We start from the raw sequence: 144179 nt of genomic DNA on the forward strand, positions 1-144179 counted from the left end.
TGGATCAACCTCCAGGTTGACCTATAATAGCGGGAATTAATTCAGCAACATCCAGACTTTCGGAATATGTGGATATTTACATAAAGAAAAATGTTCGTTTTTTTAAAGTCAAATGTTAAGGATTCTACATATATATTAAAATTTTTGGATGATTTTAGAGGGGAATAAAGAAGACAGCTGGTATACAGTTGAATCATTGTACATGAGTATTCCACATAAGAGTAGTCTTGAAGATATTATGTACTTTTTAGAAAAGGATGAAACCCTAAGTGCAGGGCAGCATGGATGGTGTAATGGTTAGCATTACTGCCTCACAGCACTGAGGTCATGGGTTCGATTCCCACCATGGTCCTAACTGTGCAGAGTTTGTATGTTCTCCCCGTACTTGCGTGGGTTTCCTCCGGATACTCCGGTTTCCTCCCGCAATCCAAAAATACACTGGTAGGTTAACTGGCTTTCAAAAAAATTAACCCTAGCGTGAATGTTTCTGTGTGTACATGTGATAGGGAATATAGATTGTAAGCTCCACTGGGGCAGGGACTGATGTGAATGGATAAATATTCTCTGTAAAGCGCTGCGGAATATGTGTGTGCTATATAAATAACTACTAATAACTGCTAATAATAATAAGTGAATACATGAGAATGTCTAATTTTAAAGTCTATTGATTATGTTTTGAAAAATATATTTTTTTAAATTTCAGGGTAAATATTATAACCAACAGTGCAGCTGTGCAATGGGTACTACGTATGCGCTGAGCTATGCAAATTTATATTTATGTAAATGGGAATGTGAGGTTATTTTTAATAATAATCCTTTTAAGAGTCATATTGTAACATTTACTAGATTCATAGACAATATCTTACTAATATAGAAAGGAAATAAAAACCAATTTGAAGGGTTTATGATCTATTTGAATAGTAATACATATAACTTGAGATTTACCTCACATTTCTAGAAAAATATAATTGAAATTTTAGAACTAGCTCTAGATACAAGTTTGTGGAGTCCTGGCAATAAAATTAACACATATTCATATATAAAAAAAAGTGGAAAGTAACAATTACATACACTATGATTGTTGTCTCTTGAATGAAATGGGTGACTAATATCCCATATTCTTAATTTATTCGGTTAAAATGGAACTGTGGAGATGTTTCAATGTATGAGAAACAGGTAGATCTGTATAGACAATGTTTTTTTGAAAATAAGTACCCTAAATAATTGATAGATAGATGCAAAGAGAGAACAGATAAACTAGATAGAAAAAAGCTTCTGGTATATAAAGAGAAGAAAAGGAAAATTGATAAACCATTTGTTCCTTTTATTGCAGGTTATAATGTTAAAGGTAAAAATATAAAGAACATATTGAAGAACATTGAGATGTAAAAAGTCTGGATCCGCTGCTAAAAGAAGTTTTACCTGAAATTCCACGTGTTATCTATAGATAAGCAAGAACTTTGAAATATATTCTTGCCCCAAGTAACTTACCTCTTGTGCACGAGACAAAATGGTTGAGTAGTATTAATGGAAGTTTTCCCTGTAACCACTGTAAAATATGTCCCTATATGCATAAGGATCGTAAAAAGGTTTGGAGTATAGATAAGACAAAATCATGGGACATCAAAAGTTTTATTACCTGCCAGACAAAATGTATAGTTTACTTATTGTAATGTGAATGTGGAGCTCGCTATGTGGGAAAGACTAAACGTCAACTGAAAATAAGAATATTAGAGCATACACGCAGCATAGTCAATAAGGTTAATAATCGCAGTGTCCCTAGACATTTTTCAAGTTGTGGAGGGGTAATTTAAATAAATTCAGCTTCAGAGCTATTGAACATGTGGTCCTGGATGATAGGGGTGGAGATGTTTTAAATAGATTAAGTAGAAGGGAGACTAATTGGATCCATACACTGAAAACTATGAATCCGGATGGTTTGAACGAAAATTATGACATCACCCCTTTCTTGCACTAGACACGGATGTATGAAATTTTTGGTTGGCAGAGCAAAATTGTCTTAATTATAGGTTACTTTGCACTGCCTTAAGGTGAATGTCAGAAACCGGTGAAAGTGTGGAATGTGTTGTCCTAACTTGAAGTTCAAAATGATGAGAAGTATTATATGGTGATTAAAGAGCTGCTGATTGAAGGGCTAGGGAGTCTCAATAAATATTATTTGTGTATATTGTCTTTTTTTCAGTCTGTTTTTAGAAAGTTTTTTTATTGAATAAAAAGTATTTTATTGAATAAAATGTATCTTTGTACATCAAGAGAGCAGTATCAGTATAAACAGCCTGAGTGGTTAGGTTTGTTACAAGGTTTGGTAATTATATGTTATAATATAAATGTATGTAATGATGGGGTTAATAGATTGCTGGTTAAATAGGCTATGTATTATATACTATAGAATGTGGATGTAATATATGCTACCGCTTCCGCTGGTAAATGATAAATATGTATGCATTTTTAATTGTGACTTTTATGAAATGTTGTTTTAATAGTTAATGAACTTGTTTTATACTAATGGTTTAAATAATGCATTAATGTGCTAATTTGCATAGTAGATTTAAATGATCATAAATACTGAGCAGTTGCTAGCTTGGCCACACACCCCTGATGAAGTCTAATGATGAAACCGGTTGGGTGTGGCCTGTGGACTGAAGCTGACAGACATCATAGTCTGTGTCCGTGGAGAGAGGAGATCTGAGACCAGGAAATGCTTTAATACACTGCAGACAAGCATTCTTCTTGCAGTAGACCTGGAGCTGGTGTCGCTGCTGCTGCTACCAGCCATACAGCGTTTACACTGTGAGCCATCCGGAGGTATCACAGGAAGAGACTGGGGCTGATGATTTCTTTCATAGATGTATGTGAACCTTTTACTTTTTCATTAAATCATGGATACTTTTATACTCACATGGTGCCTAGTGCATCCCTCACTTTCTGTCTTAGTCTCTATGACAGAAAGTTAGTCTTTATCAAGTTCTTGATAAGGGTGGAGACACCAAAACATTGAGCCTGATTTGAACCGACTCACTCTGATATTTCTTTAGCAAGTACCCAAATGGATGATTTGAATCATAAGTTTGTTATAAGGGGATATCCCCTGAAGAAACTAATGGCTACTAAAGAATCAGTGCTACGGCTAGATAGGAAAGTCCTGCTTTTAAACACCTATAAAAAAATCGTAGATAATAAACTCCCCTGGATGAACAAATATAACCAGTTATCACCTTCTATTAGTAGAATTGCTAAATCTAAATGGCCTCTATTATCATCGGACAGTTTTTTACAGTTTACGGATACTCAGTTGATGCCATATTATTCACGTGGCAGAAATCTTCATGACCATCTAGTTAGGGCAGATGTTACTATTAGAGATAATATGCCCAAACACTTTTTGTCCGCTGAGAAAACAGGATGTTTTCAATGTCCATGTACCACCTGTTGCTTCCTCCTAACGGGTGATGAATTTTCTCACCCCCATACTGGGAAGAAATATAAGATAAAATACCATCTTACACGTAACAGTACTTATGTGATATATCAAATTGTATGTCCTTGTGGGCTCTCATATGTGGGTCGGGTCATCGTTCTACTATTAGAGCTGCATTATTAAGTGGGACAAGCGACCAACCTGTCGGACGTCACTTTGTGGAAGCACGGCATAATCTTGCTTCCTTGAGGTATAGAATGATAGACCATGTTCCATTGCCCGTGAGAGGAGGGGATCGCAATTTAATGTTACTTAAATGTGAAGCACGGTGGATCCACCGTTTGGATGTGATTTCACCTAGAGGTCTTAATGAAAACCTTTCTCTTTCATATTTCTTAAATTTTATTTTTTTAGGTGTTTATATATATATGCATAGAGTGTCTTCTATATTTTATATGGTTTGTGGTCTGTGACCGTTATACTTGTGTAGGATTTTTCAGTTCACTTATACCAAAATTTGTGTATCATCATGTTACTTATCATGCTTTCTATCTTTATCTTCCAGCGTACTCTGTATGTTATGTGTTGTTATGTTGCTATGGTGAGGGTTGCACTAACGTTAGTCCCTTGATGCTACAGCTGTGCGGTAAGATGTCATCAATGGTGGACACCGGATGGGAGCGCCAATCCCACATGCCGGTGGGACCGTTCACTGGGTGATATGCTGTATAAAGGTGAGATCGTTTTTGAATACCTGACTATTGTATCTTGAAAATAGTGTATTAACACTGAAATGTTGATCGCATTACTCTGCATGTGTATTCTTATGCTCGTCGAGTGCTGCACTTTTGTAATATATATATATATATATATATATATATATATATATGTACAGCGCGTAGCCCGGCACTCTCAGCATAAACTGGGATACTTTGTCCGTTGCCTTCCGTAATAGGAGAGTGAAGCAACTCCCAAACAATAAAACTCGTGAACGGCGGCACTCAGGAATAAAGGACAGTGCTGTGTCCTTTATTTCTGAGTGCCGCCGTTCATGAAGTTTATATATATATATATATATATATATATATATATATATATATACGCAGCAAATAAGGGCGGCACTGGGAGACTTCTCAATAGCGGTGAAAAAAATAAGTGCTTTTAATGAGAATAGCAACGTTTCGGGGTCGCAGCCCCTTCGTCAGGATACAGTGTAGTGAAAAACAAACAAACTTAAATACCTGTGGACAGTGAGGCCCATCCCGCCGCCTCGAGTCGCGCTGCCTGGTTTCCGGTCCTGACGTCACCCCGCTCCCGGAAGTGACGCGGCTCCGGTACGTCTGGCCGGCGCTCTGAGGCTCTGTGGGTAGGTAACCATGGTGATAATAGCAAACAATAACAAAAAAACAAATACATAAATTGTTAAGAAGTGTAAATAACCACTGGTTTACCTATATATTGATAAATATAAGATGTCTGTCGACAATAAAAGCATATGGTGAAATAACCTTAGCTCATTAATACAACTAGAACAATGAGAACGGCATATGGAGTTAATGTTATAATATACACCTAATCTGTTTGTTTAGGTGTAAGCTACCTTTACTGTGTACATGAAACGATGGAAAGTGAGAGCCAGTGAAACAGATAACTCAACTGATGTTAACACTCCTATCTAAAGATAGCATTTGAGGCTCAACGCTTCATTTAAACCCTTGGGAAACTGCGTGTTTAAAGTAAAAATCCATTTAGCTTCAACCTGTAGTAACCTCCTAGAGCGGTCCCCCCCCCACGTAGTGAGAACGGGACCTGATCAATTATCTTATATCTCAAAGTAGCCATCCCATGCTTGGCTAGCATGAAATGGCGGGCCACCGGTTGATCGCTACTGCCAGTTTTGATAGCCTCCCGTATGGCATAACGATGCTGTGCCATCCTGGTTTTAAAGGCACAATCAGTCTTACCCACATAAGCTAGACCACATGGGCATGTCAACAGATAAATGACAAACTTGGAGTCACATGACAGAGGATATCTAATAGTAAACTTCTTGCCCATATGGGGATGTTGAAACGTGTCACCCTGAACCAGGTAAATGCAGGTAGTGCAGCCGCTACATCTAAAGCACCCATTTTTTCTCTGTAAAAAATTCCTAGATGTACGTTCCTTGGCGAACTTAGAAATGTATGTCTTAACCACGTAGTCGCGAATATTGCGACCCCTGGAGTAACTAGGCAGTACTCTGGAGTGATATACATCTCCTAAGTCCTCATCAGATGATACAATGGGCCATAACTGTTTCATTCGTTTAACCCTCGTAGTACTATCACTGTTGTATTGTGTCACCCACGGAAACCTCCCCTTAAGGGTTTTCTTATCTTTGGGAATTAGAAGTTCCTGCCGTGACACACTCAGTCCTTTAAGTCTAGCATGTTGTAACAGGTCTGCTGGATAACCCCTCTCCCTAAATCGAATGGTCATTGCTTCCAACTGACTGTCTCTCTCATTCGGTGTGTTGGTTATTCTACACACACGTAGAAACTGTGAATAGGGAAGACCCCTAATGGTAGACTTAGGGTGTGCACTGTCAAATTTTGATAGGTTATTCCTATCTGTGGCTTTGGAGTACATTTTAGTGAAGATCATTCCCTTATGAACTGTGATACATACATCAAGAAAATTGATCTGAGACTCATTCACCTCAATGGTGAACTTGATGGGGCTAGACGTAGCATTGTGACGATCAATAATGCCTATCAATTGTGTTTTTGATCCTGCCCAAAAAATTAGCACGTCATCAATGTAACGCTGATAGAGGTACAATTGAGAGGAAATAGACGTGTCTTGGAGAAATATCTCACGTTCCACTTCCCACATGAAGGCATTGGCGAATGCCGGGGGCCACTGCCGACCCCATGGCACAGCCCGTGCGTTGTAAATAAAAAATGCCATCATGTAGGAAGTAGTTATGAGTCAACGTGAACTCCAAGAGTGTTAGGAAAAACTTGATGTCAGGACCTGTATATGAGGGATTGTTGGTGATGAGGTGTTCAATGGCCTGTATACCTGACCCATGTGGGATACAGGTATACAGGCTTGTCACATCAATTGAAGCTAAGATAACCTCACGTGTTAACACCCCTACTTTTTCAAACAGCCTAAGAAGAGCAGACGTGTCCTTTAAATGGGTAGGAGTGCTCTGTATACACGGTTGCAAAAAACTATCACAATAGATAGAAATGGCTTCACACAAAGAACCCCTGGCAGATATTAAGGGTCTGCCGGGGGGGTTCACCGCATCTTTGTGTAACTTTGGAATCACATAGATAACGGGGCAAGATAACGGTGTTTGAAAATGAACACAATCTAACCACTGATCCGGTCCCCGATTGGCTCAGCAAACTCTCTGATGAAGTGGAGCAGTACAGAGTGAACCTCATCAAATTCAAGAAACAAAAGAGGGTGCGAGTCCAGCAGGATTATGATCAACACAAAGTCTACGCGTGGCTGAGCAATCAGTCATCTCAGCTTCGTAATGGGCAACCGCCCTATAGGAGGAGGTCTCAACGTACACAGTATTCCAGTACTTCAGCTAGTGAAGTAGATGATGCCTCCCAGGTTACCCCGCGCAACAGGAGAGATGTCCCTTTAGGGGTACGAACCCGAGCTATCATAGCAGGAAGAGAGGTACCCCAACGAGGCGAGGGGGCCAAGCGAGGAGGCAGACGAGGAGCCAGCATGGGCACCAAACCACCAAAGGGCAGACACAATTGATTTTTGATCTATCAACTAAACAGCTGTCTGATATCGAGGTCAAAGTCCTAAGTAGAAGGTTATCATTTGTCCCAACCTCTATTACAGACCGATTTCAGCATAAGATTGAGAACTATAAACTCATTAGATCATTGAAGCTGAAAGAATATTTCGCTAAGCACAAAGGAGAGGAACTAACAACAGGGACAATTTCAATACCTCCCCAGGTGAGGAAACTTTCCAAATCTTCTTTTGACCCACATACCATGAACACATCCATTAAGACTTTCAGCCGTATGCTGGAGACTTCACAGCAGGGCATTAGAGAGAGGGTGTATCCTAACCTCTCTAAGGAAGAATTTGGTGCCCTGAAAGCCCTCAGCAGAAGGGAAGACATTATCATTCGGCAGGCTGATAAGGGTGGGGGTAATGTGGTTCTTGATACTGAGCAATATAAAGCAGAGTGTTCACGGTTATTGTCTGATGTTTCTACCTACTCTAGGTTATCTAAAGATCCTACTAATGTATTTAAGAAGGAGTTGGATGTAATACTTAGACAGGCTGTGGACAGCAGTATAATTTCAGTTGGTGTTTCCAAGGCGCTGAGTGTTGAGTGTCCGGTGGTTCCCGTATTCTATGTGATTCCAAAGTTACACAAAGATGCGGTGAACCCCCCCGGCAGACCAATAATGTCTGCCAGGGGTTCTTTGTGTGAAGCCATTTCTATCTATTGTGATAGTTTTTTGCAACCGTGTATACAGAGCACTCCTACCCATTTGAAGGACACGTCTGCTCTTCTTAGGCTGTTTGAAAAAGTAGGGGTGTTAACACGTGAGGTTATCTTAGCTTCAATTGATGTGACAAGCCTGTATACCTGTATCCCACATGGGTTAGGTATACAGGCCATTGAACACCTCATCACCAACAATCCCTCATATACAGGTCCTGACATCAAGTTTTTCCTAACACTCTTGGAGTTCACGTTGACTCATAACTACTTCCTACATGATGGCATTTTTTATTTACAACGCACGGGCTGTGCCATGGGGTCGGCAGTGGCCCCGGCATTCGCCAATGCCTTCATGTGGGAAGTGGAACGTGAGATATTTCTCCAAGACACGTCTATTTCCTCTCAATTGTACCTCTATCAGCATTACATTGATGACGTGCTAATTTTTTGGGCAGGATCAAAAACACAATTGATAGGCATTATTGATCGTCACAATGCTACGTCTAGCCCCATCAAGTTCACCATTGAGGTGAATGAGTCTCAGATCAATTTTCTTGATGTATGTATCACAGTTCATGAGGGAATGATCTTCACTAAAATGTACTCCAAAGCCACAGATAGGAATAACCTATTAAAATTTGACAGTGCACACCCTAAGTCTACCATTAGGGGTCTTCCCTATTCACAGTTTCTACGTGTGTGTAGAATAACCAACACACCGAATGAGAGAGACAGTCCGTTGGAAGCAATGACCATTCGATTTAGGGAGAGGGGTTATCCAGCAGACCTGTTACAACATGCTAGACTTAAAGCAATGAGTGTGTCACGGCAGGAACTTCTAATTCCCAAAGATAAGAAAACCCTTAAGGGGAGGTTTCCGTGGGTGACACAATACAACAGTGATAGTACTACAAGGGTTAAACGAATGAAACAGTTATGGCCCATTGTATCATCTGATGAGGACTTAGGAGATGTATATCACTCCAGAGTACTGCCTAGTTACTCCAGGGGTCGCAATATCCGCGACTACGTGGTTAAGACAGACACTTCTAAGTTCACCAAGGAACGTACATCTAGGAATTTTTTACAGAGAAAAAATGGGTGCTTTAGATGTAGCGGCTGCACTACCTGCAGTTACCTGGTTCAGGGTGACACGTTTCAACATCCCCATATGGGCAAGAAGTTTACTATTAGATATCCTCTGTCATGTGACTCCAAGTTTGTCATTTATCTGTTGACATGCCCATGTGGACTAGCTTATGTGGGTAAGACTGATTGTGCCTTTAAAACCAGGATGGAACAGCATCATTATGCCATACGGGAGGCTATCAAAACTGGCAGTAGCGATCAACCGGTGGCCCGCCATTTCATGCTAGCCAAGCATGGGATGGCTACTTTGAGATATAAGATAATTGATCAGGTCCCGTTCTCACTACGTGGGGGGGGGACCGCTCTAGGAGGTTACTACAGGTTGAAGCTAAATGGATTTTTACTTTAAACACGCAGTTTCCCAAGGGTTTAAATGAAGCGTTGAGCCTAAAATGTTATCTTTAGATAGGAGTGTTAACATCAGCTGAGTTATCTGTTTCACTGGCTCTCACTTTCCATCGTTTCATGTACACAGTAAAGGTAGCTTACACCTAAACAAACAGTTTAGGTGTATATTATAACATAAACTCCATATGCCGTTCTCATTGCTCTAGTTGTATTAATGAGCTAAGGTTATTTCACCATATGTTTTTATTGTCGACAGACATCTTATATTTATCAATATATAGGTAAACCAGTGGTTATTTACACTTCTTAACAATTTATGTATTTGTTTTTTTGTTATTGTTTGCTATTATCACCATGGTTACCTACCCACAGAGCCTCAGAGTGCCGGCAAGACGTACCGGAGCCGCGTCACTTCCGGGAGCGGGGTGACGTCAGGACCGGAAACCAGGCAGCGCGACTCGAGGCGGCGGGATGGGCCTCACTGTCCACAGGTATTTAAGTTTGTTTGTTTTTCACTACACTGTATCCTGACGAAGGGGCTGCGACCCCCGAAACTTTGCTATTCTCATTAAAAGCACTTATTTTTTTCACCGCTATTGAGAAGTCTCCCAGTGCCGCCCTTATTTGCTACGTGTATGCTGGGCACATTGCCTTGAAGGTGAGGGCACGGGAGCGTGTTACCAAACGCTGGGGAGCGTTAGGAGTGCCGGGCCGGATTGGACTCTATATATATATATATATATATATATATATAAACACACATACTGTATGTATATGTACACACAAATATATGTACCGAACATGGGCTCCATCTATAAATCGGACGTCTGGATTTTTTTTCAAATGGAAAGGGGGTCGTGTAACATGTCAAACAGCAACAGAATTTGCAGAAACCTTTATTGATGTGAACAGATTTGAAATAGCAGTTATGGGTCAAAATTAGCACTTTTTGGGGGGATTTACAGGCTGAAATGTTCTCCATAAAGGCCAGTCATTTTAGGTGTTCAACATGTTGTCCCTCTTAGTCAAAACAAATTTGAAGGCACTGGATCCAATTGTCATGCACTCGCAGAAGGATTTCCGAAGATGTTGGCACATGCTTCTTCAATGCATTGCTGGATATGATGTCTGTTTCTTATTTTCTCCACATACACGAGTTGTTTTAAATGACCTCACAGATAAAAGTCAAGTAGCCTGACGTCAGGCTATCTGGGTGGCCATTTCACAGAACCATATTGGCCAATACAATGATCAGTAAATTGACCATCTGACCACTAACGAACAATTGCTCTGTAGTGTGGTGGAGCCGCATTCTGTTGAAAGTAACAGGAGAAGCTGCCATCTTTATTCAGAATTGAGGGGAACATCACTTCTTGCAGCATTTTAAGGTAGCTTTGTGTATTTAGGTTCTGCTCAATGAAAATGGATCCAATTACTGGGGTATCCCATATCACATACCACATTGTAGGTCTTTCTGGGTGCCGGTTGTTAAAGTTGGAGGTCTCTATGGATGCCGGTTGTTAATATCTGCAGGTATGACATTGAAACTTTGTTCTCCAGACATCAAAATGACCTCAGTTCTCTCCTTTTTTGACAAAGCCATCTTCAGTTACCTGAAACAAATAAAGTGTTTTAACTTTTGAAACATACGTGCTATTTCAAATATGTTTGCAGCAATAAAGTTTACAGCAAATTCTGATGTTGTTTGATATGTTAGACGTCCCCCTTTCCATTTGAAAAAAACTGACTTAGATTCATGATGGCTGATTTAAAGATGGCACCCATGTGTGGAACATGCCTTAAAAAATAGCCAACTTCAACCATACATTACTGGAGTATTGAGTTTTCCCATTTCCTGCACAGTTTTTGAAACAAAAGGGTGTACTGCGACTTTTGATTCACTATATATATATATATATATATATATATATAGATATATATATATATATATATGTCCTTTCTTATGGGCAGCACTCAGAGACTTTTATCAAATGGATTAAGTGAAAAAAAGACCCCACTGGGCCATTTTATTGGTAACGTTTCGGGGTATAATCCCCTTCCTCAGACAACCAAAGTAGTGAACAACAGTGACATTTATAACAAAAACTGACCTGTGACCCTCCAGTGCAACTTCCGTGTGTATACTCCGAAACGTTACCAATAAAACGGCCCGGTGGGGTCTTTTTTTCACTTAATCCGTTTGATAAAAGTCTCTGAGTGCCGCCCATAAGAAAGCAGATATCTACAGATGCTGATCTGAGGGGAGGGCACCGGACCAAGACATACGTAAGACCGGAGTGCCAGGGACCCTGTATGCATTGATATATATATATATATATATATATTTAAATGTAACATTTCGGGGAAAACCCCTTCCTCAAGACATACCCGACAAGTGAAATAGACAAACTTACCCTCTAATGTACCCCAGAGCCAGCAGTGTCATCCTCCGCATCTCTCGCCGCCACTCCCGTCTCTGGCTGCCGCTGTGCCGCACTTCCAGGTCGTAGCTTGACCTGGTTGACATAGCAACCTAGGCAGCTTGCGTTCCATGCCGGGAGGCTCATCGTGCAATGCTGGCCCAGGAGCGCTGCTAGAGGGCGAGGTTGCCACAGCAGCATGGCTCTAAACACAAATATAGAAAAACAAAAACAAAAAATTTAAAATAACAGGTAACCAGTGTGCATCAATCACATACATGTATAAATCATTACTAAAATATATAAATCAATACAACAATGATCAAACAAAGTACCACCTCAACTCAAGCCTACTACATAGCAAAAGGGTCACTGCTTCACACCCCATAGGGAATCCCTACATTAAACTATTCCAGTTAATTTTATCGTTAAGCCCCATAGGGGACATAGTATTTAGTCGAATAATCCATCTTGATTCAGCTCAAAGAAGGGCTTTCTGACAATCACCGCCCCTTAATAATAAAGGGATGTGGTCAATCATAAAGTACCTTAACATGGAAAGAGTATGACCCTTTGCTTTAAAGTGGCATGCCACGGGCTGGTCCAAATTCCTACCGGCTAGACTGATGGCAGAGCGATGCAGTGCCATCCGGTCCCTAAACGGCCTAGAGGTTTGTCCAACGTAATAAAGCCCACAAGAAATGACTGCTTGCACAAAAGTAGTGGTTGTAAAATGAAGTCCAGCAGCTGAGCTATTGATTGTACAAGTGAATTCCTGGCCGATATGATAGACCTACCGGGAGGGGATACACTGTCCTTGTGGAGTTTTGGCAATGTATAAAGCACAGGAGTTATAGGATGTTCCTTGTACAAAATCTTCTGTAGTGCTGGTGTAAACAGACCCTCTTGGACCGCGGTATCAAGAATGGCTCTATCTTCGCGTTGATATTCCTTAGTAGGATCACTGGCCAATTTTTTATACACATCTGTTTCAGAAAATTGGCGTACAATTTCATCCCGGTAATCGACAATGTTTTGGACCACCACGGCTCCACCCTTGTTGGCGGGCCTAATGACTATATCCTCATAGCTGGCTAAATTTCTAAGAGCAACGGTCTCACTATAGGATAAATACGGCCAGGCGCTGCAGCAAATTTGCAGACAGATTCATCTAAAAGTCTGTTGAAAGGTTTGAGAGACAGATTGGATGAAGTAGGATCAAATTTAGAGCTGGGGTGTGAATGCAGAAAAGGATCCATATGCGTAGTCACAGCCGTGACTGGACGAGACTGGTAATGTTCCTTTAAACGTAATTTACGTGCCAGTTTATGATGATCTCGGTGCCATTCAAATCCATCATGCATGTTTGTTGGCACAAAGGATAATGCCTTCTGCAATACCTTCAGTTCATCCTCTGATAATGTCCTGTCAGATAATTTGAATATTAGCGTGTCTTCTTTTTGTCTGCACTTTTGACACCTCTTGTTTTGGCCACTGTGGCGGGTGGAAGATCACTTGGGTGACTTAATTGCTGGGAATCGTGGCCTAAAGGGACGCTCGTACTTGGATTACAATCATCAGAATCTGAAATCAAAAAGTCACTATTACTGTTACTGTTTGGTGTGCCCTGAGCAGAACATTTTTTTCTGCCACGGTCGTCTCTTTTGATAGCGTACTTTATTGCGAGGTTCCCCCTCATTGCCAGACAGCCAACGATACACCCTGTTCTCATCATAATCGTTATCAACCGTGGACCATTTATTCCTTTTGAACTTGAGTAGATCTTTCCTATATTGTTGTTCAAGTTTAGTGACCCAACTGGAATTGATGGGATCATTCAATAACTTCTTTGATTCCTTCTCCAGGGATTTCATTTTAGCCCGAGTTGAATCTAGTTCACGGCGTGCCTCGTCAATCACTAGAATCATGAGATCTAGCGCACACCTAGTCAGGATGCCAATCCATTTTATAATAAACTCGGGATTATTCCTACCGATGGTAGGGATGTTCCTACATCGAAACCCCCGTGGAATTTTCTTGTCTTTATAATATTCGGTGAGAGAGGAAGCATGAAGTAAATAATCCGTCTCACGACATTTAAGCTTGAACAACTGAATGTATACATCTTCCATAGTGTGCTTAGTATCATAGCCAGGTACTTTCTCTTTAAGAAGAATCCCCTCTATTTGCTCTGGAGTAAAGCAAAAGGTCTCACCAGGAGGTACAATAAAAGTATGGCATTCTGCCGCATCTTGCGAAGCTGATGTGCCACTAGCTGGATCCATACTATTTGTAATGCACACAAGTTCCACACCAGTGAAAAAATCAAACAGCACAACCTGGCTGACTGAGACAAATAAACAGGCACAAATTTCGGTAAATCCAATATTCAATGTTTTAAAAAAACGCTGTAGTTGCCATGCTACCTGGACTGCATGCTGATGCAACCCTAATGTACATGAATACAACTCAGCCGGCACTCAATTCAACTTAATGCAGCTTGCCCCATTGCCATAATCCAAAAAGATACATACACCTCCAAACGCGGACAATGAGGCACTCCAGAGGCTGAATCCAGAAAAAAAGTATATTTAAATGTAACGTTTCAGGGAAAACCCCTTCCTCAAGACTTTTAGTAATGATTTATACATGTAAATCCAGGGAAAAGTGGGTAATCCAGTAGCCACAATGCTCCCAGGCAAAATCCTCAGCACACTAGCAGAAGCTGAGACTCCAGGACTAGTAGCTTTTTGAAGCCAAACTCACACACACACTGGAGATCTCTTGCCTTCCCTTTTTAAACAACATTCCAATTTCCACCAACAAAGTCCCTCCTGATTGGAAGAGATCAATGAGGGTCTGTAAAAGAGATGAGTCATGCAGAGATCCCACCTGCTGTTCTCATGCCCCAGTGTCTGACTCAGTCCTAGGGGAGAACAATGGGATCTTGATGCAATTAATCCCTTGGTGATGGGGGACGAAAGACAGTCACTCCCTGTTTTATCCTTTTAAAGTCATATGTGACCTCAGAGGGCTCCAACTGCTCCCAGCTTCCAGCAATTAGTGTCTAGTGACTGGTCCAGCATAACACATCACACCTGGCCCTGTTTAAGAACAATAGCTACTACAACAAAGTCAGAATGGACCTTGGACAGTATATTCTGTCCCATACCTCCCTCTTCTTAAATCAAGGGAGCAGGGTTGGATCCTTTTCCTGGATCAGCCATGTGACCTTTACCAGGTGCAATGCTGTTTCCTTCTTCTCTGCTAGAAAATCCATCAGCTTTGGTATGCTTACGGCCATTTTTGTGAGAGATGGAGAAGTTAAAACTTTGCAAGGCAAGACTCCTACATAGTAATCTCCCATTGTCCCCAGCTGTCTTTTGTAACCAATGAAGTGGATTGTGGTCAGTCACCACCATAAATTCTCGTCCATAAAAGTATGGTTGTAGCTTTTTCAAGGCCCACACAATGGCCAGGCATTCTTTCTCAATGGTAGCAAAAGCCACTTCCCGATCCACCAGTTTACGGGAAAAATATACCACAGGGAGGTCACGGTTATCCTCCCCCACTTCGCATAACACTGCTCCCAAACCATAACCAGAGGCGTCAGTTTGAACAATGAACTTCTTGGAGAAGTCGGGGGCAGCTAGTACTGGGGCACTGGAGAGGGTTTCTTTCAGGGCCACAAATGCGCTCTCACATTCAGGGGACCATGCAACCTGTCTAGCATATTTCTTTTTGGTCAGGTCAGTCAAAGGTTTGGCCAATGTGCTGTATTGGGGAACGGACCTCCTATAGTAGCCAGCTAGTCCTAAAAATGCTCTTACTTGTTTCTGATTGGAAGGTCTTGGCCAGTTTAGAATGGCTTCCACTTTAGCTAGCTCTGGTCTAATCTTACCCCCTCCCACTCGGTGACCTAGATATTTGCACCTCAGCCATTCCTATTTGGCATTTATCAGAATGGATGGTTAACCCACCCTGCTGAAAACGCCTAAGGACCTCGGCCACTTGTGATAGATGGTCTTCCCAGCAAGAACTAAATATAGCTATGCCATCTAGGTATGCTTGTGCAAAATCCTGACACCCTTCCAACATTACATCTATATCTCTCTGAAAAGTGGCCGGGGCATTCTTCATGCCAAAGGGCATAGACAAAAAATGATAAAGCCCAAATGGAGTGGTAAACGCAGATTTTTCTTGGGCCTCAGGACTTAAGGGGACCTGCCGGTATCCTTTACTAAGATCTAGAGTGGTTACATAGGTTGCTCCCCCTAATCTCTCCAACAACTCTTCCACCCGGGGTATGGGATATGCATCTGTGACAGTCACCTCATTCAAACGTCGGTAATCCACACAGAATCTGGTGGTCCCATCCTTCTTGGGAACTAAGACTACCCCGGCTGCCCATGGACTATTGGACTTCACAATAACCCCTAACGCCAGCATCTCATCAATCTCCCTTTTGAGGCTGCCTGCTACCTCAGGCGTGACTCTGTATGGTTTTTGCCGGATGGGCTTGACCTCCCCTGTATCTACCACATGCTGAGTGAGGGTGGTGGTCCCTGGAATACATGTAAATTGCAAAGCCTGGGCCATTAACACCTCCCCCATGTCCTGACGCTGGGCAACACTAAGTTTGACTGCCTCCAATCCTTTGCCCTTCTTGCATTCCTCTAATAAATCAGGTAAGTGGTCTAACTCAGGGGCCTCCATGGGGTGACAACATACTACCATTGCTGCTACATTTCTTTCTGCATAAGCTTTGAGATGATTAATGTGGACATTTCTGACTTGTCGGCTAGCCTTATCCAGGGCAACAATGTAATTCACTGGGCCTGACTGTTTTACCACAGTATAAGGGCCATCCCAGGTAGCCTGTAATTTATTCTTATGTACAGGAATAAGCACCATTACTTTGTGTCCCTCATGTAATTCCCTGAGTCTGGCATTCTGATTATACCATTCAGATTGGTGGGCCTGTGCCCCTTGGAGATTTGTTTGTGTTAAGGCCATTAACCTCGCCATCCTTTCCCGCATCTGTGCCACATACTGCAGGATGGGTTGACCATGATCAATAAAGCTTCCTTCCCAGCTTTCACGGACTAGATCCAGTGGTCCTCTGACCCTGCGGCCTTACAACAATTGAAAGGGGGAAAACCCAGCAGAGTCTTGTGGCACTTCCATATATGCAAACAGGAGCTGCTGCAGTGCCCTTTCCTAGTCCCTCCGCTCTGATTGCGGATAAGCCTGCAACAGGTGTTTGATTGTTCTATTAAATCTCTCACATAATCCATTAGTCTGTGGGTGATAGGGGGTGGTCCTTAAGGGACGTATTCCCCATTTTTCCCATAATGTCTGTAACAATTCCCCCTGAAATTGGGCCCCCTGATCCATTACAATCTCTTTGGGATAGCCCAGTCTACTAAATATGTCACTCAGGGCCTGCGCTACATGCTCTGCATCTATAGAGGAGAGTGCTACAGCCTCGGGATATCGAGTTGCAAAGTCTATGAGGGTCAGAATATATCTTTTTCCTGAATGACTAGGAATCTTAAGAGGCCCTACTATATCTACGGCTACCCGCTGAAAAGGTTCCCCAATTATAGGTAAAGGATGTACAGGGGCTCTTTGTGGTACACCTCCTAACCTCTGACAAGTATCACAGGAGGCTCGATAATGCTTCACATCATGGGATACATTGGACCAAAAAAAACTTCTCAAAACTTGAGCAAGCGTTTTCCTGACCCCAAAGTGTCCAGCTGCTGGTATGTCATGGCAACAATACAATTATACAAATGCACAGGCGCACAGGACCAAACTTATTTACAGGTCCACCTGAGTCTGTGCGTGAATATAAATTCAGGCGCAAATATATTCTATTCTAATAAAAAATTATTTAGTTTCCATACACTATCCAATATACTTTGCTGATGACCACAACTTAAAATCTAAATGCAGCTCCCACTCAGTATTCTGAAGTGTTACCAAATTCTAAACCAAAAATCTCTTATGTGAGAGAGCGCATGAAGACTTTAAACATTTTTATTTCATATAAAAAAACTATAAAATTCTATTATAGCATCAACATATGCATATTATTGCTAAAGAGCTTTTGAAACAATGTAGTTAATATTGCTACACACAAAGGCCCTCATTCCGAGTTTTTCGCTCGCTAGCTGCTTTTAGCAGCATTGCACACGCTAAGCCGCTGCCCTCTGGGAGTGTATCTAAGCTTGGCAGAATTTCGAACGAAAGATTTGCAGAATTGCGAATAGAAATTTCTTAGCAGTTTCTGAGTAGCTCCAGACTTACTCAGCCATTGCGATCAGTTCAGTCAGTTTCGTTCCTGGTTTGACGTCACAAACACACCCAGCATTCGCCCAGACACTCCCCCGTTACTTCAGACACTCCCGTGTTTTTCCCATAAATGCCAGCGTTTTTTTCGCACACTCCATAAAACGGCCAGTTTCCGCCTAGAAACACCCACTTCCTGTCAATCACACTCCGATCACCAGAACAATGAAAAATCCTCGTTATGCCGTGAGTAAAATACCTAACTTTTGTGTAAAATAACTAACCGCATGCGCTCTGCGATCCTTGCGCATGCGCAGTAAGCGACTAATCACAATATAGCGAAAATCGGCATCGAGCGAACAACTTGGAATGACCACCATAGAACTGTCATTAAATAGAAACACAAGTCAGTCCATGTTTATCACCAGCTGCCACTTATTTGCAGATTTGACTTCAACATTTTTATTTCCACTTTGTGGCTAGAATACAACTTAATGTCCCGCATCAATAGATTCTAAATTCTTTGTCCACAAAGTTGGTATATAGGTATCGGTTGAACTTCATAGATTATGACTATTGTTCAAATCAAAATGCTGCAGCAAAGTTCCCCCTTGCTCCAATATTTTATTCAGACTGTGGAGCTTTAAATAGATTTGTACTGTATATGAACAGACTTAATTTAACATACAGAGAAAATACCTCTTGTCCACTGGCACACACATGGTAACGTGTATAGCAACAGAGGAATGATTATCAGTTTAGAGAACTATGTCTCACCTCACTGCAGCCCAGGTGTTGTTATCTTCCCTCAGGGGACAGCCGTGGCCAATAACCACTGTGTCTTCCCTGCTGCCGCTGAGCTCACAGAGCATGACATGTCCGTCTATGAGATGCCCAGCCGCGGCGGTATGCCTCGGAAGTATTCTCTGTTAAAAGCCATCCGGCTTCCCCCTGCCGGAGCCTGTGGATCCAATACGTGGTGTGATGATGTACTGCGTAGGGAGGCCAATCCCGGGATCGGGATCAGCGGGATCCTGGGATTTGGGCCCAAAAATGCCGGGATTTGAATCCCAGGATTAGAGCTTCCAATCCCGGGATTCACGGGATTAGAGTGCGCATGCGCAGTTTTTACCGGACAGCGCTGAGCACTGTAGCTCAGTGCTGCCCGGCTGTCAGCGAGGTAGTTCCACACACACACTGACCGCGCTAGCTGCATTTCAAATGTAGCGCCGGCTGCCAGCCAATCAGAGCTGGCAGACCGGCAGCCAATCAGGGACGCGGCAGCGGCCACGGCTCCTGATTGGCTGCCGGACTGCCAGTTCTGACTGGCTGGCGGCCAGCGCTACATTTGAAATGCGGCCAGCGTGGTCAGTGTGTGTGTGTGTGTGTCCATGGCTGCTGCCCGCGGCCTGCCCAATTAGTAAGTACTATCGCTACCTACAGCCATACTCCCTCACTGCTCCAGACATCCTCCCTCTCTCTCTCTACTCCTGACATCCTCCCTGCTCGCTACACCCACCTTCCTTTCCTGCTCCTAACATGCTCCCTACATACCCACTGTCCCGCTGCTCCCTACACCATCCTCCCTGCCTGCTCCTTACATTCTCCCTGCACCCACCCTGCCTTGCTCCCTACATCCACCCTCCCTCGCTGCCTTCCACCCCTCGCTGCCCTCCACATATACTCTCTGCTCCCTACACTGATCCCTACTGCAATCCCGGGATCCCGGGAATCCCAGGATTGAGCATTTTTCAATCCCGAATCCCGGGATTGAAAAAAAGCCCCGGGATTGGCCTCCCTAGTACTGCGGCACCCAGCTACGGCAGCGTGCCACAGGATTTCCCCTGCTGGAGTGGGATTAGAACCATGGGGAATTTATTGGTAGTCCATAACAATCATTCCTCTGTTGCTAGACACGTTACCATGTGTGTGCCAGTGGACAAGAGGTGTTTTCTCTGTATGTTAAATTAAGTCTGTTCATATACAAATCTATTTAAAGCTCCACAGTCTGAATAAAATATTGGAGCAAGGGGGAACTTTGCTGCAGCATTTTGATTTGAACAATAGTCACAATCTATGAAGTTAAAGCGGTACCTACAGTATATACCAACTTTGTGGACAAAGAATTTAGAATCTATTGATGCGGGACATTAAGTTGTATTCTAGCCACAAAGTGGAAATAAAAATCTTGAAGTCAAATCTGCAAATAAGTGGCAGCTGGTGATAAACATGGACTGACTTGTGTTTCTATTTAATGACAGTTCTATGTGTGTAGCAATATTAACTACATTGTTTCAAAATCTCTTTAGCGGTAATATGCATATGTTGATGCTATAATAGAATTTTATAGTTTTTTTATATGAAATAAATATGTTTAAAGTCTTCATGCGCTTTCTCACATAAGTGATTTTTTGGTATGTCATGGGCTAAGGTCAACAGCTGCTGTCGATATCTTTGGGTAACCACCAATTGCTTTAAGGCACTGCCATGGTCGAGATCATGACTATGAGGAGAAATTCTATACAACAGCCCGTTCACTCATGCTACCTTATACCCTTCAGAGTCAGAAAACCCACTATCTGCTACACTTCGAAGTTTGGCTAAGGTGGGATCAGTTTTCTGTAGCTTTCTGAATTCACTTCTATCTACCTACCCATGGTCAACTGCAGTACTCCTATTTATAAGCATATCATTCTCAGTGATGGGCATACTCACCACCTGTGTATTGGGTTCAGAAGCAGTAGTGTGTTGGATCTGAGTGAGAGTGGGCCCCAGGGTGGACGAAGATGCAGAGTTTGTCTCTGTTGAGGGGGTCATTCTCAGGGCTTGGTTCCTGGTCACCAAAATGTGTGACCAGTCCCTGTCCTAGGTCATTCCCCAGAATGACTTTTGCTTGCAGGCCGCTAAGAATTCCTACATCCACAGGGCTATGGTCTGCCCCCCAGTACAGATGCACTCGGGCTACTGGGATATCCCAAACTTGATTCCCTGCCATGGCGATTCTAACCCTTTGGTCCTCCAGGATCTTGTCTACTGACACCAGGTCAGGTTCTATGAGGGTAAGGTAGGCTCCTGAATCTCTCAACCCCTGGACCTCCTGGTCATCCACACAGACAGACTGCAAATGACCTTTCATGTTTCTGTTAGTTTGGCTTCCCTCCCCCACTACTAGGTCCACCACATACACACCATCCATCACCTCTGGTGCATCAGGATGGGGATATTCCCGTTCAAATCCCCCCACTGGTTGGTAGACCACATTAACTGGGGCAGGACGAGCTCCCACATAAGGTCCTCAAGACCAAGTGCAATCCTTCTGGATGTGCCCTGGCTGATCACATCGGTAACATCTGCGGGGATAGGACTGTTGCACTAGTGAGTGTCGAGGTGCGGTATCCCTCTGGTTTTCTGGGGCAGATAATGGTCTGGTTTTCTGGGTCTCTCTCATTCCCATTCTATGTGTTCCTTGTTGCTGTACACTGGGTGCCTTCCATCTGACCCGGTTAGCAAGATACTCATCTGCCATTCGGGCTGCTGACTCTGGGTTTGGAGGTTTACTGTCAGCCACCCACTCTCGGACCTCTGGTGCCATTTTATTTAATAATTGTTCCAGAAGCACTTTATACAGGATTTGTTCTGGGGAACACACATGTTGTCCATCCCACCACTGCTGGCACGCTCTCTTCAGTTGTCTGGCAAATTCAGCATGGGAGTCATCCCCCCATGATTTAGAGTCCAGAATTTTGCCCAATAGGATTCAGGGGTGACTTGGAATTTTGCTAGCAGGGCTTTCTTCACCAGTTGGTAGTTTCCACATCCTCATTTGCTAGAGATTGATAGGCTTGCTGAGCTTTGCCTGTTAAACTGGGTCCCACCTAACAAGCCCACTCCTCCTCATCAATCTGGTGCATGGTCATCAGTTTCTCAAAAACCTGCAGATGAGTATCAATGTCCGTCTCTTCTTCCTTAAATCTGGGCACATCTCTATATCTTAGACGTGGCTTTCTACTTTCTTCTTCTTGCACAGCCTGTCTAGCTGGTCCCGCCGGGTAGATATTTATCCCCAACACAGTTTGTATTACTCCTGCCCTTTACCTAGAGGTAGCTCTGTCCCCTAGGGCTTTCATCATCCGCTCCAATGTTTCAGGAGTTGCCTCTGGTCTCTGCATTCTCCCCATTCTTGTCCCCACTGCTGGGATTTGCTCTTCCTCCTCAACACTTAGAGCAATCTCCCCTGGGTGAGCTCTGTCAAACTCCAATAGTAGATTGATTAACACATCCTTTTGTTCAGTTCCATAACAGGGGATCTTCTTTAGCTTGCAGAACTCAAACAACTGCTGTTTCCTAGTCCTCCTGTAATATTTCTCTGCTTCCCTTAAATCACCTATTGCAGCTTCACTCGCCATTCTTCCTGAGATGTCTGTTGGGTTATCTAACGGGACTGATATTACTTGGCTACTTTTTACTGAAACCTGTTCCTGTTGGTTTATCTCTGTACAGCACCTTATGCTCTTCCCACTGGATGGGACTGCATGACCCCACTGTCTGCCACCAATTGTGAAGACCAAGAGTATTAGAGCATAAACTCAGAGGGTACTCCAGGACTTCTGGGTCAGGTCACGCAGACAGTAGACAGATAAAGATATAACAATATATTTATTAGGGATTTACTTAGTACAAACTCTCTAAATCAACTATAAAATGAACACATTTGAAATTAACCCCAGAACAACAGGTCCCAATAAACAGCAGTTTACCATCAGACTTCCCAGCACTTTCCCACATGCTCTTGTCTGGATGTAGTATAATTGTGTAGGATCACAGGGGTTTCAAGCAGTGTTCATACAGCAGAGCCAACAAGTCTGCAAATCCAGGGAAAAGTGGGTAATCCAGTAGCCACAATGCTCCCAGGCAAAATCCTCAGCACACTAGCAGGAGCTGAGACTCCAGGACTAGTAGCTTTTTGAAGCCAAACTCACACACACACACTGGAGATCTCTTGCCTTCCCTTTTTAAACAACATTCCAATTTCCACCACCAAAGTCCCTCCTGATTGGAAGAGATCAATGAGGGTCTGTAAAAGAGATGAGTCATGTAGAGATCCCCCCTGCTGTTCTCAGGGGGAGAACAATGGGATCTTGATGCAATTAATCCCTTGGTGATGGGGGAAGATAGCCAGTCACTCCCTGTTTTATCCTTTTATAGTCATATGTGACCTCGGAGGGCTCCAACTGCTCCCAGCGTCCTGCTATTAGTGTCTAGTGACTGGTCCAGCATAACACATCTCACCTGGCTCTGTTTAAGAACAATAGCTACTACAACATAGTCAGAATGGACCTTGGACAGTATATTCTGTCACAGATGAAATGTCCTTAAAACAAGTTAAAATGAGGCTCAGTAGTGTGCGTGGCCTCCATGTGCCTGTATGACCTCCCTACAACACCTGGGCATGCTCCTGATGAGGTGGCGGATGGTCTCCTGAGGGATCTCCTCCCAGACCTGGCCTAAAGCATCCGCCAACTTCTAGACAGTCTGTCATGCAACGTGCCATTGGTGGATGGAGCGAGACATGAAGTCCCAGATGTGCTCAATTGGATTCAGGTCTGGGGAACGGGCGGGCCAGTCCATAGCATCATTGCCTTCGTCTTGCAGGAACTGCTGACATACTCCAGCCACATGAGGTCTAGCATTGTCTTGCATTAGGAGGAACCCAGGGCCAACTGTGCCAGCATATGGTCTCACAAGGGGTCTGAGGATCTCATCTCAGTACCTAATGGCAGTCAGGCTACCTCTGGCGAGCACATGGAGGGCTGTGCGGCCCCCCAAAGAAATGCCACCCCACACCATTACTGACCCATTGCAAACCGGTCATGCTGGAGGATGTTGCAGGCAGCAGAACGTTCTCCTTGGCGTCTCCCGACTCTGTCATGTCTGTCACATGTGCTCAGTGAGAACCTGCTTTCACCTGTGAAGAGCACAGGGCACCTGTGGCGAATTTACCAATCTTGGAGTTTACTGGCAAATGCCAAACGTCCTGCACGGTGTTGGGCTGTAAGCACAACCCCCACCTGTGGACGTCGGGCCCTCATACCACCCTCATGGAGTCTGTTTCTGATCATTTTAGTAGACACATGCACATTTGTGGCTTGCTGGAGGTCATTTTGCAGGGGTCTGGCAGTGCTCCTCCTGTTCCTCCTTGCACAAAGGAGGAGGTAGCGGTCCTGCTGCTGGGTTGTTTCCCTCCTATGGCTTCCTCCACATTTCCTGATGCACTGGCCTATCTCCTGGTAGCACCTCCATGCTCTGGACACTACGCTGACAGACACAGCAAACCTTCCTGCCACAGCTCGCATTGATGTGCCATCCTGGATGAGCTGCACTACCTGAGCCACTTGTGTGGATTGTAGACTCTGTCTCATGCTACCACTAGAGTGAAAGCACCACCAGCTTTCAAAAGTGACCAAAACATCAGCCAGATAGCATAGGAGCTGAGAAGTGGTCTGTGGTCACCACCTGCAGAACAACTCCTTTATTGGGGCTGTCTTGCTAATTGCCTATAATTTCCCCCTGTTGTCTATTCCATTTGCACAACAGCATGTGAAATTGATTGTCAATCAGTGTTGCTTCCTAAGTGGACAGTTTGATTTCACAGAAGTGTGATTGACTTGGAGTTACATTGTGTTGTTTAAGTGATCCCTTTATTTTTTTGAGCAGTGTATATATACATATACACACACATTCATGAATCAAACACAACACTTAATGAAATTGTGGGTGCTAGGTCCAGTAATAATTCACATAACTGAATTCATCCTTACTAGCAATAAAGCATGTAGGAAAAAGAGAGTCCAGCACAACCAAAATGCATTCCAGAATCAATGGATGATTTAATCCACCATTACAAAGTGCTTTAAATAGTGCTTCCAATAATGCTTAATTCAGCAAATATATTACCCATTCCTGGTAATAGTGAGGAGACACTCCATATCCCTGACAGCGGTTTCAGTGCTAAAGGCACTGACCGCAATTTCAATGCTGTTGCACTGAGAAAGGTGCGCCAGCGCCAAAACGAGGAGAATGGAGGAGTGTCTCCCCAGCTGAAGTATGCCAATACACACTGTTATCAGGAATGAGTAATTTATTTGCTGACATCCACGGCTCTGTGGGTAATCACAGTCAGTCAGCACGCTGTATTTATCAGCTGTTGTCTCCCCTTATACCCGACTCCAATTGGGAAATTAATGTCTAGAAATGATAGGAAAGAGGGCGCCAATATTGCATTAAATGTATAACAGTTTAATACAAAATCACATGAAGAATATCAGCTCAAATTCGAACCAAAGGTGGTGGTGAAACCACCGCTTGTATAACAGCTTAAAACATAACCTGAAGGCACATGCTCCACCGCATCTTCCATCTACCACACACAGACCCAAATACATAGCAAGCCCTGCATTGAGCAATAGGGTTTCTCAATTTTAGAAACACAACAAATTGTTATAAAGACATAATTAAACCATCATAATTAAAAGCTAATGCACTTATACAGTATATGTTCCCATAATAAAATAAATACATATTTTAAACAAATGTGTGTATATATATATATATATATATATATATATATATATACAACAAAATTCCAAGTGCGCACAACAAATTTTTCTTAAATAAAATAACTGATTGTCAATTAATATACAACCAACAACCATAAAAATTCACAAGAATTTATTAAAAGCAGTTCATTGGACATGTATAACCTCTAGCAGAATAACATCAAGGTTTAGGTGTCCTTGCTTTAGAGTTCAGATCCCAACGCGTTTCTTCCTTGTTAGGACTTCATCAGGGGATATCAACAAAAAGCTGGTTGATGGAGGAGAAGAATGAAGAAGACAACAATTTATCCACTATAATATATAGTTCATGATTACAGCGAACAGCCGGTACATAATTTCAAAAGGTCATATTCATAAATGATGTTAGACATATTGGCATTCGGAGTAAATAAAAATCAATTAGATACAATGGAAACCGTATGTACTCAATTAGCAGGCTACCAATTTATTATTACCGAAAGCTGAAATAATTAAAAAATGATTTGAATAAAAGACACCTTTTGTTGGTATCTAATTAACAAAACAACTTTTGTACACACAATTTAGAATAAAGAAGGAAAGAGGTATGCATACCATGACTCCTCAAGGACCACACAATGAATAACGTGATTTACTTGTAGTTAGTTTTAATGACCTATAATGTGATCAATAAATAATTAGAACTAGTTTAGAGTGGTATTAAGTCAGATCCTTATTAGATTGAAGTAATGAGATGACTTCAAATATACTTACTTATAGGTAAGAAAGGTATATAAATGGTGTAAAAATATTCTAGTGAAAGATCTTATTCCTTAAATGTAATATTGTGTCCATAAGATGAATTTCTTTCAATTAGTGACCTATTCAATAATATTAAACAATATTAAATACAATTAGTGTCTATTGATTATATTTTATTGTAAATATTATATTAAATAAGTGAACTTACTTCAAGTATAGGAAGGTGGTCATACCATAGCCTCCATATGTGAATATGAACCCTCGTATATAGGAACCTATTATAAAATATATTTAATATTAATCAATAATTAATAATATATAAAAATAATGAAATTAAATATACTAATATTTACTCACATAATGAATCAATCTCCACTGGTGCGTGTCATTAAGTGATGAGCCCCTATAAATAATTAACCCTAATCAGTGTTTCTATTAAGAATTGATATCAGAATAATAACGGCCCATAGGTCCAATATTACTTACAAGTCCAGATTTCCCAGAGATGTGCATCAGTCTCTTCCACAAATGTGAATGAGCTCTGTGGGGCAGTCTTGCTCTATTAATACCTAGTGTGATTACCTCACTTCCTTTAGGACTTTCATCCAATAGGAAATGGGGTAGTGTTGGTTGTGAATCCTTAACTGGCAAAGTGTTATTTCACAAGTGCAGCCCCCCCGCCCCTTGTCAGCGCAGTTTTGGGTACATATGTGTGTACTGTATTTTTGTTGCTATGTAACCCGAAACTGCAGCGCTAAAATGCCTGTATTTAAGGATAGATTGGACAGGTCTCAAAAAGTTAAGTGTATGTTTTTAGATGATAATCAATCAGAATTAATGGAGGAGAATGAGGAGGATTATTTTAGCCATTTAAATAAGATGGAGAAATTATCTATTAAAGAAATGAAAGGATGGTTTCACATTATTACTTTGGAGAAATATATTGAAGTGGGAAGAATCCTGAGGGGATTGAGAATTATTAAATCGCCTACCTATGGCCAAGACAATGAGGACTTTCTATCTGAGTGGAATGCCGTCCTTGATGACTGCTCCACTAGACTGATGGGCCTCATTGTCAAAGAACGTAAGAAGGAACTCAATAAATTAGATGAAGCTATATCCACATTGGAATCTACTATGGAAAGGTTTAACAACAGTGAAGAGTTTAAGTCAGACTCTAACAAATTACTGTCTAAATTAGATAATGTAGAAAGTGAAATTATTAACAGAAAACAAAGGAAATTTATTCAGGATAAAGATGATTACAACAGAGGCAATATTCATGATTGGTCCAATACTAAAGCTGATCGAAATAAAATATACCAATCAGAACGCAACCACCAAGAGTGGTAAGAAGTTACATACACTCAGAAGGGTAGAACTAATTTTAGATCCCCCTATAGGAAACCAAGGAGACAGTATTCTAAACCCACTTATGATAATCAGAATTATATTTATCAGAGGTATCCATCTATACGTCAGAGAAGATTTTCTTCTTATCAATCAAGAGATCGTATCCCTTCTCATCACAATCGATATGATCATTTTAGGTCTCCTTCCCCCTCTACCTCTAAACATTTTTTAGGTTATCGAGATACCCAAAAAGCTCCCCCAAAACGGAATATCGAGGAGAGACAGGAGAAAGTCCCCCACCCCACGGTATCAAAAGAGGGTTTCGAGAGGAAGACGGGGAAAGAGAGGAGGTAGGAAATCACCCCCCCAAAAAAAGAGCAATCCAAACGTCCCAGTCAAATGTGAGACAGGAATTATCAATTTATCCAAGAAAACACTTTCCACAGCCGAGAACACGTTATTAGAAAAATGCCTCAATTTTGCCCCTAAAGCCAGTGTCAATAAATTAGATATATTTATCGATTTGCATAAGTATGTTCGGAATTTGACGATACAGAGGCACTTCCTTAAAAATCCTGTTCCCAAACTTGCTTATGTACCCGAAGTTAAACCAGTGGTATCACTTCCGTCTAAATTTTATCCGGTTGAATCTCGTGGTAGCTATATTGACATCTTTTATGAATCAGTGAAGAATGATTTTCGTAAAATTAAAACATCTGATAGTAGATTTAACACTAATATTAGTACGCAAGAAAAATATGCCTTGAAGACGATCAGTAAAGATAAGGAGTTAATAATCAAGTCAGCTGATGAAGGGGGGGCAGTAGTCCTTCTTGATAAATCCTCTTATCTAGAAGAATCATATAAGATTCTTAATGATACCTCCACTTATGTTAAGCTGGAAAAAGACCCTACTATTGAATTCCAAGAGAATCTCTATGTACTTCTTAATAAAGCGAATAAGGATGGGCTGCTGAGTAAAAAATAATTTGACTTTCTATTTAAAAGGTACCCCATCATGCCCATTTTTTACCAGTTACCAACAGTTCACACAGATAACATGAATCCCCCTGGTCGTCCCATCATAGCGGGGGTTGATTCCCTGACGGCTATCTTATCTCATTATGTCGATATCAAATTACAACCGTATGTGAAACAAAATAAATTTCATTTGAAAGATTCTACAAGTGTCCTTAGACTCATAGATAATTTAAATTGGAATGATAACTATAGATGGATAACTGTAGATGTACAGGCGTTATATCCCTCTATCCCTCATCAAAAGGGATTAGAGGCAGTCAGAAATATACTCACCAAAGATGCAGCCAATACAGATCTATTGGTCAGGTTTATCCTGGATTGTATTAAATTTATATTAGAACATAATTTTTTCGAATTTGATGGCAATTATTATTTACAAAGGCAAGGAACAGCCATGGGGACCAAATTCGACCCCGCATATGCCAACATATTTATGGGAGAATGGGAGGCTAAATATGTATATAATACCATCTATGAAAGTCATCATATTAAATTATTCCAGCGATACATAGATGATCTTCTATTCATTTGGGAAGGGAGTCAAGAAGACGTAGTCAATTTTATTGACTACCTCAACATGAATGATTATAATTTAAGTTTCACATTTAAGACGGACCCTGTGAAAATAGATTATCTAGACCTGGTTCTAGAGGGTAATCCTATGGGCCAAATCACTTCAAAGACCTATTTTAAAGATGTAGATGCAAATAGCTACATCCCATATAATAGCAGTCACCATTCTACTTGGAAAAATAGTGTTCCCTATTCACAATTTGTAAGGTTACAAAAAAATAGTAGTAGTTTGGAGAATTATTGGATACAGTCTACAACGATTTTTAAACGGTTTGTGGAAAGAGGATATGATCCAATTTCACTGGAGGCCGCTCAATTAAAGGCCTCCCATCGAAATAGAGATGAACTTCTAATGGATAGACCTCCTAAGTCCAGTTCTGAAAAACCCATTTGTCCCTTTATTACTGAATATAATAAAGATATACCGAAAATTAGGAAAATTATGTTCAAACATTGGGATATTTTAAAAAAAGATCCCATATTGGGTCCTAACCTTCCCAACAATCCGAAAATGGTCTATAGAAAAGCCCCTAATCTCAAAAGTGTACTGGCACCCAGTAAATTGAAAAATACCAAGGATTCAAATTCAACTTCGACAGACTTTTTAGGAAACAGGTGGGGATGTTTCCCCTGTAACCAGTGCATTTGTTGCAAATTTATGAGAAATAATTTGTCACAGATTAAACAATATGATGGAAGATTGCATACTCTGAGAGATAGGGTTACATGTAACACGGATTATGTTATATATATAATTGAGTGTTCATGTAAATTTTCCTATGTGGGTAAGACTAAGAGAAAAGTGAAAATCCGTATTCAGGATCATCTTAGGAGCATTAAAAATAAAGTCTTGTCACATAACTTACCACGTCATTTTTTAGAACACCATAATTCTAATGTTAACGAATTAACTTTTGGAGTGCTGGAACATATTAAATCTAATGCGAGAGGTGGGGACAGGGATTTACTATTGTCCAGAAGGGAGACGTATTGGATTTACACTTTGATTACTTTATCCCCTAATGGATTAAATGAAAATGTGGATGTTGTTGCCTTTTTCTAATGAAGAACATATTGCTGTAACATATTGCACTTGTCTGGTATATATTATGTCATCATGTTTAATGTACCATTGACTATTGTAAAGATATAGAAGGAACAAGGTATTATACTTTAACATCCATATTAATTAACTAATCCTCTTTAGTCGTTCCTATTTTAGTTGTTTAATTATTTATTTACATATACGTGGGGTCAGTGACTCTGTATAGGGTTTAGATAGATTAGCTCTTATTATTAGATGCAGATGACAGCGCAGAGTTTAGTGGAGGACACATGCGCAGTACATGTGCCCTTCCTACGGCCCAGATTAGCGGCGCATCAGGTACGGACTTTGCGTTCCGCGGTTGGTGACGGGTGGAACGTAAGCCGTCAACCAATATGGGACCCACATCCGGTGCGTCACATGCGTTCCACCACGATCGGTTGTAACACAAACCACGGCCCTCTCTTGACGAGGGCTGTGTATACAGAGGGACGAGTGTCCTTGGGCTACTTTTAAGCCTCTCAGCAGGGTCTCCGTTAGGATCGGTTCATGTAGCCAGAAATACGGGCCCTAAATAGCACATTTTACACCCGCACTCGGATTAAGAGGCGGAAGTGACGTCATGAATTATATAAGGAGGTTAAATACAGATGTTATTCCTTTTTGAGAGCGGTTCATTAGAATTATGGATACTTAATCATCTGATTACTTTAGGTCAAGCATTTTAAACATAGTATTCAGTATATTTATATCATATTTGCATCCTTATTCACTACCCCATTTCCTATTGGATGAAAGTCCTAAAGGAAGTGAGGAAATCACACTAGGTATAAATAGAGCAAGACTGCCCCACAGAGCTCATTAACATATGTGGAAGAGACTGATGCACATCTCTGGGAAATCTGGACTTTTAAGTAATATTGGACTTATGGGCCGTTATTATTCTGATATCAATTCTTAATAGAAACACTGATTAGGGTTAATTATTTATAGGGGCTCATCACTTAATGACACGCACCAGTGGAGATTGATTCATTATGTGAGTAAATATTAGTATATTTAATTTCATTATTTTTATATATTATTAATTATTGTTTAATATTAAATATATTTTATAATAGGTTCCTATATACGAGGGTTCGTATTCACATATGGAGGCTATGGTATGACCACCTTCCTATACTTGAAGTAAGTTCACTTATTTAATATAATATTTACAATAAAATATAATCAATAGACACTAATTGTATTTATTATTGTTTAATATTATTTAATAGGTCACTAATTGAAAGAAATTCATCTTATGGTCACAATATTACATTTAAGGAATAAGATCGTTCACTAGAATATTTTTACACCATTTATAGACCTTTCTTACCTATAAGTAAGTATATTTGGAGTCATCTCATTACTTCAATCTAATAAGGATCTGACTTAATACCACTCTAAACTAGTTCTAATTATTTATTGATCACATTATAGGTCATTAAAACTAACTACAAGTAAATCACGTTATTCATTGTGTGGTCCGTGAGGAGTCATGGTATGCATACCTCTTTCCTTCTTTATTCTTAATTGAGTGTACAAAATTGTATTGTTAATTAGATACCAACAAAAGGTGTCTTTTATTCAAATCATTTTTTAATTATTTCAGCTTTCGGTAATAATAAATTGGTAGCCTGCTAATTGAGTACATATGGTTTCCATTGTATCTAATTGATTTTTATTTACTCCGAATGCCAATATGTCTAACATCATTTATGAATATGACCTTTTGAAATTATGTACTGGCTGTTCGCTGTAATCATGAACTATATATTATAGTGGATAAATTGTTGTCTTCTTCATTCTTCTCCTCCATCAACCAGCTTTTTGTTGATATCCCCTGATGAAGTCCTAACAAGGACGAAACGCGTTGGGATCTGAACTCTAAAGCAAGGACACCTAAACCTTGATGTTATTCTGCTAGAGGTTATACATGTCCAATGAACTGGTTTTAATAAATTCTTGTGAATTTTTATGGTTGTTGGTTGTATATTGATTGACAATCAGTTATTTTATTTAAGAAAAATGTATTGTGCGCACTTGGAATTTTGTTGTATATGTTGATTGTGAACCCTTAACTGGCAAAAGGGTTATTCCACAAGTGCAGCCCCCCCCCCCATGTCAGCGCAGTTTTGGGTACATTTGTGTGTAATATATATTGTAACACTGTAGGGGTGCAAGGTGCCTTTTCCTGGGGAATATGGCAGCCCGCAGCAGCTGAGGAACAACACAAGTCCAGTTTCTGGTACAACTGACCCCGGCCAGTTTTATTGAAACAGAAAATAAAACAAACCCCAAAATAAAAATACCTTGCCTGTCCGGCACTAACTAAACATAAGATGTTCCTAACTGTCACTAAACAAAACACAGAGTTCTTCAGTACATACTGTATAGCTTACTTGCATCAGAAAGCGTGTCTCTCACACACAGATCCTGCAGCCTTCCCAGGCAGTCTGCCCATACTAATCAGGTTAGAAGCACTATATCACTCTTACACAGCTGAAACCCTGATTAGCCCTCTGTGAGGCCAAAGACCCGAACTGGGCCCAATGTCTAGAACTCGCCTTATCTCTCTCTCAGAGCCTTTTCCCAGCTTTTACAGCAAACTGAAAAGGTTCAGACAAAACAAAAAGCATTTTTCCTAGAAGTTAACATTTTCTAAAACATGTAAGACAAGAACCTGGGACAAATATACCTGCCCTCAAACACTATCCCAGTGTTCTTGTCACATATCCCCCTCCCCTGTTTCGACCTAGGGGCCGGAACACTTGTAGCCCCCAAACAGAAGATGCGAGACAATGCATCTGCGTTGGCCAATTGTGTTCCCGGTCTATGTTCGACAGTAAACTTAAAGTCCTGCAACGCTAGAAACCATCTAGTTACACGAGCATTCTTGCCTCTATTTACATACATCCATTTTAAAGGGGCATGGTCTGTCACTAGTCTGAATTGTCTACCCAAGAGGTAATATCTCAAGGTATCTAGTGCCCACTTAATGGCCAAAGCCTCCTTTTCCACAATGGCATACCTTTTTTCATGCTCATTGAGTTTCCTACTCAAATAAATGATAGGGTGTTCGTCCCCATCTCTGGTTTGGGACAGCACAGCACCTATCCCTACCTCTGAGGCATCTGTCTGTACCACAAATTCTTTTGAAAAATCTGGTGTTATCAACACCGGTTGTGAACACAAAGCCACTTTTAATGCTTGGAACGCCTTTTCTGCATCAGGGTTCCATTTCACCACATTTGACTGCTTCCCTTTGGTAAGGTCTGACAACGGCACCGCTGTGGTCGCAAAATTAGGAATAAACCGTCTATAGTACCCAGTAATTCCCAAAAAAGCCCTTACCTGTTTTTTATTCACTGGACGAGGCCAGTTTTGAATAGCATCAACTTTATTCAATTGGGGCCTAATCAGACCTCTGCCTATGGTGAAGCCCAAGTATTTGACCTCCTCCATTGCGAGGCAGCACTTCTTTGGGTTAGCAGTTAACCCTGCCTCTCTGATTGAGTCCAGTACTGCTTGTACTTTAACCAAATGGGACCCCCAGTCTGTACTGTGGATTACCACATCATCCAAATAGGCAGCTGCATATTTTCTATGGGGCCTCAAAATTTTATCCATCGCCCGTTGAAAGGTTGCTGGCGCCCCATGCAACCCAAAGGGTAACATCTTATACTGGTACAGCCCCTCCGGAACCGAAAAGGCTGTTTTTTCTTTGGCGCTATCAGATAAAGGTATTTGCCAGTAACCTTTGGTCAGGTCCAATGTGGTGAGAAACCTGGCTGTTCCCAGCCTTTCTACAAGCTCATCCACACGGGGCATGGGGTATGCGTCAAACTTGGACACCTCATTTAACTTACGAAAGTCATTACAGAAGCGTATGCTACCGTCGGGCTTCGGGATGAGCACTATGGGACTGGACCACTCACTGTTAGACTCCTCTATGACTCCAAGTTCTAACATGGTTTTAACTTCCTTAGAAATAGCTTCTCGCTGAGCTTCAGGAATCCTATATGGCTTTAAATGAACCCTGACCCCTGGTTCTGTGACAATGTCATGTTTTATTATGGTCGTTCGGCCAGGCAGCTCTGAAAATACCTCCCTATTTTGGATGAGAAATTCTTTAACCTGATTGTTCTGATCAGCTGATAATGTCTCTGACACCTTCACTGCGGGAAGCAACCGGGGTGAAGACACCGAAGGGCAAGGCTCCGCTGACAGAGACAACCTATCTTTCCAGGGTTTGATTAAGTTAACATGGTAGATCTGTTCGGGTTTTCTCTTTCCCGGCTGGTATACTTTGTAATTAACCTCATTCACTTTTTCCCTAATCTCAAATGGACCCTGCCATTTAGCTAGGAATTTGCTTTCCACAGTGAGTACCAAAACAAGAACTCTATCTCCAGGAGCAAATTCCCGTATCTTGGCACTCCGGTTATAGACCCTCTGTTGAGCACTTTGGGCCTGTTCCATGTGCTCTCTGACAACAGGTACCACGGCTGCAATCCTATCCTGCATTTGTGTTACATGCTCAATAACGCTTCTATAAGGAGTGGGCTGTCCTTCCCACGTCTCTTTGGCAATATCCAACAGCCCTCTGGGGTGTCTACCATACAACAAATCAAATGGAGAAAACCCCGTAGAGGACTGAGGTACTTCTCTGATGGCCATTAACAAGTAGGGCAACAAACAATCCCAGTTTTTCCCATCTCTCTCAACAACCTTTTTTAACATACTTTTTAATGTTTTATTAAACCTTTCCACCAACCCGTCAGTTTGGGGATGGTAGATGGACGTCCTGAGGTGAGTGACCTTAAATAACTTGCACAATTCTTTCATGATCCTTGACATAAATGGAGTACCTTGGTCAGTCAAAATTTCTTTTGGTATTCCCACTCTACTAAATACCTGCACCAGCTCCCTAGCTATCGCCTTGGTTGTGATAGTGCGTAAAGGGACAGCCTCAGGATATCGAGTGGCATAGTCCATAATTACCAGGATATACTGATGGCCCCGAGCAGACTTTAACAAGGGCCCCACGAGATCCATGGCTATTCTGTCAAACGGGACCTCTATAATAGGCATGGGAACTAGTGGGCTCCTGAAATGGGGTCTAGGGGCATGATACTGGCATTCAGGACAGGAAGAACAATATTCAGACACTTCTTTATAAACCCCTGGCCAAAAGAACCTTTGTAAAACTCTTTCAGTGGTTTTTTCTGCCCCTAAATGTCCTACGGTAACGTGACTATGAGCTAAATCTAGTACCGTTCTCCGATAAGGCTGGGGAACTACCAGCTGTTCCACCACATCCTCACCCCTTTTGACAATGTGGTACAAGAGCTCATTACAGATGGCCATGTGGGGATACGTAACCCTGTCACCTGGTACCACAGGTTCCCCATTAACAATCTTAACATTCTCTCTAGCCTTTATTAAGGTAGGATCCTTTAACTGTTCAGACGCAAACAGATCCTTCTTTACCTCCAGGTCAGGCACGCTTTCAGTTCTAACTACTATGTCTCTGTTCCCGGCAAGAGGGTCCTCACTGGACTCCCCATCTGTCACTTCCCCAGCCAAACTAGCAAAAGGCAAAGGGCCAGAAAGTTCCGAAGACCCACGTACATCCATAAAATCACCGGTATTATCAACTGGCTTTTTACTTCTCACATCTGTTGATAACCGTGATTCCCACAGTTTCCAAAAATGAGGAAAATCCCTCCCTATTATGGCCTCATGCACCAAGGTAGGGACCAGTCCCACTTTAACCATTGCTGACCCACAACAAGTTTCTATATTCACCTCAGCAGTGGCATAATGTTGGGTATCCCCATGTATGCAAGTTACCCCAATAGGTATTTGCTGGACCTTTAAGGGGTTCACTAACCCAGCTTTCACGAGGGTAACTAAACTTCCTGAATCTAGCAAGGCCTCTACCCGGTTACCTTCTAAGAACACATCACACATTTGTTTTTCCAGCTCAGGTGAAGGTACCACAGTACAAGCTAACCTAGCAAAGAAAGACATTCTGCGACATTCAAAGGCAGCATCACATTGCATGGGTTCTTGCGTGACTGGGCAATTGGCAATAACATGACCTGGCATACCACACCTAAAACATTTAACCACACGATTATCAACCCATTTGGGCAGCATAGACCGTTCTAGCCCCATTGGCCTGTTTCCAGGGCCAGTGTTTACAGTCTCTCCAGCCTTGCGTTCTCTTAACCGCCCAGCAACGTTTTCCCACGGAACAGTCTTACCAGTCTTTACTGAAGGGCGCTGTCGAGGACCTATGGGTTGCTGGGTGGTCATCAGTAGTTCCTCTGCTGCCAAATACCTCTCTACCATGTCCACTAACTGGTCAGCAGTACCCGGGTTTCCATGGCTCACCCACTTGCGCAGGACCATGGGCAAAGATCTCAAGTAGCGGTCCATGACGACTCTTTCCACCATCTGGGGACCAGTTAATGTCTCTGGCTGCAGCCATTTTTTTGTTAGCTGAATAAGGTCGTGCATCTGGAAGTGCGGAGGCTTCTCCATGGCGTACAGCCAACGGTGCACCCGTTGCGCTCGTACTGACAGCGTGACTCCCAGGCGGGTCAGGATCTCAGTCTTTAGTTTATCATAGTCCCGAGCCTCAGCAGGGCTTAAATCAAAGTAAGCTTTTTGGGGCTCACCTGACAGGAAAGGTGCCAGCAGACTGGCCCACTGTGCTTTCGGCCAGTTCTCACGCTCGGCAGTCCTTTTAAACGTGGTCAGATAGGCCTCCACATCATCAGCCTCTGTCATTTTCTGCAGGAAGTGACTGGCTCGTATAGAACTAGAGCTGGTTGGAGCACTGACGGCCACATCTCCAACCCGAGCTGCAAGTCTCTGCACCACTTCTGTTAAGGCCTCTCTATCCTGACGCTGTTGCCTGTAAAGTTCATCAACAACTGCCTGCTGTTGTCTCTTATTTTCCTCCATTGCCACCTGCTGTTGTCTCTTATTTTCCTCCATTGCCACCTGCTGCTGTCGGTTGGCCTCCTGCTGAGCCGCTGTAGCTTGCAGCAAGGCTTTAAGCAGATCCTCCATGTCAACAGATTTTTCAGGCGGCTTTGCAGCTGCTTTCACCCAGGACATATATCAAACCCTCAGGGGTGAGTCTCAGTAACTTCACACTGGGCTGTATCTGCATAAACCACCGTTTTCTGCAGGCCTCACAAAGCTGCTGCTTTCACTTATGCGCAGAACGGCCTGCTCGCATTCTCCACCAAGTTGTAACACTGTAGGGGTGCAAGGTGCCTTTTCCTGGGGAATATGGCAGCCCGCAGCAGCTGAGGAACAACACAAGTCCAGTTTCTGGTACAACCGACCCCGGCCAGTTTTATTGAAACAGAAAATAAAACAAACCCCAAAATAAAAATACCTTGCCTGTCCGGCACTAACTAAACATAAGATGTTCCTAACTGTCACTAAACAAAACACAGAGTTCTTCAGTACATACTGTATAGCTTACTTGCATCAGAAAGCGTGTCTCTCACACACAGATCCTGCAGCCTTCCCAGGCAGTCTGCCCATACTAATCAGGTTAGAAGCACTATATCACTCTTACACAGCTGAAACCCTGATTAGCCCTCTGTGAGGCCAAAGACCCGAACTGGGCCCAATGTCTAGAACTCGCCTTATCTCTCTCTCAGAGCCTTTTCCCAGCTTTTACAGCAAACTGAAAAGGTTCAGACAAAACAAAAAGCATTTTTCCTAGAAGTTAACATTTTCTAAAACATGTAAGACAAGAACCTGGGACAAATATACCTGCCCTCAAACACTATCCCAGTGTTCTTGTCACAATATATATATATATATATATATATATATATATATATAAATATACAAATGCTATTTTACCAGCATCGAACTTAGCAAAAAGATACCGATATCAAAATACATTGTTATAAAGGAAGCAAATTTAGTTTAAACAATCTTGATGGCAAGATAAACCAAACACCATATAAATAAGGATAGAGAGAAGATACACAGGAGGGAAATAAGATCGAAAAAGGAAAACATTCTCACAATATGAAGGGAGTTAGTTTAAAACCCTCATTTAACTCTCTCGGATACACTGTATTAAGAGTAACAATCCAAAAAGTTTCTGTTTTACTGAGATAATTAAGTCTATTATCTCCTCATTTATTTATAGGTATATATTCAAGCCCTATAAATTTAGCGATGAAGGATTCCCTGAATGGCATTGTTTAAAATGTCGAGCGACACTATGATTTTCAATATTAATCTTTATATTTCTTATATGCTCTAAAATTTGCAACTTCAGTTCCCTTTTCGTTTTATCCACATATCTTTTGCCACAACTACATTCCAACAATTAAATTACATGAGTGGTGTTGTAATTAATAAACCATTTTATTTTAAATAATTTACTTATATCAGCATTATTATTAAAAGTTTTTGTCCCTTTCAATCCATGTAGACGAACTTTACATTCTCTTTTAATTTCTAGACATACTGTATATATACAGTATATATATAATGCGGCTACACCAGGCGTGGCGGCCAAAGGAAAAGGTAGGGGTCGTGGCAGAAGACCGCCACTATCGAACAAAACTTAATTTGTGATCCTCTCTTTATATGAACTTTCTAGAGTTGAGACAGATGTTCTATCAAGAGGTTTATCCTTTGTGCCGTCCACCCGATTTAATCCCCTTGATTGGCGTGTTGAGCAGTTTAATCTCCAAAAGCAGCTTAAATTGAAAGAATTTTATGGCAAGCGTGACAATGTTGTCTTAGATGAACCTGTATTGCCTGTTCAGCTAGATAAATTGTTATCACACTCTACATTCGATCCTCTATCCTTCAACCCTTCAATAAAGACCTTTATTCACTTACTAGAAGAGGATGTACAAACTGCAGTAACCAATTTACCATCTAAGTGCCGGAATCTTAATCCTGTTGAACAGCAAGGCCTAGATAATTTGGCATGTAATAAGGACTTGGTCTTTCATTCTGTTGAAAAGGAGGGTGCCCTGGTTATCCAGGATTTATCTGATTACAAACTACAAGTGGAATGACATTTAAATGATGATTTGACATATCGACAATTAGCAAGTTATCCTAATAACATCTTTAAATCAGAATTATTAGTTATTCTGCAGACTGCGGTGTCCAATGGGACTATATTAGAACAGCTGAGTAATGCATTATTGCCCTCATTTCCTTTGGTTCCACTTTTTTACATGATACTAAAGATACACAAATCCCTATTGGATCCCCCAGGTAGACCCATCATTGTGTCCCAAGGGTGGCTGTTCTAACCTGGTTCAGTCTACCTTTATGGTGTGTTACAGCCATACATTTGTGATCATCCACACTATCTTCTGGACACTACGTCATTGCTCGTTAAATTACAAGCACTTTCAAAATTAGATGATTACGTGTGAACGTTTACTATTGACGTGACTAGTTTGTATACCATCATACCTTATGATATGGGATTATGTGCAATCAGACAATTTTTGGAAGGCCAACAAATATATAACGGTCCTGATGTGAACTTTGTGTTTGAACTTTTACAGCTAACTTTGTCAATTTTTTTCTCTTTATAATTAAACCTTCTATCTGTAGTTAATTGGCTGTGCTATGGGGGCGACGGTAGCCCCCTCACATGCAAACATTTTTATATTTGATATTGAAGAGTTAGTATTTTTTTTAAACTCTTATATAGCCAATTGTATTGTTTTTTTTCTGTCATTACATCGACGACTTACTGTTGTTTTGGAAAGGTGATAGTAGTGTGTTGATTGAGCATATTAATCAACATAATTCTAGTGATATTCCAGTAAAATTTACCTATACCATGAGTGCTGATGAGGTTCATTTCTAGATGTTGCTTTTTCTGTCAGAGAGGGATTAATTTCTACTAATTTGTACTCTAAGCCAACTGATAGAAATAACTTATTATTGTTGAGCAGTTGTCATCCTAAATCATTGATAAGGGGATTACTGTACCCTATTCCAAGTTTGTCCATGCCAGACGAATTACGTCTGACATTGTTCAAGCTATGATAAAGATTGATAGCATGTTAAAGAAGTTTTTATCATGTGGCTATGATTTCTGCCAACTTCAACAGATGAATGAGAAAGTTTTGCATTTATATAGATCAAATTTGCTAAAACCTCAAACTAAAAAAAGTCTTATCCATTTAACCATGGGTTTCTCAGTTAACCCAGGCTAGTCCAGTTATTAATAAAATCTGAAAGAAATTTTGGCCCATCGTTCAATCAGATCCCAATGTCTAATAACCGTATCATGTTTTGTTACAAAAGGAGTCGTAATTTACGGGACATTTTGGTTAAATCTGTAATTGCTGAGTCTGAGTCCAAAAGTTTTGGGGGTAGGGTTGGCTGTATCCGGTATACCTGTGTAACATGTCAATTTTTTATCCCTGGTGACACGTTTTACCAGCCTCATACTGGTAAATATCTGTATATACGACATAGACTTTCTTACAACATCAAATTTACAATCTATCAGATAGTGTGTCCCTGTGGTCTGTCCTACATAGGGAAGACCGAACGTTAATGTAAGGAATGGATGGCAGCCCATCATTCATCCATCAAAGCTGCCTTGACCACTGGCAAAAGTGTTCTGCCAGTGGCCAGGCACTTTGCAATGGTTTCCCATAGTCTCACATCTCTCAAATATAGAATGATTGACCATTTGACACCATCTTTATGGGGTGACAATTTTGGGCTTAAATTGCTACAGTCTGAAGCCCGTTGGATTTTTAGACTTGGCACAGTGGCCCTTTGGGGCCTAAATGAATATGCAGGTTTTAATGTGTTGGCTGCTAATTGTTAATGAATTTACATAAGTCGGTCTACTATATACATGTAATTTACATCTTTCTATATGTACGTTTGTATAAGTGAGAGATTTATTAACTACTATTTATACTAATGTCTTTATTGTTAGTCTGTCAGTATTTAAAGTCTGTGCTGGCTTTGTTTTTAATTGTTAGATGTTTCCATGGTGATGGTTAGGTCACGTAACAATCGGCCATGATTCCATGCAGTGTCATGATGTCACTTTGAATGCGCCACTGCAGATTGGCTCCTCACTGGGGGTGCTCCTATTAGGGTTCTTTGTTTGTCTTGTGTAACCTGATGAAAATTCCACACTATTAAAGGCATTGAAGCATTGTTCTTTAACATTGATAGTGTTTACAAATCATTGGAGTGTGTGGCACTCCAGAGAAACATGTGCCGCAATGGTGTGGCACTCCGGAGAAAAATGTGAACAATGAAGCACTTATTTCTTTGGAGTGCCACACCATTGCTTGTATGTTCGTGTGGGGATGCCTGCCATAAATGAGAGGGCACCCAGAAAAGTTTATCTTTTGGTTGATGGAGTGCTGGAAACCACTGTTTTATACACTTACTAACCCATGGAGGTCTGGATTTGGGGTCACACTCAAAATTAAAGTGGAAAAATACACTACAGGCTGATCCAACTTTGATATAATGTCCTTAAAACAAGTCAAAATGAGGCTCAGTAGTGTGTGTGGCCTGCACGTGCCTGTATGAACTCCCTACAACGCCTGGGCATGCTCCTGATGGGGTGGCGGATGGTCTCCTGAGGGATTTCCTCCCAGACCTAGACTAAAGCATCCGCCAACTCCTGGACCGCCTGTAGTGCCAGTCCATAGCATCAATGCCTTTGTCTTGCAGGAACTGCTGACACACTCCAGCCACATGAGGTCTAGCATTGTCTTGCATTAGGAGGAACTCAGGACCAACCGCCCCAGCATATGGTCTCACAAGGGGTCTGAGAATCTCATCTCAGTACCTAATGGCAGTCAGGATACCTCTGGCGAGCACATGGATGGCTGTGCGGCCCCCCCAAAGAAATGTCACCCCACACCATTACTGGCCCACTGCCAAACCGGTCATGCTGGAGGATGTTGCAGGCAGCAGAACATTCTCCTTGGCGTCTCCAGACTCTCATCTGTGAAGAGAACAGGGCGCCAGTGGCGCATTTGCCAATCTTGGTGTTCTCTGGCAAATGCCAAATGTCCTGCACGGTGTTGGGCTGAAAGCACAACCCCAACCTGTGGACATCGGGCCCTCATACCACCATCATGGAGTCTGTTTCTGATCGTTTGAGTAGACACATGCACATTTGTGGCTTGCTGGAGGTAATTTTGTAGGGCTCTGGAAGTGCTCCTCCTGATCCTCCTTGCACAAAGGAGGAGGTAGTGGTCCTGCTGATGGGTTGTTGCCCTCATTCAGCCTCCTCCATGTCTCCTGATGTACTGGCCTGTCTCCTGGTAGCGCCTCCATGCTCTGGACACTACACTGACAGACACAGCAAACCTTCTTGCCACAGCTCGCATTGATGTGCCATCCTGGATGAGCTGCACTACCTGAGCCACTTGTGTGGGTTGTAGACTCTGTCTCATGCTACCACTAGAGTGAAAGCACCGCCATCTTTCAAAAGTGACCAAAACATCAGCCAGAAAGCATAGGAGCTGAGAAGTGGTCTGTGGTCACCACCTGCAGAACAACTCCTTTATTGGGGGTGTCTTGCAAATTGCCTATTATTTCCACCTGTTGTCTATTCCATTTGCACAACAGCATGTGAAATTGATTGTCAATCAGTGTTGCTTCCTAAGTGGACAGTTTGACTTCACAGAAGTGTGATTGACTTGGAGTTACATTGTGTTGTTTAAGTGTTCCCTTTATTTTTTTGAGCAGTGTATATATATACACATATAAACATATACTGTATATGCATGTGGGTGTATACACACACACACACATATATATATATATATATACAGATGTAGCCACCTTTATCTTGAGTGGCCGCGGCGGTTGTCCCGTTCGACCATACGCAGCGTACTGTGGCGTAGCGAGGCGCGCCTAGCCACAGAGAGGCTATCTAATCGCACGGAGACAGACATTTGACGTTTGGCGTTACCTTTACGTGTAATACCTGCGATCAGCCACCAGATGTCGCTTTTTACAATCACCACTGCGCATGCGTGTGGTCTCCCGTAAAATACAATACTGACATACATAATAAGGACTACTTTACTAAGGCGTCTCATTACGCTGCATACAGCAAATACTGTACTCATTACGCTGCATTATTTAATACAGTACTGTACAGTATATACAGTACGACACCGACGCAAATACAGTAGTACAGCATACAGTATATGATCCATCTACAATACTTTATGAATACTGTATGTGAGCGTGCAAGTCCCGCAGACAAAACACAGTACTGTAAAACCAGTAGTGTACACTGTCGCAAATGGATGTGTGTTACAAGTTCACTATTGCCTCTCAAGATTAGGAATTTTCTACAGTGTTATCGTCCTAATCCCGTAGCCATTACAGCATAATCAAAACCAACGGATTTATACATTTGTCTGCGGCGAAGTGGTGAAGTGTTTCGCTTCCTATACTCAGAGTCCAGGGTTCGATTCCTTAAGTACTGTACGAATGCATGTTACTGTAGTTTTTTTCAGACACTTTATTATTTTTTTTATTCACATACTGCAAACCAGGGCATACAGTAGCTGCATGAGCGGTTCTATGCGATCGAGTCCGGTGTACCATAATCTGCAGGTTCTATGCAGGTTAAGGTACTATGCTCCGTACACAGTACACATACAATTCTGTAGCTGGGCAGACTGAATAGAAATGGCTACCACCTATGACTCCTTGCCCCACAGAGGCCCTAGGCTACGGAGCAAGTAATAGTCCAGATTGTACAGACTATGGGGCAATGCTGAATGAGCGTCACAATCCCCTAGCTAAAATACACAGTATGCATATTATGGTACACCGGACTCGATGACATACTGTAGCACACTGGCAAAATGGCCGCCGCCCCTGAACCCTTGTGCAGGTTATGGGGCTATGCTGAAGGAGCGTCACAATCCCCTAGCCAAAATACACAGGGGAGGGATAAGCTACTGTAGGATTGCATACAGTATTACGGTACACCGGACTCAATCGTGCTGGGAGTTCACGGTCGGCGGCCATTTTGTCAGGTTGCTAAGCGATCCAGCTCGGTATACCGTAATGTGCATAGACCTCGCTTATCCCAATGTAATTGAGCTAGGGGATTGTGACGCTCCTTCAGCATTGCCCCCTGAACTGTGAAATGTATGCCATATTGTATCTCACTACATATCCGAGCGCTGCCACGTGCTGGGAGTTCACGGTCGGCGGCCATTTTGTCAGGTTGCTAAGCGATCCAGCTCGGTATACCGTAATGTGCATACAGTAGACCTCGCTTATCCCAATGTAATTGAGCTAGGGGATTGTGACGCTCCTTCAGCATTGCCCCCTGAACTGTGAAATGTATGCCATATTGTATCTCACTACATATCCGAGCGCTGCCACGTGCTGGGAGTTCACGGTCGGCGGCCATTTTGTCAGGTTGCTAAGCGATCCAGCTCGGTATACCGTAATGTGCATACAGTAGACCTCGCTTATCCCAATGTAATTGAGCTAGGGGATTGTGACGCTCCTTCAGCATTGCCCCCTGAACTGTGAAATGTATGCCATATTGTATCTCACTACATATCCGAGCGCTGCCACGTGCTGGGAGTTCACGGTCGGCGGCCATTTTGTCAGGTTGCTAAGCGATCCAGCTCGGTATACCGTAATGTGCATACAGTAGACCTCGCTTATCCCAATGTAATTGAGCTAGGGGATTGTGACGCTCCTTCAGCATTGCCCCCTGAACTGTGAAATGTATGCCATACTGTATCTCACTACATATCCGAGCGCTGCCACGTGCTGGGGGTTCACGGTCGGTGGCCATTTTTTGTGTGCATAGAACTCGCTTATCCACATAGGCCCCTGTGTTTTTAACTACTATATTGAGATGCACATTTCTAGGCCTACAGTATTTAATATACAGTAAGCAGCATTGTTGTTAGGCTTTACGCTACCCACTTTGCAAATCTGTTTCCTCGTAGGCAGACTTGCTGTGTGGATCTTCTCCGACCTTTCAGAAATCTCCTGATAATTTGCTCTCCGTTTCTGCCTTCGAAAACTTCTTCACAGGCCATACTGTTCCAGCTCATTGACACAGTTTCGTCATACAGTATTTGACCGGTAATTCTTTCATTTACGGTTTACAATTATTTATATACAGTACTGTACGTAAATGATGAATGTCCCTGTGCATTGCTCCATGGCCTGTACAACTTATCCCGGTGTATTTTAAAATGTATACCATCTCTCACTACATATCCGAGCGCTGCCACGTGCTGGGAGTTCACGGTCGGCGGCCATGTTGTCAGGTTGCTAAGCGATCCAGCTCGGTATACCGTAATGTGCATAGACCTCGCTTATCCCAATGTAATTGAGCTAGGGGATTGTGACGCTCCTTCAGCATTGCCCCCTGAACTGTGAAATGTATGCCATACTGTATCTCACTACATATCCGAGCGCTGCCACGTGCTGGGGGTTCACGGTCGGTGGCCATTTTTAGTGTGCATAGAACTCGCTTATCCACATAGGCCCCTGTGTTTTTAACTACTATATTGAGATGCACATTTCTAGGCCTACAGTATTTAATATACAGTAAGCAGCATTGTTGTTAGGCAATAATTGAAGAATTTACATACAGTACTGACATGTACTGTATGTAATGCTTGTACATCATGTCAGTCGACCCTTATGCTGTACACTACTGTAAGTCTCACAGGGCCCATGCACTTCCAAGGAGGGTTATTTACTGTACTGTATCTGTTTCATACAGGAAACTAATTGCAGTCCATAACACTAATATTAAGCCCACTCCATTATCCACTCCTCCCCTGTGTATTAAACACCCCCTACCACCCTGGAAGTCATGTACCAGGGCCCCTTCATTCAGCACAATGCCCCCTTCTACAGTTTAGTGTTCTCCTTCCTGCCCCATCTGTGCAGTAAAGGAATAATTAGCAGAAATTATTTCTCCAGGTCCTACTGTACATACTGAGCGAAAGATAGAACCCCCCCTATCCCCCGCGGAGCATCAAAGCTGCCGCTGATAGCTCCCCCCACCCCTTCCGCTGGTGAGTGGGTAGGGGCCCCAGTGCATTGCTGTGTCCAGGGGCCCACACTGCTGTTAAGATGGCTCTAGTAATTGAGCTAGGGGATTGTGACGCTCCTTCAGCATTGCCCCTGGACTGTACCATACTGTATCTCACTCCATATCCAAGCGCTGCCACGTGCTGGGAGTTCACGGTCGGTGGCCATTTTGTCAGGTTGCTAAGCGATCCAGCTCGGTATAACGTAATGTACATAGACCTTGCTTATCCCGGTGTACTACAGGTATGTGCAGTAGTACTGAATGATTGCTATCACTTGTGGTGAAACACCTATCTTATCAAATACAGTAACTACTGTACAGTATAGTTGTTCGCACAGGTGATGGTAATCATACTGTATATTTAAACTGAAGTCCGTAACAGAGCATTCTGTCCCTCCTGCAGAGGTTCTTGTTGGGAGGCACAGGGAAAAAAGGCAAATACTGTACAGTATTTGCACTTTACTGTTGTGCACTTTATTTGAAAATGTACAGTTGTTTGCTATTTTTAGCATGCTGTGCTTTACATGTTTTCTTATTGTGGTTTTTATATTTTTAGACAAAAGACAAAGAATGCAGACTACCAGATTTTACGGGAGTGCCAAAACCCACCCATCAGTGGCACAGAAACTTGCTGCATTAGTCCCACAAAAGAAGAAGAAAACTGCCAAGGCGGCTCAGAAAGAAAATGTGGTGAAACCACGAAAAAATGCCAAGGCAAAGAATAATACGTTGGAGATGATATGTGGTGTGGCAAATGATGTAATTGTTCCATCTCCTGCAGATCACAGTGTTCAGCCAATGAATCTGGAAATACCGGTGCTAGAGGACGTGACAAACACGCTGCATCAGGAAGCTTCTTTTTTGGACCATGTAGCCACCCCTGGACAAGAAGACATGACACATTCACCACGAAGAAGGTTGCATTTCACAGATGTGAACACCAAAGTGCAGGACTGCCAGTGTACCTGTCCTGTTTTACTAAAGGAGCTACTCAGTAAGGTGACCAATATGGAGTCAGAAGTTGGTGGACAGGTCAATCAGCTGCAGACCGATGTGGCTGGCCTTAAAGAAGGCATAAAGGAACAGATGGTAGAAGCCATGAAGAAAGTTATTGAACAAACGAGGGAAGAATGGCAAGTTGGAGTTTGCCGCACCATCATTGCAACACACCACCAAGCGGTTCAAGTCAGCGGCCTGGACGACCGAGGCCTGGAGGACCGCAGAGGAGGCCTGGAGGACCGCAGAGGAGGCCTGGAGGACCGCAGAGGAGGCCTGGAGGACCGCAGCGGAGGCCTGGAGGACCGCAGCGGACTTGACGAAGTCAGCGGCATGGACGACCACAGAGGAGGCCTGGAGGACCGCAGAGGAGGCCTGGAGGACCGCAGAGGAGGCCTGGAGGACCGCAGAAGAGACCAGGAGGACCGCAGAAGAGACCTGGAGGACCGCAGAGGAGGCCTGGAGGACCGCAGAGGAGGCCTGGAGGACAGCAGAGGAGGCCTGGAGGACCGCAGAGGAGGCCTGGAGGACCGCAGAGGAGGCCTGGAGGACCGCAGAGGAGGCCTGGAGGACCGCAGAAGAGACCTGGAGGACAGCAGAGGAGGCCTGGAGGACCGCAGAAGAGACCTGGAGGACCGCAGAGGAGGCCTGGAGGACCGCAGAGGAGGCCTGGAGGACCGCAGAGGAGGCCTGGAGGACCGCAGAGGCCTGGACCACAGCAGCGGACTGGACGAAGTCAGCGACTTGGACGACCGCAGAGGAGGCCTGGAGGACCGCAGAAGAGACCTGGAGGACCGCAGAAGAGACCAGGAGGACCGCAGAAGAGACCTGGAGGACCGCAGAGGAGGCCTGGAGGACCGCAGAAGAGACCTGGAGGACCGCAGAGGCCTGGACCACAGCAGCGGACTGGACGAAGTCAGCGACTTGGACGACCGCAGAGGAGGCCTGGAGGACCGCAGAAGAGACCTGGAGGACCGCAGAAGAGACCTGGAGGACCGCAGAAGAGACCTGGAGGACCGCAGAGGCCTGGACCACAGCAGCGGACTGGACGAAGTCAGCGACTTGGGCGACCGCAGAGGAGGCCTGGACGACCACAGAGGCCTGGAGGACCGCAGAGGAAACATGGAGGACCGCAGAGGAGGCCTGGAGGACCGCAGAGGAGGCCTGGAGGACCGCAGAAGAGACCTGGAGGACAGCAGAGGAGGCCTGGAGGACCGCAGAGGAGGCCTGGAGGACCGCAGAGGAGGCCTGGAGGACCGCAGAGGAGGCCTGGAGGACCGCAGAAGAGACCTGGAGGACCGCAGAGGAGGCCTGGAGGACCGCAGAGGAGGCCTGGAGGACCGCAGAGGAGGCCTGGAGGACCGCAGAGGCCTGGACCACAGCAGCGGACTGGACGAAGTCAGCGACTTGGACGACCGCAGAGGAGGCCTGGAGGACCGCAGAAGAGACCTGGAGGACCGCAGAAGAGACCAGGAGGACCGCAGAAGAGACCTGGAGGACCGCAGAGGAGGCCTGGAGGACCGCAGAGGAGGCCTGGAGGACAGCAGAGGAGGCCTGGAGGACCGCAGAGGAGGCCTGGAGGACCGCAGAGGAGGCCTGGAGGACCGCAGAAGAGACCTGGAGGACAGCAGAGGAGGCCTGGAGGACCGCAGAAGAGACCTGGAGGACCGCAGAGGAGGCCTGGAGGACCGCAGAGGAGGCCTGGAGGACCGCAGAGGCCTGGACCACAGCAGCGGACTGGACGAAGTCAGCGACTTGGACGACCGCAGAGGAGGCCTGGAGGACCGCAGAAGAGACCTGGAGGACCGCAGAAGAGACCAGGAGGACCGCAGAAGAGACCTGGAGGACCGCAGAGGAGGCCTGGAGGACCGCAGAGGAGGCCTGGAGGACCGCAGAGGAGGCCTGGAGGACCGCAGAGGAGGCCTGGACGACCGCAGAGGGCTGGACGACCGCAGAGGCCTGGATTCAAGTGTGCTGTTGCCAGGAACACCAATGATGACCAGCACACCTGCTCACAGGCCACTTCGCAATACATTCGGAGGCTCTCTGAACAATATTGCCCTGGCTGTCATCTCAACTTCCCTGGACGACCATCTGTACAGAGCTTCAAATGGACATATTCAGAAATATGCATATTCTCTGTTCCAGCACCATGTACGGTACGACAAATACTTGACGTGGGCCAATCGTGTGAACTTTGATGGTTCCAAGGGCAAACTTCCGCTGCCCAAAAATCTGGTACATGACATCATGGCTAGGTGTGAACGCCGCGTGAGGATTGGTGATCCAGAAAAGAGGAAGATAAGGGATACCATAAACTCTGTGCTGAGAACGAAGAGGAAAATGACTTGGAAGCTCGACTATGATGAAACCAGATCATTACCTACCTCCTAGCTTCAGCACATCAGCTTCACACAGCTGAAGCTAAAAAATTGTGTCAATGTACCTGTATGACCTGTACATTTTCTGGGGCTGCATGCACTGTGCTGAATCCACTTGGAGCAGCTCGGTTACTCAAAGGGGAGTGCATGAACTTGGCTCACCACATTCCTGGTAATGTAAGGGCCTGTTACAAGTTGCCCCTTTTATTCCTGTTGATTTTTTGGGCGCTGCTGTATCTATCCAGTAGCAGCCGAGTCCATTGTGCTGTGTCCATCTGGGGCCTTGGGCTGCGTTTCCATCCAGGGGCTGCTGTTGTCAGTCCTCTATTCTGGTGTCCGTATGCGACAGTGTTAAAAAGCAAAAGACAAAAACGAAAAATAATTCAAAAAAGCAAAACCTAAAAATAAAGTACAAAAACCATTACCCCGCACCACCACCACAAAAAAATAAATTATAAAAATGTTAAAGTTGATATTGTTACTGTATTTGTGCTGTTACCTTTTGATTAAAGTACCGTACAGTATGTGTGATGTTGGCTTTATTACAATACAGTACAGTATGTGTGATGTTACATGTTCCAAATGATTTTGTCCGTAAATAAAGTGTTTCTTAAAATAAACATGACGTGGTTTCCAATGTTTGTATTCCCAACTTCCTGTACTGTATAAATTAGTACTACTGTATGATGGGAATTCAATTAAGAGTGGTATACTGTATGTAAAACAACTTGGTTAGGCATCTTGCATTTCATATTTTAATAAAAACCACAGGAAACTTCTATTTTTAAAAGTTTATTGAAGAAAAAAAAGGTGTTTTTTTTTAAATAAAGTTTGAAAGTTAATTAAAACAAAAAAGTAGTTTGTTCTTCGTTACATTCTTTTCTTGTGTATATAGATATCTGTGGGGAAAAAAAAAAAAAAAGTATTAAAGTAAAGACACTCATGTTCATTTGTTTTCCAAGAAAATTTGTGGAACCACACAGCCCAGCAATAAGTCATGCTGGGCTGTGTGGTTCCACAAAAGGCATGCGGTACAAAGTGAAATAGTGGTGTCAGTGGTCAGCACTTTGACACGCTAACATTTGTGGAACCACACAGCAATGGCTGACACACACAAAATGCCTGACACACACAAAATGCCTGACACACACAAAATGCCTGACACACACAAAATGCCTGACACACACAAAATGCCTGACACACACATGCTGGAGTGAAAACACATGTTTGCCAAACAGTCGACAGCACATGTCGGCCAGATGGCCGACCAAACTTGCTCCAAATCACCCCAAACTGGCCAGAAAGCACCCCAGCACACTCAGGAGGTACTGTACACCACAGCTAAATTAGGAGAGAATTTCATTACAAACAGCCAGATCTTGCAGATTATCTGCCAGATAATTGTATGGTGTACAGTATGCCTATCTTATACAGTAGAAAAAGATACTATACAATGGAGTACAAGAACAAACATTTTTATTAAATAAAATTAAATTAATCGCAATAACAAATTAAAAAAGTGGTCCACTAGGAGGTGGACCACCACCCGCAGGAGCTGGATGGCACGCTGCAACTGTTCTGTGGGAAAAAAAGGACAGTATTACAAAACAAATACTGAATACTTTACAGTGTAGTAATGGCAATACAGTACTTTACTCTATATTAGACAATATTGTTATTTACTGTACAATGTACAGTACTGTATTGTCAGTACAGTAAATCAAACACTACTGTACGCTGTCGAGGTAATTTAAACATTGCTTTAGTTTACCTCTTGTATAAGTGGGCTGCTGCCTGCCCGCTTCTGGGCCAGCCCACCTATCTTGCCCCTGTCTGGGGCCCCCATAAATAATTGGCACTATATTGGAGAAAAAAAAACATTTAGTCACATTCAAATAGTAAACAATTATTACTGTATACTGTAGGTACAGTATTATACTGTATTGCTGGTATTCAAAATATAAAGTACTGTACAAGAGTTTAGCTTCAATAGGTCATAAACAAATTGTCAAAGGAATTAAACACCACAGTACAAATACTGTAGACATTTACTGTATGTATTAGCAGTCATGACATTTCATGACCGCTTCAGAAAAAAGAGGGTTACAGTACTGTAGGTGGTGTTGTAGGGAGTACTATCCATAATAGTGGACTGTACTCAGAGCCAGCCATAAATAATATGATTCCCTAGTCAAGTTTTTGGATGCTGCCCCCTTGCACAGATGCTATTTCCGCCTCTGAGCCTGTACCCCTTTCCCAGCACCATCACCCCTCAACCATAGCAGTCCTCATTTTGGTGCTCCTCCAACTTACTGTACTGTATGTTTAAAATAGCAACAGTGTGCACATTCGGTGTGCATCCCAAAACGGTGCATGTTCTTGCTGGGAAGGGGCAAGGCCACACAGTAATTCCCCAATCTGAAATGACGCCACACAGTACTGCAACTTTATTCACAACATATCATGCAATAGTGTCTCTTTTTCTCGTTACATCATATGATAGTACCACATTACTCCTCAAAGTATTCCCACTTATTCACATTGCATCACATCATATTGCTCTTTGTTCACATTAGACCACACAGTAGTGCCCTTGCTACAGTATATGTTACACAACAAAGTACTGTATACACATAATGCTGCACATTAGTAATGCATTTTGTATGCACAGAATATACTGTAGGCATGCTGCATATCATATTAATCAGCAGAAGCTGCTTGTGCCCCTGGGCATTTGGCAAGTATGCCTATGCCTAGGGCAGGCTCAGACTGGAGATCAGTACGTAATCCCGCTGGACGGGATCCCGGCAGTCAAAATACAGACGCCGGAATCCCGACCACACAATCCCGACATGGGCGGCGAGCGGAAAGCAGCCCCTTGCATGCTTGCTTCGCTCGCCACGCGGTGGGCACGGTGCCTCGCTACGCTCTACACACTATTATATCAGTAGTCAGGAAACGCAGCATGCATTTGTGGAGTGAAGAGGGTGAAAAAGGAGAGAAAGTACAGTTTGTACTGTAAGGTTATGTCAGAGGGTGTGAAGATGATCAGCTCAGTGTTATACATGTTACAGTAAGTTAGAATACAGTACAGTGCATTATGTATTTCTATTTTATTACCAGGTGTCTCCTCCACTGGTTGGCGACGGACTGTAAAAAGATAAAATACAGTACAGTTAGTCATATCAGTTTGACTTAAAATAATGTTGGAGAAAAAAAAATACTGTAATTACAGTACCAACTATTGCTACTGTACAGTATATTTACCAAAAATTTATTCTGGCTCGTCGTCTGTGGGTAAAAGAGAAGAATATTATAAGATACAGTATACAGTAAAAAGTATAGTAATAGTACACTAGTGTCCAGGCCCAGTGTCAGGTGGGTAAAAAAAGGTATGCTTGTGACAGGCATGGTGATTCCAAGGGACCCCACCGAGACCATCAGAAAATTTGTGAGTGACCCGTATGCCGGTGATTATGACTAGAATAAGGTAGCAACTCTTTTTTCTTTTGAATTATGTATACTGTACAGTACTGTATGTGCATATTGTACAGTACACTTAAAATATTTAGCAGTTACTGTAGTGGTAATTTTTGGGATGACAGTATTAGCATACTGTAAGCATCCAACTGAGGCCCCCAAACAGATGCCGCCACTAGGTACAGTACGTGCCTCTCGTGCCTAATGGGAAATTCATCACTGACAGTATCTAGAGAGATGAATGGAGAGACAGTGACAAGGGGTGAGAGAGAGAGAGAGAGAGAGAGAGAAATTGAGTAAGATGGGTGTTTTTTTTAGAACAGGATGTTGTCCATACAGTAGCAACCAATCAAATATTACCTACTGTACTGTATTATCGTCTGTAAGTGTAACTAGATACTGTAAATGTTAATGTGGGATGTGATCGGTTGCTACTGTATGGGCAATATCACCAGTTCAAACAAAAACAATTTTCATCCGATTTCTACGCATTTGCCAGAAAAATCTGATGAAAAGTGCTACTCTGATGGCATCAGATCAATGTCAGTAATAATTCTTACCACTAAATGCAGCAGCATCATCATCATCCTCCTCCTCCTCCATGGCCTGTTCCAGTGTAGGGCCTGTGAAAAAAAACATTAATGTGAAAAAAAAAAAGGTTCATTCCAGGAAATACACATACTGTACCCTCCAACATGACCCGCCCCACTAGGTACAAAATGCTCTGGTTCTGGACTTCCCTCTTAATTTATTATTGCCATCACCTGTGAAGAAACAGCTTTCTTATCATATAACTAGTTCAACACAGGTGATGGAAATCATAAATTAAGAGGGAAGTCTAGAAACAGAGCAGTGCGGCGGGTCATGTTGGAGGGTCTGCATACAGAAACATAGAATTTGATGACAAATACTGTAAGAACCACTTTGCCCATCTAATCTGCCTCTTTTTTTTAACCTTTTTTTTACATCAAACCTTATAACAATTTTCCCCAAACATCACATGATGCAAAGATAAATAAATAAAAAAAGAGAGTAGATTTCGCACACAGAGACGAGAATGTCGAGGCCAGAATCAGGGGGTAGTGGAGGAGGGTTAGGATACCGTACCTCACCCTGTTGGGATTGCTGCAATCAGGATGCCACTGTCGGTCACCTGACCGCTAGAATCCTGACTGCTGGTCACGCAAACCCAACCCATTGGTTTAACACAATGTACAGTACAGTACAATACTGCAGTTTACTTACCAAGTTGGGGAGAGGGTTGTTGGGGAGAGGGTTTTTCATCCTCATCCTCACTGTCAATAATTACTGAGTTGAAAATAAAAAAATATTATAAACAAAATACAGTAGAGTACAGTTACTACAAAATTGCACAGTAGTACAGTGCTACAGGAGGCAGAGATATATTCATAATACAGTAGGAGCAGAATGACTGTCCAGCGGTAGGGGACATACAGTACTGTATTTAAAAGACCTGCTGTCTGGATCCCGGCATTCAGAATGCAGAGTGTGGATTCAGAGTATGATTGGAGGGTTAGGCTAGTGGAGGGTGGGTCGGATGCACAATTTTGGGCACCATAATACAAAATGGATATCGTGGAACTACAAAAGGTTTAGAGGCGGGCGACCAAAGTGATGAAGTGGATTGAGAAGATGGAATACAAGGAAAGGCAGGCTAGGCATGTTTACATTGGAAAAGAGGAGATTAAGAGGGGACATGATTAACCTTTACAAATATACTGTATACAGTAAGGGGACAATACACAGGAACGGTTTTTGATAAGATGGACACAGAGGACACGTGCACAGTAACTCTTGTTGAAGTAGAGGCGATTTCGCACAGAGGCGAAAAGGGGTCTTCACAGTGAGGGAAATACTGTACAGTACATGTTTGGAATTCCCTGCCTGAAAAGTAATAAAAGTGGACTTGGTCAATACTTTTAAGAATGGGCTTGAGAAAATCCTACTGTACTTACTATAATCTGGCTCCTCTTCCCCCGAATCAATGGGAATGAGCTCCTCCTCTGTATCAATTACGAGGCGGTCTGTGTGTAAAAGATGACAAGTATTGTAAAATACAAAAATTACAGTAATACTGTAGGAAACTAGTGTGTCTGTAACAAAAAGTAATTATTACCACTTCCGGAGCTCTCGGATGCAGCAGCAGGTGGTGGTGGTGGTGGTGTTGGTACTGTGGGAAAAAAAATAACAGTACTGTAAGTGAAGCTGTCAATTTGAAACATGTACTGTACAGTATCCAGGACACATGTACAGTAGTGTAACAACGATGACAGTAGCACCAGAATTCTCGTTACACAATACCTGGCAGCGCAGCAGGTGGTGGTGGTGGTGGTGGTGGTGGTGGTACTGTGGGAAAAAAAATAACAGTACTGTAAGTGAAGCTGTCAATTGGAAACATGTACTGTACAGTATCCAGGACACATGTACAGTAGTGTAACAACGATGACAGTAGCACCAGAATTCTCGTTACACAATACCTGGCAGCGCAGCAGGTGGTGGTGGTGGTGGTGGTGGTACTGTGGGAAAAAAAATAACAGTACTGTAAGTGAAGCTGTCAATTGGAAACATGTACTGTACAGTATCCAGGACACATGTACAGTAGTGTAACAACGATGACAGTAGCACCAGAATTCTCGTTACACAATACCTGGCAGCGCAGCAGGTGGTGGTGGTGGTGGTGGTGGTGGTACTGTGGGAAAAAAAATAACAGTACTGTAAGTGAAGCTGTCAATTGGAAACATGTACTGTACAGTATCCAGGACACATGTACAGTAGTGTAACAACGATGACAGTAGCACCAGAATTCTCGTTACACAATACCTGGCAGCGCAGCAGGTGGTGGTGGTGGTGGTGGTGGTGGTGGTACTGTGGGAAAAAAAATAACAGTACTGTAAGTGAAGCTGTCAATTGGAAACATGTACTGTACAGTATCCAGGACACATGTACAGTAGTGTAACAACGATGACAGTAGCACCAGAATTCTCGTTACACAATACCTGGCAGCGCAGCAGGTGGTGGTGGTGGTGGTGGTGGTACTGTGGGAAAAAAAATAACAGTACTGTAAGTGAAGCTGTCAATTGGAAACATGTACTGTACAGTATCCAGGACACATGTACAGTAGTGTAACAACGATGACAGTAGCACCAGAATTCTCGTTACACAATACCTGGCAGCGCAGCAGGTGGTGGTGGTGGTGGTGGTGGTACTGTGGGAAAAAAAATAACAGTACTGTAAGTGAAGCTGTCAATTGGAAACATGTACTGTACAGTATCCAGGACACATGTACAGTAGTGTAACAACGATGACAGTAGCACCAGAATTCTCGTTACACAATACCTGGCAGCGCAGCAGGTGGTGGTGGTGGTGGTGGTGGTACTGTGGGAAAAAAAAATAACAGTACTGTAAGTGAAGCTGTCAATTGGAAACATGTACTGCACAGTATCCAGGACACATGTACAGTAGTGTAACAACGATGACAGTAGCACCAGAATTCTCGTTACACAATACCTGGCAGCGCAGCAGGTGGTGGTGGTGGTGGTGGTGGTACTGTGGGAAAAAAAATAACAGTACTGTAAGTGAAGCTGTCAATTGGAAACATGTACTGTACAGTATCCAGGACACATGTACAGTAGTGTAACAACGATGACAGTAGCACCAGAATTCTCGTTACACAATACCTGGCAGCGCAGCAGGTGGTGGTGGTGGTGGTACTGTGGGAAAAAAAATAACAGTACTGTAAGTGAAGCTGTCAATTTGAAACATGTACTGCACAGTATCCAAGACACATGTACAGTAGTGTAACAACGATGACAGTAGCACCAGAATTCTCGTTACACAATACCTGGCAGCGCAGCAGGTGGTGGTGGTGGTGGTACTGTGGGAAAAAAAATAACAGTACTGTAAGTGAAGCTGTCAATTTGAAACATGTACTGCACAGTATCCAAGACACATGTACAGTAGTGTAACAACGATGACAGTAGCACCAGAATTCTCGTTACACAATACCTGGCAGCGCAGCAGGTGGTGGTGGTGGTGGTACTGTGGGAAAAAAAATAACAGTACTGTAAGTGAAGCTGTCAATTTGAAACATGTACTGCACAGTATCCAGGACCAAAAAGGGGTCCGGCCAATAAACAATCTGCATCAGAGAAGCAAGATACAGTATGCTTAAAGTATACAGTACTACGGTATATACTACAGTAGATCGCCAACAAACGTAAATTAACAAACAACTATCACTGGAATTTACCATCCTCATCCCGTAGCGAAGCACGGGTATTCAGCTATCTACAATGTTATTTATACTTTGTGTTTAATATTTACATTTAGTTTTGTAAACAGACATTCTTAACATTAACGGATTGCAGCGAGTTATCTGTGATGGTCAGGACAGGGGGTTGGGACTATAGAAATCACTATGTACTGTACACTACTGTATTTGACAATACTTACCAGCTTGGCGGCGCCTGTCCCGCCTCCTGTGACGTCGTGCTACCAGCCCTGTAAAAATATATATACAGTATAATGGCAGCATACTGTACAGCCAATGAAATTCAACATTGACAGCATCTTTATGACATCACAATAAATGGAATTGTTCATTCTAGTACCCTGCACCTAATCACTCAGGAGGGCATAGTGTACTGTACTGTCTTCAAAACTTAAGGGGCACATTTCTAAATGTGACATACTGTACAGTACACTTACAGTATCGCTACAGAACAGTAGGTCCAGGGTATTAGACAGAACACTACCTTTATAGACATTGTAACACACATAAGCATTGCCCTTATAAACATTATGACACACATCAGCATGCAGCCCTCCCACCCTTAACCATCTCAGTACTGTTCATTACATTACAAATTGATTTCATGACAGATGATGCAGTACTCACCTGAATTCATCTTATTCACGTCATGTCACAGTAGTGCAGTTTATTCACGTCACAGTACTGTCCTTGATTCACGTTGTGTCACACAGTAGAGCACCGTATTCACGTCACAGTACTGTCCTTGATTCACGTTGTGTCACACAGTAGAGCACCTTATTCACGTCACAGTACTGTCCTTGATTCACGTTGTGTCACACAGTAGAGCACCGTATTCACGTCACAGTACTGTCCTTGATTCACGTTGTGTCACACAGTAGAGCACCTTATTCACGTTACTGTACGTCACAGTAGTGCAGTAGTATATCCACATTACGTCACAAAGTAGAGATCTGCCAGTCATGAACCTTATGCAAGAGTAATGCACGTCAGAACACATTAGGCCACTGTAACATCCCTTAGAATAATTTCTGCCAAAGTAACATCCCTTAGAACACTGTACTATCTGAAACACAAATTTCGGCACACTGCAATTAAACCACACAATGCACTGCACGACTGCGTGATATGACAAACTGCACATTTCCCTGCAAAATATGATACAATGTACACTACACAAAAAACTGCAATTACCACATGTGTATACAGTACACTGCACGACAGTGCTGGCCCTAGCCAGGTACAGATACAGCCGCAGTCACGCAAAATATAGGCATGCCGCATATCATTTTAATCAGCAGAAGCTGCTGGTGCCCCTAAGCATAGCAAATGCCCTAGGCATTTGCCTACTGTAGTTTGCCTATGCCTAAGGCCGGCTCTGCTGCACGATGTGATTCACTATGTATTACACTCACTGCACAATACCATATTCTGAATGTACACTGCATGACACGCTGCAATTACGCAGCACGATACACTGTGATACATTGCATATACTGTACACTGCATGATACTGTACACTGCACAATCGTAGACCACCTGGATTGTAAAGAACTACTGTATATACACAAGTTTAAAAAAATAACAATTGTTTTTGTAAAACGCATGTCGATCTTTTTCCATGTCAACTTAACGACCATGTCAACCTACAGTAACTGGTGTCAACCAATTTCAAAAGCCGCACCATCTAGGTCGACGCAAAAAAACAAATTGACCTTTTGACCCGGGTTAACGTTTGGTCCTTGTTTAACCATTTGTTTACCACAAATACTGTACAGTGCTGTATAGACCGGATACCTGCTGCTACAGCAGCCCCTGCTATAATGTACTGTACCTGTAACTACAGTAACTTAAAGTACAGTAATCTACAGTAATGTACTGTACTTACAATCCCTTATGGCCTGCAGGCGTCGTGGGGTCCGCCTCACGAGGTCACTCCACCTCCTCTGGAGAGACCTCACCGTTCTCCTCCGGTTGTAGGTCCGGAGGATATCCCTGCTGGCCCTCCTATATGCCCTTACTTTCTCCTCGTTGCTGGCGAGAGTTCTGTCCCGCCAGCGAACGAGGAGACGCAGCTCACCCATAGCATAGGGACGGTCACGTACAGGTACTACAGGTACAGCTGCCATGATTATGCTCAATGAGCGATCCAGACGTCGTGCGTCTCAGACGTCGTGCGTCTCAGACGTCGTGCGTCTCAGGCGTCGTGCGTTCCAGGCATTCAACGTACAGTACTGTAGTTACTGTACTTTGTGACAGTTTCCCTTAGTTTTACATATGCCCTTTCTTTGACCACAGTATTTTCCACTGTCTTGCCCTACGCCCTTCCCTCCTGGGAGCCTTCACAGGTCTTATGCTATACACAAATACCGAAGATGCACAGTCCGTCAGAATACACTCATTTCATTCACGCTGTTTGGGTGCATTTAGCGTAAAGAATCGCTCCTGCAGATGTACTTTGATTTATGTGAAACCTGTGTGCATCCTTCCATTGACTGTCTTACAATGGAAATAAAATAATACAGTGCATTATTACAGAAAAAAAAAAAAAAAAAAAGAAAGAAAGCACATCATGTCTCGAACCCTGGACCCCCAGTGAGGGAGGTGGGAGCCTTCACCCCTAGCCCACGACGCCTCATGAGAGATTTCTAATTTCATGTGTGAAAGTACTGCAAACAGCGCCCGGCCCTCGCCCCATTGCTGTTGGTTTATGCCTTAGAGGACTCGGACGCTCGCATTTGTAAAGCACGGTGTTTTCCTCCGCCTCCTGCTAGCCTGTTGCCCTTCCCCCATGGGAGCCTGCACAGATCATGCAGTAGACAGGGAGGGAATGCAGGTCATGTGCAATACACAAACGCCCACTGTGGTACTATTTTGCTCACTTACAGTACCGTACTGTAGGTTGCATTTAGCGTAAAGAATCGCTCCTGCAGATGTACTTTGATTTATGTGAAACCTGTGTGCATCCTTCCATTGGATGTACAGTACTGTATTGGAGAGAAAAAAAAAAATGTTAAAGTGAATGTCACGGGAACACATTAAAAATAAGGTTGGCACTTCCTTCCCATTGGTGTTGGTTTACAGTATGCCGTAGTGTACTCGGACGCTCATGTAATTGCATTTCAAAGGCACAGTATTTTCCATCGTCTCCCCCCTACCCCCATCGCCCTTCCCCCCTGGGGGCCTGCACAGGGAGGAAATTCAGGTCCTGTGCAATGCACAAACGCTGAAGATCTACAGTACTGTTTTGCTTAGTTGGTAGCGCCAGAATACAGTACACTCATTTCATTCACGCTGTTTGGGTGCATTTAGCGTAAAGAATCGCTCCTGCAGATGTACTTTGATTTATGTGAAACCTGTGTGCATCCTTCCATTGACTGTCTTACAATGGAAATAAAATAATACAGTGCATTATTACAGAAAAAAAAAAAAAAAAAAAAGAAAGAAAGCACATCATGTCTCGAACCCTGGACCCCCAGTGAGGGAGGTGGGAGCCTTCACCCCTAGCCCACGACGCCTCATGAGAGATTTCTAATTTCATGTGTGAAAGTACTGCAAACAGCGCCCGGCCCTCGCCCCATTGCTGTTGGTTTATGCCTTAGAGGACTCGGACGCTCGCATTTGTAAAGCACGGTGTTTTCCTCCGCCTCCTGCTAGCCTGTTGCCCTTCCCCCATGGGAGCCTGCACAGATCATGCAGTAGACAGGGAGGGAATGCAGGTCATGTGCAATACACAAACGCCCACTGTGGTACTATTTTGCTCACTTACAGTACCGTACTGTAGGTTGCATTTAGCGTAAAGAATCGCTCCTGCAGATGTACTTTGATTTATGTGAAACCTGTGTGCATCCTTCCATTGGATGTACAGTACTGTATTGGAGAGAAAAAAAAAAATGTTAAAGTGAATGTCACGGGAACACATTAAAAATAAGGTTGGCACTTCCTTCCCATTGGTGTTGGTTTACAGTATGCCGTAGTGTACTCGGACGCTCATGTAATTGCATTTCAAAGGCACAGTATTTTCCATCGTCTCCCCCCTACCCCCATCGCCCTTCCCCCCTGGGGGCCTGCACAGGGAGGAAATTCAGGTCCTGTGCAATGCACAAACGCTGAAGATCTACAGTACTGTTTTGCTTAGTTGGTAGCGCCAGAATACAGTACACTCATTTCATTCACGCTGTTTGGGTGCATTTAGCGTAAAGAATCGCTCCTGCAGATGTACTTTGATTTATGTGAAACCTGTGTGCATCCTTCCATTGACTGTCTTACAATGGAAATAAAATAATACAGTGCATTATTACAGAAAAAAAAAAAAAAAAAAAGAAAGAAAGCACATCATGTCTCGAACCCTGGACCCCCAGTGAGGGAGGTGGGAGCCTTCACCCCTAGCCCACGACGCCTCATGAGAGATTTCTAATTTCATGTGTGAAAGTACTGCAAACAGCGCCCGGCCCTCGCCCCATTGCTGTTGGTTTATGCCTTAGAGGACTCGGACGCTCGCATTTGTAAAGCACGGTGTTTTCCTCCGCCTCCTGCTAGCCTGTTGCCCTTCCCCCATGGGAGCCTGCACAGATCATGCAGTAGACAGGGAGGGAATGCAGGTCATGTGCAATACACAAACGCCCACTGTGGTACTATTTTGCTCACTTACAGTACCGTACTGTAGGTTGCATTTAGCGTAAAGAATCGCTCCTGCAGATGTACTTTGATTTATGTGAAACCTGTGTGCATCCTTCCATTGGATGTACAGTACTGTATTGGAGAGAAAAAAAAAATGTTAAAGTGAATGTCACGGGAACACATTAAAAATAAGGTTGGCACTTCCTTCCCATTGGTGTTGGTTTACAGTATGCCGTAGTGTACTCGGACGCTCATGTAATTGCATTTCAAAGGCACAGTATTTTCCATCGTCTCCCCCCTACCCCCATCGCCCTTCCCCCCTGGGGGCCTGCACAGGGAGGAAATTCAGGTCCTGTGCAATGCACAAACGCTGAAGATCTACAGTACTGTTTTGCTTAGTTGGTAGCGCCAGAATACAGTACACTCATTTCATTCACGCTGTTTGGGTGCATTTAGCGTAAAGAATCGCTCCTGCAGATGTACTTTGATTTATGTGAAACCTGTGTGCATCCTTCCATTGACTGTCTTACAATGGAAATAAAATAATACAGTGCATTATTACAGAAAAAAAAAAAAAAAAAAAGAAAGAAAGCACATCATGTCTCGAACCCTGGACCCCCAGTGAGGGAGGTGGGAGCCTTCACCCCTAGCCCACGACGCCTCATGAGAGATTTCTAATTTCATGTGTGAAAGTACTGCAAACAGCGCCCGGCCCTCGCCCCATTGCTGTTGGTTTATGCCTTAGAGGACTCGGACGCTCGCATTTGTAAAGCACGGTGTTTTCCTCCGCCTCCTGCTAGCCTGTTGCCCTTCCCCCATGGGAGCCTGCACAGATCATGCAGTAGACAGGGAGGGAATGCAGGTCATGTGCAATACACAAACGCCCACTGTGGTACTATTTTGCTCACTTACAGTACCGTACTGTAGGTTGCATTTAGCGTAAAGAATCGCTCCTGCAGATGTACTTTGATTTATGTGAAACCTGTGTGCATCCTTCCATTGGATGTACAGTACTGTATTGGAGAGAAAAAAAAAAATGTTAAAGTGAATGTCACGGGAACACATTAAAAATAAGGTTGGCACTTCCTTCCCATTGGTGTTGGTTTACAGTATGCCGTAGTGTACTCGGACGCTCATGTAATTGCATTTCAAAGGCACAGTATTTTCCATCGTCTCCCCCCTACCCCCATCGCCCTTCCCCCCTGGGGGCCTGCACAGGGAGGAAATTCAGGTCCTGTGCAATGCACAAACGCTGAAGATCTACAGTACTGTTTTGCTTAGTTGGTAGCGCCAGAATACAGTACACTCATTTCATTCACGCTGTTTGGGTGCATTTAGCGTAAAGAATCGCTCCTGCAGATGTACTTTGATTTATGTGAAACCTGTGTGCATCCTTCCATTGACTGTCTTACAATGGAAATAAAATAATACAGTGCATTATTACAGAAAAAAAAAAAAAAAAAAAGAAAGAAAGCACATCATGTCTCGAACCCTGGACCCCCAGTGAGGGAGGTGGGAGCCTTCACCCCTAGCCCACGACGCCTCATGAGAGATTTCTAATTTCATGTGTGAAAGTACTGCAAACAGCGCCCGGCCCTCGCCCCATTGCTGTTGGTTTATGCCTTAGAGGACTCGGACGCTCGCATTTGTAAAGCACGGTGTTTTCCTCCGCCTCCTGCTAGCCTGTTGCCCTTCCCCCATGGGAGCCTGCACAGATCATGCAGTAGACAGGGAGGGAATGCAGGTCATGTGCAATACACAAACGCCCACTGTAGTACTATTTTGCTCACTTACAGTACCGTACTGTAGGTTGCATTTAGCGTAAAGAATCGCTCCTGCAGATGTACTTTGATTTATGTGAAACCTGTGTGCATCCTTCCATTGGATGTACAGTACTGTATTGGAGAGAAAAAAAAAAATGTTAAAGTGAATGTCACGGGAACACATTAAAAATAAGGTTGGCACTTCCTTCCCATTGGTGTTGGTTTACAGTATGCCGTAGTGTACTCGGACGCTCATGTAATTGCATTTCAAAGGCACAGTATTTTCCATCGTCTCCCCCCTACCCCCATCGCCCTTCCCCCCTGGGGGCCTGCACAGGGAGGAAATTCAGGTCCTGTGCAATGCACAAACGCTGAAGATCTACAGTACTGTTTTGCTTAGTTGGTAGCGCCAGAATACAGTACACTCATTTCATTCACGCTGTTTGGGTGCATTTAGCGTAAAGAATCGCTCCTGCAGATGTACTTTGATTTATGTGAAACCTGTGTGCATCCTTCCATTGACTGTCTTACAATGGAAATAAAATAATACAGTGCATTATTACAGAAAAAAAAAAAAAAAAAGAAAGAAAGCACATCATGTCTCGAACCCTGGACCCCCAGTGAGGGAGGTGGGAGCCTTCACCCCTAGCCCACGACGCCTCATGAGAGATTTCTAATTTCATGTGTGAAAGTACTGCAAACAGCGCCCAGCCCTCGCCCCATTGCTGTTGGTTTATGCCTTAGAGGACTCGGACGCTCGCATTTGTAAAGCACGGTGTTTTCCTCCGCCTCCTGCTAGTCCTCCATTCCCATTATGCATTAGCGAACTCAGACGCTCATACAGTATATTTTATATTTTAAAAAGCACGGTGTTTATACATTGTACTGTACATTATTCCTTTTACACAATTACTGTAGTTGCGTCTCCATACACATACTGTACAGTACAGTACTGTACTCCATACTTTTTCCACCGCTTCCCGTTACGCCTACAGTATTGCCAGAGCTGTAGATCAATCCGCCGCTATACTGTACGATCGAAAGTACTGGATTAGTGGAGCATTAGCCACACAGTGGTGGAGATGTGTAATGCATGATGAGTATCTAGATCGTCTCAACGCGCCTGCCTGTGATTAAACTCAGCTATCGCCTTAGCGTGGCTAAACGCCCGTCTCGGCGGAGAAACAGTCAAGATAAAGTTGGCTACATCTGTATATATATATATGAAGAAGCGGGGTGCTAATAGTGCATTAGAAGTGTAACAAGTTTATTAAAGGCAGGTAAACTTCATACAAAAGGTGGCGGGTTAAACCACTGCTTGTATAATATATGTGAGAAGTTACCCAAAGGCATATACACCACGTCCTCAGACCGGGATCAGATTCCTTGCGTCAAACCATGGCCACGCTCATTTCGTCACTGGACTTCATCAGTGGGCATGGTTTGATGCCTCCTGACAATGGTTTGTGTATCAAACAGCATGATTAACAGCCAATATGATCTTATATCACACAGGCCATTTTCATATTCAATTAAACAAACAGATACCACTATTAATCACATCGTAAAAAACAAAACATCATTTAAAACATGCAAATATTGTGAACTTATAATGTACTTATATAAAAACATTATTAAAACAGAAGGAAAGAAGAAGAAAAATACATAAGGTCAGCATAATAAGAAACAATACATGAGACCGAATTTGTCTCAATTACAGCATAGAAATCAAGTGCTTCTTATCATAGCAGGTGCAACTAGATAGATTAGACTCAGAGCAAGTATACTTTAATTATTTTATACTAAAAATGGAGTGAGTTCATAACCCTCTTTGAGTCCTTTTAGACATAATGTGTTTAAAGTTATAATCCAAAATGTTTCTCTCTTACTCAAAATATTAATTCTGTTCCCTCCACGCTTATTGACTGGTATATGTTCTAACCCAAAAAACCTAAGTGATGCTGGATTACTAGCGTGACATTGTCTAAAGTGTCGAGGGATGCTATGATTGTCAATATTATTCTTAATATCCCTAATATGTTCTAAGATATGCAGCTTGAGTAACCTTTTTGTTTTTCCAACGTATCTTTTGCTGCAGCCGCAAACCAAAAGATAAATTACGTGTGTGGAATTGCAATTAATAAAATCACTGATCTTGAATTGTTTCTTTGGATTTTCCACACTGATAAACATTTTAGTACCTTTTACTCCATTTTGACATATTTTACATTTTACAGAGGTATAAAAACCTTCTATTTTATTTAATAAAGGACTCTTGCTCATGATCTCATTTTTAGCCACTTTATTCAATGCCGGAAGTAGACTAGTTGCTAAATATTTTTTGGGTTAGAATTAGAGATGTGCAGTGGGCATTTTTCATATTTTGTGTTTTGGTTTTGGATTCGGGTCCGCGTTCGTGTTTTGGATTCGGACGCGTTTTGGCAAAACCACCCTTTCGGGTTTTGGATTCGGATGTGTTTTGGGTTCGGGTGATTTAAAAAAAAAACCTCAAAATAAGCTGGTAATTTTGATCCTATAGTATTATTAAGCTCAATAACCATCATTTCCACTCACAATATTATTTTTAGTCCTAAAATTTGCACTGAGGTCGTTGGATGACTAAGCTAAGCAACCCAAGTGGGTGGCACAAACACCTTGCCCATCTAGGAGTGGCACTGCAGTGTCAGAAAGGATGGCACTTAAAAAATTGTCCTCAAACAGCACATGATGCACAGATAAATAAAAAAGAGGTGCAAGATGGAATTGTCCTTGGGTTCTCCCATACACCCTTATGTTTTATAAACAGGACATGCACACTTTAACAAACCAATAATTTCAGCGACAGGGTCTGCCACACAACTGTGGATGAAATTACTGGTTGGTTTGAGCCCCAACAAAAAAGAAGCAATCAATTTCTCCTTGCACAAACTGGCTCTACAGAGGCAAGATGTCCACCTCATCCTTCGATTCCTCACCCCTTTCAATGTGTACATCCTCCTCCTCACAGAGTATTAATTCGTCCCCACAGGAATCCACCATCACAGGTCCCTTTGTACTTTCTAGAGGCAATTGCTGGTAAATGTCTCCACGGAGAAATTTATAATTCATTTTGATGAACATCATCTTCTCCACATTTTCTGGAAGTAACCTCGTACGCCGATTGCTGACAAGGTGAGCGGCTGCACTAAACACTCTTTCGGAGTACACACTGGAGGGGGGTGGGCAACTTAGGTAAAATAAAGCCAGTTTGTGCAAGGACCTCCAAATTGCCTTTTTTTCCTGCCAGTTTACTTATGGACTGTCTGACATGCCTACTTGGATGCTGTCACTCATATAATCCTCCACCATTCTTTCAATGGTGACAGAATCATATGCTGTGACAGTAGGCATGTCAGTAATCGTTGGCAGGTCCTTCAGTCCGGACCAGATGTCAGCACTTGCTCCTGACTGCCCTGCATCACCGCCAGTGGGAGGATTTGGAAATGTTATCCTTTTCCTGGCAACTCCAGAGGCAGTAGAAAATGAAGGAGAAGCTGTTGGTGGGTCACGTTCTGCTTGACTTGACAATTGTCTCACCAGCAGGTCTTTGAACATCTGCAGACTTGTGTCTGCCGGAAAGAGAGATACAACGTAGGCTATAAACCTAGGATCGAGCATGGTGGCCAAAATGTAGTGCTATGATTTCAACAGATTGACCACCCGTGAATCTTGGTTAAGTGAATGAAGGGATCCATCCACAAGTCCCACATGCCTAGCGTAATTGCTCCACTTCAGCTCCTCCCTCAATCTCTCCAGCTGCTTCTGCAAAAGCCTGATAAGGGGAATGACCTGACTTAGGCTGGCAGTGTCTGAACTGACTTCACGTGTGACAAGTTCAAAGGGTTACAGAACCTTGCACAACGTTGAAATCATTCTCCACTGTGCTTGAGTCAGGTGCATTCCCCCTCCTTTGACTATATCATAGGCAGATGTATAGGCTTGAATGACCTTTTGCTGCTCCTCCATCCTCTGAAGCATATAGAGGGTTGAATTCCACCTCGTTACTACCTCTTGCTTCAGCTGATGGCAGGGTATGTTCAGGAGTGTTTGCTAGTGCTCCAGTCTTCAGCACACGGTGGCTGAATGACGAAAGTGGCCTGGAATTTTTCAGGCCACCGACAGCATCTCCTGCACGCCCCTGTCGTTTTTCTAAAAATTATGCACCACCAAATGAATTGCATGTGCAAAACTTAGGACGTGCTGGAATTTGCCCACATGTAATGCATGCACAATATTAGTGGTGTTGTCTGATCTCACAAATCCCCAGGAGAGTCCAATTGGGGTAAGCCATTCTGCAATGATGTTCCTCAGTTTCCGTAAGAGGTTGTCAGCTGTGTGCCTCTTATGGAAAGCGGTGATACAAAGCGTAGCCTGCTTAGGAATGAGTTGGTGTTTGCAAGATGCTGGTACTGGTGCCGCCGCTGTTGTTGCTTAAGTGGACAGTGGGTATATCTGCATTTTGTAGGACACTGAGGACACTTTTTCTGATGTCTGTGTACATTCTCGGTATCGCCTGCCTAGAGAAGTGGGACACACTACCTCAAGCAATTCTCTAAGTCCCTGTGAACTAACGGTGGATACCGGATGCACGTCTTACACCAACATAGTTGTCAAGTCCTGAGTTATCCGCTTTGCAACAGGATGACTGCTGTGATATTTCATCTTCCTCACAAAGAACTGTTGGACATTCAATTGCTTAATGAAAGTAGTACAAGTGGTCTTCTGACGTCCCCTCTGGGATAAAGATCAACTCCCAGCAGCATCAACAGCAGCACCAGCAGCAACAGCAGCAGTAGGCATTCCACTTAAGGATCCATCGGAGGAATTCCAGTTAGGAGAGGACTCGTCAGTCTGGCCAGTGACATGGCCTGCAGGACTATTGGCATTCCTGTCTAAGGAGGAAATTGACATTGAGGGAGTTGGTGGTGTTGTTTTCAGGAGCTTGGGTACAAGAGGAATAAGGGATTTAGTTGTCAGTGGACTGCTTTCTCTGTTACCCAAAATTTACCAGGATGAGGATATGGGTGTTGCTGGCGCTGAGGAGGAGGAAGTTGACGATGAGGATTTTTAAGAACATCATCTCTTATATGACTGCTATGATATTTCATCTTCCTCGCAAAAGACTGTTGGACAGTCAGTTGCTTACTGGAAGTAGTACAAGTGGTCTTCCGACTTCCACTCTTGGATGACAATCGACTCCCAGCAGCAACAACAGCAGCAGTAGGCTTTACACACAAGGATCCATAGGAGGAATCCCAGTAAGGAGAGGACTCGTCAGTCTTGTCAGTGACATGGCCTGCAGGACTATTGGTGTTCCTGTCTAAAGAGGAAATTGACACTGAGGGAGTTAGTGGTGTGGTTTGCAGGAGCTTGGGTACATGAGGAAGAAGGGATTTAGTTGTCAGTGGACTGCTTTCTCTGTTACCCAAAGTTTTTGTACTTGTCAATGACTTCTGCTAAATGCGCTCCAGGTGACGTATAAGGGATGATGTTCTTAGGTGGAAACCATCCCTACCCCTACTTATTACAGCTTGACAAAGGCAACACATGGCTTGACACCTGTTGTCTGCATTTCTGTTGAAATAATTCCACACCAAAGAAGTTTTTTTTTTTGTATTTTGACCAGGCATGTCAACGGCCTAATTCATGCCACGGACAACAACTGTCTCCCCGGGTGACTGACTTAAATAAACCACATCACCATCAGAATCCTCATCGTCAACTTCCTCCTCAGCGCCAGCAACACCCATATCCTCATCCTGGTATACTTCAACAGTGACAGCTTCAATTTGAAAATCAGGTACTGGACTGTGGGTGCTCCTTCCAGCACTTGCATGGGGCGTGCAAATGGTGGTAGGAGCCACCTCTTCCCATGCAGTGTTGGGAAGGTCAGGCATTGTACCCGCCTACACATTTGGACTCTCCATGGGGATTTGTGATTTAGAATGCACAATTATTTGCTGTGCTTTTGCGAGCTTAACTCTTTTAATTTTTCTAGTGGGAGAATGAGTGCTTCCATCGTCATGTGAAGCTGAACCACTAGTCATGAGGAACATAGGAGAGGGCCTTAGCCGTTCCTTGCCACTCCGTGTCGTAAATGGCATATTGGTAAGTTTATGCTTCCCCTCAGTCGATTTTAATTTAGATTTTTGGGTCATTTTACAGAACTTTTGCTTTTTGGATTTTACATGCTCTCTACTATGACATTGGGCATCGGCTTTGGCAAACGACGTTGATGGCATTTCATCGTCTCTGCCATGACTAGTTGAAGCAGCTTCAGCACTAGGTGGAAGTGGATCTTGATCTTTTCGTATTTTACCCTCTAAATTTTTGTTCTCCATTTTTTAATGTGTGGAATTATATGCCAGTAATATATCTGGAATTAGACGGCAGTAATGTCTAGAATTAGATACCACTAGATAGATACCAGATACTACTGTGACTGGAATGATGATGACCTATGCACAGTGAAAGGACACTACTATAGCACCCTACAGCAGCAAGATGCAGCACAAGACACTGAGCACTGACCACTGATACTGAGCACTGATGATACTATTGAGAACTTACACTGAGCAGCACGATGCAGCACAAAACACTGTACTAGTATTAGTAATGTAGTATTACTGAGCACCACGATGCAGCACAAGACAATGAGCAGTGATACTGAGCACTGATGATACTACTGAGAACTGGCACTGAGCAGCACGATGTAGCACAACACACTGTACTAGTATTAGTGAGCAGCACAAAAGCACTCTGGAATTGTCACCCCCCAGATACCACTGTTACTGGAATGATGATGGCCGATGCACAGTCACAGGACACTACTACCACAGCACCCTACAGCAGCAAGATGCAGCACAAGAGAGATACTGTTCTAGTATTACTAAGCAGCAATAAGCACTGATACTGATCACGAATACTGAGAACTGACACTGAGAGAACGCAGCCACATCCACTCTGTACTCTTTACAATGCCCGAGTGAAAATGGCGGCGACACGCAGCTATTTATATGGAATCTTAACCTCGCAAGAATCCGACAGTGGGATGATGACATTTCGGGTTTTCCGAGTCAGGCGGGAATAACCAAGCCGGGCTCGGTACCATGTTTGACACGTGGATTTCGGTACGGTTCGGTTCTCGGCGAATCAAACCCGCTCATCTCTAGTTAGAACATATACCAGTCAATAAGCGTGGAGGGGCAGACTGAATATTTTGAGTAAGAGAGAAACATTTTGGATTATAACTTTGAACACATTATGACCAAAAGGATTCAATGAGGGTTATGAACTCACTCCGTTTTTAGTATAAATTCATTTAAGTATACTTGCTCTGATTCTAATCTATCTAGGTGCACCTGCTATGATAAGAATCACTTGTTTTCAGTGCTGTAATTGAGACAAATTCAGGATCATGTATTGTTTCTTATTTTGCTGACCTTATTTATTTTTCTTCTTCTTTCCTTCTGTTTTAAGGATGTTTTGTTTTTTACAATGTGATAAATAGCGGTGTCTGTTTGTATAATTGAATGTGAAAATGGCCTGTGTGATATAAGATCTTATTGGCTGTTAGTCATGCTGTTTGATACATAAAGCATTGCTAGTAGGCATCAAACCAGGCCCACTGACAAAGTCCAGTGATGAATCGTGTATGGGCGTGGTTTGATGCAAGGAATATGGTCCCGGTCTGAGGACACGATGTATATGCCTTCATGTAACTTCTAATATCTATTATACAAGTGGTGGTTTAACCGCCACCTTTCGTACAAATTTTTAGCTGACTTTGTGACCTTTGGAGTTTTAATAAACTTGTTACACTTTTAATGTACTATTGGTGCCCCCACTTCTTCATATTTTTTAGAGAACCAATACCTGTTTTGGAAAGCGGGTCCGTGGGGAGGACGACAGCTAGTATTTCGGCGTGCAGACTGACACACACATGAAAGATTACCTGTTGGTTTGATGGTCAGCATTTTTGTTGGATTGCTTCTTGGACTTGTAGTTCCACAAAAAACATTCTTTTAAAAAAATTGTTTATGCGCTCATACTTGTTTTGCTTTATATAAATAAATATATATATATATATATATATATATATATATATATATATATATTACAAGAATTGGTAAGAACAAGCGCCCAAGAGTGTGATAAATATATCCAGGGAAACTAAGGTGTACAGAAAGGGTGATAGTTATTGGTTTAAGAACACTTATCTGATAAGCCGAAGCTCAGTTCAAGCAGGGCTTTTTTGTGGCTTAGAACATGTGAATAAAATAGAAAAAACAAACATAGTGTGTACTGTTTTACATTTCGTTTTGTGTTACTGCATAATTTCACAGGCCTAATTAGGGAACTAGCTTATTCCCAACAAGATCAATATGGAGCCTGGGCAGTATATATATTAAAAATACAAAAATTTAATACACATAATCACACAAAAAGATACATAAAAGTACATGCAAGCGGCTGTAGGGGCATGCGTACAGAATAAATAATTATTTAAAGCTTATCTGTCCATAAAAAATGGCTGGAGAGCATGAGTACAGAATTTAAATTTTTGTAAAGCTTATCTGTCCATAGATGGAGATGTCAGCAAGTACTCCAATGCGTTTCGTCCATCAGCAACTGGACTTCATCAAGGGGATGACCACACAGAGCAAGATTACTCTATTTATACCCAAAGAGGGTGATTAATGATGACATCACTTCCTGTGATTGTCATTCGTTAACAAAAACATTGGAAACATTTTTTACGGTTCTAATTGACACTCAAAAGGGTGACAAAATAGAATAGGTAGGAATAAACTATATAAGAATCAGAAAATATTAGAAATCGATAGATATCAGCTCATGTTGTAGTTATTAACGGTGGAACGCATGTGGAACGCATGCGTCATTTCCACCCGGCATATAAAATTACTATTGCCATAAACAGCGATGAGTAGATCACATATATATAATTGCTGGGAATAGAGTTTGTTAAAACCAGCCAGTAGGGAGTGGAGAGGTGAAAGAAAATATGCACAATAGAGAGATGTTAGCGGTAACCAGTACCGCTGTGCTCGTAGCGTCACTTCCGGGGACCGCAGAAGTGAGCCGACTAGTGAGAGTGATGTGCGCATGCGTGTGGTGAAATGCACCGCCATTGATATCCGGCTGTGTTAAAGTTAATATCATAGCAACACGCTCCACCATTGCTGGGATGCGGAAGTGTTTAATTATGGTTGAAATGACTTATATTACGTGGTCCGGATATAAGTACAACCACTAAGTGACAGACATTAAACCTTTAAAAGAAAATTAGTATTATTTGTGGTATATTTGCCATTATGAAACCCACCAAATTGTTGATGTATTAAAAGTGACAGTGCTTAATATTTAAAGTGTTGTATATTAATTGTGCATCATAAGGTAGTTTTGAGTGCAATTAGACATTTATTGATTCAATATAGAATCTTGCCCAATTTGGTTTCCTATAGGGTGGACCAATAAATCGGATCCGGTAGTAATGACTCCTTCTCTTTTTGGTCCTTCAAATGTCCATTGTTTTTAAAGTGCTCGAGGTGCTTGTCTGTGGACTTTGTCCTTGCACCCCACTTAGAGCCTCATTATATTCTTCCTCACGGGTGTAGTAACAGAATTAGCTGAAAAAGAACCATATACTAGCTTATACCATCAATATGAAATATGTGTAGGTTTATATATCAAGAGAAACAAATTATCTAAATAGTCATATGTGTGAAAGGGGAAAAAATGAGGTGTGGTAAAGAGTGGAATATCAAAGGAAAGGAGCAAATTCAAATGCTTCATTCAGTCCTAACGGTGATAGGGTCTTTAATTCATGCATCCAAAACATTTCTCGTTATGATAATGTATTAAGTATATCTCCCCCTCTTTCTCCAAGTTTAACCAGTTCAATTGCTTTGAATGAAAGATCTTCAGGATTCGATTTATGCTTTTCAGTAAAATGTTTAGAAACTGTATGGTTCTCTATCTTGTTTTTGATGTTTCTAATGTGCTCTTGGATTCGTAATTTTAAAACTCTTTTCGTCTTACCAACGTATTTCAATCCACACGTGCACTCTAGTAGATAGATTACCATGGTCGAATTACAGTTTAAAAAGTATTTGATGTTGTAATCTTTGGTGCCATCGTAGTTCGTTATTTTTTTCCTGTTTAGGTGAAGATATTTACAGATGCTACAATTTCCACATTTATAGCATCCTTTGCAATTTATGAAGGTATTGTTTTATATATTGTATATATGTATTTATTAGAGGTCCTGCTGTTTGAAGTTTCCTGAGTCCCCCATAGCCTTGAATTGGCTCTGCCAGCCACAATCAATCAATTAATTGGTCAATCATTCAATCAATTAATCATTTCCATATTTCTACGGAGTGCCACACCATTGCTTTTATATATATTTTATATATATATAGTGGTGTCCAGCACTCCCTCAACCAAAAGATAAACTTTTCCAGGTGCCCCTTTATTGCAGTCATCCCCACATGACTACATAAGTACCTCCGTGTCCACATATTTGTCTGTAGTGCCACACCATTGCTTATATTTATATATATAAACATATACTGTATATGCATGTGGGTATATATATATATATATATATATATATATGTTTTTGTCAAGGGTCTGGCTGTTTGAAGTGTTCCGAGTCCCCCATAGCCTTAATTCGGCTTTAAGGCCTCAACTCAAAGAGCATAGCTAGATCTGTGCGATCGCTCAGCACACATCTCTGGCAAAATCTCCCTGTGTGTACTGGCCTTATGGCCCATATAATTGCAAAGGCCTACCACAATCAATGAATCTTTTTAATTAGGTGTGCCTTTGTAACACATTTATAATCTACAGTGAAATGGAAATTTGATACATGAAAATAAGTGCCATAGATTGTCAAACACTGCAGGAAATTTGGAGGTGATCTTTTCTAATCCACCAGTTTAAATAGACCATACTCTGGCTACAGGAAGTTGCTACAGTATTAGTTGTCACCCTCCTACAGATGTGTCCTCATTCACTTACTGTAGCTTTAATACACATTATGGCACGAACATAGGCGTGCGCAGCCAATGTTATTAGGGGGTGCACCACAGAAGGGGTGTGTCTAGCACCACCTTATGGGTGTGTCTAGCAACGCCTTTTGGGCGTGTCTAGCACTATTTTACATTCTCTCAGTAGATTCACATGGCTTAATCCAATTTCTCCCTAGTTCCTAATACTACAAGTAAACATAATACACCCAAGAGAAATAAAATGAAACATAATGGTGTGACCACCGCCCAGTACTGACAGTCCGCTATGGCATAACTCTTAGTCCTAGCTGCCGCTGCACCCTATCACTGCTTACACTTCACCAACCTATCCCTGACCCAGCGGCGGAACTAGAGAGTGGTGGGCCTAGGTGCATATGAATTCACACACACACACACACCACCCTTTGCACCCGCCAGCACCTACACCTCGATTTTGAGTGGGCCACTCTGAAAAGTACGAGAGATTTAGATGGCTGAACATTTCAGTTTTAATATAACACAAGTCAAGTTTAAAATATACACATGCCATTAGAGCCACATCTACCTCTTTCTATGCCATCAACCTCCTCTGCAGGACACCAGCATTTGTCATACATGTCCTCATGCTCACCAGCTACTGACAGTAGTGCCCCTTACTCACATTACGCCACACAGTATGAGTCGAAATTCATATTACGCCACACAGTATGAGCCAAAATTCACATTATGCCACACAGTATGAGGCAAAATTCACATTATGCCACACAGTATGAGCCGAAGTTAACATTACCCCACACAGTATGAGCTGAAAGTCACTTTACACCACACGGTATGAGCCGAAATTCACATTATGCCACACGGTATGAGCCGAAATTCACATTATGCCACACAGTATGAGCCGAATTTCACATTACCCCACACAGTATAAGCCAAACTTCACATTACGACACACAATATGAGTGTCATCTATATTTATATATGCTAATACTAAAAAAGAGGTGGTGCTACAATACCAATCTTATCATTGTATATAAATAAAGTTACTAAAAAGGAAAGAATGAGATCTATAAGTGTACTCTGGAAACAAGTGAATGCTAACATATTTATGTGGTCCTTCTTTATTTTTTTATGAGTGCATCCACAGATATTATTTTTTCCTTTAGGGAAGGGGTGTGTGTGTGTGTGTGTGTGTGTGTGTGTGTGTGTGTGTGTGTGTGTGTGTGTGTGTGTGTGTGTGTGTGTGTGTGCGGTAACTTCATGCATACATAGTAATAGCATATATAGTATATACATGCCCCCTGGCTGGCCTGGCCAAATACCCCCTGGCTGGCCTGGCCAAATACAGTATGATTTTTTTTAATTTATTTTTTTAAAGAAAATAATGAGATATAAGAAAATGCACTCATTAAAATAAAAAAAGAAAAGGGATATATATATATATACATATAAATATATATATATATATATATATATATATATATATATATATATATAAGCTGAGCCAAGCATTCAGTAGTTTCCTGAGTGCACCGATACACTATACTGTAGGTGCACTCAGGAAACTACTAAATGCTTGGCTCAGCGCGTGTGTGTGTGTGTTTTATAATAAAAATAGAGCCCAAGTAAAAAACAATAAAAGAAAAGAATGACAGAGTATCACCCTCTGCTGTCTCAGGCTCTGCTGTGTCCTCCACTCCGGCAGTGGCTCCGAGTCCTCCTGAGAAGAACGCTGCCTGAGCTGGGCCTGCGGCGCTGGCGGGACGGCAGTGGCAGGGCACACTGAGAGCTGAGTGAGAAGGGAGGGAGCACCGTGTGACACCGATACGTCACACCAAGAGGCGCAGCCTGACGTGAGTCCCCTCTGTGCGGCCACTATACACTTGCTGCTGCGCATAGTGTACATCGTCCGCGGCGGGAGGCGGGCGCTGCAGGGGGGAGCGACGGCACAGTGATTATGCTGTAGCAGCTGTGGCGTGTGGGGGGTGCCGGACATTAGGGGGTGCCTGTGCGCACCAGGCACCCCCCGTGCGCACGCCTATGGGCACGAGACTCCTGGTGCTAGTGAGCAGAGCAGTGTTTCACAGTGATTTTTCTTTAAATGTGCATCATATTCACACTATAGACTCAGGGAAACACCAATCAGTCTGCACCAAAGATTCCAGGTAGTGACTTTCCCCCACACAGGAATTAGTTTATAATATATATCATATGAATCAGTGCAGTCCGGTGAAGTGGTTTGTAACTTAACCACATGAATGATGATTTTTTTTTCCTCAAAAACCACTCCAAAATTGTCGGGTTTTTTTATGAGTGAATTAGGTGAAGAACATTAATTTAACCCTATCCAAAATGATTTTAGTAAAAAAAAAGAAAAACAAATATATATTTTTTAAATTATTATTTTCCCAAACATTGAAACATCGATTGGGAACAGAGTGACCATCAGAACATCGGAAACATTGCAGCTTTCATTTTCAAAGCACGGACAGCCTCCAGGTATACAGGGGGGGTCTGGGGGTTGCTTGGGAGGGTTAATTTACACTCCCCAGCGGCTGCCATTGTCTGCAGCCACTGGAGGGGGGGGGGGGGGTCCTGCTGTGCTGACCGATTAGCAGTGATCTGCAGCATGGCAATCAGTAGGGGAGAGTGCAGGGAGGCAGAGAGACCTTCTGGTCCCTCTGACAGCAGCAGTGGAGGGAAGTTTCTCTTCCCTACCGCTGCTAACACTGTTTATCTGACTGGTTGCATCCTGTGTGACCAGGTCAGATAAGTCCATTTTTCAGGCATGGTCGCATCTGATGCGACCATGCCAGGCAAATGGTTAAGAGTAAAAAGCAGGGAAAAGATGCTCAGTGCAAGCCAAGGTGCATAGAGCCTGATGCACTGAGAAAGACTGTTTTGCTGCAGCAATAATGTATCAAGGGGTGGGGTATGAAATACTGCTGGTCGGGATGCCAGCAGTCACATGAGCTACCATGGAATTTTGACAGTAAGGATCCTGTCACCGGACAGTGGTATTTTACTCCTAACCTTAACCCTTGGAGTGTGTTGGCTAGGGCTAATCAGTGAGGGGTGGTTAAGACTAACCCTCGGGGGGATGGTGGCTATACTGTATCTAACCTCCCCCCTAGTGTCTAACCCTAAATTCCTGCTTCCCCTTCCCAGTGCCTAACCCTAATCCTTTTCCCCTGGACGATAACCCTAACCCTGATACTCACCTTCAGCATTCTGGTGCCGGTCTCCCGAGCGGTGTCAGATGTCCTCTGGCATCCAAACTGCCGGGATGCCAAATGTGTCCTGTATAAAGACACAACTGTAGTCTTTCAGCATTCTTTTATGTTTTATTGGTTATTCCTGTGTATGTCCAAGGCTTGTTCTTGACTGCTCTATGGTGTTATTTCTTGGCTCTCCACAGCTCATTATTTACCTCCTCTTGTGACCTGACCATCCCTCTGACAGATCATTTTGGCTTTGGCGTGTCTTTTCTTTTAGCAGACCCTGTTTGCTGCTGATTCTTTGCTATCCTGCTTGTAACCAACGTCAAGGGCATTGTCATGTGTGCTGGGTGCAGCAAAGTAAATTCCTCTTTGCGGGGTGCCCCTGATGAAACATACCAGTATTTTAATCTCCGTGTCCCTGTTATTGATTGTGTCAATCCTAGTGGATCACTACAAACCACTTTTCAGTCCAGAATATTGACAATGGAGGGAACTGCATATAGTGGGGTTATCCTAAAAATTTCAACAAGCATTGAGGGAAAATGAGAGGCGCAGGTCTTGGGAAAATAAAGGGGTTGGGTGTGGAGTTTTTATTTAGAGAAGTCAATAAATGCATCTTGGTGAAATGTTGGTTATGACTTTATTTTAGTTGAAGTATTATTTAATGCACTAAAAACAATATACTGTAAGTGCAGCTATAGCAGATATTTTACAGTGAAAACTAGCATAAAGGCTGCATGAATATCTGGTAAAGGGGATCACAGTACAAAGGATATTGCAGTAGTCAGTGTTGGGGCGTGACATGGAGTAAACATCTAAGTATCTCATATTATTTTACACATTACTAAAAGATAGTAGATGTTTCCGCTGGTCTGGTGATGTGATATAAAAATCAATACATAAATAACACGCCTTCTGTAGTTTTTTGACAATTGAGGTGCACTCTGTAATCCTACACAGGTACAGAATATCACATATATATTGTTCTGCTTTATATCAGAGACAGCCCTACTGACACAGCTATGTGAGCTCTGGTAAAGTAACTTTGTTAGGGAGAAATGTCCTAAGCCTTAGGGCTTATGTAAGAGCCTGCAAGATGCAGTCTGTGTGGGAATTCCAATGAGTATGCCCATATTTTTAAAGCTGCAATAAATTACAAGGAAAATTAAGGGTAGTTTTGCCTTGGAACTGATTGCCACTTTAAAAATATGGTCATACTCATTGGAATTCCTGCACAGCCTCCAGCTCACAGACTACTAGATGAGACCATTGGAGACAGATAAAGTACCATCTCCTAACTGCCATGTTACAAAACTGTCTAAAAAATGCAGTTAGGAATGGGTTAACTGGTAATTTATCTCTCTTCATTTTATCACTTTCCAGGGATAAATAAATCTGCCCCTTAATCTGAATAATAAAATATTTAAAAAATGAAAATAATATGCAAAAATTAGTAAATAAGTTCTTGCAAGCTGATGATGCTGGTGACCTTTCTTGTAATAACAGTATTGTACTCATATCAGATTTAACATCATAAGATATATTCTATATCTAGGCTTACCATACTATCCATTTAAACTGGGACACTCATAAATTACACAGGCTTAGTGGCTGGAAAAATTCAAGCCTGCATTTCACCTGGTTTAAATCAGCCATAAGACTTGTGCAATTCATGAGTGTCCTGGTTTGAAGGGATAGTATAGTAAGCCCAATTATATCCAGTATGTTACTTACCCCAGACAGAATTTTGCAAATGTATTCACTAAAGCTTGAACCCAGCTATGGGCTGTGAATATCCCACCTATAATGATATTTCCATCTTTTGAATATTTACTTTCCAATATATAATTAATCCTTGGAGAAAGATTACACCCAGGCGCTGGTTTCTGTGCCTCACATGTGCAGGGTGTGATGCTAAGGACACACAGCCAAATCATTTGGTGTAACAAAATGACATATAATATTGACTGGTAGAAATGTAGTTTATAATTTTGCATCTTCTTTAAATCTCCCCACTGACAGCTGCTGCATAATTATAAACAAAAATGAACATGCAGAAAAATCACAGTCAGCCAGAAAGAGGTAAATTTACAGTCAATTTGTCTAAAAAATGCATTTTGAGCAAATTTATTAGCACTGCACATGTGTAAATTTTGCATTTAGATTTAGATTTAAACATTTAAATGTATTGTGTAGAGATGTGTTCTAAGTCTTGTGTTTTGGTTTTGGCTCTAATTTCATCATCATGTTTTGCTTTAGAAAAAAAACAACCTCAAGCGTTTTGAGTTTTTAATTTGGGTTTTAATTCAGAACCTTGGGTTTTGGATTTCTTGAAAATGGATAAAAACAGCTAAATACGTGTAATTTTTGTCACGAACCTCGGGCAGCGGCGACCGCGCTTGTCCCTGCGGGTGGCCTGGTCTGCCCGGCGCCTCTCTTCCCCTGACGGTCTCCGGCTTCTGCAGCGGGTCGGCGCTGCTCTCCGGCGGCTTCCCGGAAGCAAGGACGCCGCCATCACAAGCGAGGGCAAGGAGGCGGAGCAGGTCTGACGTCACCTGCCTGCTCCGCCAATCAGGCTAGGGCGGGGAATTTAAAATCAGATACCAGGCAGAGATCCGGTGCCTGAGTATCTTCGTTTCTCCTGCGGAAGCTGTGATTCCAGAGCTCCCTCGTCCCTGCAAGCATCCTGTGCTTCCAAGCATCCTGTGCCTCCAAGCATCCTGTGCTTCCAAGCATCCTGTGCCTCCAAGCATCCTGTGCCTCCAAGCATCCTGTGCCTCCAATTATCTCTGTGCCTCCAATTATCTCTGTGCCTCCAATTACCTCCGTGCCTCCAATTACCTCCGTACCTCCAATTATCTCCGTGCCTCCAATTATCTCCGTGCCTACAAGCACCTCGTGCCTCCAAGCACCTCTGTGCCTCCAAGCACCTCCGTGCCTCCAAGCACCTCCGTGCCTCCAGTTACCTCCGTGTCTCCAAGCACCTCGTGCCTCCAAGCACCTCATCCCTCCAAACACCTCGGTGTCTCCAAACACCTCCGTGCCTCCAAGCACCTCCGTGCCTCCAAGCACCTCCGTGCCTCCAGTTACCTCCGTGTCTCCAAGCACCTCGTGCCTCCAAGCACCTCATCCCTCCAAACACCTCGGTGTCTCCAAACACCTCCGTGCCCCCAAGCACCTCCGTGCCTCCAAGCACCTCCGTGCCTCCAAGGGCCTCCCTGCACTCCCAGCACCTCAGTGCCTCCAATACCACAGTGTCTCCAATATCTCAGTACCCCAGCCTTCAGTATTTCTACAAGTCTTGTCTTACAGGAGACCTTCAAGAATTCCTCTGGGCCTCCCGCCTGCCGTCTTAGTCCTGCATGAGGAAGACCTACATCCGGCCATCTCTACTACGACCCAGTGGCGGTTCCTCTTCCCGGTCATCGGAAGAAGCCCCGAGTCCACAACACTCCCAAACCAGGTCAGTGATAGTATACTCAGGCCACATGGACTCGGGGAATCGGAACACGGACTCGAGTGCCATTCAGAACCTGGCTTCTCGAGTGCAAAGTCAGGAAGCAGCGCAAGGCCAGGTGATGCAGTACCTCCAGCAGTTGTCCGGGCGTCTGGATCAGATTCAGGCGTCTCTGGCCTCAGTAATTTCGGCACCTGTTCCAGTAGTCGCACCAGTTGCCGTTGCCAGCAATGTTCAACCATCGGCCGGTGTCACTCCACGCCTTCAGTTGCCTACTCCGTCCCGCTATAATGGGAATCCCAAAAATTGTCGTGGTTTCTTGAACCAATGCGAGGTACATTTCGAGCTACTTGCACACAACTTTCCTACAGACCGGTCCAAGGTAGCATATATTATTTCTCTGTTGGAAGGTTCTGCTTTGGATTGGGTGTCTCCATTATGGGAACGATCTGATCCCATGGTTTCCAACTACACCAACTTCATCTCGTCCTTTCGAAGGATTTTCGACGAGCCCGGCAGAATGACCACTGCTTCTTCCGATTTGCTCCGTGTTCGGCAGGGCGCCCGTTCCGTGGGCCAGTACGTGGTTCATTTCCAGACCATTGCTTCCGAACTACGCTGGAATAATGACGCCCTGAGAGCTGCCTTCTGGAACGGTCTTTCCGACCGGCTGAAAGATGAGCTGGTTACTAGAGATCTGCCGGATCCATTAGAAGATTTGATTTCCCTTTGCGTCAAGGTGGATCTTCGGATGCAGGAGCGTGGAAGAGAACGTAGCCGTTCGGATCGTTCCAGGTTCCGGAATCCTACTCCTAGGCCGGTGGCCTCACCCAGCTCAGATGAGCCCATGCAAATTAACCGCTCCCGACTGTCTCCGGAAGAACGACAGCGTCGTCGTGAGGGTAAACTCTGCCTTTACTGTGGAGCCGCAGATCATTTTCTTAAATCTTGTAAAGCCCGTCCGGGAAACGGGCAGGCCTAGCTTGTTCCGGAGGAGTCAAGCTGGGAGTTACGACAAAAGCTTCTCCAACTTCGGACTGCTTGCTTCCAGTAACTCTAGTCTCCAATTCAGTCTCCAGGTCTTGTGAAGCCCTATTGGATTCCGGAGCTGCAGGGAACTTCGTTTCTTCTTTCTGTGCCCAAAGTTTGGGTTTAAAGTTACGGCCTATCGAGCGGCCAATTTCACTGACAGCTATCAACGGGACTAGAATTTCCAAAGGTCTTATAATGTGGCGCACGGGGCCAGTTAAGCTGCAGGTCGGGGCTCTACATCAGGAAGATTTGGAACTCTTGGTAATCCCAGAAATGCCTCATGATCTGGTTCTTGGAATGCCTTGGCTGAAAAGTCATAATCCCCACATCGACTGGAAGTCGTCACAAATTCTGTCCTGGAGTCCCTTTTGTCACACTAATTGTCTTACTCCTGTTTGTCCGCTCCGTGTTACCTCCAAAACGGATGAAGAGCACATTCCGGAGGCATATCAAGGGTACAAGGACGTATTTTCGGAACAAGCTACTGACCTGTTACCACCTCACAGGCCTTGGGACTGCCCTATTGACCTTGTCCCAGGGAAGACGCCACCTCGTGGTCGCACATATCCTCTGTCTCTTCCCGAGACTCAAGCCATGTCGGAGTATATTAAGTCCAATATGCTCAAGGGATTCATTCGCCCCTCTTCCTCCCCTGCCGGTGCAGGCTTCTTTTTCGTGAAGAAAAAGGACGGGGGGTTGAGACCATGCATCGACTACCGCGGCCTAAACGACATTACTATTAAGAATAAATACCCCTTGCCACTAATCACAGAGTTATTTGATAGGGTTCGTGGTGCCCGCATTTTTTCAAAACTCGACTTGAGAGGAGCTTACAATCTTATACGCATCCGAGAGGGGGATGAATGGAAGACTGCCTTTAATACCCGAGATGGGCATTACGAATACTTGGTGATGCCGTTTGGTCTTAGTAATGCTCCCGCGGTTTTCCAGGGGTTCGTCAACAAAATCTTTCGTGATATGCTGTATCAGAGCGTTGTGGTATATCTGGACGACATACTGATTTTTTCCAAGAATCTTGTCGAAGACAGGACTCAAGTCAAAGAGGTGCTACACCGTTTACGAGAGAATCATCTCTACGCCAAGCTTTCCAAATGTACCTTTGAAGTAACATCTATTCCGTTCCTCGGTTATGTCATCTCGGGGACGGAGCTTCGCATGGATCCGGAAAAGTTGTCGGCCATTCGTGACTGGACTCAGCCTCTTTCCCTGAAAGCAATACAAAGGTTCCTGGGCTTTGCGAACTACTACAGGAAATTCATTAAGGGTTTCTCCACCATTGTTGCGCCCATTACTGCCCTGACGAGGAAGGGTTCTAATCCTAGTTTGTGGCCTCCGGAAGCCATTGTAGCTTTTTCTCGCTTAAAGTTAGCTTTCATGACGGCTCCAGTTCTCCAACAACCAAATTTCGAGGAACCCTTCTTCTTAGAAGTTGATGCATCTTCAGTCGGGGTTGGGGCTGTTCTCTCCCAGTATTCCTCTGATAAAAAATTACATCCGTGTGGCTTCCATTCTCGTAAATTCTCTCCAGCCGAACGAAATTACACTATTGGAGACCAGGAACTCTTGGCAATCAAATCTGCCTTGGAAGAATGGAGATATCTTCTAGAAGGGGCTAAACATGTGTTTACCATCTACACGGATCACAAGAATTTGCTGTACATTAAATCCGCACAATGCTTGAATCCTCGCCAGGCGAGATGGGCACTTTTCTTTTCCCGATTCTCGTTCATTATCAAGTACCGGGCCGGGACTCTCAATATTAAAGCAGATGCGCTTTCTCGTTCACAAGTTCCCACAGACGAGGATGAATCTCCGGAGCGGGGTTTAATTCTGAATCCAGTTTCTGTCTCTGCTGCTTTAACTACTCCAGCTCCTCCTCCTGGAAGAATGTCCGTGCCAGCTAGATTCCGCCCAGGAATACTACTGTGGGCCCATAACTCCAAGTTTTCCGGTCATCCCGGCGCTCAGAAGATGTACAAGTTTCTGCAAAGGTCTTACTGGTGGAACACCATGAGGAAGGATGTACAAGATTGCGTTAATCCGTGTCCCCAATGTACACAACATAAATCTCCTCGTCTGCCTCCTGCAGGGTTACTTCGTCCTCTGCCTATCCCTGTGAGACCCTGGACTCACATTTCCATGGACTTCATCACTGACTTGCCCTGTTCCAAGGGTTGCAACACCGTTTGGGTTATCGTTGACCGTTTTTCGAAGATGGCACACTTTGTGCCCTTGACTGGTCTCCCGACAGCACCGAAACTGGCTCTATTGTTTATCCGAGAACATTTTCATTTGCATGGGTTGCCACAAGAGATTGTTTCTGACCGTGGAGTACAGTTCACCGCCAGGTTTTGGAAAGCCCTTTGTTCAACTCTACACATTAAACTTAAGTTTTCGTCTGCTTATCATCCCCAAACTAATGGGCAAACGGAACGAGTCAATCAAGATCTAGAGACTTTTCTTCGTTTGTATCTCTCTCCTTCACAGGACAACTGGGTGGAGTTGTTGCCTTGGGCGGAGTTTGCCCATAACCATTTGTTTCATTCTTCCACTGGGGAATCACCATTTTTCGTCAACTACGGGTTCCATCCCCGTGTTCCGGAATTTCCAAGCCTTCCGATAATAGAGGTTCCTGCTGTAGTGTCCACTCTACGACACTTTGGACAAATTTGGAGAAAGGTTCATGCTAATCTTAAGCAGGTTTCTGTTCGGTACAAGTTCTTCGCAGATAAGAAACGGCAAGCCGCACCTCAATATAAAGTTGGGGACAGGGTATGGCTGTCCACACGGAATCTCCGGTTGAAGGTGCCCACCATGAAATTCGCTCCAAGGTTCATCGGTCCTTACCCTGTGCTACAAGTCTTAAATCCTGTTGTCTGTAAACTGGGTTTGCCTGCCCATCTTCGAATACCTAACGCCTTTCATGTTTCTCTACTCCGTCCCCTCATTCTGAATCGGTTCCACTCAGCACTCCCTAGGCCAACGTCCGTAGTGGCAGAAGCTGGAGCGGAGTTTGAAATCAAAGCTATTCTTGACTCTCGTTATCTTCATAAAAAATTACAGTACTTGGTGGACTGGAAGGGTTATGGTCCTGAGGAGAGAAGTTGGATTGGGGCTACTGAAGTAACGGCTCCTCGTCTGATTCTGATCTTCCACTCCAGACATCCGACTAAGCCCGGGAAGTGTCCAGGGGCCACTCCTGGAGGAGGGGGTACTGTCACGAACCTCGGGCAGCGGCGACCGCGCTTGTCCCTGCGGGTGGCCTGGTCTGCCCGGCGCCTCTCTTCCCCTGACGGTCTCCGGCTTCTGCAGCGGGTCGGCGCTGCTCTCCGGCGGCTTCCCGGAAGCAAGGACGCCGCCATCACAAGCGAGGGCAAGGAGGCGGAGCAGGTCTGACGTCACCTGCCTGCTCCGCCAATCAGGCTAGGGCGGGGAATTTAAAATCAGATACCAGGCAGAGATCCGGTGCCTGAGTATCTTCGTTTCTCCTGCGGAAGCTGTGATTCCAGAGCTCCCTCGTCCCTGCAAGCATCCTGTGCTTCCAAGCATCCTGTGCCTCCAAGCATCCTGTGCCTCCAAGCATCCTGTGCTTCCAAGCATCCTGTGCCTCCAAGCATCCTGTGCCTCCAAGCATCCTGTGCCTCCAATTATCTCTGTGCCTCCAATTACCTCCGTGCCTCCAATTACCTCCGTACCTCCAATTATCTCCGTGCCTCCAATTATCTCCGTGCCTACAAGCACCTCGTGCCTCCAAGCACCTCTGTGCCTCCAAGCACCTCTGTGCCTCCAAGCACCTCCGTGCCTCCAAGCACCTCCGTGCCTCCAGTTACCTCCGTGTCTCCAAGCACCTCGTGCCTCCAAGCACCTCATCCCTCCAAACACCTCGGTGTCTCCAAACACCTCCGTGCCTCCAAGCACCTCCGTGCCTCCAAGCACCTCCGTGCCTCCAGTTACCTCCGTGTCTCCAAGCACCTCGTGCCTCCAAGCACCTCATCCCTCCAAACACCTCGGTGTCTCCAAACACCTCCGTGCCCCCAAGCACCTCCGTGCCTCCAAGCACCTCCGTGCCTCCAAGGGCCTCCCTGCACTCCCAGCACCTCAGTGCCTCCAATACCACAGTGTCTCCAATATCTCAGTACCCCAGCCTTCAGTATTTCTACAAGTCTTGTCTTACAGGAGACCTTCAAGAATTCCTCTGGGCCTCCCGCCTGCCGTCTTAGTCCTGCATGAGGAAGACCTACATCCGGCCATCTCTACTACGACCCAGTGGCGGTTCCTCTTCCCGGTCATCGGAAGAAGCCCCGAGTCCACAACACTCCCAAACCAGGTCAGTGATAATTTTTGCAAGCCCATATCTGACATTTCTTTCTCAAATCCAAATTCTGAACATCGGGAAGATCTTAATGAGATTATTTTTGGATTGGATCTCCACAGGAGATGCAAACTGGGACTCTGTTCGGATCTGCAAAATTCAGGGGGGTTCAGATTTTGAAAGGACTATATTGCACATTATATATACTGTATGGGATGTAGTTATGTGGCCAGCGGTAAAGAGAACGCAGGCCACAATACCTGCACTTACATCCCACCACCTCACTATCTCAATGGTTGGCATGCCAACCAAGAGGGACAATTCCCAATTGTGGGTGTCCATGACACCCATAGAGTGTGAATAGAGCCTGTAACGAGCCAGCAAGGGGCTTCTTTGCACTCACCCCCCTCCACTGGCCATGTAAATGCTGGGATCCCACCATCGGTATTGTGACTGACGGTCTCCTGACCGCCAGTCACTGTTTGCTTCCCAAAGATTTGTCTTTTTACACTGGGGTGTCTACTTTTTCCAGAATCTCCTCTGTACAAATGAGGGACGGAGGACATTATGCTACATGCATGGGTATTAATTTACTGTATGTGATACAACTAGAGATGTGCAGAGGACACTTTTGAGGTTTTGGTTTTGGATCTGGATTGCTTTTGCCAAAACCACCTTTTCAGGTTTTTGTTTTTGTTTTTGATCTAGATATTTGTTTTTTTTTTTTAAAAGACATAAAATTAGCTAAAATCACAGAATTTGGGGTAATTTTGATCCTACTGTATTAGTAACCTCAATAACATTAATTTCCACTCATTTCCAGTCTATTCTGAATACCTCACACCACACAATATTATTTTTAGGCCAAAAGGTTGCACTGAGGTAGCTGGATGACTAAGATAAGCGACACAAGTATGCAGCACAAACACCTGGACCATCTAGGAGTGGCACTGCAGTTGCAGAGAGGATGACACTTTTAAAAAACTAGGCCCCAAAGAGCACATAATGCAAAGAAAAAAAAATGCAAGATGGAATTGTCCTTGGGCCTTCCCACCCTTATGTTGTATAAACAGGACATGCACACTTTAACAAACCAATCATTTTAGCGACAGGGTTTTCCACATGACTGGGGCTGAAATGACTGGTTTGTTTGGGCCCCCACCAAAAAAAGAAGCAATTATTCCCCCCACCAAAATATAAGTAATTAATCTCTCCTTGCACAAACTGGCTCTACAGAGGCAATATGTCATCCTCATCCTTATCCTTTGATTCCTCACCCATTCAGTATACATCCTCATCCTCACAGAGTATTAATTTGCCCCCACTGGAATCCACCAGCACAGGTCCCTGTGTACTTTCTGGAGGCAATTGCTGGTAAATGATTTTCTGGAGGAATTTACAATTCATTTTGATGAACATCATCTTCTCCGGTTACCAGCTGCTCTAAACACTCTTTTGGAGTACACACTGGAGGAGGGGGGGGGGGGGGGGGGTGAGCAACTTAAGTAAAATAATGCCAGTTTCCCTGCAAATTGCCTCTTTTTCCTGCCAGTATACATACGGACTGTCTGACATGTCTACTTGGATGCTGTCACTGATATAGTCCTCCCCCATCCTTTCAATGGTGACAGTATCATAAGCAGTGACAATAGACATGTCAGCAATAGTTGGCAGTTCCTTCAGTCCGGACTAGATGTCAGCACTTGCTCCTGACTGCCCTGCATCACCTGCAGAGGGTGGGCTAGGAAAGTGTATTCTTTTCCTTACAGCCCCAGTTGCGGGAGAAAATGAAAGAGGAATTGTTGACAGGTCACGTTCCACTTGAGTTGCCAATTTTCTCACCAGCAGGTATTTGGACCTCTGCAGATTTGTGTCCACCAGAAAGAGAGATGCAATGTAGGCTTTAAACCTAGGATCAAGTATGGTAGCCAAAATGTATTTCTCTGATTTCAACAGATTGATCACCCTTGAATCCTGGCAAAGCCAATGAAGGGGTCCATCCACAAGTCCCACATACTTAGCGTAATTGCTCCATCTTAGCTTCTTCTTCAATTTTCTATCTGCTTCTGCAAAAGTCTGATGAGGGGAATGACCTGACTCAAGCTGGCAGTGACTGAACTGACTTCACGTGTGGCAAGTACGCAGGGTTGGAGAACCTTGTACAACATGTAAATTATTCTCCACTGCGTCAACACCAGCATAGCTGTTATGGCCTCAGTAATTCACTTTGCAACAGGGTGACAGCTGTCATATTTCATCTTCCTGGCACAGGACTGTTGGAAAGTATATTGCTTAGTTGAAGTAGTACAAGTGGTCTTCTAACTTCCTCTCTGGGATGACGATCGACTCCCAGCAGCAACAAAGGCAGCAGTATGCATACCACTCACGGATCATCTGGAGGAATTCCAGATAGGAGAGGATTCGTCAGTCATGCCAGTGACATGGCCTGCAGGACTATTTACATTTCTAAATGAGGAGGAAACTGACATTGACAGATTTGGTGGTGTGGCTTGCAGGAGCTTGGGTACTGCAGGTGTTACATACAATGTACTTGGTACTCCTGAAACTGGGTGGATGAGCCCAAAGTACAGGAACATAATGCTGGAGTAAGAACAGAGTTCAGCAGCAACCCCTATAGAAACCTGACTCCGTTGTCTCACCCTCGTGGTCAGTCTACACCTGCGAGACTATGTTTGCTTGGGCCCACGGCAGCCGCGTTTGAAGGGCGGATAAGTCTGCCCAACTCCGATGCCCCCCGGTCTTAGTTGGAGACAAGGTGTAAACTGAGATGGGGCGATAACAAGGAGAACCTCTAACTAAAACCTGAAACAGAGTTAAGGGCAACTCCAGAACTCTAACAAAAGTATGTGCAGCTCAGCCGCCAAGACAAATAACAACAAAGGCAATGCTGTCCATATGCGGCAAAGTCGCTACTCACAAAACCAGTGTGAATACAGGCGGACGGACAAGAACCCCCAAAGCCACAGACACAAGCTCACAGAACTGGAGGGCAGGCAGGATTCCAACAACAAACCAGAGGACGCCAAGACACAGGAAAACTGTATCAGGAACAGGCAATACCACAGGACTTATGGACAGGAACATGCCAAGGCAGGATGCAGCTTACAAGAAGCTCCAGACTCTGTCAGAACCGAGTACACAGGATTCCAGTATCAGACAGGGCCAGGACACAGATGCAATACTGGACCAGACACTAATCTGGAACATCCAGGTATAGCTACAAACGTCTATCACCAGCTCAGAACTGCAGAGCTAGCAAGGTAATAAGGGAACACGCCCCAATGAGGATGGATGGAAGCCAGGCACAAGATAATGACCAAAACAGCTGCAGGTGAGAGTAACACAGACAAGAGCCAGATTGCAGTACAGAGACTCACCACATAATGATCAACTATCAGACAGGTGAGGCTAAACACATAGAAACAGGCTGCAATTACACTGTCTCACCACCGGTGGCCAACAAGAATCTTCTAAACAAATACAATGGAAATCCTGGCATGCAAACAGAACTACAATACATGAAATAAATAAACAGAATGCAAACAGGAATGAACCACTGATTGTGGTTCATAACAGTACCTCCTCCTTAAGGGTGGACTCCGGACACCCCATGAAACCCAAGGAGAACAGAAACAAAAGTATAACATAACATACATAACCAAAATGCAAAACAGGAATGAGCCACTGCCATGGCTCATAACAGTACCCCCCCCCCCCCCTTGAGAAGGGGTCAACCGTCCCCAAAATACATGTTTCCCAAAACAAGGGATACACTAAAAAAAACCTGACACACTGGTATAACAGAAAAACAAAAGAAAACAGAAACAAGCTGTGGCAACAGCGTGTAACAGTGCACCCCTCCCCCTTGACAGTGGCAACTGGACACAAGACAAGAAAAAAATATTTTTTTTTTATCAAGGCAAGAGTCAGCAATTATTTCTTTTTCTTCTTTTTTTTACATGATTCTTGAGGTCTAACCAAGATAATTCCACAAACATTGGCCCTCATTCCGAGTTGTTCGCTCGGTATTTTTCATCGCATCGCAGTGAAAATCCGCTTAGTACGCATGCGCAATGTTCGCACTGCGACTGCGCCAAGTAACTTTACTATGAAGAAAGTATTTTTACTCACGGCTTTTTCTTCGCTCCGGCGAACGTAATGTGATTGACAGGAAATGGGTGTTACTGGGCGGAAACACGGCGTTTCAGGGGCGTGTGGCTGAAAACGCTACCGTTTCCGGAAAAAACGCAGGAGTGGCCGGGGAAACGGTGGGAGTGCCTGGGCGAACGCTGGGTGTGTTTGTGACGTCAACCAGGAACGACAAGCACTGAAATGATCGCACAGGCAGAGTAAGTCTGGAGCTACTCTGAAACTGCTAAGTAGTTAGTAATCGCATTATTGCGAATACATCGGTCGCAATTTTATGAAGCTAAGATTCACTCCCAGTAGGCGGCGGCTTAGCGTGTGTAACTCTGCTAAAATCGCCTTGCGACCGATCAACTCGGAATGAGGGCCCTTGTCTGAACTGATGGTACCTACCAGCAAGGCTGAGTTAAATCCAGAGATTGTTTTTTTAACCCTGGGAGCTGAACTTTCAGAAGAAGTACTGCTAGAAGAAGACAGAAAAGCACATACCGCAGTCAAAGCAATAGGCTGAGATTTTTTGTGTCGAGTTTACAGTATACGGTGGACTCTCAGCAGATAAGAAGGGTGACCTAGAAGAACCTGAACCAATTTCTTTGGAGCCATATTTCTCAACAACTGCATCACTGAATGCCTGGGCATCCTGAAGAATGGGATCTTCAGCTTCCATCAAGCTGGACGCCCATTTCAAAGGCTCCCTTCTAAAGGAATATATCAGATGGAGGACAAGGTTCTCTGAAGTGATGCCCAGAAATGGTCTAAACAGCATAATTGTGTAGTAGTGTTTGTAAAGCACAAGAAATTGGACTAAGTCCCCATCAAAGACTATAGATGTTGAGATATCAAAAGAGTCAGGATCTGCTTCCTTCCCATCTAACTGACTGGAGTGCATTGCCAGGACCAGGTCACTACTGACCTTACTCGAGGCTGTGACTTTCTGAACCCCACCAGGGGCAGTGGCCTTTGGAAACCCCTCTGGGGCAGTGGCCTTTGAAACCCCCTCTGGGGCAGTGGCCTTCGGAACCCCCGCTGGGGCAGTGGCCTTTGGTACCCCCGCTGGGGCAGTGGCCTTTGGGAACTCTGCTGGGGCAGTGGCCTTTGGGAACCCCGCTGGGGCAGTGGCCTTCTGGAACCCAGCTGGGGCAGTTGCCTTTGGGAACCCCACTGGGGCAGTGGCCTTTGGGAACCCCACTGTGGCAGTGGCCTTTGGTAACCCCGCTGGGGTCAGCACTTCGGGCTCCCTCTCTGGGACCGGACTGTTGGACTCCCTCTCTGGGAGCGGACCATCGGACCCCCTCACTGGGACTGGACCATCGGACTCCCTCTCTGGGACCAGACTCCCTCTCTATGACCTTCAGAACCTCCACTACAGCTTTGCCTCTTGAGTCCTTTCCTGGGAAGGCGACCTCTAGACCCTTCTCTGGGGCTGTGCCTCTCAAGACCCCACCTGGGTACATAGCTTCAAAGATCCCTTCTGGGGTTATACTTCTCCAGTTTTCTTTTGGAGCTATGGCTCTAGATACCCTTTCTGGGGTTGCACCTTTAAAGTCCCTACCTGGGGTAAAAGCTTCTAAGACCCCTTCTGGGATTGACACCTGAGCTATTATATTCGATGTCCCTCTTTAAACCCTGAGTATTATGCACTGTTCCTAGGCCCTGAGCATCGGGCACCACTCCAGGACCCTGAGCATTGGGTACTGCTCCGGGACCCTGGGCATCAGGCACCACTCCAGCACCCTGGCTATCAAGCACCAATTTAGGACGCTGGGCATTGGGCACCACTTCAGGACCCTGGGTATCGGGCACCGCTTCAGGACCCTGAGATTCCACTACTGGGGTTTGCAACTCAGATTCAACAGGAAAATTAAGAGAGGAGAGAAACATTCTCCTTTGGTTCCTGAATCTATAATGGGACTCCCTATCCCAAGGACTCCAATTATAAGACTGCGTGCTTTTTAGTGTGGGTTTTGCGACAAGTACCTCTGCCACAGTAGAGACAGGAGTAGGTCTTGAATCCTGACTCAAATTGGCCAGAGCGCAGGACTTGTCACCACACTGTGGCTTGCACAACTCACACATCTGCAGATATTGGCCTAAACCCCACAATATAGGCATAAATGTAAGTTTCTGCGACACAGATGCTCCTCTTCTGAGAGCCTGGGTCGCAGAAAACTTTTAAACCTTTTCTCTCCAACCAAACCTGAGGATTCTCTTGTCACCTTATTGTGAGCTAGAGTCTCTTTGGAGATAGATGAACTCTGAACAACTTCTGGCAGGATGCTTTAAGGATTGCTGCAAAACCTCCAGCCATTCAGGTCTGAAGGCACCAAAAGCAGAGTTCAGGGCTGAGAGAGATGCCTGCAGGGCTTGCAGGGTGGGCACAGGAGGATTTCAGACTAGACAGATAAGACTGGGCTGGGTTCTGAACTAGACAAGAGAAGACAAGACTAGGCTGGATTCTGAACTAGACAAGAAAAGACTGGGCTGAATAATGAACTAGACAAGACAAGACAAGACTGGATTCTGAACACTGGACTGGATTCCTAACACTGGACTGGATTCTAAACACTGGACTAGATACTGAACTCTGGACTGGATACTGAACACTGGACTGGATACTGAACACTGGACTGGATACTAAACACTGAACTGGACCAAAAAAGAAATAATTACTATTTAGCTTTGTTTCTTTTTTGTTGTATGGCTGGTGATAATGTTTTACGTTCACTGTACTTGGTACTCCTGAAACTGGGCGGATGAGCCCAAAGTACAGAAACGTAATGCTGGAGTGGGAACAGAATTCAGCAGCAACCCCTACGGAAACCTGACTCCGTTGTCTCACCCTCGTGGCCAGTCTACACCTGTGAGACTATGATTGCTTAGACCCATGGCAGCTGCATTTGAATGGCGGATTAAGTCTGCCCAACTCCAATGCCCCCTTAGTTGGAGACAAGGCGTAAACTGAGATGGGAGATAACAAGGGGAACCTCTAATTAAACCTGAAACAGAGTTAGGGGCAACTCAAGAACTCTAACAAATGTATGTGCTGCTCAGCCGCCAATACAAAGAACAACAAAGGCAATGCTGTCCATACGCCGACACAAAATTGTGGTGTACCGGCGATGACAGCATACGCAGAGCCCTCTGCAGAAAATCCAAAACAAATATAACAAGAAGATACGGCCAAGGCCGTAAGATGCGGAAAAGCTGCTACTCACGAAACCGGTGTGAATACAGGTGGACGGACAAGAACCCCCAAAGCCGCAGACACAGGATCACTGGAGGGCAGGCAGGATTCCGACAACAGACCAGAGGACACCAAGACACAGGATAACTGGATCAGGAACAGGCAATACCACAGGACTTATGGACAGGAACACGTCAAGGCAGGAAGCAGCTCACAAGAAGCTCCAGACTCTGTCTGAACCGAGTACACAGGATTCCAGTATCAGACAAGGCCAGGACACAGATGCAATTCTGAACCAGACACTAATCAGGAACATCCAGGTATAGCTACAAACGTCTATCACCAGCTCAGAACTGCAGAGCTAGCAAGGTAATGAGGGAACACGCCCCAATGAGGATGGCTGGAAGATAGGCACAAGATAATGACCAAAACAGCTACTGGTTAGAGTAACACAGACAAGAGCCAGATTGCAGTACAGAGACTCACTACATAATGATCAACTATCAGACAGGTGAGGCTTAACACATAGAAACAGGCTGCAATTACACCGACTCACCACCGGTGGCCAACAAGAGTCTTCTTAACAAATACAATGGAAATCCTGGCATGCAAACAGAACTACAATACATGAAATAAATAAACAGAATGAAAACAGGAATGAACCACTGCTTGTGGTTCATAACAGTACCTCCTCCTTAAGGGTGGACTCTGGACACCCCATGAAACCCAAGGAGAACAGAAACAGAAATATAACATAAAATACATAACCAAAATGCAAAACAGGAATGAGCCACTGCCGTGGCTCATAACAACAGGAAGAAGGGATTTAGCTGTCTGTGGACTGATTATGCTCTTACCCAAAGTTTCTGAACTTGACAATGACTTCTGATAAATATGCTGCATGTAGCGTATAAGGGAGAATGTTCCTAAATTGTTAAAGTACTTACCCCTAATTATTATGGATTGACAAAGACAACACACGTCTTGACAACTGTTTGTGGAGAAATAGTTTCACACCAGAGAGGATTTTTTTTTTGCATTTTGCCCAGGTATGACAATGGGCTTTATCATCCCATGGACAACAACTGTCTCCACTGGTGCCTTAGTCAAACAAACTGCATCACCATCAGAATCCTCATTGTCAACTTCCTCCTCAGCGCCAGCTACACCAAAATCCTCCTCATCCTGGTGTACATCTACAGTGACATCCTCAATCTCAATATCAGCTATTGGACTGGCAGTGCACCTCCCAGCACCTGAAGGGGGCATGCAAATGGTGGTAGTAGTCTCCTCTATCCATATAGTCTTAGAAAGGTCAGGTCTAGACATTGCAACCAAGGACACACTTGGACTCTCCTTGGGGATTTGTGATATCTCCTGTGCTTTTGCAAGCTTAATTTTTAAAAATGTTCAAGAGGGAGGTGGGCTTCCATCCTCATGAGAAGCTGAGCCATCAGTGATGAACATAGGCCAAGGCCTTAGCCTTTCCTTCCCACTTCGTGTTGAGAATGGCATATTGCCAATTTTACGTTTTGCATAAGATATTTTTTTTGTTTCTGATTATTAAGTTTTGCTTCTTGGATTTGACATGCCCTCTATGACACTAGGAATCGGTCTTCCTTAGCAGACGACGTTGATGGAATTGCATTGTCAATGTCATGACTTTTGGCAGCAGCATCTTCAGCACTAGTACTAGGAACTTGAAGTGGTTCCTGATCTTCCAATATTTTTTCCTCCAAATTTGTGTTCTCCATTTCACAGGACAGCACCCCTTTATTATTACAGCAGCCAGAACAGTGCCTCTTAATTTTCACAGCACCCCTGTATCTCTACAGCCTACAAGACCAGTGTACTTCTATTTTAAAAACAGCACCCCAGTATTTTTACAGCATGCAGGTCCAGTATACTTTTATTTTAACTACAGCACCCCTGGATTTTTACAGCATACAGGACCAGTGTACTTTTATTTTAAAAACACCTCTGTATTTTTACAGCATACAGGACCAGTGTACTTTAATTTTACCAACAGCACCCCTGCATTTTTACAGCATACAGGAGCAGTGTACTTTTATTTTAACAATAGCACACCAGAATTTTTACAGCATACAGGGCCAGCACCCCTGTATTTTCAATGCATACAGGAAGACAATGTCCCTGCCCCCTTTACAACACAGTGACAGCCAGGACAGCAATACCCATGTACAGCTTCAGCACCCTTAAAAGCACATGAAACACCAGTGACAGCCAGAACAGCACCCCTAACATCACAGGGACACCACAGTGACAGGAACAGCACCCCTACAGAGCACAAACTGACCCCACCCAATGCCACCTCCCATAGAGAGAGACACAGGTCTGTCTCCTTCACTCTCCAAGTCTAGAGTGAAAATGGTGGTGACGCGCAGCTATTTATATGGAATCCAAAACCCACAAGAATCCGACAGCAGGATGATGATGATGATGATGATGATGTTTTGTGCCTCGATCTGGATTCTGACTCGGATCCAGGCTCAAAGAGTGGTGTTCAGGGGGTGGGGGGTTTGGTTCTCTGAGAACTGAACCCGCTCATCTCTAGATACAACAGTATGATACTATTTTCAATATGTACTTTCCATGAAAAAGAAAGGGGGGGTTAATGAATCAGATTCTGGACAATAGAAAAACATCTGTGCAGCTCCCACTTACATATGTAGGTAGGTATTGCCATAGGGGGTCATTCGAACCTAATCACATGCTATTTTTTTTGCAGCGCTGCGATCAGGTCAGAACTGTGAATGTGTATGCTCCCCAATGTGCAGGAGAATTGCCCCCTGTCAAAGCGGTTGCACAGTCAATTGCAAGAAGATTGACAGGAAGAGGCCGTTTGTGGGTGTCAACTGACCATTTCTAGGGAGTGTCCGGAAAAACGCAGGTGTGCCCAGCCATTTGGAGGAAGGATTCCTGACGTCAACTCTTGGCCGGATCATCTTAGCGGCTGAGTAAGTCCTGAGCTGTGAAGAGACTGCACAAACTTTTGTTTGTGCAGCTCTATGCACAAACGTTCGCACTACTGCACATCAACTACCCCCTCCCCCTGTAGGCGGCAACTACCTGATCGCAGCACTGCAAAAAAACACCTGCGTGCAATCAGGTCTGAATCACCCCCATAGTGTAGTGCAATAATATAGTCCTGACTGTGTTTGCATGGGTTACATAGATATATGATGATGTTTCTTTAACACACACAAATATCCGTATAAATGTGTACATACTGTATTAGAGATCATTCAAGCAAATATATTTATTAACATTGTGAAAACATACACACACAAACATACATTGCAGTAAATACTGTTAAAAAAGGCATATATCCATACATATAAAGTACAAAATATAAGTAATAAAAGGACAATAAAAATCAAGATGTATGACTAATAAGTCAGTATAAAACTGACAAGTGTTCGCACATATATTGGGCAGCTGATGTGAGCCTCCCGGCTCATTGTAGTGGATCCAGATACAACATCTGCTTTCTCTACTCGCTAGGTGATGCAGGGGTTAATACCTGTGCTACAGATGGTACAAATTGCCACCTGGCCAGTAGGAATATACGTAAAACATGGATTGTAATTTAGGGGTTTGGGATACACTGCTTTATACTGCTAATATTGTAAATACACTGTAAGTAAATATTATAGCTTATCAATATCCTGTTTTATTTACTGATTTTTACCATTTAATGGAAAGTAACATTACTTGTTTCAAAGATAAAAACATTAAATAAATAATTAGCACAAAGAAGCTGTAACCATAGTAACTAATCAGACATTGTGCTGTGTTAGTTTGGCATGTGCTGCATTGACGGCTACAGTAAGTTTCTGCAATAATTATTATTCCTTATTCATACAGCACCAAAATAATACCCTGTACTGTAATACATACCTCCCAACATGACCCTCTCCAGGAGGGACAGAATGTTCTGCTCCTGGACTTTTCTCTTAATGTATGATTGCCATCACCTGTACTGAAACGCCTTTCTTATCCATTAACTAGTTCAACACAGGTGACAGCAACCTTAAATTAAGAGAAAAGTCCAGAAGCAGAGCATTGTGTCCCTCCTGGAGAGGGTCATTTTGGGAGGTATGGTAATATCAGATGTAAGCTTTATTCATAACAGGTCCCGAACCAGTGAAGCTTACAATCTAAATCCTCTACCAGAGGCACATAAACAGCGCAGCAATCTGTTCTGAGTATAAGTAACCTAACATTACGCTTCTTTAATAAAAAATGGGTTACCACCTCATCCCTTTAATTAAGGACACACATATTAATTACACAGGTTCTGTGGCTGATTAAAACCAGGTGAAGTGGAGTCTTGAAGTCAGCCAGCCACAGAACCTGTGTAATTAATATGTGTCCAGAATTAAAGGGAGGAGGTGGTAATCCTATAAAAATGCACATGGACAATAGAAGGGGGAACACATATAAACTTTAATTATTGCATAAAATGATTGTACAATGATTACATTTCAGCCCAGCGACCCAGTACTAACAACCAGCAACACTAATCACCATTCTACTAATTACGCTGTTTAGATTTATACAAACTGCAGAGAGCAAAGTAATATCAGATTACTCATAACCTATAAATGGCAGCATAACTTTTTAGCTTGCATTAATAATTACTAATGAATATTGATGTTAAATATTGTAAGTCTAATGTTGTATTCTTAGAAAAAAAATATTCTTATGTATTGTAAGAAATAATACAGTAAAAGATTGTTCATGTAACAGCAGATGGTTAGAAAGGAATTCATCACAATAACAGTATTTTTGGACTAATCCAGCTTTGTTCTTAGAATTCTTAGAAATAATGTAATTTAGGATTTTGTTTCTGTCTTCTGCTAAATAACAACAATCTGCAGATATTTAGAACTTTTCTAACAAAAATGTGTCAGATACAAACGTGAGACAAAGATTTTCTGCATGATATAAAATTACAGAGAGACGTAAGAAGTTACTAAGCAATGCACAGAAATTATTAGGAATTTTCTGTTTGTTTGAAATGTCCCTGTAATGTTAAATTTTTATTTTTTGCAGCATCTATTGTACTTACATCATGACGATTGCACTGAAGAAAATTTTCCATCCATTCATGTAAGAAAATACTCTTGTACATCGGGTGAATAGTCCTTTAATAATGTTATCTTCTTCCTGAGAATACTTAGATGTAAAAATGTAATTGGTAACTACAAGGTGATGTCCGGGAGTAGAGTTCTGTGTCTCAGATCTGCAGAGCGTCACATATAGGACCAGCAACAAAAACAAAATACATGAAAGATTTAGACCCATTGTTACCGATAATCAGAAGCATATGAGATAGTTTCTCCTCTCTCTCCAATCCCAGCACTGACAGCTGCACAAGTGTAGTATGGAATATGCAGGACAAAGGGAGACGTGGTGATAGAGGGAGCTTTATAGTCATTGCATATTACTCTTTTGTCATGGACTAAAAAAATACAATAGTGTAAATAGAACAATGTTGCTTTTAAAAAGAATAACATAAATTTATATGAAAAAGTAAATTACAACACCAGGGGCCACTACTGTATACATAGAAGCTGGTTTTTCATAGTACAATATAATCAGGTTTGCTCATAAAGGGTCTAAAGTGGAATTAAACTAAGTTCAAAAGAAAAACAAATAAAAATGTATACTTCTTTACTTTATACTTATTTACAATGATTTTGGCCACGTACGTCCTGTCTTTAAAAACAAGCATATGAGTGGTCACCCTAATGACTGCCACCCTAAATTCATAAATCCTGTACACCAGGGCAATCCTACAAGTGGTCCCATAAGACTCTATGGGGAGAACTGCATTTGGGACACCATCTACCTAAACTTTCATCCTAACCAGACAGATAATTGATGCTATATACCCTAAACACCAAATAATCAGTAGTGAATTTCACATTGGGCACATACTGTACCTATGGGCGACACTTGTTTGGGAATGGCACTTGGATGCCTGCAGGGTTATCAGAATGTTTTTCAGTTGGGGGGGCAATATAAAATCTCAGTTTGGAGCCTCTAACTTCTGGCGTTCTTAGATGGGTCATGTGTGCCTGTATGGAACTCTATGGAGAAGCTGGGAGTGAGTGGTCCCTTGTACACATTATTCCCGGTAGATCCCATTTTACACAGTATGCCAGGTGGAGCTGCTTATACACATTATGCCAGGTAGAGCCCCTTATACACATTATGCGAGGTAGAGCCACTTATACACATTATGCCAGGTAGAGCCCCTTATACACATAATGCGAGGTAGAGACACTTCTACACATTATGCCTGGCAGAGCCCATTTATATATATTATGTATGGTGAAGTGCCACCTCCTCTTCATTCCTCTCCTTCTAATTCTCTTGCCCTTCTCCCCTTCCCCTTCCCCATGGCCAGCAGCTATGCTGTTGCTTACCTCTGTTGTTAGCTCACCGGCAGCATGTCTCTGCAGAGCTCAGATGGTGTAGGAGATGAGGAGAGGGGCAGAGTACATGGGGCAGGCAGCTTTAGCGCTACCTGCACTGTATTAGTGCTACAATTACTTAACACATCACCAGCCGTGCAGATTGTAGTGGTGGTAGGCAATCATGGGTCCGGGTGGATGTAATCTCTTTCATGTTTGGGGGGAGCGAGCTGCCCCATTGCCCCACCCCCAATCTGATGCCCTTGGTTGCCTGCATTGTTACCATCAGCCAGAAATTTCCAGTAACTGCAAATTATTTCCACTCAATGAAATGTCCTAGTTATGGCTTAATTATTCTATTATATTGTGATTTAAACTAATCAATTACAAAAGTAAAACTGCACATACCACTGAACCTATCTCTCATAAAAGGAGTGGTATTCAAAGTGGAACTTAAAATCTTAGTACAGATCTGGGCATGAACAGCCATAGGCAGTTTTAGGATGGGGTGTGCACCAAGGCACGTGATCATCCCTTAAATTTACGAGAATTTTATTTTTATTTTATTTATGCAACAAATTTTCCAAAAGGATGAAGCTGCTGGCTGTCAGCCTTTCAGCAGTCCCCTGTGCCAGGGGAAGAACTCATGGCAGTGCAGCCAGTGCATAACAAATGGGCCTGCTGCATTTATGGGGCCAGCGGATAGCAGCTAAATAATGAGTCAACCTGACTCATCATTAGTATGCAACAACAACTGCTACTCCATGGGCTGTAATGAAGAAGATGTGGTCCAGCTGGATGAGTAGAAAGTAGCATAAGGCCAGAAAGCCTCCAATCATGTTTCATAAGCTCAACCTCTCTGACTCTTGCGTGGCTGAGTCTTGCTGATCACTAATAGAGAGTTAATGCTGCTTGGATTACATTATGATCTTGAAAGGTGAGATAGAATTAGCCACCCTTTCCCTGCCTGCAGTTTCTGTGCCCCGGCATCTCCCATGCTGCCTTGCATTAGTCTCAAGCCCCTAACCCAACCATTTAAAACTTATGTCTCTGATTGTAGACACCTCACAGCTATCATAAAATGCCTCCCCTGTCACCCACTATCTACCTGACATCCAATGCCTCTCCTTGTCACCCCTGCCCCTACCTTGTCATAAACTGCCTCTGTCTGGCAGTCACTACCTCTACCATCACCAACTGCCTCTCACTGTTACTTTCTTCTGTTACTGCCTGCCTCACTCTGTCACACACTGCCTCTCCATCACCCACTATATCTACTTTTCACCCACTGCCTCACCCTCTGCCTCTCCCCTTTACCTCTATTTCCCCGCACCCCCTCTCTTCTGTCACACCCTGCCTCTTCAAGGCATCACACACTCCCCTTCATATAAATACTGCATTGCTTTTGAGGTAATGCCCCTTTTTGTGAGACTATATCCTTTTCTCCAGGAGCCTTTAGCCCCTCTTTTTCCTTGTCATGGTAACACCATCATTTTGTTCTGGATCCACCCAGACATGCTATGCACAGCATGACAGAGCTTAATGTATCTCTACAAAGCTGTACAGTGCAGCAAAAACACTTTCAATTACTAATCAAAATATTTATGTATATCATCATAAAATATCTACCCAAGAGAGCCCATTTATAATCCAAATATTGTCAGACGCTAAGCAAGCCCACCACACTCTCCCGATGTACTATACATATCTTGTGCAAAACAACATACCAAAGCCCTGAATTATCAGTAAGTTGTGCCCAAAAGACACAGATAGACTAGGGGATTCTATACTGGAAAAAGTTTTAGATGTTCACATAGATAACAAACTTAGCAGTAGTACCCAAAGTAGGAATGCATAAAAAAAAGGCAAACAAGGTATTAGCATGCATAAAGCGGGGAGTTGATGCAGGGGATGAGAATGTTATACTCCCATTATATAAATCATGAGTAAGGTCACATCTCAAATACTGTGCACAACTATGGGCACCATACTACAAAAATAATATCCTGTAACTAGAAAAGGTTCAGAGACGGGTGACCAAATTGATTAAGGGCATGGAGATGCTAGGATACGAGGAAAGGCTTGCTAGGCTAGGCATGCTTACACAGGAAAAAAGGAAATTAAGAGGGGACATGATTAACATTCACAAATATATAAAGGGTCAATACACAGAGCTATCAGGGGATTTGTTTTGGGTAAGATCATCACAAAAGGAACATGGGCACCGGCTTAGGTTAAAGGAGAGGAGAATTTGCACACAGAGATGGAAATGTTTCTTCACAGTAAGGACAATATGTATGTGGAATTCTCTGCCTGAGAAAGTAGTAATGGTGTACTTGGACATTACTTTTAAGAATGGACTAGATAAGTTCCTAATGGACAAGGATATCCAGGGTTATGGTGGGCAAATCATGCACTATAGTAATAAAATAAAATAATAAAAAAGGAATTGACATAACGGCTAAACATTCACCACAGTTAAAATTAGTCTTAAAAATATTACAGTGTAGGAGATCACTAACAGGTTATCTTGATGGACACATTGTCTTTTTTTTAAGCTCAGAAACTACGTTACTATGCTACTATGTTACTAATTTATATGTTATAGGATGTATAAATATTATATATATATATATATATATTTGATCAGAACTGGGAAATGGGTTTCAATGTGTGGATACATGTGCATTTTACAGTGCGGGCAGAGACACAAGAGTATCAGGTCTCATGACCTACTAATGGAGCTTCCCAACCAGAAGAAAGATAGGAAGGGGGGGAGAGATGTAAGTGACCCAGGGATCCCAGCTTTGTTTCCTTTTATGAGTTAAAATACCTTTCTTATTAAATATAGTTCAACACAGGTGTGGCCAATCATATATTAAGAGGACATCCAGGAGCAGAGCATTTTGTCCCTCCTGGAATAGGTCATGTTGGGAGTTATGCACAATCTGATCACCCCCCCCCCTCCCTCCATTCCCTGGACTCTGGATCTCCCTGTCGTAAGTGCCCCAGGCCCCCCAAGGCTTAATCCAGCCCTGCATAATCCTGCATCACCAATTAATGTTGCACCATCAGGAAACGTGATTTATCAAAGGAGCTACATTAATGACGGTTGTAGTGAGTCATTATTACACATTAGAGAAGAGTTACCTTTAGCCCTCTTACTTGTAGTGGACTTGCAGCATTTCAGTCAGGGTTTATAGTTCCTACAGATGGAGCTATGCCAAGGCCTGCCTATTGCAGCATCTGGGACCCATGTGCGTGTGAGACACACATGCCTCATTCACTGCAATGGGAGTGTCTCTGTGCACTCCCATAGTACAGCTGGGCACTGGATCACCTTGCCATGCTGGAAGTGCACGTTTGTGATTTAGCCGTATTAGATGAGCGCGGCTCCATTTGTATATCCCAGATAAAATATTAACTGAATCAGTACGAGATCTTGCCAGACGGGATCCCGGTGGTCGGAATACTGACACCGGGATCCCGATCGACACAATCTCGACAGGGGGACGAGCGCCCACAGAGGGAGTATATGTAGGGGTTGTGCCGGTAGGGATCCCGGTGTCGGTATTCAGACTGCCAGGATCCCGTCCGGCGGGATCTTGACCGCATCCCGTATTAACAGCTGAGAGCTAAATAACTTCATGTCACAGACTGGTATATCATATCTGCAGGTGCACAGCCATAGCTCATAGACTAGGAGAATATATCTCGCAATTTCAGTAAACCCTCAGGATCTTTATAAAACATCCAATAACATCTGCATATGTTTGTCCTGCTCAGCTGCCATCTAGACTAATCCAAGCTCTGAGCACTTTTTAAATAGCTGGACTCTGAATTTATTTATATATATATATATATATATATGTGGTTGCAAAACAGACAGCTGTGTGTGCTGACTGAAGGCACGGCACTCCAAGGATTTAATTCAAAACTTATTTATAGAAAAATTGAATGGTACAAGCATGATTTATGTCATTATTGTATGGCTCACAGTCTTTAGTTAGTCCTCATAAATGCCGACGTTAACGTTTCCGGGCCACTGCGGACCCCGTCATCAGGGCAGAGGAGAAGGAGCTTAGTCTCTGTAATTGACCATTTGCTTGTGCTGTAACCTAAAAAGAAAATGTGCAAAAACAGTGTATGTGTTTAACTTACATATTTATGTACCCTGCGAGTGTGAAGCCGTGTCCCAGAGAGCGTGGGCGGAAGGAACGCTGGAGCCGGAAGATGCGGACCTGGTGACATCATGGAAGTGCATCCCGATCGTTGTCCTAGCAACCCGCGACGCTGCCTCACGCTCCGGAGGCAGGCTGTATAAAAACAATGAGTGAATAAGAAAATGCATATACTAAATCCACTAAAAGGAGGCATGTAATAAACGTTAATAATCCTAAAACGACTGTTCTAATACGTAAACTACATATAAAAGGGGTAAATTATCTGCTATCTGCATAACCCAACTATATGTAATGTAGACTAATTTAACAAAAATGACCACTTACGTAATTGGAGTGGGCTACAATGTTAATGGTTGCTTCTGCTGGGAACTACACCTATCGTATGGGTTACATCTATAGATAACCCTATAATTGACTATGCCTTTGTGGTAATATGTGTTATGATGGTTCAACTATAATAAACAGATGTGGTCTATACCGATGTAATATGTCTAAAGTGCATTCCAATTAATCTTCTCGTTTAAGCCATTGGGCTGCATGGTGTTTAACTTGAAAATCCATCGTGATTCCAATCGGTGAAGGGCTCCAAAATTGCCCCCCCCCCCCTCTCGTCATAGATGGGATTTTGTCTATCACTTGATAGCGTAAGGATGAGCATGGATGATGATATGTGTGGAAATGTTTTGTCACTGGCTGGTCCATGGATTTGCCTGCTATGGCTTTAGAGATAGCCGAGCGGTGTAATGCCATGCATTCCTTGAATGCACTGCTGGTCATACCTACATAGAATAAGCCGCAAGGGCAAACTATGTAATAAATAACGTTCTTGGATTAACACGTTAGCACTTTGCGTATATCAAAATACATGTCCCTTTTGCGGGTGCTTGAGCCTTGACCATGGAATGAGGTAATTGCAGGTGGTAAATGAGGGGCACCGGTAACATCCCGCTTTCTTGGTGTGTCCAAATAAACCTGATGGTGTATTGTACTGTGTCACGTCAGTTTTGACTAAGTGATCTCTAAGATTACGGCCCCTTTTATAGCTGGTCATTGGGTAGACTTATTGTAATGAAGATAATTGTGGATCCGTCCTCACTATTGGCCATAGGGCACTGGTGGCTCTGGGTATCACTGGACTAGCCGTGGAAAAGCGAGTGCTCCAAATGAAGCTGTTGTCTTTGTCTTTTTCTTTGGGGTCAATAGGTCAATTCTATTCTTGCTGAGAATGCTGGCTTTGTTTCTTTCAAGTAGTTTGCGCTGATACCCTCGTTGAAGAAATTTTTCAATAACGATGTCTAATGCTGCCGGTAATTACAGAGGATTACTGTTGATTCGTGCCACACACAGCATTTGAGAGTATAGTAGCCCTTGTTTCAGAGATTTGGGGTGATGACTGCTGGAGTCCAATAACGTATTGCGATCTGTTGGTTTGTAGAAGACTGAAGTGGTGATGGACCCAGACTGTATACATACTGTTACATCTAAAAAGTGAATTTGTGATTTACTTATTTGATAAGTAAATTTAATGGGAGATGGAAGATGATTAATTTGTTCCATCATACTGGTGAATTCTTCCTGACTACCATTCCATAACATAAAGCAGTCATCTATGTATCGTGTGTACCACACTATATGCTGTGATAATTCTGTTTTGAAAAAGGAACTCTTGCTCTTGATGAAACATATATACGTTGGCATAGGCTGGTGCCACACTACTTCCCATGGCACAACCAGCCGTCTGTAAGAAGTAGCAAACATCGTATAAGAAATAATTATGAGTCAATACCTATCTGAGCAGCTGTATACTGAGGTCAATATCCTGGGCATAATGTTCTTGTATATTGCTGAGAAAATTCCTCATGATTGCTAAGCCGTCCTCGTGTGGAATGGAAGTGTACAACAAAGAGACGTCCATTGTGCATAGCAATAAGTTATCGTCAAGCTCTGTAAAGCGGCTGAGATGTTGGAGGAATGCTGTTGCATCTTTCAAGTAAGTCAGGCGGGATATGATGTGTGGTTGCAAACATATGTCCAAATATTCTGCTGTGGGCTGGAACAATGAGCCTCTTGCCGAGACTATAGGCCTGCCTGGGGGTAATTTTGCATCTTTGTGAATTTTTGGAACCCTGATGACGGGGTCCTCAGCGGTCCGGAAACGTTAACGTCGGCATTTATGAGGATTAGCTAAAGACTGTGAGCCATACATTAATGACATAAATCATGTTTGTACCATTCAATTTTTCTATAAATAAGTTTTGAATTAAATCATTGGAGTGACGTGCCTTCAGTCAGCACACACAGCTGTCTGTTTTGCAACCATGTTTAACACAGCAAAGGCACCCAGGTAGAAGCCATATTATTTAGAGTGCCAGATCTTTGGGACTTATATATATATATATATATATATATATATATATATATATATATATATATAAAAAATATTACAACAGAAGTTGGCTGGAAACTGAGATTTCGATTAAACAAGGGATTTATACCCTTGGATCTCACTATAGGAAAATTTAAGAGCATAAAAAGGCAGAGAATCCCTGCTATGTGGCGATAAAACAGATCAGAGCTGCCCTAGATGGTCTATCCTCCTAGATGTCACCAAACATCTTAATACATGAACAGATACCAAAAATGTTTTGGAAGGTATACCGCCCTGGGCGCTTAAATTAAATAATGAAAACAAACAATATGGTGCAATCACTTATTCAAAAGGCTTGGGTGTTATTCCATCTGTTGATAGTTTTCTTGATTTCAATTCAGAAAGATGCAGTGCATGAAATAAAGAAAAGGATATATATAGTGTAACACAGTTTAAAGTGAACAAAAATTGCTGTGTGATTATATAACGTGATCTGACATTGTGAATGACATAGTGTCCAAAATTTAGCCAAGGCGTACCCCACTCACTATGTGAAAAATGCAGAGTAAGCGCATCAAGGTATCTTTAATCAATGAAGCATAGCGTACCCAACTCACAATGTCACAAATGGTTTGAAGCTCATAAAGGTATCTTTCTTGTGGAATTTGGACCTTTGTCTTCCGAACCAAGTTGTTTTGATCCACGTATACCCAAAACAAACAAGAACAAATTCTCCAATGTGTAGTATAGCTTTTTTAAACCGTATGAGATACATACTGACTAAGAAAATCACGTACATTTTTAAGATTAATGTTTAGAAGAAATAAGTGTACCCCACTCACAAGAATGGAGTAATTTCTGTACAAATCAAGGTATCTTTAACTAAATCAAGGTATCTTTGATATTCTTGTGTTCAAGAGTATAGAATGCGTACCCTACTCACAGAATTATGCGAGGTTTGCAAAGCCCATCAAGGTTTCTTTCATTTTCAATTTCCACTCAAAAAAAAGGCTGGATATTTCTTAAAAAACCCTAAAACTTTATTGTACAAAAACCCCAATCAGTAGGGGACAGTTCCAATGATACAATTAATACAGTAAAATGCCAAAAAAGAAAAAAACAACAGGATTAAAAACATAAACTATCCATGCTGAAACTCTGGAGGTGTTTCTCCAAAAAGAAAAAAAACAGTGATTTCCTCAAGAGATTACCTTATCCAGAGTTCAGCGGTATGTCGTGGATGAAAGGAAAAAAGCTGGCTGTCCACACTCCTGTTTGTCAGTCAATGCATTTCGGTCTAAATGACCTTTTTCAAGACATGGGTGGAGTGTGGAATACCCAGCTATTTTTAAATGGAGGACAGCCAATCACATCCAGAGGAAGTGACCTAATTTTAATTCAGTATTTAATTCTAATTTTTCCTTATAAAAACACATACATATGGCACATAATTACAATTGTGGATAATGCAATGTGTTTATAAGTCTCAGTATACATTAACTGAGACTTACATTACAAAACTTTACAGTCTCTATACTTGTAGACATTTCCTCGGCTGGTTGCCATGGTTGCAAATCACTGCTATATAGAAGGGACACTTGTGAGAGCGAAAATGCTCTGTATGAATTTGATTTAATGATATACATGGGTCCCAATGAGACACGCCATCTTCAGGGTCTCCTATGGATACTTTCTTGTTATCTGATGCAGAAGTTAAGTTAAATCCATCCGTGTTGTCATGGAAACCATCCCGGAAATGACATTTACGGAACGGATTTGTGTAAGCCCAAGATCCTCCTACTGGAGGTGTCACGCCTGCCTGTCCAGATAATGCCCATATCATCATGGAGACCGAGCCCGGAAGTGACATCCATGACGCGGACCTCTTGGTATCCAAGTCAAAGATTGTGGATGCACTGCGTGTGCATCGCCGGGGTTGCTCCCCCGGAAGTGTCACTTTTAACCAGGTGACCCCCTCTGGCACGCACTCCCGGAAGTGACCACCGTGAACCGCACACATGGGCCAATGATGATGGTTGTGAAGACATAACAATTTCCCAGCATGTAACCATGGCAACCGTCCGTTACAATCTATTTTTTTCTGTATAAGACAAAAACAAAGAAGAGTTATTTGACAAGATAAATATCACATATTTCCAATAACTTTTAGTTTCAATAAAGACAACTTCACCCATATATATCTATTATAGAAACCACTTTAGTTCGAAGTCGATATTAAGACCTCCAGGTATAAGGGTTTTGCATTAATAAATATAGGACATTTCTGATTTTGCTAATTGTGTGGCACTGTCTCTATATCTGTTACTGGGTTTAATTGCCTTTATTTCACAGAAACTGGAAATCTCCATAAGGGAACAGTTATGATCCTTTTTAAAATGAGATGAGAGAGCATGAGTGTCGACCCCTTTTTTTATATTCCTTGTGTGTTCCCCTAAACGGACTTTTAGTGCACGTGATGCTCTCCCAATGTAATATTTGTTACATTTGCATTGGATCACATATATTACATTTTTTGTATTACAAGTTATAAACTCTTTTATTTTGATTTCCATACCGTTGATGTTTATCGACTCTATTTTTTTTATAACCTCCACCAGGGATATTTTTACAACCTATACAGTAACCGCATCTGTAAAAACCAGTGGAGGTAATGGATGATTTAGGTAATGAGGGAGCATACATACTTGACACCAAAGAAGATTTAAGGTTCTGGGTCCTTCTATATATCTATCGGGGTTTTTCAGGCAATAAAGGACCCAAGATTGTGTCCTTTTTTAAAATATGCCAGTGTTTGCGCAATATTTTTGCCACACCTTTGTGTTCTTTAGTATATTGCGTAATAAATGCAAATTCTGAGTTGCCCTTATATTTAGTTTTTTTTGAAGGAACATTACTTTCCCCGATTTTTGCCTGTTCACATGCCCTTTCTATCACATTTTCATTATATCCACTTTTGGAAAACTGGTCACTCATGATAGTAGCCTGTTCCACAAAAACGGATTCTTTTGAGCAGTTTCTGTGTAACCGTTTAAACTGTCCCATAGGGATGGAACTTAACCAGTTATCATGGTGGCAGCTAGAAATAGAAATGTAACTTCCCGAATCTGTGGGTTTGGTGAAATTTTTAAATTGTATGGTGTGATCTTCAATATACACTGTTATGTCAAGAAAATTAATAGTCAAATCTTGGATGTCAAAAGTAAGTATAATGTTTTTACTATTATCATTTAATAAATTGCAGAAGGTATTGAGGGTTTCTCGTCCCCCTCTCCACACAAAGAATATATCATCGATATATCTAGCGTAGGACACCAGGCTTACTCCGTAGGGGTTGTGGGTCCAGATATTATCTAGTTCCCACAACATCAAAAATAAGTTGGAATAACTAGGAGCGAACCTGGTTCCCATCGCCGTGCCCTTCTTCTGTAGAAAAAAGTCATCCTTAAAAAGAAAAAAATGATTCTGTAATATGAACATGATACCCTCTATCATAAATTCCTGAAGGTCCTTGGACAATGATGATAAATTTAGGAAATGTTTGTATGCCTCTACACCGTCATTGTGATCAATGACGGTGTAGAGGGAACTTACGTCTGCTGTTACCAGCAGATCCCCCTGCCTCCAATTTATATTTTGTATGACTTTTAAGAAATCTCCAGTGTCTTTCAAATGGGACTGGTTCAACAGCACTAGAGGCTGCAGATGGAAGTCAATGAATTTTGACAGATTTGCGGTGACTGATGAAACTCCGTAGTTAATGGGTCTCCCCGGGGGATTTTTTGTGCACTTGTGCACTTTAGGCAGTATGTAAATTACCGGTGTGGTAGGAGGTTAATTAATTATGAATTGTCCTTCTTTCTGTGTAACAATATTTGTATCCACTGCCTTTTTTATCATCAAGACTAATTCTTTTGTATTTGTTCCGTGGGGTCACTTCTTAGTCTTTTATAAGTATTTGAATCGGATAATTGACGTATAACTTCAGCTTCATATGTTTGACAATCTAAAATGACTATGCCTCCTCCCTTATCGGAGGGCTTTATGATGATTTCTTTATTTCGTTTGAGGTTTTTCAAAGACTCCTTCTCTTTCTTTGTTAGATTAGAGTTTTTATAGATAATATCCAAATTATTTAAATCCTCCAAGACCAGAGTGCTAAAAGTATCTATTAATGGCCCATTACAATGCTAAGGGAAGAAGATAGACTTGGGACAAAATTATGTATCCAAATCACTCTCTCTTTCCCCCATACTTGTGGGGTACGCTTATTTCTTCTAAACATTAATCTTAAAAACTTTTTTAGAGTTAATTTTCGAACAAATTTTTGGACGTCCACAAATGTGTCAAACATATCTATATGATCTGTGGGTGCATATTTAAGTCCCTTTTGTAATAATGACATTTCATCATGTGTCAAAACATGCGTACTTAAATTGAAAAATTTTACCATGGGAATTTCCTTTCAGTTCTCTTTTATGTCCCTTGATAATTTCTTCTTGGGCTTCCTTGTTCTCTTTTTACATTTGATTCACTTATTTATTCCGAACGCCACCCCTTTTACCTCTTGGATGGGTAAACACCTTTATCTGTAATGGTTGTGCTGTCTCATTCTGTCTAAAAAAGGGGATCTTTGTCTCCTTTCATTTTTTGATGAGTCATACCATATGTCATCATTCTCCCTCAAGGCTGAGTACCTGTTGGACAATCTTGGTGTATTGTTAGACTCCAATCTCCTTTTCTTTTTATATGTACCCCCATATTTATATGAAGGTACCCTCCATTCTGGTGTGTGTTCCCTGTAATGTTCATTATAATGTCTCTTTATATATGTGGGATTTTAATTATTCCTAACTGTGTGTTCTCGAATAGGGTTCTTGAAATCTATCCTCAAATAAAAGTTATTTTTCTTATTATTTTTATGATACTGGGAATTTCTCTCTTTATAACTGAACCTTGAATTTTGGGAATTTTTAAACAAACCCGATTTCTTTATGGGGGTTTTTGCCACACCTGATGGTTCACTGGAGTTACTTCTATTTTCCGAAGTGAGATCGTGTGATTCTTTTTATCTCTATTGAATTTTTTTATCTTTTTCTGAAAGAGTAATTTTTCTGTTTTTCTAAATCTACTTCCTATTGTGCTTTCTAATTCTTTAGAGTCCTCTAAATTGGAGTAGGGCTGCACAAGAGATTTATACTCCTTGATGTCATCGTCTAATTAATTCAGTTCTCTCTTTCTTTCTTGGATAATAGGTTCCATCAAATAAAAGGAGCAATTATTAATTATTTCATCCCATTGCTTTTTGAAGTTTTCATTGGCAGTGGAAAATGTGGAGGTCTTATTTATTTTAAGTCCTCGTGGGATTAATTTATGGCCCATATATTTTTCTAGGCTCACTACCTTCCACCAAGTTTTGCTCTCTTTCATGAGGACTCTTTCCAATTTAGACATCATTCCCTCTAAGTCTTTATCAATTAAATCTATTGATTCCAAATTTTCTCTGAAGGCTCTTTCGAAGGTTGATACCCTCTGGTCTCTCAGAGAGAACATGGTTTAAACTGCTTTAAATTTGCTGCCTATAGCTAGGATGCCCTGATGTGGTGAAAAACAAACGTGAGACAAAAAAAGGCAGAGAATCCCTGCTATGTGGCGCTAAAACAGATCAGAGCTGCCCTAGATGGTCTATCCTCCTAGATGTCACCAAACATCTGAACACATGAACAGATACAAAAACATTTTTGGAAGGTTTACCGCCCTGGGTGCTTAAATTAAATAATGAAAACAAACAATATGGTGCAATCACTTATTCAAAAGGCTTGGGTGTTATTCCATCTGTTGATAGTTTGCTTGATTTCAATTCAGAAAGATGCAGTGCATGAAAAAAAGAAAAGGATATATATAGTGTAACACAGTTTAAAGTGAACAAAAATTGCTGCGTGATTATATAACGTGATCTGACATTGTGAATGATATAGTTTCCAAAATTTAGCCAAGGCGTACCCTACTCACTATGTGAAAAATGCAGAGTAAGCGCATCAAGGTATCTTTAATCAATGAAGCATAGCGTACCCAACTCACAATGTCACAAATGGTTTGAAGCTCATCAAGGTATCTTTCTTGTGGAATTTGGACCTTTGTCTTCTGACCCAAGTTGTTTTGATCCACGTATACCCAAAACAAACAAGAACAAATTCTCCAATGTGTAGTAGAGCTTTCAAAACCGTATGAGATACATACTGACTACGAAAATCACGTACATTTTTAAGATTAATGTTTAGAAGAAATAAGCGTACCCCACTCACAAGAATGGAGTAATTTCTGTACACATCAAGGTATCTTTAACTACATCAAGGTATCTTTGATATTCTTGTGTTCAAGAGTATAGAATGCGTACCCTACTCACAGAATTATGCGAGGTTTGCAAAGCCCATCAAGGTTTCTTTCATTTTCAATTTCCACTCAAAAAAAAGGCTGGATATTTCTTAAAAAACCCTAAAACTTTATTGTACAAAAACCCCAATCAGTAGGGGACAGTTCCAATGATACAATTAATACAGTAAAATGCCAAAAAAGAAAAAAACAACAGGATTAAAAACATAAACTATCCATGCTGAAACTCTGGAGGTGTTTCTCCAAAAAGAAAAAAAACAGTGATTTTCTCAAGAGATTACCTTATCCAGAGTTCAGCGGTATGTCGTGGATGAAAGGAAAAAAGCTGGCTGTCCACACTCCTGTTTGTCAGTCAATGCATTTCGGTCTAAATGACCTTTTTCAAGACATGGGTGGAGTGTGGAATACCCAGCTATTTTTAAATGGAGGACAGCCAATCACATCCATAGGAAGTGATCTCATAAAGTGGTTTCTATAATAGATATATATGGGTGAAGTTGTCTTTATTGAAACTAAAAGTTATTGGAAATATGTGATATTTATCTTGTCAAATAGCTCTTCTTTGTTTTTGTCTTATACAGAAAAAAAAATAGATTGAGATGGATGGTTGCCATGGTTACATGCCGGGAAATTGTTATGTCTTCACAAACATAATCTTTGGCCCGTGTGTGCAGTTCACGGTGGTCACTTCCGGGAGTGCGTGTCACAAGTATGGGGGAAAGAGAGAGTGATTTTGATACATCATTCCGTCCCAAGTCTATCTTCTTCCCTTAGCATTGTAATGGGCCATTAATAGATACTTTTAGCACTCTGGTCTTGGAGAATTTAAATAATTTGGATATTAACTATAAAAACTCTAATCTAACAAAAAAAGAGAAGGAGGCTTTGAAAAACCTCAAACGAAATAAAGAAATCATCATAAAGCCCTCCGATAATGGAGGAGGCATAGTCATTTTAGATTGTCAAACATATGAAGCTGAAGATATGCATCAATTATCCGATTCAAATACTTATAAAAGACTAAGAAGTGACCCCACGGTACAAATACAAAAGAAATTAGTCTTGATGGTAACAAAGGCAGTGGATACAAATATTGTTACACAGAAAGAAGGGCAATTCATAAATAATGAAACTCCTACCACACCGGTAATTTATATACTGCCTAAAGTGCACAAGTGCACAAAAAATCCCCCGGGGAGACCCATTATCTCCGGAGTTTCATCAGTCACCGCAAATCTGTCAAAATTCATTGACTTCCATCTGCAGCCTCTAGTGCTGTTGAACCAGTCCCATTTGAAAGACACTGGAGATTTCTTGAAAATCATACAAAATATAAATTGGAGGCAGGGGGATCTGCTGGTAACAGCAGACGTAAGTTCCCTCTACACCGTCATTGATCACAATGACGGTGTAGAGGCATACAAACATTTCCTAAATTTATCATCATTGTCCAAGGACCTTCAGGAATTTATGATAGAGGGTATCATGTTCATATTACAGAATCATTTTTTCTTTTTAAGGATGATTTTTTTCTACAGAAGAAGGGCACGGTGATGGGCACCAGGTTCGCTCCTAGTTATGCCAACTTATTTTTGGGGTTGTGGGAACTAGATAATATCTGGACCCACAACCCCTACGGAGCAAGCCCGGTGTCATACACTAGATATATCGATGATATATTCTATGTGTGGAGAGGGGGACGAGAAACCCTCAATACCTTCTGCAATTTATTAAATGATAATAGTCAAAACATTATACTTACTTTTGACATCCAAGATTTGACGATTAATTTTCTTGACATAACAGTGTATATTGAAGATAACACCATACAATTTAAAAATTTCACCAAACCCACAGATTCGGGAAGTTACATTTCTATTTCAAGCTGCCACCATGACAACTGGTTAAGTTCCATCCCTAAGGGACAGTTTAAATGGTTACACAGAAACTGCTCAAAAGAATCAGTTTTTGTGGAACAGGCTACTATCATGAGTGACCAGTTCCAAAAGTGGATACAGGTTGAGTATCCCATATCCAAATATCTGAAATACGGGATATTCCGAAATACGGACTTTTTTGAGCGAGAGTGAGATAGTGAAACTTTTGTTTTCTGATGGCTCAATGTACACAAACTTTGTTTAATACACACAGTTATTAAAAATATTGTATTAAATGACCTTCAGACTGTGTATATAAGGTGTATATGAAACATAAATGAATTGTGTGAATGTAGACACACTTTGTTTAATGCACAAAGTTATAAAAATATTGGCTAAAATTACCTTCAGGCTGTGTGTATAAGGTGCATATAAAACATAAATGCATTATGTGCTTAGATTTAGGTCCCATTGCCATGATATCTCATGGTATGCAATTATTCCAAAATACGGAAAAATCTGATATCCAAAATACCTCTGGTCCCAAGCATTTTGGATAAGGGATACTCAACCTGTATAATGAAAATGTGATAGAAAGGGCATGTGAACAGGCAAAAATCGGGGAAAGTAATGTTCCATCAAAAAAAACTAAATATAAGGGCAACTCAGAATTTGCATTTATTACGCAATATACTAAAGAACACAAAGGTGTGGCAAAAATATTGCGCAAACACTGGCATATTTTAAAAAAGGACACAATCTTGGGTCCTTTATTGCCTGAAAAACCCCGACGTATATATAGAAGGACCCGGAACTTTAAATCTTCTTTGGTGTCAAGTATCTATGCTCCCTCATTACCTAAATCATCCATTACCTCCACTGGTTTTTACAGATGCGGTGACTGTATAGGTTGTAAAAATATCCGAATTGGAGGTCATAAAAAAATAGAGTCGATAAACATCAACGGTTTGGAAATCAAAATAAAAGAGTTTATAACTTGTAATACAAAAAATTTAATATATGCGATCAAATGCAAATGTAACAAATATTACATTGGGAGAGCATCACGTGCACTAAAGGTCCGTTTAGGGGAACACACAAGGAATAACACTCATGCTCTCTCATCTCATTTTAAAAAGGATCATAACTGTTCCCTTATGGAGATTTCCAGTTTCTGTGAAATAAAGGCAATTAAACCCAGTAACAGATATAGAGACAGTGCCACACAATTAGCAAAATCAGAAATGTCCTATGTTTATTAATGCAAAACCCTTATACCTGGAGGTCTTAATAGCGACTTCGAACTAAAGTGGTTTCTATAATAGATACATATGGGTGAAGTTGTCTTTATTGAAACTAAAAGTTATTGGAAATATGTGATATTTATCTTGTCAAATAACTCTTCTTTGTTTTTGTCTTATACAGAAAAAAATAGATTGGGATGGACGGTTGCCATGGTTACATGCCGGGAAATTGTTATGTCTTCACAACCATCATCATTGACCCGTGTGTGCGGTTCACGGTGGTCACTTCCGGGAGTGCGTGCCAGAGGGGGTCACCTGGTTAAAAGCGACACTTCCGGGGGAGCAACCCCGGTGCCGCACACGGAGTGCATCCGAAATCTTTGACTTGGATTCCAAGAGGTCCGCGTCGTGGACGTCACTTTCGGGCGCGGTCTCCATGACGTTATGGGCATTATCTGGACAGGCAGGCGTGACACCTCCAGTAGGAGGATCTTGGGCTTACACAAAACCGTTCCGTAAACGTCATTTCCGGGACGGTTACCATGACAACACGGACGGATTTAATTTAACTTCTTCATCAGATAACAGGAAAGTATCCATAGGAGACCCTGAAGATGGCGTGTCTCATTGGGACCCATGTATATCATTAAATCAAATTCATACAGAGCATTATCGCTCTCACAAGTGTCCCTTCTATATAGCAGTGATTTGCAACCATGGCAACCAGCCGAGGAAATGTCTACAAGTATAGAGACTGTAAAGTTTTGTAATATACGTCTCAGTTTATGTATACTGAGACTTATAAACACATTGCATTATCCACAATTGTAATTATGTGCCATATGTATGTGTTTTTATAAGGAAAAATTAGAATTAAATACTGAATTAAAATTAGGTCACTTCCTCTGGATGTGATTGGCTGTCCTCCATTTAAATAGCTGGGTATTCCACACTCCACCCATGTCTTGAAAAAGGTAATTTAGACCGAAATGCATTGACTGACAAACAGGAGTGTGGACAGCCAGCTTTTTTCCTTTCATCCACAACATACCGCTGAACTCTGGATAAGGTAATCTCTTTAGGAAATCACAGTTTTTTTTATTTTTGGAGAAATACCTCCAGAGTTTCAGCATGGATGGTTTATATTTTTAATCCTGTTGTTTTTTTCTTTTTTGGCATTTTACTGTATTCATTGTATCATTGGAACTTTCCCCTACCGATTGGGGTTTTTGTACAATAAAGTTTTAGGGTTTTTTAAGAAATATCCAGCCTTTTTTTTGAGCGGAAATTGAAAATGAAAGAAACCTTGATGGGCTTTGCAAACCTCGCATAATTCTGTGAGTAGGGTACGCATTCTATACTCTTGAACACAAGATTGTCAAAGATACCTTGATTTAGCTAAAGATACCTTGATGTGTACAGAAATGACTCCATCCTTGTGAGTGGGGTACGCTTATTTCTTCTAAACATTAATCTTAAAAATGTACGTGATTTTCGTAGTCATTATGTATCTCATACGGTTTTGAAAGCTCTACTACACATTGGAGAATTTGTTCTTGTTTGTTTTGGGTATACGTGGATCAAAACAACTTGGTTCGGAAGACAAAGGTCCAAATTCCACAAGAAAGATACCTTTATGAGCTTCAAACCATTTGTGACATTGTGAGTTGGGTACGCTATGCTTCATTGATTAAAGATACCTTGATGCGCTTACTCTGCATTTTTCACATAGTGAGTGGGGTACTCCTTGGCTCAATTTTGGACACTATGTCATTCACAATGTCAGATCACGTTATATAATCATGCAGCAATTTTTGTTCACTTTAAACTGTGTTACACTATATATATCCTTTTCTTTATTTCATGCACTGCATCTTTCTGAATTGAAATCAAGCAAACTATCAACAGATGGAATAACACCCAAGCCTTTTGAATAAGTGATTGCACCATATTGTTTGTTTTCATTATGTAATTTAAGCACCCAGGGCGGTAAACCTTCCAAATTTTTTTTTGTATCTGTTCAAATTTAAGAGCATATTCACTAACTACAAATGTTGGAAATTAAATATTGCAAGTCAAGATTATAATGAATTGTCAGCTGGAACAGTAACAAGGAACAGAAGGTTGTAACTATATTTCATTCAACTCAGCCAGGGAGAACCACAGTGTCATTCAACCTGGGTTCACCGAATTATAAAGAACCATTCATACTAAACAAACTTGTGCACTAACATGAGCATGACCAACAACAAAAACTTGCAAACTATTTAATTGTTAATATTTTAATTATTCTGTATTTTAGAGCTTTAAAGTTTACAAGAGTAGTAACTTTGGTATAGAATCTGAGTGTGGGTTTTTGTGAAGTAGTACAGTATATCTGAGAAGGTCCTGGACCATTTTACCTTGAGAAATAAGTGTACAAGCCAAGATTTTTTGAAGGACTTATAGCAAACCTAGTTATAATCATTCATTCAAACGCATTTCTGTACTCTATACATTAATTACATTTGACTGCATTGAAAAGTGATATATTAACATCTTTTGAGGTCATTTGTTTATATGCAGACATGGGGAGTTTATTAGCCAATTTTTTACGAGTTAATGTGCTATTTATATTCTGTTCCTGTCTATGGAAGATGTTTGTAGAAGATTAAGATGGTTATTCAGACCCTGGATCTAATGCGGCTAGCATTGAGCGCAGTTTGCTGATTTCAGCAAACTGCACATGCTCGGCAACTGCACATTGCATTTACATTCGCGATGGCTGAGACTGCAATGTGTTTTTGGGGCTGTGACATGGTTTTGAAGGGTGGGGCAAATGGGGTTAGGCCGGGACTATTTTTGTGGTTGCTGCATGACATAACACTCAGTCGCTCTGAGAAAGTGCAGCCAGGCTGCGCTGCCAGGGGTCAACCCTAGATTTGATGCATTCACAATTAGATTGTAAATGTATTAGGAGGTGGCCCCACACATGCTAGGCAGCCTTGCCCTGTGCTGGGTGACCCTCGCATGTGCAGAGATGAATGCAGATCTGGTTGCATATGCAGCCATCTGTGTTCATCTCTGAATAACCCCCTAAATTCCAGATTAATAAATTATTCATCTTTATTTATTTTTTATTGTGTTCATTTGACTGACTGAATGTAATTATTATTTGCATAATGGTATAAAGGTTTCCCAAAACTGCCCTATTATTAGAAATAAAACAAATCTTGAGTGAATCATTGCCACAATCAACAACAATAAAAAATGTGTGTGTGTAGTTTTGTTTACCAAGTTCCATATTACAGGTGAGCAAGTGTTACACTTTTGGAGGCAAAGGCTGAGATTTTAATCAAGGATCTCCTGTTTATTAAAGAGATCTATAGTTGTTATGGTGGAATTTACCTGTGAAGACATATACAATTGGTGTAAGAAGAAAGTTGTGATCCCTGATTTTTTCATAGCTACATGTATATATGGATACTTAAATGATATACCAGAGGAGGGCATTGAATCTCTTCTCCGCCCATTGTTTTGAGAGTTAAACCTATTATCATTGATCAGTGGAAGGTTGAGTTGGGAGTAATCTGTGTTGTATTAAACCTCAAATACTATATTACTATGTTACTATTATTTGTCATGCAAAATCTGTTGGAAAGGATATGATTCATATGGCACTTTCAGATAGTTGTGTGCCTAGAAGAAAGAGGTATGCAATGTGGACCATAGCTATAAAAGATTCAGAGATGGAAGATTCCCATGGCATAGAGAATGTTCAATTTTTACACGGTCCTCTGGCAAAGGAAAAAAATAATCCAGAAAATACTCCAAAATTAGCACCAAGTGAAGGTTAACAGCTGGCTAATGCTCTTAACAACATAGCAGGAACACTTTGTCAATTGCATCATGAAGACAGTTATCGGAGACTGCAAAAGTTCTCAGGAATAATGCCAGTTCCATCAGGAGAGGACAGTTATGAAACTTGAAGAAAAATGCTGTGCACCAATTGGAGTCAATGTATTGTGCTGAAACAATGTAGAGGTAGAGATTAGCTGATATTTTGTGAGGGCCTGCAGCAGACGTTGTTATAGCTACCTGAAGCCAAAATTCCAATACCACTTCCCAAGACTATTTGATGGCATTATAGTTGGAATATTTTTCTCCAGAAGATGGAAACAATCTTGTATAAACTGGTTACATCATACCTATCAGAAACAGTATGAGAGACTAGATATACATAGATTATACAAAGATTTATACCATCATATATAAAAGGGATTTGAAAAGGTTTAAATAAACAGTCAAAGAATGCAACAGTTATTGCAAGGACCATTGGGTCCAGTCCACATTGTACAAAAGTTGTGATTCATGGAAGTAGGATATGAAGCTCTTCCATTTCAGCAATTGATATACATATATATATATATATATATATATATATAGTCAAACAAGGAGAGGTTCTGGTAGAAGCTTGAGAAAAGAATATGAAAAAGCTCATACTGCAGATACCTAGGCTCGTGTTGCTGCTTCTATAGAAGAGTTTAATAAGAACATAGATGACTTAAACAAGAGGTTAGATCCATTAGAAACCAAAGACAAGCAAACAATAGTTTCAGCTAGATATACTTTGATGCCATTTGGATGAGGTTGAGGTAGAGGTATCTGAACACAAGATTGTTTTCAATGTAAAGGCCTGGACATAGGGCTTTCAAATGTCGACAACTTAAATGCTTAAATTGTGGAAATTAACACAAATTTGTTTAGGACTTTGGCTAAGTGTTGTCATGAAACTGAGGTAAAATAATAATCTCATGATGTGTTAACACTCTTACAAAGTCTGGCAGTTAGTACCAAAAGTCTGCAGTACAAGAAAACATCAATAATTGATTTGTCTGGGGCTGACTTCCAACAGTGTATTGAGGGTAGTGATATACTGTACAATCTAATGCTAAAAGCAAATTGATCAGTTCCCAGTTTTAGACTTAAGGAATTGGTACTATCAAATCCCAATGAGTCCTGAAGATGCTGAGAAAACTGCCTTTATTTGTCCTCTGAGGATTTTCAGTTTGAATGAATGCCACAAGGTTTATCTGGAGCTACTGCTATATTTTCATGGAGCATGGACAAGACTATGGGGGACATGAATCTCCATGAGATCCTCATGTATATTGATGACATAATCCTTTTTGGGAAAACATTGGAAGAGCATAATACACATTTATTATGAGTAATTGACAGGTTAATGAAACATGGATGGAAAGTGTAATTGGAAAAATTTTATTTTTGTCAAACATCAGTTAAACACATTGGTCATGTGGTTAACTAAGAAGACATTTTCACAGACCCTGAGGCTGCACTAGCTGATTTGCTACGACCAAAGAAACTGAAAGATCTAAGATTGTTCCTTTTAGATTCTGCGGATACTACTTTAGATTTTTGCCAAATTTTTCTGAAACCACTAAGGCATTAACAGATCCAAAAGATATCTACCTCCCAGATGCGCTAACCTTTCAACGAAGGTTGTTCAACTCGATGGCCCATATTTAAAGTTCAATGAGGAGTTTGGAAAATGTTGGACTATTGAATGTGAACAAGCTTTTTTGAAGCTACATACGTGTCCCCTCACACATCTTTGCTAAAATCTATCCTATGGTGTGGTTTTGCTGCAATGCGTGCAAATTGTGGCAAAGCATGCTGGCCGCATTCTTTTGTTCTGCTATTAATTGCAAGAGTGTTCATATGCATGCTCCCAAGAACACAGCAGTCAAACAGTACTTAAAAGTATGGGATATGAAAACCTAGTACCCTACTGCCCATACCTACCAATTGCAGCCAGCTCTCCCTCCCATTTTGGCCAGCAGTAGCAATGCTCCCATGCTGCCCGGGGGCTGTAGAGTGTATTTTTCTTAATGGGCATCCAGAGAATGCGTACACACATTCCCACTACAATATGCTATGCTGGGCCATAAAGCCTGTGATGTGAATGCATCCAGGCAAGTCTGCAAGAAGACACATTTGTAAAAGACAGTTTAACCAACAGTCTGGTTCTGGCATATGCAGATCCTGCATTACCATATGTGCTTCATGTGGATGCCTCTTTTAAAGAATTGGGGGGGAGTGCTATATCAGCGACATCACGATAAACTTCAACATGTGTCCTACATAAGTTGAGGGCTGAGCGTAAGTGAAAATAACTACCCAGTGCATAAATTGGATTTTTTTGGCATTAAAATGGCCTGTTTTGGATAAACTTCAAGATAATTTGTATGGGGCTTGATTATCTGTACACGAAATAAACCATGTTACATTCCAGTCACTGCCAAGCTGCATGCCACTGGACACATGTGGATGGTTTCTTTAGCCGTATATAATTTTTGCATTAAATATCATCCAGGAAGAAATAAAAGTGATGCAGGTTCTCTATATCAAAGACCAAATGTATCTCATTATTCACAGGAGGATTAGTGGGTTGAGGTCCCAGCTTCTGAAATATGGAGTTTATGTAGAGTAAGTAAGGTAATCTTCCATAATTAATAGGTAAGGCTGCTCCCCATCTTTGACTTCAAAAACTTCAAATGGGCTCTCAAGACCCACTTCGTCACCAAAACCAGACAACTATTGTCCAAACCTTTTGTCTATGCTCACTATCTACCCCTTCTTTGTCACCCTGGTTTGTTATCCCTTCTAAGCTTGCAAGAGCGGGGCCTTCACCCCTCATGTGCCTTTCCTTCTCTTACACTTTCTAATACTTCATACTCTCTTTCTGATGCACTCTAACTACATGTTTTTCATACTGGAACTGTGGAGTACCACATGCCATTAATGTTGAGAGGTGAACATTGGAGACAATCTGGAGCAGCTCACCATCAAAATGAACCTGGGGGCAACAGACGTGAGTCTGAAATGACAGTTCAGCCCGTCTAGCTGATGTCTACGCTGTACATTTCAGTTACTCTGGCTATTAGCTGGTGTATGAAAGCTTAAAAGATAAGCCTAGGGTAGTGCATATAGATGTTATATAGTAATGGCATTATGTTTGGTATAACCCTGAGTAGGAATGTGGTGTGAATGAAAAATATTTTGTTTAAATAAGTTTTATCTATATGTAAAACTTTAGTTGGTGTCAAGTCACCTTAAATTGGATGTTATTGATGTCAGTACACCAAGGGGAGAATGTAACCAAATGTGTAGTGGTAATATATAAAATATTTATATATTAATGTAGTCAGATATATGTTATAGGATGTATAAACATTATGGGCCGGATGTAATGCAGGACTGGAGAGACATTGAACACAGGCTACAGTTCCTTAAAGTTTCAACCAGCACAGAGGATCCAGCTAGTAAATTAAAGCAGTCACACCAACACTGTGTAGAATTTCATTATCAGAAAAACAGTAAGCAAAGCTATAAGTGACCCAGGGATCCCAGCTTTGTTTCCTTTTGAGTTAAATACCATTATTTTTAAATATAGTTCAACACAGGTGACACCAATCATACTATATATTAAAAGAATGTCCAGGAGCAGAACATTTTGTCCCTTCTGGAATGGGTCATGTTAGGAGGTATGCACAAACTGATCACCCCCCCCTCCATTCCCTGGACTCTTGATCTCCCTGTCTTAATTGCCCTTGGCCTCCCAAGGCTAATCCAGCACGGCATAAGCATGCATCACCAATTAATGTTGTAACAACAGGAAAAAATTTATATCAAAGGAGCTATATTAATGACACCTGGAGTGAGTCAATATTAAACAATAGTGAGGAGTTTACTTTAGCTCTCTAACTTGTAGTGGACTTGCAGCATTTAAGACAGAGTTTATAGTTACTATAGATGAGGGCTAAATAACTTAAAGTCATAAACTGGTATTTCATATCTGCAGGAGCACAGCCATATCTCATAGACTAAGTGAATATATCTCACTAGGACAATGTAGGTGCACATCCACTAACTACAAATTTTGGACCGTAAAGTCAAAGTGTATCCCTCTATAACTTTTCTATTTCCTCTGGTACACCATACCTGCAGATCACCTGTGACATTAGTTTCTTTGCTACTGTCTTGGCATTTGCAAGTCTACAAGGCCATGCCTCTGGCCAGTGCCATACAAACAAGCACATGGTAAGACCCAGAACACATGGGCAGTTGAATAAAGTCTACATGAATTCCCTGAAAGGGATATTGGGTCTGATGTGTACTTTTCTGGGGAGTGGGTGCAGTCTTACCTGGGTTATTCAAATCACAGATTATGCAACCTGATATCAATGGTTGTGCTGCTTGTGCAAACCCTAGTTCTGTCCAATGTATATATGTTGCTGCTACCATGGCATCCTTTGATATGTGAACTTTTCCATGCTGACATTGGGCCATAATAGGGTAAATAAATAAACATTGACTTTTGTACCACTCTCTTTGTATGTCTTGTGCTTCTTGTTTTATCCATGCCTTCTTTTCCTTATCTGAGAGCCTGATTCAATATGGGTTGTAGATGTGCGAAAAATCACACACCTACAACCATATACTCAAACATGCAGGGGGACGCTTAGTATAGGGTAAGTTCACAGCGCATGCTGGGTCCTGCCTGCCTCACCACAAAGATGCAAGCACATCACAAGAAAGTGATGCAATCACATGTCTAGGGTTGCCCCCTGCCTACACAGCCTAGCTACCCACCATGCTTAGGCTCACAGGGGCTGTGTGTGATGTCATGCAGCCCCTGAAGCCTGCCCCACAAATAGTCTGGACACACCTCCATTTTTTAGACAATGCCCCCTTATTGGTACATTGTCACCCACAAAACTGTGCTTTGATGCCCGTTCCCTCCTCGCCAGGACTTAGCTGGCAATCATGTGTGATCGCAAGCTGAGTCTTCGTGCTTGTGCAAAGTGACCCTCGTGCATGCAAATAACAGCAGAAATTGGGCAAAAATAATTTTTGCACTTCAGTTATCATACTGAATTAAGAACTGAGGCCTTCTTCTACAGCTGGTATAATGTGGTGTTGTCAAACTTGGATGATTGGCTTACCACATAGGTGGGCTCAGCCTGGGGCAGTTGAATTAAGGTGGCTTGCTTGGTGGCTTGGTCTACAAGTCTATTGCCCACTGCTTCATGGGTAGTCTCTCGAGTTTGCCTTAATCTTGACTACTGCTAGCCTATAGGGTAGCTGAAAGGCTGTGCACAAGGCCCTGATGTGATCTCCATGCTTATCTGATTTTCCTGATGAACTCAAGAAATCATAATCTAGGTATGCATTCACTAAATGGGGCTCACTAACTGCCCTTGATGCAGCTTTTCTTCTATAATTTTGTCCTTCATCTTCCTTTTGATGTCTGATGGCTGGGTTCTGTAGTGGGCCTGTGATTTCACCAAGAGTGGTACTGCATTCACAGCCTGCACCACTGAGCCCCATAACTGGCCTGTGCAGCTCACAGATAAATTGATGCCTTGGTGTCTAATTTGATGCTATAGCAACCTAAGAAAATGTATCTGATGCCTAAGCAACAGTGTGTTTACACAACAAGCAGGTAAATGAAGATACAGTATACTGTATGTACGTAAATGAGCCACACAAGGTCAAGATGGAGAAATCATAACCACATACTGTATGTCCAATAGGGAAAATAAAATGTATCAAATCTCAGATGTGAGCTGAGCTCATTGTTTCCTTATTGTTAATTTTATTATCGGTTTGATTGCATTCACTGTTTTTTTTCAAAATTTTAAGTCATGTATTTACAGGTATTTTTGATTTATATCTGATACACCGACCATGTTCCGTATATAGATTTTTTTGTCTACTTATTTATAATCGTTGTTTATTTCTAAAGTAACCATTTTTTTTATAATTTTACATTTCTCTTTATTTCCCTTATAATGTTTGTCAATTTCACAATAGCTACATGAATTTAATTTTGTGTAATATTCTTTATTAATTTGCTTTTTTGGACTAACCAGTCAATGAAAACAATAATTTAACACACTGAGTTAATAGTTTAAGACAGTCAAATGTGCAATCAAAGCATATAAAGGTGAATCAAATCCTATCAATGGGGGCATGCTAAGGAAATCAAAGGGTCACTCTCATCTGTCAAACAAACTTGTAGCTTTTTGTGATTTCACTTACAGTATATAGGTTGGTATATTATTCTATTGGACGTAGTTATGAAACATTGAGTATATTTCTATCCAGCACTTTATAAGTGACTCTTGTGAACATTCTACTGTATATGTTCATACTGGTCACTCTCAGTTGACAGTTGAGCAGTTCAAATTGTCTCCTGTTAATTCTTGTTTCTCATCCAAGTATCTCAAAAGTTAGAGCCAAGCTAGCAAACCCAATGTCATGTTGAAAATCAGCAGCACAAATTAACTACAAAATACCCTAATATGATTGGTAATACAAAGTTACAGTATGTTGATCAATGTCATTGTTTTGCATCTTCTGTAGTGCAAACTTTAACATTACAGATTTGCCCTAAGTACTATGTAAGAATGATTGTATCCACTTAAATACTGTCTTGTCTGTGTTTAACTACAGTTACTTCTAATTTCAGCTGTCTGTTTCAATTTTTTCATAAATTGTGACAATGTTCTTTGCAAAATACAAGTCTCAGTGAGTCCATTTATACCTTAAGTAGTTGTTAGTTTAAATGTGATATACTCTAACATCACTTAAAAGTGAAAATTTGTAAATAAATGTACTCAGCAAGATACGTAGTAAAACAAGTTCTTAATCATGGTTGTCATTCTGAGTTGTTCGCACGCAAGCTGCTTTTAGCAGCTTTGCACACACTAAGTCACCGCCTACTGGGAGTGAATCTTAGCTTCTTAAAATTGCGAACGACCTATTCGCAATATTGCGATTAGACACTTCTTAGCAGTTTCAGAGTAGCTTCAGACTTACTCGGCATCTGCGATCAGTTTAGTGCTTGTCGTTCCTGGTTTGACGTCACAAACACACCCAGCGTTCGCCCAGACACTCCTCCGTTTCTCCAGCCACTCCTGCATTTTTTCCGGAAACGGTAGCGTTTTTACCCACATGCCCATAAAACGGACAGTTTCCGCCCAGTAACACCCATTTCCTGTCAATCACATTACGATCACCAGAACGATGAAAAAGCCGTGAGTAAAATACCTAACTGCATAGCAAATTTACTTGGCGCAGTCGCAGTGCGGACATTGCGCATGCGCATTAAGCGGAAAATCGCTGCGATGCGATAAAAATACAGAGCGAACAACTCGGAATGACCACCCATGTTCTTTATTTCTTAGCACTTTTTTGTATATTTTTTATATTCTGCTGGTTGATATTAAAATATATTCAATTTTTAGATGTTTTATATTTCCTAGTTCACCACCTGCAGAGATACCTTTTCCTTTTGTACTGGTTCTACATGTATTTTTACTGTTTTTGGTAGCACCTACAGTACTTATGGCATAATAGAGTTGGAGAAATCCACCTACACCAAGAAATATATTATGTTTACAATAGTTTATAACCATTACAAAAGTCTAACAGATAAAGCAGTAGGTAATCTTTCTCTGGATATTAATTTAGCCAAAACCTTGCAAAAGTTACTATCTCTATTACAGAACATTGACTCTTTAAATGGGGGATACATGGCTCCCATAGTGATTGTGAAGATTGGCAAGTTTCATTCAGAACAAGATTCCTTCTATCTTATCCACTGACCCCATCACAGCTCATATGCTGCCCTCTACAGTACACATTGACCCCCTCACTCACCCCCAACTCACAACTGCCCTCTTTACCCTCAGAGAATTCCACACTCTCTTCAATGGCAACCTTACAATTCTCCCTTCTCTTTCACCGTCCACCTCACAGCACCCCACCAGTGTACACCTCAAAGTAATCCCCACCCACAGCACTTCCTCCCCAACACATTTAAACACCGTGTCACAGCACACCCTATACAGTTTAACTCACAGTACTTACCCTAACCCTTCAATGTCCACAGTAAAGTATCCCCCAGCATGTTCAATGTTCACACCCCTGAATCTTGACTGCCCCCCCCCCCCCCACACCACTCCCTCCATGTAGCAAAATTACTTCTGGCTTTCTTTTGTTTGGTCTTCTGTTGCTGTTCCTATTGGCAGAGCCATTTCTAGGGCTGGGTGAGCCATGTACTGTAATTGCACAGAGCACTGTGGCCAGCATATGCAGCAGTATTCTATGTGGTCTAGATGACTGCTGAAAATGTCCCAGCAAAAATGGGCACTGCCTTAGAGGAGACAAATGCTGAAGGTTCTCCTGTCAAGGAAAAGGGAGAACAGCAGTACTTGTAAGTGCTGACTGCTGCTGAGCTGCCAAGGGAGATGCTGCATTCACCCTAATTGATTTGCCTCTATCTGCATTGGTCCATATCACTGAATCCCTTTCTGTGATTTCATCTTGGATGTCATCTCGGCACCTCAAGCTTAGTATTTCCAAAACAGAGTTAATTATATTTCCACTGGCCAATGGTAGTTACCAACCTGATATTTTAATAGTCTTCTTACTGGTCTAACCAAGAAAAGACTCTCACCACTACTATTTATTCTGAATACAGCTGTGAGGCTAATCTTCCTTCTAGGGGCATATCAGCATGGGTGGGGTCCCATGTGCAACTCCAGGTAGGCCCACTCATCTGTATGGTACAGTAGTCTCCAGCAGTGTACTGCACATACACAGGTCTCCTGAAACATGGTGCCTGACATGTTCTGGAAACCAATTTGACTACTTCACGGTGGCCATTTTGGCTGTGATTTTTGCCACGACTGCAGGTCACAATGCTGGAGCCCTTAAGGGGAAATATTAAAATAATGGGTGCAGTATGTGTGGTGTGGGCCCCTCCTGGACCCCGAAGTCCATGTGCACCACACACATTGCACCCATTATAGAAATGCCAATGCTTCCTCACTAGATGTTCATTGTCTGCAGACGCACTCTGTCAGTCCCTCCATTGGTTACCTGTATTCTACTTTATTGAATATAAAATACTTTTACTCATACCCAAGGCCATTAACCACACTACACCTATGTACATCTCTTCGCTTATCTTTTTTTTAAATCATCACGTTGGGGAGGGACTGGTATAATGCCTTGAAAAAGACCCATGGCTTAGGGTTGAAACACGTTAGCTGCCTTAAAATAGAAACCCTGCTGCCCCTGTTTGGACTGAGGATTGCTGAACGTGTGCCAGATGAAGATACCAGAATGCCTATTCGGGGGACCTCTGGAGATTGTAAAAACATGGTTAAGAACAGTTTTTTTCACCAGTTTTCAGCCCTTCTAGAAATTATTCAGCTTTTTTATCCACAGGAGCAAAGAAGGGATCTTTTATTGTATTGTGATCGCAATACTGTTTTGTATGTCATATGTATGTGCATAAATATATTTTACTGCACATTATATTTTTTTGCTCTTTCCCCTTGTGCTGATAATCGGGATTTGATGACAACATATTATGAGGACAACATTGCCCGATTCAAAGGGATGTATATTTATACATATCCTTAGATTCTCTTTCTGTGGTGCCTAGGGAAACTTCTATCTTTCACTATTTTCGATTCGTCTTAAAGGTGTTTTTGGGGAGACACTTTTTCTGATATTTGTGTCATTGGGCTGCCAGGTTTGCGATGACTAAAAACCGTCACCAATACTTTTCCACTATATTAAGACTCTCCCCTAGTCTCCAAACCTACAAGCATTCCCTGAAAACTCATCTATTACTGCAAGCATATCAAAATTCAGAACCAATCACATACTGTAACCTTCATAAGCTTTCCTATCTAATTATATCCCCACTGTACAGTCCACCATATCCTCATATGTTTTCTCTTCCTTCACTTTCCCTTACTCCTGACCTTATTTCATCATTGTTGAGTGGCCATATCATGCAGCCCACTGAGAACCTTTGAAATCTGGTGGACAACTAGGCACTAGATAACACCTATTCCTGAGTATCACTGCCTATTTCTCTATAGAATGTAAGCATGCGAGCAGGGTCTTCTTACCTCTATGTTTGTTATTATGTTTTACCATTGTTTCCAATTGTATAGAACAATGGAATTTGCTGTGCTATATAAGAAACTGTTAATAAATAACTAATAAAATAATAATCACCAAGTGACCACAGTGACCTGCGATCACAAGTAACCGCAGGTGCCAAACAGGAGGTGGCCCCTGGTATGAAACTCTTGACAATGTGCAAGAAGATTACAATGTAGCCATAATATGGGGCATTAATGTTTGGGACATATGAAGGTATCAGGGGCATAACTGTGTGGCATAATAAGGTGTTTTGTGCATTACTGTATGGGAAATAATAGAGTGTTTTAGGGGCATTACTGTGTATGGCTTAATGTTATGCATGGTGCGTTACTGTGTAGGGCTTAATACGATGCATGGGGTATTACTGTATATGGCTTTATATGGTGCAGGGGACATCACTGTGTGGAAATAATATGGTGCAAGTGGCATTTCTGAATATGGCATAAGGTGGTGCAGAAGGCCTTACTGTTTTATCCTGGTAGACCCTTTTACACAAAAGAAGTACCATATTGATCTGCAAATGACTAGGTAGAAATGCTTGATACGGTAAATTGCTTTTCTGTGTGAAATGGGGGTCAGGCTGAGACTGGAAAAATGATCCAGCACTCAAATGCTGGGTAAAAGCTGGTATTCAGGGACATTTTTATCTGAAAGTGGTATTAATGTACTTATTTTTTTGTTTTCACAGACCCAAAAATGCACCAGGTGGAGGACAAAGTGTCAATTAGTGGTGATGCTTGGTACTGTTATGTACACACTAGTGAACTGTTACTGTAATTTTGTATATTTTACAATAAAGTTTTTTCCCTTTCACACACAGATTTATTTACTATAGTGGATGATGAGGAAGCAGTGCCCAGTAGCCATCACCTGCCAAGTAAGTACTGTATAGTATATTGTGTTTTACAATTGTACTTCTGTTCTTATATTGAGATAATCTACTGCAATGCCAGTTTTTACCACTGCTGGCTGCTGCAGATCCCCTCCTAAAATAATCTTTACAGGACATGGTGGGGAAAGCAAGACTGTGTGTATGGGATCGGTGTGCCCTACAGGCATCCCAGCACTGTAGCAACCACATCCCCATCTGCAGCTATGGTAGATAAACCAAGTTAAACCACTAGCTTTATCATCAGTTTTTTTACAGCATTAAAAAAAAGAGCTTAAATAAGTGTACAGTATCGAACTGGTCAAATGAAATGGGCCACAACACTTTGGAGCCATTGCCCGTGTGTTAAAAAGCAGAATCCCAACATGACTTGAGCCTTTGTCATCAGTGCATTTGGACCATGCATGTGTATAATCTTTATAACCATGACACTTTCCCTTTAGTGCTATAAAATTTGTATTGTTATCGATCAGTGCTAGGTGATTGCTGATGGGTTATTGCACATCTTGCTCTAATTCAGGTTTTACATTTACAGATTTCTAGTTTTGTTCTTTCAACACCATTGATGCTTATTTGTCTGCCTGCAAATATTTGCCAATTCATTTTGGCCAACGTTTTTCCTGTTCTTTACATGCAGAAGATTATTGAATCTGTACTCAATTAAATCATTGCCTGCTCACTTCTTTGGATACATCTTTAAAAACTGTATATTGAGCATTGGATATATGGTTATGAGTTTTGCAACTAACTGAAGACTTTTATAAACATATGTGTTTATGCTGCAGCTGTAAGGCTGATCTTAACTGCTGTTAGTGCCTTCATTGCCATTGGTTAGCTGTATTCTAATAATATCATAATAAAATACTTTTACATACACATACGACTATTTTCAAATTACTTAAACATTCACATCTTCCTTATCTCAAAATATCTCCAAATTAGGTCTCTCTACTGTAGACAAGACCCATGTCTCTCATCAACACTCATTACCTGTTCCAATTATGTTACCTTTATTTTATAGGGCAGCACCCACTCTGTGAAATACCCTCATACACAATAAGTCTTTACTCATGTCTACAAAACTTTAGACATTCCCTTCTCGTCAGGCGAGTTTATCAAATTAGAGATCCACCCGTAATACCTCCATAGGCTATCTTACCCAATTACATCCCCTCTATTCAGTCCTCACATAATTTTTATATTTTCTCTTTATTTACTATATTCCTTTCCTTGCTCACACAAGCCACTAATAACTTCTGTAATCTGGCTGGACAAATACATACAACTACCAAATTGTGCTTCACATGGATTTTTCTTAAAGAATAAAAGTTTTTTCACGTTCATCCACACTATGAATGCTGATCATTTCTTTTTCTAAATTGCTGAAGGGAGTATAATTTTATATATATATATATATATACATATATATATATATATATATATATATAGTGTGTGTGAAGGCCCTCGCTCACTGACTCACTGACTCATCAATAATTCTCTTGCTTCAACACAGGTATTTTTAGGTGGGAAATTGTAAAACTACATAATTAGAATTTTTATAAACCTCCCATAAGGAGGATAAAAAGGGGTTGACATAATTATGTCATTACTGATGCGTGGCTTGCGCTGCATGAATGATAATGCCCAGATGGACAATCGGATCAAAATTTGGTTTGTACCTCCAGTGTGTAGAATTTAATAATCTACAAAAAGTCCTGTCACTTTTTACCATATCTGCTACTGATGCTTATCCGGTAACACCAAGAACTATGAATTAATATTTACTTACATTAAGATATCTCAAATTTACATCTCTATAGATCTACAATTTTTTTTTTAACACTAACACATTTATAGTTACAACCATAAAAATCAGAACCTCCAGTGTGAAGAACACTAGTTCTACAATATGTAGCACTTATCCATGTATCAGTGCTGGGATGTAGTTAATATCCCAGCTGTCAGGATCCAGGCATTCAGGATACCAACACCAGAATCCCAACAGCCGGGAATGACAACAGGCTCTCCAGAGCTATTCCCACTCGTGGGTGTCAATGACACCATGAGAGTTAGAATTGAACCTGTGGCATTCTGGCTGGTGGGATGCCACTGTTGGGATATTGACAGCCGGCATCCCGTCCATCGGGATTTCATCTACATACCATCAGTGCCTATTAACCTTTATATTGTAACCTTGTGAGCAGGGCCCTCTTACCTCTTTTGTCCGTCTGTTACTATCCAGTCTTGTTTTATTACTGTTTGCTCCCAATTGTAAAGTGCAGTAAAAAATGTTTAACTATATCAGCAACTGTTAAAAACATTTATTAAATACTAAACATTTATTATTTTGGCTGCATAAAATATTAATTATATTGTGCTATTAGATCCCCATTTATGTTGTACAGAGTTGAGTTAAACTGTAATATTATGAGCATACATTATTACACTTTCACTGTGTTTTCCTTTTATGATGTTGTAAAGACTTGGTATTGGCTTCAGTGTGAAAGATAATAATTCATCTTTTTCCTGTGATAAATTGAGCAATAAAAATGTTACAAATTTACAAATGTAAAATATTGCAATAATCAAATCATCATAAATTGTTATTACTATGTGATGATTGTAAGGTTTAAAAAAGGAAATCACTGTATGTTACATTAGTAAATTTGTGACATATTAATCTAGTAAAATTGTATGAGGATACAGTAACATAACATTTTTATTCTCACTTTACCACAAGAAAAAGCAGAATAAACAATTATAAAAATAAATTTGCATACAATCTAAATAAACAACAATAAAAAACAAAAATCAGATCAATTCAATATTAGCTGCAAAATACCATTTAGAATAATTAACATTAAGGGAATATACATGTAAAGATATGTAATGTTAAGGTTAAACACTCAATAAATAGGCAGACAAGAAAGACAAACAATTAAGATAATAATAATAATAATAATAATAATAATAATAATATTTTATTAAATGTAAAGTTGCAACTGGGTTTTGTAGCATATATACATTAAATAAAACTGTTTATAAGTTACATAATGACAAACTAAACACGTTAACAATTTTACATATAAACAGAATGCAAGTAACACAGATATATACAGAAGGAAAAAGGAAGATGGCCCTGTTCCCATTACCTTATAACCCATAGGCGGTATGGGTGGACTCTACAAGAAGAAAATATTATATGAGAGCTGGGATTGCAGATCCTTTATATGAGAAGTAGTAAACTAGAGGAAAAAGTAGTTTTAATAACATGCTTGAAAGCTGGGACGCTGATACAGGTCTAAAAGAACATGGAGGGGAAGTCCAATGTTGTGACAGTCAGGGAAACATCAAGAGTATGAGAGAGGGTAATCATGATCAGAGAAGGGGTGACAAAAATAGGCTGGATACAGTATATGTGAAACAAATGTGTAATTGAAAGCTTTGTAAGTGAGGGTGAGAAGTTTCAATCTGATTATAAGGGTCTTAGAAAGCCAGTGGAGTAAATGGTAGAGGGGCAGTGGTGCTACAGTAGTACAGCAATGGAATATAAATATGCTGTATATATACTGTAAGCTTAGTACAGTGGTGATTATGGATCTATTAATGCCAACAATTTAGTATTATGTGGAAATGTTATTTTTTTTTACCTCTGCATAAAAGTTCTTTATTGTTAATTTGAGGTTTCATCAGTATATTGAAGCATTTTTTAGGGAAAAACATACAGCCTAATACCCCAATACATGAGGCTAATATAGCAAACACCTCTACAATGACCATATGTTTCCCCTTACTGCTCAGATAGGCCAGGATGGCACAGACCCACACACTGCAGAACATAAGCATGCTGAATGTGATGTATGTGGCCTCATTATACATGTCAGGTAATATCCTCACCATGAAAGCCAGAACAAAGCTCACCGCTGCCAGGAATCCCATATAACCCAACATAAAATAAAAAGGCCCACACAAAACCTTCATTACATTGCACGATGATAGTCCCAGGATATGTGTCCATGTTAAACTCTTAAAAAGGAGGAGAAACTGACAACCAGATTACACCATTCAGGACCTTAACAGATGAGCAGATGAGCAATAAAGCATTTGCTAGTTTTACTCCCATCCATTTTCTCCAGTAACTTCCAGGTCTTGTGGCCTTAAAATCGATGCAAACCATGATAGTCTTGGCCAGGACTGAGGACACAGTGATAGTAAATATGACTCCAAAGCAGATCTGCTGCAGCATGCAGGTTATATCCTCTGGGCGACCGAGGAATAGAAATACAGAGTAAACTCAGCGTTAGAAAGATGAGGAGAATAAAGCTGAGCTTCTGATTATTTGCTCTGACAATTTGGCTGCTCCAAAAAATATAAATATTCCAAATATCAAGACAATTATAACAGAAAATAATACAGCCATGCCACAGAAAAACAAAGTTATAAAATCTACTTCATATTACAGAAACTCTTGTGCCTTTAAAAAACAGCTGTTTTTAACAACATTAGGCCATTCAGCATCAGAGCATTTTACACAATGATCACTATCTATGGAATAAAAATGTGACATAAAATATTGAAGTAACAAGGTGCCTCATATTCTCTTTCTCTGTAACATTACTAAAAGGGGACACATGAAGTAAAATCTGGTGGGTAGAGGGTATGTGAAAGCTAGTGAATATTATGTGGCATGTGATGATAAAGCTAAAGGGCAGTGGGTTGAATGTGAAAGTTTTCCTTGTGGGTGAGTCCATGTGATGATGGGCAGGTGATGGCCTGTGAAAGATTATCCAGTGTTCAGTGGAAGACATGATAGAAATATTGTAGAAAACTACAGATGGAGGAGTGTTCCTCTTGTGCAGCTCCATTGCAGTCATGCACTCCCGATGTGACTAGGCGATCCATCCGCCTAGTTAGACCGGGAGTGGACAGAGATGGCTCAATTCAGAGCGTCTCCGTCCGGGCGCACGACAGAGACGCTCTCCCATTCTAATGAATGGGGCATGTCTCCATCACAGGCATGCGTGCCCTGCTGGATGGAGATGCTCTCGGCATTAGGAGAGCCTGGGCACGCATGTCAAAGCACAGATGGAGCCATGACTAGCATGGCTCCATCTGTAATTGCCCCCTAAAATCATGTGGCATTTCACTGGAATTGCACAAATTCCCACAAATTGCAAGATACTGCATTTGGGGGGTCATTCCGAGTTGACCGCTCACTAGCTGTTTTTAGCAGCCGTGCAAATGCTATGCCGCCTCCCATTGGTAGTGTATTTTAGCTTAGCAGAATGCGAATGAAAGGATGACACAGCGGCTACAAAATAATTTTGTGCAGTTTCAGAGTAGCTTCAGACCTACTTAGCGCTTACAATCACTTCAGACTGTTCAGTTCTTGGTTTCACATCACAAACACGCCCTGCGTTCAGGCAGCCACACCTATGTTTTTCCTGGCACGCCTGCGTTTTTTCGAACACTCCCTGAAAATAGTCAGTTGACACCCAGAAACGTCCACTTCATGTCAATCATTCTGCGGCCAGCAGTGCGACTGAAAAGCTTTGCTAAACCTTTTGTGAAAGTACATCGGCCGTTGTGAAAGTACGTTGCACGCGCGCATTGCGCCACATATGCATGCGCAGAAGTGCCATTTTTTTGCTTAATTCCTGTGCAGCGAACACTTTCAGCTAGTGATCAACTCGGAATGACCCCCTTGGGCCGCTTTTAAAATAATAAAATTCTGTATTTTCATATCATTACATCTGTTTTGCATCCTGTCTCCACCCTTGACTACTTTCTTCTCTTTCACTCTCTAATTTACCAGTAAATTGATGCAAAAAAATGCAATTATTTTTTAATTTGGTTTTTGTATAAATTTTTCAAACTGATAAATTGCTTTGTTTATCTTTAAATTTTGAAAGAACTTACAGTAAAGAAGTCAAATATATCTTCTCAGAAGGAAAATAAACGATTATATTAAACTATAATTTTGGAATATTTTAATATATTCTCCATAACATGTACAGCTTGCATGACCCATGTCCAAAATGCTTTGTTCCAGAAGTATTTTGGAAATCAGATTTTTCCATATATTGTAACATAGTATTTTCAGTGCATACCTTTAATGAGAAATATTGGGTCTGGATCTCAAGTATAAACACATAATGCATTTATGTTTCATATACACCTAATACACATAGCCTGAAAATAATTTTATACAATATTTGAAGAAATAAAAAGGTCATCAAAGTTTGTATACATTGATACATCAGAAAGCAAAGGTGTCACTCTCTCAGTCACGTTTAAACAATTCTGTGTTATAGAATACTCATGTTCAGTCTCGGCCTGGGGTATGTAGGGCCCACTGGGAAATGCAGAAGTAGGGGCCCATGTTTAGGGGTGTGGTAAGTCCGCAAAGGGTTGTGGACTGCCACCTCATTGGTTTGACTAACCAGAGAGTTTAACATCTGGGCACCTTCATAAATATATACAGTAAATTCAGCTGCTGCATGCATGATAATGAAACAGATTAATAACAGATCAATAACAACAATGCACTGTAGAAAATACACAATAGCCCAGTATAAGGTAACAGGCAGTGGGGCCCACCGGTGGTTTCCCCAGTACTCCTGTGGGTCAGTACAAGCCTGTTTATGGGCTTGTTTATGGGAGACTCAACCTGTACTAAAATCTAACTAAGATGTTTTTTTTTTCCAACTTACACACTTTTATTAAGTACTCAAAAAATAAGGTTAATTAAATAATAAAAGAATGTTCATGTGCTCTGGAGACATCATATAACAAACAGTGCAACACATATTCTTCATTACTGCAGATTTTCAAATTTGTGTTAATTTATTTGGGTTATTTTTGACAAAAACATATATTGCTTCAACTCAAGTTAGGACTAATGTACACAACTCAGAGTCAGGCCATGTGTGTATAACTCAGAATAAGGCCTAATGTGTAAAAATCAGATAAATGCTATTATATAGAATGATCCACTTTTATCCATATACCTACTGTACACCAGGAGTGTATCTATGCGTCCGAGCACCCCTGGCAAAGTAAGGGACTGGCCCCCCCATTTTAAATATATATATATATATATATACACACACACACACGCACACAGCCAGGGGTGCAGCACTCACAGATAAAGATCACACTTGTTACCACGGCATAGCCCACGATATATAGACACAAAAATACCTGTGTGTTCCCCGGGTAGTGCCTCACCTACAGTGATGCCCAGCAACAAGCTGCAGCCACTTCGTACCCTCCCTTCACTGGCAGTGGTGTCCAGTACTGTACTTCACTGTACAAAGTAAAACTGTAAATAAACTACAGCTCCTAGCAGCCATTGCTTCATTGAGCTCATTTTGTGCATAATGTCCCAATTGTATTAAGCCTTAACAAGTGATAAAGTGGAGACAGATGAAGAGTGTTAAATGACTAGCCAATTAGCTCCTAATTGTCATTTTTCAAACATAGCCTGTGACATTGCAGTTTGGAAGATGAGTGGCTGGTCATTTATCACTCTTTATCCATCTCTACTTTATTGCTTGTTCAGGCTTTATACATATGGCCCTATGTTCACTTTGTTCACTGTTTTGGGTTTGTTTTCATCATGCTGTAATACTCAACTTTTCTACAATGTTTTTGATGCTTTTAAGGAGACTTTGAGTCCTGCTGGAGAAATAAAACAATACAATTGTTGTTGTTGTTTTTTTTATTACTACTATTATTTGCTGTATGGTAAATTTAATTTTTCTTTACTTTGCTTTTTGAAAGTAACATAATTATTTAATGTATAGATAATAAATTGATGTTTTGTTATTTTGTCTCACCTTCTCTTGTTCTTGCAAAGTAAAATCGTAAGATATTATACATATACCAGACATATTGGATATTTCTCCTTCTGAGCACGACACAAAGATATACAGTAGCAACATGCATGGTATCCTTTCTTTGGTGCTTTTCTGAATACCATCAGTTAAAATGAATATTCCATAAATTCCCCCGATTTGTGATGCTAACTGCTTTGGATCAGTACAGCGAATCTGCAGCTATACTGGCATGTAGAAAGGTATTGAATAGAGAACTTGTTTTAATAAGTTAGTTGCAGAAACAAATCCTGTTTCCATAACTATTTTATTTGAAACTTTTGGTACTGTATCTGAATCTAAAAACTGAACATACTACAGATTATTATTATTTTTATTTTATCTCTTTGGCATTAACTTTTGATTTGTTGCCCCAAAATCACCATGCCCCAAATCTTACAAGATTAGTGTGGTGGAATGCTGTTTGTTAAATTCAGCCTTAATACAAGTGAACAACTGTAGTATCAATCAGTGATCTGGAGGCTAGAATGATTAATGGGCTTTGAGCAAGTGTTCAAATAAAATGATTATGGAGAGAGTAACATGGATAGAAGGCGAGCATTCTATATTTTATTGTCAACAGAGTAGTAGTCTTAGAGGTGGGAGTGAGCTATTAATGTCTTGTGGGAGAGGAGGTGGATGTTGGCTGATGATATACTATAATATGGGAGGGAGTGTGTAGGAGATGAGGTTTAAGATGTACAGTAGCCAAGAGATGAGAGGACAATTGCTTTGTAAGAGTAATGAGTGTAAAATTGATTAGTAAACAAAGGGTGTCCATGAAAGTAATGGTAGCACAGCAATATTAAAAAATTATATATTTATCTAAGGCATTTGCAAATAAAACACGAAGGAAAGTGAAAAAGGGGTAGAACAGGTAAAGAAAAGGTAGCATTAAAGGAGTTTGAATGTCTCTTTCTAGTGTTGTTCCAAAACAGGAACACATATAAGAAAATTAAGATTTGAAAATGAATTAATAATTAAAGAAAGGAAGGCGTCAAGATGATGCTGAGACAGGAAACTACACAAAATGACCTATGCATATATTATAAGAGCTAGGTGATCGGTTGAAATGATCACGTAACCCGCCCGGACATTAGAATTTGAAATAAGTCACATGGCCATTTTGATGCACTATAATTGGTTCCTCCACTTGTTAAAGCCTTTTCAGGAAAAACAATCGGGTTTGACCTTATGAAGCATTTGTGAAACGTGCACGTGGGCGTCTGACAGCAGCACTATTATACCTGCCCTTTCACTGTGTCTATAATGTTTCTATAATATTTAATGTTACTACCTAATTATGTGTGTGAAAGTCCGCTGCCTAAACATCATAAAAGATATTATGAATAATGAGTGTTTAAGAGCATAATTATGGAAGATACACTAGGGACAGAGGCACTGTGGTTACAGCACACCTGCAGTATAATACAATAGTTTTAAACCTACACACTTACTGTGTCATCTATAGTCAGTTATATGGGTGATCAATTTATAACCAAAGCAACACAATGTATGGTATCAGTTTTGAGTAATCATGAGTATATGAGGGCATTATTTCCTCAGCGCATATGCAGTAAAACATATTATAGCCAAAACTCCTTGTATTAGGAGCATAGTGATAATTACATTTGTAGGTTCATCGATCCTTACTGTATATCTTAAAAAAACATTACCCTAGCTCCTTTCAGCACAGTATAGCTCCCTCCATAACGCCGCGGCTTGTAACAGTGGATTTAATTCAAGCCACTAAACGGTTAAAATAGAGAGAAGGTAGAAATAGCCTGGAATAGTGTTAGATGAGACACGTATAACCTGGTCTACAGTGGATGACATTACCATTACCAATGAGGCAATGTGCATTGGTACAGTATAGAGATACAACAGGGGTAAACCCTGAATCTATACCAATTGGCAGCATGTGCTATATTCATTGTGAACCAGGCATTGATCACATTATTGAGGGGACTTTTTAATGACAACCACTGAGCAATGCAACTAACCATGTCATATAAAATAATACAGTAAATAATAAAGGTGAATGAAAGTGTGCGTAGATGGCTAAAGTAAAAGGATTATACTAGTGCCCCTCTGTTGAACTATGGCCTGGTCTGATAAATATAGTATTTATGCCAGATTGTCCTATTTATTGGAAAAGCATTGGCAATGTTTCAGGGTGCGATAAATCATCATTCTCAAAAAACATTATGATAGTTATTTTGCAATATATTGCAGTATATGAAGGGATTGCAACAAAACTGACATAGTCATCAGTGTTGAGGTGGAAATCGTCTCACTGGAAGATGAGCAATTCCGTTTTGAGAGTATATATGTGGGGGACAATTCAAAGTAAATACATAGCTATATAACCCGCTGATCAAATCTACGATGTCAACGGAATTTTGAATACACATCCTCAATATTATTAAAATATAGATACAGTGTATTTATTTGTTATAATAAATGCAGGAGTGATACTGTCCTCTAGTAATCTCTCTATAATTGACTGGGGGATTAATTGTGGAATTCAGAATTACAGTTGGTAATTTATCCAATGTCCTTATGGTGCAATAGTGTTCCCTTATTGTATATTTATGTTGTTGTTTTTTATAGTGAATCATCTAACAATAAAGTCCATCATTTTCTCAGTACCTGGTCCCATGTACTAATTAGATAGGTACACACACATATGAAAGTAAGAACAATTGTGAATAATATCAAGACACAGTGAATTTTATTTTAATAGTGTTATTATACACTTTATTTGATTAATTGTGTCCTATGAGATTTTCACATTGCAATAAGTTTTAATATATGGAAATAAAAATTACATTTTTTAGAATAACTTTTTTTTCTCTCTAGAGTGTGCCAACAAAGAGACAATCCTTTTCTTTATTCTAGGGATACAAGACATATTTAATGAAGCAAAGATGGAGGTCATTTCTCTGCAGACAGACTACAAATACATATCAGCATAGAGATTAGTTTCTAATTTAAATTCAGCAGATCTTCACCGATTTGGATTTCTGAATATATTAGTGGATTATCAGCACTTGCAGTCAGAGCATGTATAATATTGCAATGATCTGTTGTCCCACTGTATTACTTTGGCCCTTCTAAATAGTGCTTTATATTAGAGATAAGCGGGTTCAGTTCAATGAGATCTGTACCCCCACAAACTTTGCGATCCTGCCTCGATGACATCTACGAGGCAAAACATAATCATCCCACTGTCGGATTCTCATGGGTTTTGAATTCTATATAAGTCCTCAGTGATTGGCGCCATCTTCACACCAGCAATGGAGAATGTACTGTAAGGACGTGTCCATATCAGTACTGTGTTTGCCTGGCGTGGTATGGGGCAGGTGTTCTGGCATGTTGGGAGGTGAGTGTTCTGCATGCTGTATCTAAAAGGGGTGCTCTGTCTGCTGTATCATTGCTGGGGTGTCATGTCAGTTGTCTCAGTCCAGGGGTGCCATGTCTTCTGTAAAAGTCCAGGGGTGCCCTCTCTGCTGTATCAGCAAAGGGTGGCCTGTCTGCTGTATCTGAAAGGGTGATCTGTCCATCCATCCAGTGTCTCTGCCCCAGTGTAAAATTAAAATAATAAAAGCTAATCAGAAAAAAATATAATTATACTTTTTTTAATTTGTTTTGTGCTGTACCACAGTGTACTTTCATTTTTTTATTTTATTTTCATAAGTACTGTTATATGCCAGTCAGATCACAGTATAGTATTTCCTAATCATACACTTAATGTTTGATGTTGTCTGTGAAGTCAACTGTAGTGTGTAATTATTATTATATATTTCTCACTCATTTGTGCAATGCTGTCAGTGTAGGTCAACACCACTTTATGTTGATAGAAATGGAGGCTACCACTAGTTCTGAAGCTGCTGAAAATCCGTCAATGTCATCTGCTAAGGCAGATGCCCAGAGGCATAGAGGGCTTAGGCCAGGGTATGTAAAATCATTTAATTTTAGAGTGGTAAAAAAAAAACAATCAAAAGGAAACTTAGCTGCAGAGGCAGTAAGACAAATTGCACATTCAGAATCAAAACCATCAGACATTCTTGAGGAACTTTTAGGGGTGTCCATGTCAGCTGACACAATCCTCATATAGTAGCCTCTTTTACCTCCTTCCAACATTTCTGAACCATCTGACCATGTGGGGAGCATTACAAGTAAAAATGCTGATGATGAATCTCATGA

At 41.9% G+C, this 144179-nt stretch overlaps 3 long non-coding RNA genes across 3 annotated transcripts; all 3 read right to left on the reverse strand.

The window, feature by feature from the left end:
• Nucleotides 1–10330: 10330 nt before the first annotated feature.
• LOC135013503 (uncharacterized) lies at nt 10331–100031 on the reverse strand. Its single transcript, XR_010212221.1, has 3 exons — nt 99733–100031; nt 11834–12044; nt 10331–11032 (listed from the first exon to the last, which is right to left on the reverse strand). It is a non-coding gene; the product is annotated as an uncharacterized LOC135013503 (long non-coding RNA).
• Nucleotides 51514–53230, reverse strand: LOC135013294 (uncharacterized). The gene is made up of 3 exons (XR_010212023.1): nt 53138–53230; nt 51789–51875; nt 51514–51595 (listed from the first exon to the last, which is right to left on the reverse strand). It is a non-coding gene; the product is annotated as an uncharacterized LOC135013294 (long non-coding RNA).
• LOC135013399 (uncharacterized) lies at nt 54016–55543 on the reverse strand. Its single transcript, XR_010212123.1, has 3 exons — nt 55474–55543; nt 54743–54805; nt 54016–54120 (listed from the first exon to the last, which is right to left on the reverse strand). It is a non-coding gene; the product is annotated as an uncharacterized LOC135013399 (long non-coding RNA).
• Nucleotides 100032–144179: the final 44148 nt, after the last annotated feature.

This window comes from Pseudophryne corroboree, chromosome 1 (genome assembly GCF_028390025.1).
Source record: "Pseudophryne corroboree isolate aPseCor3 chromosome 1, aPseCor3.hap2, whole genome shotgun sequence".
NCBI classification, from domain to species: Eukaryota; Metazoa; Chordata; class Amphibia; order Anura; family Myobatrachidae; genus Pseudophryne; species Pseudophryne corroboree.